The sequence below is a fragment of the Cajanus cajan genome, chromosome 8, assembly GCF_000230855.2.
Source record: "Cajanus cajan strain Asha chromosome 8, NIPB_CcT2T_4, whole genome shotgun sequence".
NCBI lineage: Eukaryota > Viridiplantae > Streptophyta > Magnoliopsida > Fabales > Fabaceae > Cajanus > Cajanus cajan.
This window is the reverse complement of record NC_138524.1, coordinates 57,505,504-57,649,682: the sequence shown is the minus strand read 5'-3', so window position 1 is coordinate 57,649,682 and position 144,179 is coordinate 57,505,504. Positions and strand designations below refer to the sequence as shown.

Here is a 144,179-nt window from a genome sequence, read left to right as displayed (position 1 = left end):
TAAGTGGCCCAGTCTGAGGTGCCATAACCATGCATCATCTGACAACGTAGCAGCGGAAAGACATTGAGATTCAACGGTGTTTAGGCTTACCTTGAAGGTTCTGTTCTTGGCCAGAGGGGCTTTCATGATCATTCTCTTGGTTGTGTCATAAATTTCCAAAAAACCATTGACCATGTTCATTGAGAAGCCTTTCTCCAAGAGTTGGCCCATACTGATCAAGTTGCTCTTCATTCCAGGAACATAAAGCACATCTGCAATCACTGCTTGTCTTCCATCTTGCCTCGTGACTAACACATTTCCAGTACCCTCTGCCTGAATGACTCTGTTGTCTGCAAATCTCACTGTGCTCTTCTTCTTTGCATCAAAATTAACAAGCCAATCACGATACCCTGTCATATGATTTGAACACCCAGAATCTATGTACCAAGTTTCATTTTTATGAGATTCTGGATTGGTGATCATCATCAACATTAGAGGTTGTTCTTCAGAATTTTCTTCGTTCTCTTCTTTGGCCATGTGTGCTTGATAATCACTATGTGATTGACTTCCCCGTTGATCTGTGCGACCTGGTGCAGCTTCACATTCTGCAGAAAAATGTCCAATTCGATTACAGTTAAAACATTTAATTCTTTTTCTATCAATAACCTTTTTTTTTCCTCCTCGCCAATTATTGAAATTCCCTTTTCTATTTGAGCTTTCTGGTTGATCTTGATCAATCTTTCCTTGATCTTGGCTTTGATTGTTTCTTTCAAAGCCACCTCTGAATCCTTTCCCACGTCCTCGGCCTCTGAAGTTTCCTTTGGAGTTGTAACGTCCCCTTTTTGAGGTTTGAGCTTGCAGTGCTTGATGATCATCAGTCTTCACTGAACCTCTTTCAATGAGTCTCTGCTCATGTGCCTCAAGGGAACCTTGAAGTTCCTCTACCTTCAATTCTTCGAGCTTCTTTGATTCTTCAATGGCCACAACAATGTGGTCAAATTTGGGATCGAGTGTTCTCAGAATTTTTTCAACGATCGTTTGATTTGTGATTTTCTCACCACAGTTCTTCATGGCATTCGTGTGGGTTATGATTCTGTTGAAGAACTCAGCTATCTTTTCATTATTCTCCATTTGCATCAATTCGTATTGACGCCTCATCGTCTGCAATCTCACCTTCTTCAATTGCTCTGCTCCTTCATTGCATTTCTCCAGAATCTTCCACACTTCTTGCGAAGTTGCAGCACCTGCAATCTTCTCAAAGTGTGCCTCATCAACACATTGATGAATCAAGAAGGTCGCTTTACAATCTTTCTTTTTATTTTCTCTGTGAAGCGCCTTTTGTGCATCTGTCGAGTCTTTGGTGAGCGTTGGATAGCCTTCTTCGACGATTTCTGCAACCTCTTGATAACCCAGAATCGCCTTCATCTGCACACGCCACCAATCCCAGTTCTTTCCATTGAGAACGGGAAGGTTTGCCGGAAAATTCGTACCAGTTGAACCCATCGTGTCTCGAAAATCCCTTAATCGGAACCTTTGCTCTGGATACCAGTTTGTTAGAGCAAAACCACTTACCCACAGAAAATAAGAGAGAATACCAGAGAGAACGTAATGTGAGAAAATTGATCAACTTATTCACTGAGTAGTAACAGTACATATATCAAAATACAAACAGAGTCAATTACTATTTATACAGTAAAATGAAGGATTTGAATCACATTTCTTAACAATGTTTCCATGTCATTTACTTGCCACTTGCTAAGTAAAACCATTAGAATTTTAGGATATCATAGAAAATTAAACTTAGGTTGATTACTCAAGTCCAAGCCCCGACTTCTTGGGACCCAATTATGTTCTTGAAAGCATGATGCTAAAGAATGCTGTCATTGCTGCCAGTTTCTAATCCAAAGTAAATAAGTCTGTCATCATGGTTTATGTTATTAGAATTTATAATTTAAAAATTACAAGCTTTAAAGGTGTGTTCAGGACTATTGAGCATCATATCAGTGCTAGAAATGTTTAATTTGGAGATTACATACATTCTAAAAAAAATAGAAATTCTGGTAACATTTTTTATTCGTTTTTTCAAGTAATTTTCTAATTGGGCTTAGTTTGTGAGAACATGGACTGAATATTGAATATAGTTTCATGTGGATGATGTAAACTCACTCAAATTTCTAAAACCACACCTTTTGCCTGTCCTTCGATGTATTTGGTCCTTCTTTACAATCGTTACTATGTTTGTAAAGATCCAATAGCTAAATCTAACACGTCCATCGTAATTGCTGTATGACATGCCTATTTACATTTTTTTTTATCTCTTTTATTTGGACATCTAAATTAAGATATGTGGATATATCTTTAATGTAGTTAACAAGAATTATTTCTGAACAATGCTGCCTAAAACAAACTCAACTAAAAGTTAGGTGAAGGCATATGGATGATTTTATATAGCTAACACTTCCCCGTGTACAAGCCATTTGGACTTTAAGCATGCACAAACTCACACTGCTGTAATTCAACTTAATTTAGAAGAATGGGGTGGGGGTCACAGGAATTAAAATCTTGGCTATTAATACAGGTTTTATATCATATCACGAACTTACCCTCCTAAAAGGTTAAGCATTAGGTGAATGCTCATGAATGGTTTTATATCTCTAACAAATGTTAAATTGATGTTTTCTTTACTTGGTCTTCTAATTATTTTGATTATGGCTCATTTGTGTCATGCTTTTGATTTCAATTGTTGTCATCGTGGTATATTTCTAAAATTTCAGAATGAGGAAGATAAGTCCAAATTGTGTAGTTGTTGAATGGAGTAGCTGTGCATGAGGGAAATAGGAAGCAAATCAAGTCGTTGTAGTTTATTGCTTTGTCTGTCTGTCTCATAATTGATTGTGAAACATGTAATGCAGGGTTAGCAGGTCAGTAACAAAGGGACTACTTATGCATTTGGGATGTGATGTAACAACTGCAAGCTCAAGTGATGAATGTCTGCGTGCTGTTTCTCTGGAACACGGAGTGGTCTTCATGGATGTTTGTACAGGGTTAGATGGTTATGAACTAGCAGTACGTATACATGAGAAGTTTACGAAACATCAAGATAGACCACTAATAGTTGCTCTTACTGGAAACACCAAAAAGATGACAAAAGAGAACTGTATGAGGGTAGGTATGGATGGCCTTATATTGAAACCTGTTTCTGTTGACAAAATGAGAGGTGTTTTATCAGAACTCTTGGAGCGCCGAGTTCTGTTCGAAAATGTTTAGGCAATTCCTTAGGTGCAAGTTTATTTTAGAGGGTACCAAAACCTTTGACTAGAACCACATAAATGATGACATGTGTTGATTTTGTCAGAAATTGTCTTTTTTAAAAATGTTTTAATATTTATTATTTAACCCTCATTAATTAAAGGTGGTATCTATGATACACCACTTTAACAAGTGGTGCATGGTAAACCATTAGTTTTGGCCATAAGATTCATCTAAACTAATAACTTATAATACTATTTTCTACTGAATTTTTTTTTTATTTTTAAATTACAAAAAAAAAAAACAAAAACACGTGTTATACATTGAAGGAACTGCAACTCACGTTCGGAACGGGCCGTTCTGATATCAGAACGGGCCGTTCTAGATGAAAAAAAAACACATGAAGAATGGATCAGAATGGCTCGTTCCGAAATCAGAACGGCCCGTTCCAGATTCAAAAATAACACATGATAATTAAAACAGAACGGGCCGTTCTGAAATCGGAATGGGTCGTTCTGAAATCGGAACGGGCCGTTCTAACTACTAAATTATATTTAAAATTTAAGTATAGTTTTTTAATTGATAATATTTTTCTATTAGAATTAGAGGTTTACATTAATTATATGCGTAAATTTATAATTTTAATTAGAAAATAACACCAAACAAAACTTTCTATTATAAACCCTAAACCCTAAACCCAAAAAGTTTTATACTAAGGTCCATAATACAAGACCAAACAATATAAACTCCTATATTACCAAATATATGAGAAAGGTGGTCACTTATGTAAAGCCTAAGTAAAGAGAATCTTAGGCCCACCAAACCCATTGGGCTCACTAAGCTCAGAAGCAAAGAAAAATCGAAAGGCCCAAGAAGCCCAAAACTAGGTTCAATAAGCTTAAAACCCAAAAAGTCTTATATTAAGGCCCATAATACAAGACCAAACAATATAAATTCCTATACTACCAAATATATGAGAAAGGTGATCATCCATGTAAAGCCTAAGTAAAGAGAACCCTAGGCCCACCAAACCCATTGGGCTCACTAAGCTCAAAAGCAAAGAAAAGCCCAAAGGCCCATTAAGCCCAAAATTAAGTCCAATAAGCTTAAAACTCAAAAAGTCTTATACTAAGACCCATAATACAAGACCAAACAATATAAACTTCTATACTACCAAATATGAGAAAGGTGGTCATCCATGTAAAGCCCAAGTAAAGAGAACCTTAGGCCCACCATACCCATTGGGCTCACTAAGCTCAGAAGTAAACAAAAGCCCAAAGGCCCATGAAGCCCAAAACTAGGCCCAATAAGCTTGAAACCCAAACAATATAAACTCCTAGTTTTGGGCTTCATGGGCCTTTGGGTTTTTAATCTTATTGGGCCTAGTTTTGAGCTTCATGGGCCTTTTGACTTTTGATTGCTTCTAAGCTTAGTGAGCTGAATTGGTTTGGTGGGCCTAAGGTTCTTTTTACTTGGGCTTTACATAGATAACCACTTTTCTCATATATTTGATAGTATAGGAGTTTATATTGTTTGGTCTTGTATTATGGGTCTTAGTATAACACTTTTTGGGTTTTAAGCTTATTGGGCTTAGTTTTGTGCTTCATGGGCCTTTGGGCTTTTCTTTGCTTCTGAGCTTAGTGAGCCCAATGGGTTTGGTGGACCTAGGGTTCTCTTTACTTGGGCTTTACATGGATGACCACCTTTCTCATATATTTGGTAGTATAGGAATTTATATTGTTTGGTCTTGTATTATGGGCCTTAGTATAAGACTTTTTGGGTTTTAAGCTTATTGGGTCTAGTTTTGGGCTTCATGAGCCTTTGGGCTTTTCTTTGCTTTTGAGCTTAGTGAGCCCAATGGGTTTGGTGGGCCTAGGGTTCTCTTTACTTGGGCTTTACATGGATGACCACCTTTCTCATATATTTGGTAGTATAGGAATTTATATTGTTTGGTCTTGTATTATGGGCCCTAGTATAAGACTTTTTGGGTTTTAAGCTTATTGGGCCTAGTTTTGGGCTTCATGGGCCTTTGGGCTTTTCTTTGCTTCTGAGCTTAGTGAGCCCAATGGATTTGGAGGGCCTAAGGTTCTTTTTACTTGGGCTTTACATGGATGACCACCTTTCTCATATATTTGGTAGTATAGGAATTTATATTGTTTGGTCTTGTATTATGGGCCTTAGTATAAAACTTTTTGGGTTTTAAGCTTATTGGGCTTAGTTTTAGGCTTCATGGGCCTTTGGGCTTTTCTTTGCTTCTGAGCTTAGTTAGCCCAATGGATTTGGTGGGCCTAGGGTTCTCTTTACTTGGGCTTTACATGGATGACCACTTTTCTCATATATTTGGTAGTATAGGAATTTATATTGTTTGGTCTTGTATTATGGGCCTTAGTATAAAACTTTTTGAGTTTAAGGTTTAGGATTTATAATAGAAAGTTTTGTTTGGTGTTATTTTCTAATTAAAATTATAAATTTACGCATATAATTAATGTAAACCTCTAATTATAATAGAAAAATATTATCAATTAAAAAACTATACTTAAATTTTAAATATAATTTAGTAGAATGAAAAAAAAAATATTATTTTGTTCAAAAAAAGTCGTATAACAAATATATAGTTAGAACGGCCCATTCCGATTTCAGAACGGGCCGTTCCGATTTCAGAATGGCCCGTTCTGGTTTAATTATCATGTGTTATTTTTGAATCTGGAACGGGCCGTTCTGATTTCGGAACAGGCTGTTCTGATCCATTCTTCATGCGTTTTTTTTCATCTGGAACGGCCCGTTCTGATATCAGAACGGCCCGTTCCGAACGTGAGTTTCAGTTCCTTCAGTGCATAACACGTGTTTTTGTTTTTTTTTGGTAATTTAAAAATAAAAAAAATTTCAGTAGAAAATAGTATTATAAGTTATTAGTTTAGATGAATCTTATGGCCAAAACTAATGGTTTACCATGCACCACTTGTTAAAGTGGTGTATCATAGATACCACCTTTAATTAATGAAGGTTAAATAATAAATATTAAATTTTTTTAAAAAAAGACAATTTCTGACAAAATTAATACATGTCATTATTTATGTGATCCTAGTCACAGAGGATTTTGGTACCCTCTAAAATAAACTTGCACCTAAGGAATTGCCAAATGTTTAACCTGTCAGGTTGGCTTCATATTATGAATTCTCTATTGTTGTACATAGCCAAATCAAATTTGGAGAAACCCAAACTTATGAGGCAATTGACATTAATTATTAAATCATTTTTGTGAACAGAAGTTGGTGTATGCTGCATTTTTATCGCATTTCAGGTAAGTTTTATTAATGTAAATTTTCATTGTTGATTAGAAAATAACATTAACTACAGCTAAGAAACCTTATCAAAGTTTTGTTTTCTCCTTTTTGATTAATTGATTTTTAATTTCTTTTAGTAACACCTGCAGGTGTTTTCGCCCGAAAGGTTAGTAATAATAATCACTTTAGTTTCAACTGGGTTCTGGGCTTCTGCACAAAGTGCTTCTACCAGGCTAGTCTGGTTTAACTCGATGGCGGCAAACATAGCCAATACCGATTCCATGAAGCCCTTTAAACTGAAGAGACATGGAATTGGCAGTCTACATGTTGGAATCTCCTATTTCCACGAGTGTTTGACGGGTTTAATAGACATGTACAGTTAAGTAAATGCAATTCATATTTTTTACGCTAGTTATTATCAAACTCAACAATAACAAATACATGGTGTCGTGATTAGATGAGCAGAAACACTTTACAGTGTTGATGCATATTTTATTGGCTAAATTGGGATTTTATTCCCGGCTCCAATGCTTTAATAAAGTAATTTTAATTCTTTGTATTTGTGCGATTTTGGTTATCAAATTTTAATTAAATAATTTTAGCCAATTATTAAAAATTAATAAATATGCATATTAAAATATAATAACAAATTCAACCAGATTAAGAAAAGATAATTTTTCTTTTTGTTAATAAATATGTTTGAAATTTTTACTTCTTTTCAAAATTATTCCCAAATTAACAAGAAAATTTATATGTTTTAAAGTTTTTGCATTTCAAGAACATTTCACAAATAAGATTTAATAATTTAATAATAATTATAAGTTATATTATTAGTTATGAGCATTTTAATTAATAATATAATAGTGTGTCTCGTTTATAAAGGAGGGACTATGAAAGGAACGGTCCTTTAAGACCCAATAAAGGGTTAGGAAGACATGTAATATATACATTTTTTTCTTATAAGTACATTTTCTTTTTTTAAAAAAAATCCTAAGAGAGTTTTAATCCTTTTTGTTCTTTAATTATTTTTTTAATTTTATAATCAAACACTAAATTTGACACTTTTGCCTTCCTTTTCATGTAATTGTAGAAAATTTTAATTTATTCGTTATTCACGTTACTTTATTCTCTTTCTTCTATTTCAATTTTCACATGCACTCGAATTGTAGAATTGGTGCACGACAACATTGTAAGCATGTGTGATTTTTTCAAAAGTGTTGAAGGTGTCGAGCCACACACTTGCTTTTTTTTTTTTTTTCTTTTTCAAACACTTCATCTCCTTTCACACTTTCAGAAATCTCAACATTAAATTTAGTATCCTGAAAAACACCTCTCAAAATATTAATTTTGTTATTCCGAAAAATATTTTCAAGAATAGTAAAATTAGTGTTTTTGAAAGTATTTTCCAAAATTGTGTTTTTTTACATAATTTTGGAAAGTAATTTCTAGAACACTATTTTCACTCGGTTCTAGGTACAGAAATAAAGGTTAGATAGTACACACACAACAAACATAAGTCACATGTAAACAATACACATACACAATCAATATCACATGCACACTCATTTATCATGCAATGATGTCATGGACTCGATTCATAAATGCGTGCATGTGATGCCATACGGAAGTTTCACATTTCTCATCATTTCATCACAAAGCTTGTTACATCACTGGTATGCAGCCTAAGCGGCACACCTGGAATAAGTCATTTCATCAAATAGCTTGTTACATCACTGGTGACCCTAAGGTACACCTTGTCAATGACGGATCCACGTTGACAATTCTGGGAGCAGTTGCCCCCACTAAAGTTTAGTTCATTTTCTTTTTTATATTAAATATTAATTATTTTATAAAATATATATTATTAATTATATTTTAATTATCTTAATATATCTAATATAATAAAATATATTGATATTTTATTTTATTATTTAATTACTTTCATTCTATGATAAAATTATCTTAATTTTTTATGAGAAAAAAATTTACTTATTCTAAAAGTAAGTCTTGATAGATTTATTCTTTTCAATAACTAATATTCTATATCAAATTTTTAAAAATTTAACTATTAAATTAAAAATTCTTAATATATAGATCAAGTTTATAAATTTTTTAAAATATTAAAATCATATGATACTTTATTAGATAGATCCAAAATAATATATAAAATATTTTTTTATGATTATTTATTAATTTAAATTAATTAAACGGGGTATTAAATAATTTTTAATTTTTTTATAAATTTTATAAATTTGATCCATACATTAAAGACTTTTAATTGAACGGTTAAATACTTAATGTAAAACATGAATTATTTAGTGGAGTAAGTTTATCAAAATTTACTCTTGAAATAAGTAGATTCCTTCTTGTTTTTTATTACTATAATAAAATATATTTTTTGACTAAAAAATTTATTACTTCTTTACTCATTAAAGGTGTCATAATTTAGTTTACTGATGTATGTTATTTATCAATTTTTATTTTATTTTTTAACCATTTGATCATGTATATGCATATTGTATGTTGGTAGGAGATGATCCATATTAAGAGGAATGCAAGTAATTGTTACACAGGTTTTTTTTATAACTTAAACATATTTAAATATAGACATTCATTCTTATAAAAAAAAATAGACATTGCACTCATAAAATATTTTTGTTTTAAATGAGTGTAGAAAGTTAGAAAACTAAAAGAAAATAAAATAATAATGTTTATTTTTATCCTATTAATTTTTAACATTTTATTCATATAATATTAAATAAGTCACAAAAAATTATAAAATGACAATTAAATATAATCTAAGACAGAAAGAGAAAAATAAAAAAATATCACTCTATTTATAAGACAATTATAATTTATTAAAATAAGGTATTTTAATTTTTTTTATCATAAAATATATTTTTCATAAAATTATTAATTTTTTTAGTAAAAATAATATAGAATATTTTATTGCCCCCACTTAACAAATTTTTTGGATCCGTCACTGCACCTTGTTAGCATGTTACATCACTGGTGACCCTAGGTACACCTTGTTAGCTTGTTATGTGACACCCTTACTACCCCAACACATATATTGTAATAATAAAACTAACAAATAAATTTTCATCTTCGGTAAAAGGGTTCACATAAAAACCTTCACAAATGTTCTTCAATATCCAAAATGATTGAAAATAAAACTTGGAAAGTAAAACTTAAGAGTTTACAAATTATTTTCAAAATAATAGATACAACTCCAAATCTATATAAAAATCCATGTCCTAGAAATCTTCTGCCCCGATGTCACAATATCAGAGCATACCCATAATTCAACTGTTGGCATTCTAGATGCCACTCATAGCCGGATCTTCCTCACCTAAAACATCCACAAATTATACGGTGAGAAAAGAAAACATCTATATATAAAGCACACAAGGAAAAACACAACATAATCTCATCAATTAATGAAATATTTACAAGCATATCCATACATTCTAATTCTATCAATCATGCATCATATTCACATCACAATTTCACAATCACACCAGTCTATCACAAATCTTGCAATTAACACTATGCCAATAGTCACGCCACCTCAAGGTCATGCCACTCTAGACACAAGTGATACGTATTAATTGCCTCACTCATCCCACACTATGGCAGGGGCACGCCATCCCTGTAGCATCACTTATCCAAGGTCGTCTCATCCCTGGTCATATGTGTGAGGAACCACAATCACATCACAATCACAATCATCATAAATCTTACTATGTCAAGGTCACGCTACCCTTCAGCCTAGGGTCGTGCTCACCCCTAACATTACACTGTGTCAAGGTCACGCTACCTTTTTAGTAGCCTAGGGTCGTGCTCACCCTTGACATAACACTATGCCAAGGTCACGCTACCCTTTTAACAGTCTAGGGCCGTGCTCACCCCTAGTCATTAGTGTGAGGATCCACAACCACATCTCATTCACATTCCACACATCTCATTTCATAACTCAAATTCATATCACATACACAATTCCATATCACATACACAACAGATAAGTCCAACAAAATAAGGGTTTACACACCCCTCAAACAATTCACATCTAGATCATCAATTCTTAACAAGTAATATAACAATAACATTCATAAATTAATATAATAATCAATGGAATTACCAATTTAATATAATCTTAACATAAATGGTAAAACCCCCAATTATTCCAAAATCTAACTCACAAGCATTTTTCTATAATTTCGTTCTCTCTCCCAAATCACCATTCTTACAATTTAAATATATATTTCTAATCCTCAATACATGTAAAATCTAATGGGATCAACAATTCCTCAAACAGAAATAATTATAAAATTACTCATAATCTTAAGGGACTCTTCCTCTACCCAATTCCCTCATGTAACTCTACATACAAATAATCCCCTTTTCCCCTGTATCTGGATAAACAGTAGATGAAACTAAAACAAAGATCTCCTTGGTCTCCTCCTCTGAGTTCCCCTCGGTCTTCAGAGAGTGTAGAAGGAAAAGAAGAGAATGTAGAAGAAAGGAGTCAGAATTGAAAGAAGTCAGAATTGAAAGGTGTGTTTTTTGGAAGTGCCAGAGTTCTCTATTTATAGGCATTAGGTGTCGTCGGAACGACCCATTTCAAATCCGGAATGGCCTGTTCTGGACTCTAATGACACGTGTAAAATTCTCATCCAGAATGGCCTGTTCTCAAACCAGAACGGCCTGTTCTAGGGTTGCACTTAACCCACAACGGCCATATCTAGAACGGACCGTTCTCAATTAGGGTTATAGGCATTTTTGGTGATTTGGAACGCTCCGTTCCAATTTGGGAACGCCCCGTTCCCATCTAAAAATTGTAGAAAATTTTTGTATTTTGGAACGGCCCGTTCCAATTTGGGAACGGCCCATTCTAGGCTGCTAAATCACCCCTATTGGGCCTTTGGGCCCTCAAACAATTTGTGAAAATCGGGCTATTACAATTCTCCCCTCCTTTAAGAAATTTTGTCCCCGAAATTCACCTGAATACAGAAATCGGTAGGCTCCTCGCATCTTGCTTTCTAATTCCCATGCAATCTCACTACCTTACTCATGTACAACTCTAACAATCTCACCAAGGAATATCTATTATCAACGAGGGTAAGGCAAGTAAACTTGGTGAGTCCAACCACTATAACCCAAAAAGAATCAAATTTTGTAATCATCTTAGGCAAGCCTACAACCAAGGTTTATCTACACACCATCTCACTTCCAAAATGGGACGTCTAAAGGCTGCAAAAGTCCTAAAGACTTCTAGCATACTAAACACGATTACACAATTTCCTCTACTCCTCTCTTCACCTTAGGCCACTACGCTTCCGCTGCGCCACTCTAATACATCTTAGTAGCTCCTAAATGAATGTTAAGAGTACTCTTATGTCCTTCCTCTAAGATCATCTTCCTTAATTTGAGATTACTAGGCACCCAAGTTTTGTTCTTGCACCTCAAAACAACGTTGATTCCTACTCAGAAAAGGTTATCTATACTCCTACCAATCTTCTCCACTTGGTTCACTAAGAAAAGATTTAACTCTTGAACTACTCTAATCTCATCCATTAATTCACTAGTCACTTTCGACATACCCAATCCAATGCTCTTAAGGGTGAGATTACACATCATACTCAAGTCTCTAACCTCCTCAATCAAATCCAACCCTTACATCATCAAAAACGATAGATAAATGATCATCCTACTCAAGGCATCTGTCACAATATTAGCTTTACTTCTGTGACCCTCTCCAAAGATCAAACACCTAAGCATAAGTTCACTAGGTACACATACCAGATCTCTAATTTCACCACTCCATCTATACCCAAGTCAAACTCTTATCCATCACCTTATCTTATAGCCTCATGTCTTGTCACCAAAATGAATCAACTAATTATGTCTCTCCAATTTCCTTCAACAATTCACTCGTTACTCAAGTCATACCTAGTTTTACACTACTAAGAGTAATCTCACAAGTCAAACTTAAATCCCTAATTTGAGCCCAAAGATCCATCTCTCTAATCATAAGGGAAGATAAATATAAAGGTTTCCTACTCAAAACATCGGTCACCACAATGGCTTTGGCCAAATAACAAATAAGATCAAAATCTTATTCCTTAAGAAATTCCAACTATCTCTTTTGTCTCATATTCAACTCCTTAGGGTCTAACGAATATTTAAGGTTCTTATAATCACTAAATACCTCAAGCTTAGAATCATATTGGTAGTGTCTCCAAATCTTAGTGTAAATATTACAACCGCTAATTTAAGGTCATGGGTAAGGTAATTCCTCTCATGAATTCTCAATTTCCTAGAAGCATAAGCTACTACTGTTCCTTCTTGCATCAACACTCTGTCCAAACCTATCTTAGAAGCATAACTATATACCACAAAAGACTTACTAAAATCTAGTAGTATTAACACTAGTCAATCTTTTGTTAAGAATTTGGAAACTACTCTCGTACTTACTATCTCCCACAAGGGCAACACTCTCCTTAGTCAATCTGCTCAAAGGTAATGTTATCTTAGAAATTTACTCAATAAATCTCTAATAACAAGAAAACTCCTAACCTCACTAACTAACTTAGGTATCTCCCACTTAAGCATAAATTCTACCTTAAATAGATCTATATTATACCTCCGCTAGAAATTACAAGACCTATAAAATTCACTTCATACAATCAAAAATCACACTTAGATAAATTAGCGTAAAGCTGTCTTGGATATATTCTCACACTCAATTCCAATATGATGATATCACACCCTAAGGTCAATCTTACTAAACACATAAATACTCGCTAATTGATCCATAAGGTCATCTATCCTCATATCAACATACATGCATATCAAATCATATTAGAATACCTACTTTTAAACCTTCATATATACCATCCCTAAGCATGTACGAATCAATCACCGATTAAACCATATAGCATGTACATGAACCAACCTTACCACATAGCACCATACCATCTTAAACAACCTCTCAATGGAAACACCTCAAAACATCATATCCAAATAAGTTTTTATCCATGTTATGCCTAGCAACTCAAAAACATCATGACATCATATACCTCCCTTCAACAACTGTCAAAACAAATGATACCTAGAGAGTTATACTCATCCAAATGATCTCAAACCTATCTCAAAAGAAAGCTAAGAGAATAAGCTACAACTCTTATGAAGACATGAGATTCTAAAAAAAATCCCCTTCTTTGCTAAAAAAATTCAAAAACCACAACATATATATTCAATGGTTACAGCTAGACTTCTGATTACCAAAACAACTATAACTGAAGTTCTAAACCTTCGTTTTACCTGATTCCAGTGCCATTAAAAAGATAACATCTAAGGCTATAACTTTCATGAAGACCGCAAAATCTAACTCTATCAATACTATACTGATACTGGCACAACAAAACTACAACGAAAATATCCCCTATACCATACAACAATAGTGTACTAACATCCCACAAAATACCTCAACCATTCCAAACTCACTTCTTTCCACCTTAAACTCATATCCAAGCTTTTCACTACAATTCTAAACCAAAACAACTCACACATTAAGCACAAAAGACTTATAACTGAAATAAAATCCTCATGCAACCTAACCCCTAACTAGTTTAATATGCACGTATCAAAACTTAAGGAAATCACCAACACTTTGACCTTTCATCAATAATGCTCAAAGCTCTAATGCTCAACACATAACCTCATGGATTCAATCATTACAAATATAGCTTTCATAAACTCCACCAATCGTAAACTATTAATACACTCGACTAATCAATGTCTTACCCACATCCAAGGTTCTAATAGTTTTAGTTTGTTAGCACAAGGCTTCGTCCACTATTACTGGCACATATGCTTGCAACACGAGCGATACCACTCAACCACTACTTCTTACATAAGCAAGAAGTATCAAAACAAGTAAGCAATCATGAATAGCATCAGCTAAGCTATATCATGTCTATCAGCCAAATTCTGAGAAAACGATACACACAATTGAAGAAACAACAAAACATAATCAATCATCATACTAGCATATCAACAAGTTTCACAATCAATTCATTCCATCATTCTTCTACCAAACAAACATAGTAGACTCATAACTCACGGCCGATTAGATCGACCTGTTCTGATACCACTAAATGTGACACCCTTACTATCCCAACACATATATTGTAATAATAAAACTAACAAATAAATTTTCATCTTCGGTAAAAGGGTTCACATAAAAACCTTCACAAATGTTCTTCAATATCCAAAATGATTGAAAATAAAACTTGGAAAGTAAAACTTAAGAGTTTACAAATTATTTTGAAAATAATAGATACAACTCCAAATCTATATAAAAATCCATGTCCTAGAAATCTTCTGCCCCGATGTCACAATATCAGAGCATACCCATAATTTAACTGTTGGCATTCTAGATGCCACTCATAGCCGGATCTTCCTCACCTAAAACATCCTCAAATTTTACGGTGAGAAGAGAAAACATCTATATGTAAAGCACACAAGGAAAAACAAAACATAATCTCATCAATTAATGAAATATTTACAAGCATATCCATACATTCTAATTCTAACAATCATGCATCATATTCACATCACAATTTCACAATCACACCAGTCTATCACAAATCTTGCAATTAACACTATGCCAATGGTCACGCCACCTCAAGGTCATGCCACTCTAGAAACAAGTGATACGTATTAATTGCCTCACTCATCCCACACTATGCCAGGGGCACGCCGTCCCTGTAGCATCACTTACCTAGGGTCGTCTCATCCTTGCTCATATGTGTGAGGAACCACAATCACATCACAATCACAATCATCGCAAATCTTACTATGTCAAGGTCACGCTACCCTTCAACCTAGGGTCGTACCTGACATCACACTGTGTCAAGGTCACGCTACCCTTTTAGTAGCCTAGGGCCGTGCTCACCCTTGACATAACACTGTGCCAAGGTCACGCTACCCTTTTAACAATCTAGGGTCGTGCTCACCCCTGGTCATCAGTATGAGGATCCATAACTACATCTCATTCACATTCCACACATCTCATTTCATAACTCAAATTCATATCACATACACAATTCCATATCACATACAAAACAAATAAGTCCAACAAAATAAGGGTTTACACACCCCTCAAGCAATTCACATCTAGATCATCAATTCTTAACAAGTAATATAACAATAACATTCATAAATTAATATAATAATCAATGGAATTACCAATTTAATATAATCTTATCATAAATGGTAAAATCCCCAATTATTCCAAAATCTAACTCACAGACACTTTTCTGTAATTTCGTTCTCTCTCCCAAATCATCATTCTTACAATTTAAATATATATTTCTAATCCTCAATACATGTAAAATCTAATGGGATCAACAATTCCTCAAACAGAAATAATTATAAAATTACTCATAATCTTAAGGGACTCTTCCTCTTCCTAATTCTCTCATGTAACTCTACATACAAATAATTCCATTTTCCCCCGTACTTGGATAAACAGTAGATGAAACTAAAACAGAGATCTCCTTGGTCTCCTCCTCTAAGTTCCCCTCGGTCTTCAGAGAGTGTAGAAGGAAAAGAAGAGAATGTAGAAGAAAGGAGTCAGAACTGAAAGAAGTCAGAACTGAAAGAAGTCAGAACTGAAAGAAGTCAGAACTAAAAGGTGTGCTTTTTGGGAGTGCCAGAGTTCTCTATTTATAGGCACCAGGCATCGCCGGAACGGCCCGTTTCTAATCTGGAATTGCTCGTTCTGGACTTTGACGGCACGTGTAAAATTTTCATCCAGAACGACCTTTTCTCAAACCATAACGGCTCGTTCTGGGGTTGCACTTAACCCACAATGGCCATATCTGGAACGACCCATTCTCAATTAGGGTTATAGGCTTTTTTGGTGATTTGGAACGCCCCGTTCCAATTTGGGAACGCCCCGTTCCCGTCTAAAATTTTTAGACAATTTTTGTATTTTGGAACGGCCCGTTCTAAACTACAAAATCACTCTCGTTTTAATAGTTTGGAACGACCCGTTCCAATTTGGGAACGACCCGTTCTAGGCTGCTAAATTACCCCTAATTGGCCTTTGGGCCCTCAAACAATTTGTGAAAATCGGGCTGTTGCATGTTACATCACTAGTGACCCTAAGGTTCACCTTGTTAGCTTGTTACATCACTGGTATGCGGCCTAAGCGGCACACCTGGAATATATCATATATGCACATGATGCATGTCACACATTCACTATTTCATTAACTCAACATTTCACTTGTCATGGAATTTCATGTCTCATATCATCACATTTCACATTCTCAGTCATAGCTTATCTCATTTCATCACGTTTCACATTCTCATAATCGTAGCTTATCTCATGTCATTTGTTCATATTTTACAAAGTCATATTCATAATTGTTCCTCATAGGGTTTCGTACAGGTACCCACAGAGCACTCTAATTCATATCAAAACTTATCTAATTTTGAAATCAAATACATATTTACACTCTACATCACAGAAGGAACACAACAGAACAATCAAAAGGCAAAACAGAAAACATTCATATTTAAAAATCATTTGATACTTCATTTCATTAATTCAAATTGACGGATAATCATAAAATCATTTTATACATTGATTCGAATTATTGAAACGGAGTATCAAATAATTTTCAAATTTTCTAAAACTTTGCAGATTTGATCTATACATTAAGAAATTTAAACTGAACGGTTGGATCGTTGAAATTTGATGTACAACATGAGTTATTGAATAGAGTAAGTCTAGGTAGACTTACTCCTAAAGTAAAATGATCCCTCCTATATATATATATATATGTGGGTTTATCCTTATATATTGTGTATGTTGTTTATGGATGGGAAGCATTCTCACTCCCTATGTTTGTATACTTGTGTTTGGATTGAACACCATTTGTAGGATAAGAGCAAGTACAAGAAGATGTATATGAAGAGGGGGAACGTTAAAAAGGGGTATACTTTGATAGTATGACATCCGAGCTAAATTTTAGAATTAGTAGTTGTTGAGTTGTTAAATTTCTATTTGATTATGTTTTATTGTCAAAACTCTATTGATTAAAGAGGTCGTTCTTATTTTGATTAAAATAATATTTTATATATTTCTTTGTTTTAATTAAGTGATGGATAAATTTTTATGAACCTTTTACAAGTTATTAAATCAAGAAAGTTACTATAATTATTTTTGTATTTCCAAAAGTTTTATAATTTACTTATTAAATTATTTAGGGTAGAAAGGTGTCATAATATGTATATTTCTCAATTTTAAAAAAATGTAGTGGGGTGGGGCAAGTATGTCGGTGGGTAGGAACAAGGGCGAGGCAAGGACTTATATACCTGCACCTGTATTTGAATTATAGCTTGATTTCCCAAATTGAAAAAAAAAATTGTACCCAAACCTTACCATCTTTATTAGTAGTATAAATAATGCACTATTATTTCTTCATTATAACATGACTATACATTGTCTAAAACATGCTATTTAAGTTTTGGTTTTTATGAGTTTTCATTTTTGTATTTTGTAGTTAATTTCTATTAATTTTCTGTCTTTAAATGTTCATTTTATATTTGGATTGATAAGATGTAATTTGAAGAACTTTCTATATAGTGATCGATTAAATGGTTAAGTTTTGATATCTAACATGATTAGGTCTCATTATGTAACAATTAAAAGATAAAACAAAAGAATAAAAATAAACACTTTATTAATAACCTTTCTAGAGATATAAACTCATGTGATTTTAAATTTTTCTCTTTCTAGTATTGAAACTCATCTGTAAAGCTCCCAAAAATATTGTCAACTGAATATTAACTAAATTTTGTCTAAATGCGTATCTAATTTATATACTAATATATTGTGTTAATTCATAGTATTATGTAACACATTGCTAATTGAATAAAAAAAATGCATGATAAAGTTAAACTTTTAAACTTTGATTAAGTGTTACTTTGATAGTTTGTTATATGCATGAATAACATGAAAATAACAAACTAGACAACTTTCCTACAATTAGAGTAAGTATGTTACCTACAAATAAACACTTAAAATCGTGTTAGAAATAACAATTTAGCACCAACTAGACAATACCATAAATAAAAATAAAATATTGTGATTGTTGACTCTTAATAAGCATATTATAAATCAATGTTAGAAAAATCTCAAGCAATACATATTCAAAGGTCTAAAGGGAAGTCTATATTAAAAATAAGTTGGGTCAAACTTTAGTTCTATACCTACAAAATCAATTATTAATTCTCATTAAAAATTTAGCATAATTTTTTATTTTTATTTTTCTATTATGATTGCTATCATGTCAGACAAATGCATACTTTTATACAAGTTTTATAATATTGTACATACCATGTATTTTATAACTATTAAAGGCTTCAAGGACAACCTATATTAAAGATAAGATAATTCAAACTTAAAATCAATTCTCAATATTATTGGGAAATTGTCAATAATGCGATGAAACTAATGCTTAAGGAGTTTTGGTATATGAAAAAAAATTTCATTCCTAAAAATCATGATTTATGGGAATCATAGATCCTGAAAATCATGATTCCTAGGAATTATAATAATATATTTGATTGGTCATAAATGTTACGAGAATGATTTTAAATGTTACTTGGAAATTAAAGATTTTTTTTATTGTATTAAATAAACAAAAAAAGGTAATATGACATTTTTATCTCATTAAAACTTTACTCTTAGTTCTGGAAAGTCAATTTTGCACCTCTTCCATAAAAATAATTTCATGGGAAACTTATGTAAAAACCATTCCTAGAAAATAATGTTTCCTAGGAATGTTATTGTTCAAATAATAAAAAAAAATACAAAAAGCTAATATTCTCAACATCAGATTCTCAAAAAAAGTAAAAACTTTCCATGTGCCAAATGTCTTCCAGGAAGTCACACTAGTACAAAAGAGGTATTCCACGTCAGTTATTTTGAGCTTTTTACGTCGAAAAAATACCGACGTTAATGCGGGAGACGTAAATCTACGTCGGCCCTGTAAAACTGACGTAAATTTACGTCGTACATTACCAAGGTCCGACGTAAAAAAGTAGTAAAAAAAACATAACGAGTGCAAGCAGAACGGGCCGTTCTGCTTCGTAGAACAACCCAAAAGAAAAGGCCAATGACCTATACAAATAGAACAACCAAAAAATCGAATAGAACAGATAGCCACAATAACAATGCAAAGAAAAAAGGTGTTAACAAAACCTTGATTCATACCTGATGAGCTGCAACAGTGTGTGAATGAGTAACAAAGAGTTTACCCCAGTATGCAAAAGACAAAAAAACGATTCAGTAACAAAGGATAGGGAGAGGGTTTACAGAGAAAAAAATGAAAAGTGATGAAGAGTGAATGCGCGTGGTGTGTCTCGCACTCTCTTATTCAATTTCGCGTCCTTTTTATACGTCGGACCTGTTAGGGTCCGATGTAAAATGTCAAATCTACGTCGGACACAACATACATCTGACGTAGATTTGACATTTTACGTTGGATCCTACCAGGTCCGACGTAAAACAGTTCGCGAAAATTACAAAAATGTCACCGCATCTTTTTTACGTCGGATTTTAGTGTGTCCGACGTTAAAGAGGTAACGTAATATACTAATTTTTCACTAGTGTCAATATGTAAAAAGATAAAACTTAAGTACTCTTTTTTTTTTTTGCATTATAGTCTTAAAATAATTAAAAAAAATATTTGATATTAAAATCGACAAAATCATTTGAATTTAATCTTTTTAAAAAAATATATAAACATAATGTCTCTTTAAATAATAACTATGATTGTATAACCAAATATATGTTCTATGCATGACATAGATTAAACTTTAAATATAATAAAATTTGTTGGAGAAAAGATATACACTAGAAGAGGGGATTGAATAGTGTATATCAAAAACTCGCACTTTTAAAAATAGTGTAGTAGTAAAACTTGACAAACGTAATGCTGAAATGCAATAGACGAAAGAGCACAAGTCTTTTATACTAGTTCGTCTCAAACACAGAGACTACGTTTAGTTCTCAATTTAACCAGATTGAGTTCCATTATCTTTCACAAGATACAAGTATTTTTTCAACAAGTCACTTTTGGCTCAATCTCAAGTAGTCTTTTACTTGCCTCTCAAAGTAAGCCCCAAGTATTCTTTAACAAATAAGCTTCTCTAGGCTAAATAACCAAATATTCTTTTAACTACAAGCCTCTCCAAGCTCAATCCTTACAAATAGAAATTTGAAAAGAATTATAGGGATAGTTTCGTTTCTCCTAGATGTGATGCTATGAAAATTAAGCACAAACAAATTGTACAAGATACAATTTATCTACAAGATATACACTTATAAATTTTTCACGATGTGATAACTTCATTTCTTGTCTCTTTTATTTCCTTGCTTGTACATATGTCCATACTTGTTGTCTTGATTGAGAATCCCTTATATAGTAGCTTGGAAGAAAATGACTGTTGAACAATCTTCTCAAGATGCTTCATTTGTCTTCTCTTCAAGACCAGAGAGTAAATTAGTCGTTGCTACAAGCATTTAATGCATTACGTGAAAATGTTCATTTCTTATCTGATCTTGGCAACTACTTACCATCATTTTGTTAGGTAGGATGAAAAGCAATGGCTAAATCAGAGCAGTGCAGCATGTTCAGAGTTCCTATATGTTTTTTTGTGATTTATGAGATTTTTCTTTTTCCTTCTTGACACAAAGATTGACTTTCCATTCCTAACAACTTTTGGTGTCTTCAAGGAAGCTATTTCATTCAATTCATTAAGAAATAAAGTATTCAATGCTCTTTAATAATAATCTGACTTGCTAACGAGAAATAAATTTTGTAGTGAGTTAAATTGTATGTTTCGTCTGATGTCTTTTGTCTTACAGACGAAATGTGATGTTTGCTTTGTTTGAAATAGTCTTTTCTTAAAGAAAAAAATATTTTGTTTGTTATCAATAAAATTTATAGACTATTGAGAGATCTAAGATCGTTTTTTGATTTTACAAAATTAATAACAAAAATTATTTTATTTACAAAACAAGTTATAAAGTGATTGTATTATTTTATAATTATAAATATTTCTAATAAAAAAATGTGATATTATAACCAAATGTATTTTATATGCTTGAATATTATCATTTTGTTTGTAATTTTAGAGAACTTAAACAACTAATTATGTTGTTTAAAGCGTAAAATTTTAGTTTTATAAATATATATATTTTGAATATGCGTGAAAACAGAAGTGAGGTGTGCATTCACATGTAATCTAAAACATCTGCTTATTTACTAAATTCAATAATCATTTCAACTGTATCTATATACAACATTAATTATCCTATAAATGCGACACCCTCTACTCCAATATACATATACAGTAATTATAAAAAAAAAAAAAAAATTCATCATAAAAGAAAACAAATTTCCAACCACGTAAGGGTAAAGAGCTCACATTCATAAACTTAATCCAAATAACATGCCGGTAAAATTACAAAGAAATAAAACTGAGATTTTCAAAATAATTTAATAAGAACATCTTAAACTAATCCTATCTATGCCCCGATGTCACATGTCCTATCAGAGCAAAGCCCAACATAGAAGCCTAAGCTTCATCACCAACATCCTCAGCCTCATGCTGATAATCACCTGTATAATATTCAAAGAAAAACAACATGAGAAAAGGGAGTGAGAAACATCTTACTCTAGCTCACAGTGTAGAAATATACGTCGGATAGCCAAACACAAACAAAACAGGTATAACGTAGATAAATTAATAATAACATCACATCTCACTCATCCAAGACATAAACCATCACTTTATCATATAACATTAAAAATGCATAAGTATGGACACGGACTACATATTATCATGCATGTGGCGCCAATAAAATATCACATGGCATATTGCCGCTAGTAATACACGAAGAGTAGTCTAGGAGTACATGTCGGGTCACACCCTCTACACACTCTCACTAGAAGGACATACTACCAGGGTCTCGTCGAGATAGCTAAGCCGCGCAAGATACATCCGATGCACACAATGGGCGAGACTGGGACTTCCAAACCGAGTTATCCCCAAGGACTAATCCCCAAAGCTTTTACACTAGGGGGTCTTCCCTGACAGTGTATTCCATATCGTACCCTTAAAAACATTTATGCAAATGATGCATGTCAATCAAGACTCTATGCATTCTCATATAACATTTTCATGTCTCATTATCATATCACATCATCATGTCTCATTATCACTTTTCACATCATCTCATGATATTCACATAGTCTCTACAGAGCACTCAAAATCATATCAAAACTTGTCTATTTTTAAAAATAAACACATATTTATACATCTCATTCAACAAGGAATACATCAGAACAACCAGAAAGCAAAACATGTTTCTCATAGGGTTCCCACAGAAACCCACAGAATACTCTAATTCATACAATAAACATTTAAAACAATATAGTTAACTCATACAATTACCTGTTCAAAACATCTCCTCTTACAATCACCAATGCATTCCCTTAGGGTTTCCCATAGGAACCCATAGAGATCTCAGATCATACAATTAATTATATATAAGAAAATAATAGGCAAAACAGATACAATTGGGGAAAATCCCTCATACATGAACATACAAAAAAAATACAACAAACACAGGATTGGGGGCCAATCCCACTACCCAACAGATATTTCCACACCCAAAGCGAGGTTTCTCACTCCTCCCTTACCTGGATAAGCAGGAGCTGAAACTAAAGCTAGATCTTGCTAGTCCCTTCCTCTGGGTTCTCCCTTGGTCTTCAGAGAGTGTAGAAGAAAAAAGAGGTCAGAAGTGAAAAATGTGCTTTTAGGAGTGCCGGAGCGTTCTATTTATAGGCATCAGGAGTGGCCAGAACGGCCCATTTCGAATCCGGAACGGCCCATTCTGGACTCACTCGTCATGCTTAAATTTCACATTCAAAATGGCCTGTTCCAAAACTAGAATGGCCCGTTCTGAAATTACATTTTACCCACAACGGTCATGTCTGGAACGGCCTGTTCCCAAATCGGAACAGCCCGTTCTGGCTTTGCATTTTACTCATAAAATCCTGGGTTGGAACGGCCCGTTCCAATATAGTCTTTATAGGCCATTTAGTAGTTTGGAACGGCCCGTTCCAGTTTTAGAACGGCCCGTTCTGGGTTACTAAAAATCAAAATATTATCCAAAAATAATTTTCATAAATATTTATTATTAAAATACTAATAATTATTAAAAACCTTTAAAACATCCTATAAAACCTATTAAAATAACTATAAGAAAGAAATCCCTATAAATATAAAAATAAATAATAATTACCCATTATACTAGTAGAAAATTCGGGATGTTACAATAAACTAAAATTTCAATTTTTTTTCATATTTGACTTTCATTTACACTTCATATCTCTAATCTTAATATATTTGTCCAAAGTCATTAAAAATTTGGCTATAAGTTGATTTTTAGTTTTCTAAAACGCTGTTCTTTTGTCTTTGAATATATATTTCTAGTACATTAGAATTTTTAAGTTCTTGAATTGCTAATTTTATCTTTAATTATGTATTAATCATTAGATTATAATAACATTTTAACAAACTCAAATACACTATTATTTGTCACATAATTTTACATAAATAATTTCTCTGCATGAATATATTGCTAAAATTTGAATGTCTAAAAAGAAAAAAGTGTTTAATTGGAAATCTAATTATTATGTATAACTATTTTATTTTTCTTATTATTTGATATATTTTTATAATTTAATCTTCAAAATAGTTTATTTAAGAATACAACATTATCCGTATTAGCATGATTTTAATTATTTTGGTGGGCATACTTCTACAACAAATTTTTCTAACTGTATTGAGTATAGTGTTTATATTTTATATAATATTATATATTTTTCAATTAAATATATTTTACTAGAAGTAGAATAATCATTTTGTGTGATATTACAATAATTTATAAAAATGAATTTTATTTATGTCTAATATAAAATTTTGTATTATATACATTTCTTTGTACACATTTTCATCTAATTATTTTATTCTCGTTTAATGTAGAAATATTCAAACAATATTTATTTTACAACTAATTAATAAAAGAAAACTCTTGTGCATTGTTTTATTAAGAAAAAAGTTTTAAAAAATAAGATAATGACCGTATTTGTTGTTAGTGGTAAAAATATATTTTTTAGATGTAATGGCAAAATCGACTCAAGCATAAGGTTGTCCAAGTCTTAAATTTAAGCCTCAAAATATTTTTTTTACTTATAAAACTTGATGAATCAGTTATATGAATACTAACTTTGATTTGTTGATCATTATCTAAGTCTAGCATTATAAAGACTGGAGTTCAATTCTAATATTATAATTTTTTTTTGAAAGTTTTTTTTTTTTTTGAATGATTATTAATTTTCTTACCATTCTCTTGTCTTTAAAAAGACTCAACTTTAACACTCGTTTTAAGTCTCAAAGTATATTGGACCGACCCTGTATAACGGATCGTGAAGGCTACAAAATGTGAACGGGAAAATAAATTAAATATTAAGGTAAATGAAATAGAGTAAATATGAATAAATAATGGATATGATGTGGTCGGAACTACGATTTAAGATATTGATCAATAATTTTGTCTTTACAAGATGTACCTTTTTGCTTTACTGGATCTGCCCTCCTCTTAAACAACCCTTCAAAATTTACAGAAGCCAACTCAATTGGACGTATATGGATTACCATTTACCAATAATCATTGCAAGAGCATTTCCCATCCTTGATATGATGAAACCGGTTTGCATCTCTCACCACAATCTCTCTTCCAGTGACTATTGATATATACTTTATTGCCGTATGGCAGTCCCCACAAACCCGAAGATTCTTAAATACTCTAATAGGTTTTGATTTCAGGGTACTAATAAGAGCAAATGCCACTGCAATTTTTTCACTGTGTTGAAACAGATACTGTTCCTTCTGTTCATCCTCCACGTCATGAAGAACATAATCTGTATTTGGGACATAACCCAAGTTCTTTATTTTTAAAGCCAATTCATCAAGTTCATCATATATCTTTTGAGCCTGGGGGTGTGAAGTATCCCCTACATAGAATTTGTGCACTTGGTTGTCAACTTCAATCCAGCTATAACCTGTTTCTTTTATTAATCTTTTCTGTTTCATGCTTTTTCTTATGGCTGCAACATCATCCCACCTCCCTTCTGATGCATACAAGTTTGACAATAATATATAGGTAGCTGGATCACGTGGTTCCCGCTCAAGAATCATTTTTGCAGCATGCTCCCCGAGCTTGGTGTTACGATGTACCCGGCAAGAACCAAGAAATGTACGCCACACCAATGCATCAGCATCAAAAGGCATCGAGTTAATAAAGTCAATGGCTTCTAAAAGAAAACCAGATCGACCAAGCAAATCAACCATACATGCATAATGTTCCATCCTTGGAACGACACCATGGTTATAATGCATAGAATTGAAGTGTTTCCATGCCTCATCAATCAAACCAACGTGACTACAGGCGGATAAAACCGCAATATAAGTCACGTCATTAGGCTTTACACCAATTTCAAGCATTTCATAGAACAATTCTAAAGCTTTTGTAGCAAATCCATGTTTCGCAAAACCACTTATGACAGATGTCCAAGTTATGACATTCCGATCCCCCATGTCATTAAAGACCTCCAGAGCAGCTTCTTTGTTTCCACACCTGGAATACATAGATATTAAAGCATTATTAATGCACAGGTTAGTTCCAAACCCCGACTTTACTACGAGGGCATGGATTTGTTCACCCTTACCAATTGTACCTATACAAGCCGCACCACTTAAGAGGCATGCATATGTAAAAGAACTGGCTCCAATACCTGTGTGCTCAATTTCTTTAGCATTTGCATCGACAGCTGTACTGTATGAAATCAAATTCTTGTCAAATAAGATATCGAAAGCTTTTTGAGCACATTCCATTCTTCCAGACCTTGCATACATGTTAATAAGGGAATTCCCCACACAATTAATCGAAGCAAGGCCCAGTTTAATTGTCTGGCCATGAAGTTGCTTGCCAAAGCCAAAATTAGGAAGATTTGCACAAGCCTTGATGACGCTGGAGAATGTGTAGCAATTTGGTGCAACGTGACCAGGAAGCATGTTACAAAACAATTTGATAGCTTCCTCTTCTTGTCTGCCTTGCACATATCCAGAGATGAGAGCTGTCCAAGACATAACATTATGGCGCGGCATTCTATTAAACATTTTCCTACAATTTTCTACTGATCCACATTTTGCATACATGTCCACCAGACTGCAACCCACACACACATCTGAACCCAATCCAGACCTGATAACCCAAGAATGTAATTGCTTCCCAGGTGATAACAATTCCATCTCAGCGCAGCTTGATAAGAGACTAGTAAGAGTAAAACTATCAGGTGTATACCCACTTACTAACATTCTGCAGAATAAGTCAACAGCATCACCCAGCAAACCCAGTTGTGCAAATCTAGTAATCATCAAATTCCAAGTCACTACATTTTTGTCCTGCATTTTCTCAAACACCATGCGTGCAGATTCGATATCAGCGCCGCCCTTTATGAGCATGTCGATTAAAGCACAACCAACGCAGACATGAGAATCAAAATATCCGGTCTTTAATACAAAGCCAAAGATTACACGCCCAATGGGTAAATATTCAGCATTGGAACAAGCTCGAATTGACGCCGTAAAGCAATATTCATTCGGATAAATCCCGTGCTGGAGCATGCGAAGGAACGTGACAAGGGCTCGGGACTCCATGCTGTTGTTGGCAAAACATGAGATGATGGCACTCCAGGAGACCAAGTCTCTCTTATTACTACCCATGTTCCGAAATATTGAAAGTGCGTTTTCCCATTCCCCGCATTTAGAGTAGAGGCTAATTAGCGAGTTGAGAAGAAGCGAGTCCAGGTCGAGTCCTGACTCGGTCAACTTTTGGTGAAGGAGTTTCCCAAGCTCCAAGTTACCAGACCTGATGCAGGCTTTGAGGAGTTTGTGTGGCGTGCGGGCGCTGAGACTGCGTGCAACACTCTCAAAATTTAAATCCTTCGCATCTGAACTTCCATGAATCGCTGACGTTACAGTCACAGAAGAAGGAAGGCATAGGCTTAAGCTCAGCATTTCCCACGCAACAGCTAATCCTTTTGTTTGTACCAGCTATGCATATTTATGGAGGGAGAGCGCTACCCACATAAAAGCAAGCTTTTCGAGCTCACAAAATTAGGGGGGCAAATTATATTATTTTAAGAGTAACCAACTTGAAGGGTTTTGGTAAAATCAAATAAATTTATTGTGAAAAGAAAGATAATATTTATTTTTACTCTTTATTACTATCTTTCTTTTCATAACATGCTATTAAAATGATATTCTTTCCTTTATTAGCGTTAGTATAATAATCTTTTTTTTCATTGATGTTAACTCAATAGTCTTTCTTCCATTGATGTTTCAATTAACTATTCTATCTCTAATCATATTTTTCATATTATTTATTTCATTAAATATTTATATTATTCTTATGATTGTAAAATTTATTTAAATACAATTGGTTTTGAACGAAAATAAATTATAAGAATATTTTTATAATAGTCTAAAAAACATTATCAAATGAAAAAAAATTTAAGTATATTTTTTCTCACCAGAAATGAAAAAATTGTGCAATAATAAAAATAAGAACTTTTTATCTCACTTAGTGAGAAAATAATACAAAAAATAAAAAAAAATCAGTAAAAGTGGAACTTTTTTTTTTCAAAATGTGAAAAAAAAATGATAGATAAAGTAACAAATATGGTATAAATATTATATTTGATCCTTTGATATAAATAAAAGCACTACCGAAAATGAAATAATTTTGTAAAGGTCATAGTTACGATATTAAATGATATTTGGGACAATTCTAAAAATTATGGATAGTGAAATGATCCTTAAACCTTTTTAAGTTTATGTGTAATTTCTTGAAAGGATTATAAATCTCATGTTTGTAATTTGATATTGTTCCGAAATAATTGACACACCATGTTATTGAATCTATGTGTTGTGCTATTAAATCTTAAAGGATTTAGTTTCAAATCTTATTAATTAAATTGGTGTTATATATTTTCTTACATGTTTATTATTATATCATTACTAAATTGGTGGAGAGATAAACACATATCCCTCATAATCATCCAATTATAATTTGATTACAATTTGTACAAAAATAATAAAATTTTAATGAAAATATGATTAATTTTTATTTCTTTAATTTTTTTATAACATTTATAAAGAGAATAATTTTTAAAATTTTTAATATTATTTATTTTCTCCTTAAAGTCAACAAGCAATCACATAAATATATTTTTATTAAATAATTCTTAAATTATTTTATCATAATCATTATAATGAGAAAGATTATTTTTTTTAGTATACCAAATCATTAATTTCCCAAAATTATGAATTAAAGTGATACCGAAATACGTCTTCTAAAAATATATCAAATCAAGAAGTAGAGGCTTGAATTACGTAATCAATGACAGAAGCCCAACACTCTTCATGTGTCAGACTATAATCTTCTATGTATTTGTCTCTATTTGGTATCTTCTTTACTTTGATCTTATTTGCGAGCCGGAATCACTGGCTCGATTAGGCATGGCAACGGGTAGGGTTGGGGCGGGTTTTACGTTTCCTGTTCCTGTTCCTGTAAATTTAAATCGTTCTCGTCTCCGTTCTCGATACTCGTCGAGGATAAAATTTAAGTTTTCATCTCCGTTCTCGAAAGGGTTCGGGTTTTCCGTTTCCGCTCCTATTTTTTTTTTTAAATAAATATGAACAATTTTAAAAAATAAAAGAAAAGTAAAATAATATAAATTTTTACATATAAATATTTATTATTTTAATTTATATATATAAAAATAATTTTTTAATTATATTATTAAGCGGGACGGGGACGGGTATGGGGGCAGGGGCGGGTATGGGGCGGGACGGGATGGGTATTAACATCCCTGCCCTCGTCCCGCTTCTAATTTTATCAATCAGAGAAAATCTGAACCCGAATCAAAACTCGATAAACACAGATTTTTCCCATCTAAATCGGGACAAGTTCGGGTGAGTACCCATGAAAGCGGGTTAGATTGTCATGCGTAGGTTCGATGACAGTGCTCTCCGCGCTATGCCTCTTCTTCGTAGTGTTGAATTTTTCTACACTTCCGAGTTGTTGCACTTCGACATGGCGCGAGGTCCTCCGTGAAGCTGCCGTAACATGTGGCTAGAGGTGTTCAAAGAAATTGAATATGTGAACTAAATTAAACTTAGAAAGTAACTTTTCTAAATTGAATTAAACTATAAAATATTTTAGAAAAGTTAAACTGAATTATTTTTTAATTCAATTAACTACTAGTATTTTATGTTTACTATATATAATTAACAAAATTGAAACACTTTATATTTTTATATTTTATTTGATAATTTTTTTTTAAATAAGTTTATATTTATTAAATCAACTGATATTATATTTGATTCTTAAATTTTAAAATCTTTAGTATTTATAAAAAAAAATTAATTTAAATATTATATTTATCATTTAAAAATTTAAATGTAAAATTATCTAAAAACATATGTACACCAAATTATTTTTATATATGTTATAGATTAAAATTATATATAAATAAATAATATATTTAAATATACAAATTATATTTAAAATTAATATATATAAATACTTTTAAATATAAAAAATATATTTTTAACTTATGATAAATAATTTGTATTATAATAAATTTATTTTTATTTTTATAAATTATTTTAAAATATTAATATTTAATTCATAGATAATTATGATAAATAAAAATCAAATTAAATTAAAAGTTAAAAAGAATTCTACAAAGTTTTTCATTGAAAAAGAATTCCTAACTCTTGAATAAGGTACAGATGTTCAAGGTTAATAGTTCTAAAACTTTGAAGTGTATTTTAATTTAAATTGAATTAAATTATTGTTTTTATTATAAATTGAAATAAACTGAAAATAAACGTCTTTTAAATTTCAAAATAACAATTTTTTTCTCTCTAAAACTTATACTAAAAATAAATTTATTTATTTATAGTTGATTTATTCATGATTATTACACTATTTTTCAATAATTTGATTTTTCGACCATGTTCAAAAATTAGGTCGGTGTTTCTTTACAACGATTATGAAAGAAAACAGTCGTTTAATAAGACTCTACTTTTTAATCATTTTATGAATCTTCTTGAATAACAAATAAAAAATATAAAATAATATTTAAATATTACTTGTATATATTTTTTAGTTAATACATTACAAAATAGTAAGACTATTAGAAAAATATTATAAATAAAAAATATAGCGTTGCTTTTATAATTTTGCTGACTCAATGGTTATGTTCAACTAATACTACAGTTTGTTTATTATAAATAATATTTTTTGTTACATTAAAAATAAAATTGTCTAAATGATAAAGAGATAAGTTGACATAGGCACATAAATATAAATACGATTTTATTCAAATTTTAAGCATTTAATATTGTAGAAAAAAATTTAAACATTTAATTAAATTGGAGTTAATTAAACTGCAAATTCACCGTGATAGTAATTGTATATTTTTTTACAAAATATATAAGTATTCTTTTCAGAATAATATATATATATATATATATATATAACATAAAATTATTTATATTATTATTTAATTAAAATTGATAAGTTTGTTGAATTTGGTAATTATAATTTTACAATAATAATAATAATTAGAAAATTTTTTATCGTAATAATAAATGAAAATTAAATTCCTCTCTTAATGCAAAAATTATTTAACAAAAACTATATAATTAGTTTAGGGTATGATTTTACTTGCTTGACAAAGCTCATAACATCTAAGATGTTACTTAATTGAAGCCTCCATGTATCAAGGTTTTATATTTGATTTTTTTTAAATTAAACCAGGTAAAGAGCTTTTACTTGGCTGGAATGTTCTTGTACTAGAATTTTATACTTAGGGTTTTAATTAAATTTGGCCAAAAACTTTTACTTGTTCGAGATTTTCTCATACCAAGATTTTATACTTGAAACTTTTTTTAAAATTAAACTTGACTAAGAGCTTTTACTTGATCAAGATCTTCATGTACCAAGATTTTATCCTTGGATTTTTAGTTAAACTTGGTTAAAAGCTTTTACTTGAGCAATATCTTTGTGTACAACAAAATTTTATACTTGAGTTTTAAATAAGGGTGATCGAGAGCTTTTACTCGGTCGAGTTCTTCACGAAGAAAAATGGAACTGTATATGTAGGAATGGAGAATCTTTTTATTAAAAATGATATTGGTGTGCCTTGTTAAAACTTATACAACCAAAACCCTTTCATTTTTTATGGGAGAAAAGACTATTGGTAGAAAAAAAGTACAACACATCATTACAACATCAACTATAATAATACTTTAAGTGTGATACATTCCAAGTTCTTGGAATCTCCTAGTTGGAAAAATGCTCAAGTTTATACACTCAATTGTTCAAACTTTGAGTAACTCTAAAGGGTCTTTCCTAGTTTGTACAAAGTTTTCCTTCTATTGGATCCGTCCTTACTTCACTTTGCACTCTCCATACCAAATCTCCCTCCTGAAATTCCCTCTTCACTAGTTGAGAAGCATAGCTCTAGCTTCCCCTTCTATGAGATTATGTACTCTTCGATATTAAAATATGTCAAATAATACTTATAGGAGAGGTTTTTCTTACTCTCGACAACTCCTTAGCCCATTTACCTTTCGCCTTTCCTAATCTCTTCTTCAAATCTTTGAGAATAACCTTGTTGGACACCTCTTTTGGCCATTCATATGGGGATTCTCAATAGAGGAAACATGGTGTTGTATATGTTGAATCTTAAAGAACTCATTTAGTCCTTTATCCACAAACTGCCTAGCGTTATCATTAATTATTGTGTTAGGGAATCTGAAACAACAAATAATATTCTTTTAGATGAATTGTTGTACTTTTTGGTAGTGATAGGTGTGAGGGTTCTACCTTAATCCACCTGGTGAAGTAGTCAACAACTAGCAACAATAGTTTTTACTAAGCCTTAGTGGGAGGATGGGGGAAAGGCCTAGAATATCGATACTCCATGTTGTTGTGTGTATGAGGTCCCATGTTGTTGTGTGTATGAGGTCCCATATTGTTGGCAAGAGATACATTTCTTGGTATACTTGGTTGAGCCTTATTGGATCTTCAACTAGTAGTATCAAGCTTGAAGTATCCAATACCATGGATCTACCCCTAATGTGCATGTCGCATACTCCTCGATGCAATTCTTCCATTACATATTCGGCTTACTCTTTGGTTATACATTTCAATGGTGGTGTTAAAAGTCCTCTTTGGTGTAGTACATCTTTGATAATACAAAACTTAGTTGCTCGTAGTCAAAGTTTCTTTGTCATCGTAGTGTCTTCCAACACACCATCATTTTCAAATAATTAAAAATAAGGGTCATCTGGACCTATTCATTTTCAATTTTCATGCATTCCTCCACTTGTATACTCGATTCCTTAAGCATTTGTTGTACCATTGTTTCATGTTGGCCAAGTCGTCTTATACCATCAAGCTTTGAGAGGATGTTAGCTTTGGTATTTTTTCCCAACATTTGTGCTTGACACGAAAGTCTAAAAATTTCCCTTTCAATTGATTCACCATGTGATAATACCTTAGCCCTAATCATCTTTTATTTGGTACTCTCATTTCCTCTGTCCAACTACCAACTAAGAATCACTCTTACACACCAAGAATTCAACTCCCATTTCTAAAGCTAACTTCATTCTTACTATGAGAGCTTCATACTTTGCCTGGTTATTACAGACATGGAAACCGAACTGGAGTGATTGTTCAATCACAAGGTCTCTAGGTCCCTCTGGGATAACTCCTATACCACTCCCTTTGTTGTTAAACAAGTTGTCGACATATAAAGTCCATGTACAACCAAGTTAGGGTTCCACTATCATTTCATTGATAAAATCCACCAAACAATGTGTATGTATGGGACCTTTTAGTTGGTAGATGAAGCCGAACTCCAATAACTCCACAAACCAAGCAATCATCCTCCTGACTAGTTTTGGCTTCTTCAAAATCATGGCTATCAAGTAATCAGGGTTTGAAAATATGGCCTTACGGTTAATAAAGCCAAGACCACTACAAGAAAAACGTAAATTTCTGTAGACATAATCCGTCGGTAAAAAGGAATATATGTCGGAAAAAAAAATTGACAGATTTTCGACGAATGTAAATCCATCAGAAAAATGAGTGTCGAAAAAATATTGTCAAAAATAATTTAATCCGTCGAAAATTTCCGACGGATGATTCTGTGGTAAATATCCATCGGTAATTACTAACTGATATATCTGTCAAAAATTACCGACAGATATTCCGTTGATATTGTTTGAAAATCTTTATATGATTCCGATGGATAAATCCGTCAGAAAATTTCTGTTTAATTTTAACAAATTTATTAATGTAACACTCCTCATATTTGACCTCTCAAGGACTCCATTCTACAACACTTCACTTTTCAATGTGTTTTGTCCTTACTCGCACACTTTTTGAAAAACTTTCTAGAAGGTTACCCATTCCTAAATTACTCTAAGTCAAGCACGCTTAACTATTTTTTTTTCAATATAAATTAATTCCTTTAAGTCATCCTCAACTATAGAATCTCATACTTGTACTATCTCTGGATCCCTCTCATTTCGGTGTGTCCGAACTATTATAAAAATATAATAATTATAATATATTTAATTAATCTTTATTTGTATATGTACTTACTTTTATAATTAACAATCTACTTATTTCTATTTAAAATTAATATTATGATGCAATTTAAATTATTTATTACAAATTTAAAAGTTTAAATAATAATTTATATATTTTAAATATTATTTTTATAATTTATAATGATAATATAATGTATAAAATTATAAATATTTATTTATTACATATTTATAAATTAAATTTTAACATTTTAAATAAATTATTAATTAACTTAATATATTTGTTTATCTTAAATCTAAGATATAAAATTAAATAAATACATTTATCCTTGTTTTATTTTCTAATTATCAACCATTAATAAAATACTAATTTAAAATTTTATCTAATTATATCATATATTTTCATATCAAATTTAAAACTAGATATTAGTTATACAAAAATATCAAGATCATATAGTAAATAGTCAATATGATTCTAATTAAATAATTTAAAATAATTAATTTTTCAACTATATCATTAGCAAATAATTTATTCCAAAGCTAATTAATTTTTCTCTATATTAATTATTAGTAAAATTTAAGAACTTTTAATTTAATAATTAGATCGATAAAATTCAACATACACCATGAGTTATTGAGCGAAGTAACTTTACCAAAAATTACTTTGCGAGTCATTTGATTTCTCCTCTCTCTCTCTCTCTATATATATATATATATATAATTTACTAGTCTTTTTTATGTAACAATTTATTAGAATATATATATATATATATATATATATATATATAGATATAGATATTTAAAATTTTATTGATTTCTTTTAATATATGATTGTCAATTTTAATTATCTTTATTGTTAATGAACAGAATATTAATCATTTTCGATGGATGCAATTTCTGATAGAATATTAAATATTTTTGACAAATCAAATTTTTGACAAACCATTATCCATTAGTAACATTCCGTTGAAAATTTTGCCTTAAGCATCTTTCAAAAATTTTCGTCAGAAATTCTTACATTTTCGACAAATCTAAATCCGTCAAAAATATTATGTCGGTAATATAACTTTTCCTACGAATTTTTTTTCGTTGAAAATATAAATTTTCCAACAGATTTGTATTCATATGAAATTATCCATTGATAAAATTCGTTGAAAATATAAATTTGCCAACATATTTGTATCTTTTAAAAATTATCTGCCGGTAAAATTTATCAAAAATATAAATTTTTTAACAGATTTGTATCTATTAGAAATTATCCGTCAGTAATTTTCATTTTTCTTGTAGTAGACCTATGTCTCTATTTTTTTTATATCTCTACTTTGCACCTTGTAGTATTGTGCTAATATAGTAGACAATAACTTCTATTATTTCTCTTTCTTGGGCAATTACAACACTGATGGACTTATTGGATGTAGACAAGAATAAGAGAATGAGAGTTCCCGGTCAGGCTTTGCCAATATAGGTTGGGCCAACAATACGACTTTCAAAATTTGGAAAGCATGTTATCACTCTTATGTGCATTCAAACTTCTTTTTCTTCAACAACATGAATATTGACTTCCCTTTCTTAGCCACACATGGTAGAAAATGAAAGAAAGAAGTGAACCTCCCTATGAGTCTTTGCACCTCTTTTAAGTTGTTCGAGCTCTTCATGTCGACAACAAATTGACACTTGTCTAGGTTAGCTTCAATTACCCTTATGGTCAACATGAAGTCAATAAATTTTTCTCCCCCTACACCAAGACACATTTCTCTAGATTTAGTTTCATGTTATTAGCTAAGATTTGGATAGAATATAGTTTCTCTTGTGTTTTGTATCATTCTATGCGGACTTGTGTTACAGATTGGATAAATGATTTATAATTTTATTGAAAATCCTATAAAAAAAAAAGTTGGTAGTTTGATAGATCTTGTTTTGGGGTCGTACTTTATTGTAATGTAATTTTTTTGTTAGATAAAAAAAAGAGACGTAGACATTAATAACCTCCAAATTTGATAGATCTAAACTTATTTAACCAAAAAAAAATTCATGAGTCACTGGATTAATTTGAATTTAAAAATGTAAAATTACAACTAAATTAAGTTTCATAAAGTTAAAATTAATGAAATTCAAACTAAACTAAATATTAATTTTGTTATCCTTTTAGTCTCTATAATTTCATAAATTTTATCTTTTGGTGCTTATAGTTAAAAATATTCTATTTTAGTTCTTATACATACTATTTTATATTTCTTTTTAGTTCTTATAGTTATATAAAATTTACCTTTTTGTCTCAATAAAAATAGCGATATAATTAAAAACTAAAAATAGTATATTTAAGAATTAAAATGAAATATTTTTAATTATTGTTAAGTCAAAAGGAAATTCTTCATGTTTTATAAGTTTTAATGATAACAAACATTACATTTTTAGTAAAAAAAATGTGTTGTAAAAGTTGTTGTTTTAGACTGAGTAAGACGAAGTAGCATCAATAACACAAAGCTAATAGATGAAGCATACAAACCTTTTCTAACGATCATTATTTATTATGATTGATGAGTTTAAATGTTCAAATGAATGCTTTATACCTTAACAGATTGAAAGTTGTTGTCTTGGAACTCACAATTTGTTAAAAGTGTATAAAAGAGTGAAGAGTAGCAAAATAAAGGACAAAGATCCCGAATTTCACATAAATGCATTGAAAAAGGACTAAATTTTCGTCTACACACTGACTTTGCTTCCTGTTGTTTCAGCTTAGCTACTCTGCTTTGATAATTAGCTTGATCTATCAAAAATAAGGAGTATGTTTAGGTAAAATGCATTAATTGAAACATTTAATGCACTAACGGATACTTCTTCTCTCTAAAGATTGGACAAAGGAGTAAGACGAAACAATTCTTTGAATCAGACTCAAGAAGTTGCAATAGTTATCTTTTTCAAAGCTACTATATAAGAAACTCTAAAACTCAGAAAAAGACAAAGAAGCACATATAGAGAACATAAGTGTAAATATAGAAAAATAATTTGTGTTCATCTCTTAGAAAATCTAATTCAAGAGTCTTTTGTACTAAAACAATTTGTTATAATCATCTCTAAAAGATGCGACAATTGAACCTTGTAATACTTTCATAACTATTGTTATAAGGTAAAGCCTAGAGAGGCTTGATCGTAAAATACTTGGGTTTGAGTCTAGAGAGGCTTGTTTAAAAAAGAATATTTGAGTTTGAGCCTCGAGAGGCTTATTTGTAAAAGAATATTTGGGTAATGACTTGAAAAGACCCATCAAAGAACACTTGTTGAGCCAAAAGTAAATTAGTAAAAGAATATTTATAACTTTGCTAAAAGTTAGTGAAACTCAATCTGGTTAGATTGAAAATTGGACGTAGCCTTGGTGGTTCTAAGCCAATATGAAAACACTATATTTTATTGATTACTCTTATGGACCCTTCGTTTGTTGTAGATACTACTTCACGAATTTGAAAACGTTCAAATTTTTAATATATATTATTCAAATCCTCCTTTTACTGTCTATCTTTTCTCCACAACTATAAAGGCTAAAAAATAATTTATGAAGTTATAGAAACTAAGACCATGTTTAGGAATTATTATTTTTTCATTATTCCAATTGTTTTAAAATAAAAAAAATATTTAAAAAAAAACAAGTTGTTTGAGACAACAGTTTAATTTTGTAAAAGACTTATTGTTCTCTTTAATCTAAAATATTGAATTTTTTGATTTTTTTTCAATAGCTTTTCTTCTCCTACAACTGAATTACTATATAAAGCTGATTTTTTATTATATCAAAATAAAATTAAACATTCCAAAAAAAAATTCAAAAAAGTTATCTAAACAAAAATTTATTATAATTATAATCAACTATAACAATAATTGATTATATATAATCAATTATTAAAATAATCTAATTTCCACACCTTTCTAATACACACTTTAAAAGGGTAATTAAATCTTGAATATTTATGCTTCTTTTTAAGTTAGTTTTGAATCAATTTATTCCTTTATTTATGTTTTGAGATCCAATTATATTCTTTCTTTTCTTTGAACCTTTTACTTGTTCAATTGTTCATTTTCTTTGCTTGCTTGGTTTATTTTTATTGTTAGACTTTCTTTATTCTATTATACATCAAATTGTATGTATTATTCTTAGAAAGTTTTAGACTACTCTACGTACAATCCTTCTACAATTTTTTTTTCTGCAAGATTCTATGGTCCTTTGGTAGAACATGAGAAAAATCTTGAACTTTTTATCTCAATATTTTAGAACTAAAATATCAATTTGTTATTAGAGATTGATGAGATTTATGTTCATTCTCTAAAAAGTTTTTCATAGAAAATAATTTTTTTTTTTTTAAAGTGTATAATTTTTTATTAATATTTGAAAAATGACTAAAATACCGTACCTAAACAACATAAATTAGTTTCAATTGGATTGTTTGATTTAAGTTAATTATTCAAAATTATTTTAACTCAAAACCAACCTATTAAATTTTAATCAACGTAAATACATATTTCACTTAATCTTGGATTAGCCCAACGCACAAAACTAGCAAATAGTTAGGTGTCGCAAAAATTCTAATTTCATGGTTATAGAATAAGCAACTTCTAATTACGTACGTAAGCAAATTAATTCCAGCTTTCTTGTGTATTTATATGAAATCTAAACTTCAATATTTATGGGTTTAGAGATTAATCTGAACTTCATTTTGTTAGCATCAAACGTGCAGCCTAATAAAATCATTATCAATTCCCATCTCGTGCATTGGATAACATTACTTGGAAAAAATGTATCCATATGACCTAAATATGTTTAGTCTAAATATGAAGTAAATTACTATTTAATTCTTTGAATTTAAAATTATTTTTTTTAATTCTTGTAGTTTAAATAAATCTTATTTTAGTCTCTCAATTTAAATGCCATTGACAAATATTTCAAATAGTGTTACACAAAATCAATCTACTACTATTCTTATTAATAAAAATATTAGATTAAATCTAATTGATATTTTACAACTTTTCAATTTGTCATTGTTAGTTATGCTACTTATGATTTAAGAGATTAAAACAAAATTTTTTAAAATTATAAAATTAATTTCAAATTTTAAGACCTAAAAATATATTTACCTTAAATTTAAAAAATTAAAAATATATTTAAGACCATTGACGGATCCACATATAGTATTGTGGGAGCACTTGCCCCCACTATCATTTGATACATACATACATATTTTTTATTAAAAATTAATATATTTTAAAAAATAAAAATTATATTTTAATAAAATAAATATATATATTTAAATTATCGTATGTATAAAATATAAATTTGAAAAAGATATTTATTTATTTGATATTTGTCAAAAAAAATCAAAGAGTTTAATTATAGTATATGTATATTTATGTATATATATATATATATTAATACTCATATATATAATTAATATATTAAAAAAAATTAATTTTTGATAAAATAAAATTTGTAACTTACATGTTTATCTTTTGTAATTTTTTATTTATTGTATACGTTAATTAAAAAAATTAAAAAAAAACTATTGAAAGATTTATGTTCTATTCAGAATTTTTAATATAAAATATATTTTCAAATAAGTTATCATAAATAAATTAAACTTGATTTTTATAAAATTTAACATATTTATTTTTATGTTTTTATTAGTGTTAAATTATTATAAAGTGGGTCTTTAGAATTGTATTTCTAACCAAACATTTAAAAAAATATTTATGATAAATAAATAAGTCATATTTAGGATAAGAATTTTAAAAAAAAAAAAATTAGGTTCAAACCTACTAAATTATAATATAATCTAGTTTGACCTAATTTATTTTTCTTTAATTGTAATCGTAGATATAAAAGTTTGTAAAAAATATTTATGATATATTTATATTTTTAAAAGTTATATGTAAAATTTTTAATATTACAAATATATAAATAAATATTGCCCCTACTATCTAAAGTTTCTAGATCCGTCACTAGTTAAGACTATTAGTAAGTTCAGTAACGCACACTATGGACCATATTTGTTTAAGACTGTTAGTAAGTTCAGTAACGCACACTATGGACCATATTTAAACCTATATCCTGATGGAAGAGCATGGACCAAGGGTCCAGCCACTAGAGCTATGGCCAGATTACTAGAAGATTTGACTGTTTCAGAGCTTAGTGGGCTCAATGGGCTTGGTGGGCCTAGGGTTCTCTTCACTTGGGCTTTACATGATTGACCACCTTTTATTATATCATTGGTAGTATAAGAATTCATATTGTTTGGTCTTGTATTATAGACCTTAGTTTAGGACTTGTTGGGCTTTAGGTTTATTGGGCCTAGTTTTAGACTCTATGGGCTTTTTGGGTTTTTAGTACCCAATATTGAGCTCATTTTAATCCTTATAATTTTTCCTTTATATTGTATTTGATTGGCCATTGTATTTAGGCTATTAGATTAGGAATTTAAAGGAGACATATTAGGTATGGATGTTAAGATGTTAATTACATTTAAGAGTCATTAGAATTGCGTTTGAGTCACATGTTTTGTACCAAGGGTGATTGCACATGTGACTAAACAAATCAACCCTAAATACATCTTAAATATAATTAAACATCTAGAAGGGGACGGCCACATAGGTGACATGGCTTGGACGTGCCATTTGAATTCAAATTTCAAAATTTGAATTCAAAATTGGTGCCAACATGTGCACTTGAATGTGGCGCCAATTCCATTGATTCCATGACCTATATATGCATGCTTCCTTCCAAATTGTAGTCACTTTGATCATTTTATGAGATATCTGAAAATTGTTCAGCATTCTCTCCCTTCAAAGTCACCTTTGGTCGAGCAAGCTCCTAGAGTCTCCTTCTAGGAATTAGGTCAAACACTTGTGAGCAATCATTTGCTCCCTTGGCTCAAGTGCTTCCGGTTTCCTTTCTCTTCATCTTTCTTCATTCAAATCTTCCTTCATCTGTAATTGGATCACCATTCGAATTGCCTCAAGGAAGTGATCAAGTTTAGCAGTTCAAGGAGTGGAGAACTTCACTCTACTTCACTTGGAATTGCCATCATATGCTTAACCAACTGTTATGTTTTATGCTTTCAATATGATGTACCATATGTCATTGTCAATCCCAAACTTCTAATCTTGATAATGCAACCTCAAGCATGTCATCCATGCCTAGCTCTTTTTCTTCATTTTCATCAAAGTGAAAATCAATGTAACACAATTACTACATTTACTTTGTATGGCCATTCAAGTGACACTCCTGACTCCACTTACATGAAGAAAAGAAAGATATGTGGATATAGCATGAACTTGTCCCTCATTTTCTTTTAATATAATGTCAAAAGCAGTTAACAAATTAAAAAAAAAATGAAATTAATCAAGATAAAATTTATTGAGTAACCATTATATAAGCAAAGACTCGATGTCCAAATATACTAAGGCAAGCCATACCTACCCGATATAAGTAACCGGTTAGATTACATATAATGTCAAACTTGTTGCAAAAGAAAAAGAAAATATACATGACAAAATATCCCCCGTTAGATGCATAACGAGCAACAAAAATAAATATATCCACTAGACACGGCGAGAAAAATCGGGGATAATACAACAACCAACGTCAAGAAGTGAAACACTCCAGCAGTGTGATCAAGTTCCCAGGTTCCTGCTCCCAATTGTAGTTGGATCAGAGTAGTCGTAGAAGCTATCTTCTAACATTTTTATTTTATACAATTATACTCAACAAACAATAAAATAAGAACACATATCAGGGGCAACATACACATCCAATCATTATAAGGAACATTAATGTAACAAGGAATTTATAACATAATTCAATTAATAAGCCATATTGTTCCAAACAAGCCATAACCATGGGCATTAATATTTACTAAGGTCATGACAGCCTTAGGATACAAAAAAAAAAAAAAAAAAAAAAAACAAGGTAACCACACTTTATTCATCAAACACGCAGTCTCAAGAGGAGTGATTATATTGTTAGCGTATATGGATGATATTATTGTTATTGGTGATATTTGAAGGAGCAACAAGTGTTGAGTCAACATCTAGCTAAGAAATTTGAGATAAAAACTCTAAGGAGGATGAAATATTTTTTAGGAATTGAAGTGTCTCACTTCAAGAAAGGTATTCTCAAATCTCAACAAAAATATGTCACAGATTTACTCAAGGAGATAGGTAAGGTAACTTGCAAATCAGTTGGTTACTCCCATAGATTCAAACCTTAAATAGAGTAATGCAGATGATAGTGCAGCAGTGGATAAAGAGATGTATCAACATTTGGCTGGAAATTAATCTGTATCTCCAGATAAGGAAATATATCAACATTTGGCAAGAAAATTAATCTATTGGATACTATATGGTTCATGCAAGTTAATTTGGAATGTAATAGCATAAATTTCTTGAATATTACATATTTATTACATTAAAGAGAATCTAACTTGCATAGGGAAGACACAAAAACACCAACATTTGACAACGGCCTTCATAAAGTAATATTAGAAAATACAAAGAATCAGTTTTATGCATATACACGCTGAGCTGGTCAATATATATTATGGAAGTATAAGCTCACCTTCGACAATTTTCTCTCTGAGCAAGGGCTACAGCAACTTGAGTTCCAACAATAGCATTATTCTTCACAAGAGCGATGTCTAAAGTGTTGTTAAGATTCACTTTTAACACTAGATCAAATATTAAATTTGAACATGATATTTGAAATCATATAAACAATAGTTACCATAGCTTAAAATTTAGATTATAATATACATTGTTAATTATTGATTTTTTTAATAAAGTAATGCTGGAAAACTTTAAAAATGGATACTTGCAGCAAGTGAAGCACCTCCAGTGAGGTCATTTATTCTAGCAAGCAAGAAAGGAGTCTCAGCATTCCCCGTTATATTGTTTTCCCTACAAGTGGCATATATTAATTTAATTTTAACAAGATCAATATTAAATCAACCAGTTAATGTACAACTTACATATTATGCCAAAATGGATAGAGACATTTACCTAGCTTCTTTAATGGCTTTTTGAATGGCTGATTCAATTATGTGTCCAGAAGTAGAGTGTTCTTGAGGAATCGGAACTGCTATCAAAATTCCAGTTCCAAGCTTGAGTTTGATGGTTGCTTCTGCTAGAAGAATAAAATTTAAGAGATCATATAGATAAAAACATAAATTTACAACAAAAATTCATTAAAAAAAAGGTTTTCCTTGCCTATTAAGCATGCACAGTCTTCAGGGGTATCTACCCGACATGAAACCTAGAAATTTTGCAATGATCAAATAAGATGTTGTCAATTAAACTCATTTCTTGGTACATTATACTATTTACCTTCCAATCTGACAAATAAATTAAATACTAAAATGCAATCATTTTAATATGGTGAAACATGGGCGGTGAAATTATTAATTGAATCACACATCAGAAGACCTATTTTCAAAATCATGAATTGAAATGTTGTGCTTGGTTATATTCATAACCAAATTACTAAATAACATGAAAGACATTTTTCAAATAATGAAACATTACAAACAAAATATTAACATTTTAAAGTCAACTCATTATCTAGTAAACAATTTGAAATCTAAACTTCAAAATCAAAATTTGAGTTATACAGTCAAAATAACAAAAATGTTTACATCAAACAATACTTGCATTTAACCGAAAGTCTGCAAAAAAAAAAAAAAAAAAAACAACTTTAACAATGGTTCCAAGCTTATACTCCAATGTTTTCAGCTCCGTATAGAGTACAAGCCCAACGCATCTAATTGAGTAGCAGATGCCTTATCCTGAGTTCTTGCAAATTGGACCTCTGAGGATCACATATCCTAGCTTGCTCTTGTCTCAAGGCCAACATTTGAAATACTTCAACAATTGCAGCAGGCCAATGCTTCTGATCCCAATTTGCTAGCCCTGCATCACCAACACCAGCAAGACCTTCTTCCTCCAAGGTATACACAACTTCATGGGTTGATTTTATTTCGAGGTCTCTATGTGGTTAGTATGCACTCCCCTTTATGTGAAGCACTCATCCAATTTCATGATGCACCATGAGGGGGACATGCAGGAATCAAACGCACTCTCGCTTGATTAGCTGCCAATTTTTGTTGGCCCACATGCAATATTTCGTTGAAACCTACATCGCATCTTGCCTCACTTGCCAGAAAATCGAGTATTCTTATCAAGTTCCCACAGGTCTTTTGCAGCCCTTACCCATTCCAGAAGTTGTATGGGAAGATACCACAATGGATTTTTAGACCAGCCCTTCACCGTCCAAAGGTGGTATACCATATGTGCCATTAAAGTTGGTCTTGATGGTGAGGTTGACCACCTTAAGGCTAGATTAGTAGCCAAAGGTTATACTCAGATATACGGTCTTGATTATTGTGATACCTTCACTCATGTGGCCAAAATTTCCATTATTCATCTCTTCCTTGACATGGCTACCATTCGACATTAGCCAGTTCATCAGTTAGACTTGAAAAATGCCTTCCTTCATAGTGAGTTGGAAAAGGATATTTACAAGGAGCACTCCCTTGGGTTTGTTGCTCAAGGGGAGTTTGGTTTGGTGTGTAAACTTTGTCGATCTCTCTATGGACTCAAGCAGTCTCCAAGAGCTTGGTTTGGAAAATTCAATCATGATGTGCAAAATTTTAGGATGAAATGCAGTGAAGCAAATCATTCAGATTTTATTATCACAATTCACCTAGAAAATGTGTTTATCTAGTTGTCTATGTTGATGATATAGTTATTAAAAGAAATGATACTATCAAAATTTCTCAATAAAAAAACCACTTATTCAATCACTTTCAGACCAAGGATCTTCGCTGTCTCAAATACTTCCTTAGCATAGAGGTGGCTCAATCCAAGGAAAGCATTGTTATTTCACAAAGGATGTATGCTTTGGATATTTTGGAGGAGACAAGGATGGTTGATTGTAGGCCCATTGATATTCCTATGGACCCAAATCAAAAGTTAATGGCAAGCAAGGTGCACCATTTCCAGATCCAGAAAGATACAAAAGGTTGGTTGGGAAACTCATTTATCTCATAATTACAAGACTTTTATCTCTTTTGCAGTTGGAGTTGTGATTCAATTCATGAAAGCTCCTCATCATGGTTGTCAAGATCGAGTTTTAACTCGTAAAAACTTCTGATTTTACGAGCCAGGGAAGCCCAACCTATTCAGCTCGTATGCAAACTCATTTTCCACTAAACTTTTGCAAACTCACAAACTCAACCAAAATCGCAAGTTTGTCGTGATTGAGCGTGGCTACACTGGTCACTTAAAAAAGCCCCAAACAATAGCAAAACTTGCGTTTCAATTTAGGATTTTTTCCTTCCCACGATTTGCACGTTTCTCTCAAGTCTCAATTGCTGAAACTGAACCCAAAACCTGTGTTGTTCGGATCTGTTCATCAGCGTTAGGACTTGCTCGTTGCTAGTTTGTTTGTCGTCCCTAGTTCTTTGGTCGAGATCGCGCTCTTTGTGGCTTGCTCATCGTTGGTCGGCATCTCTGTTCTCTGGTCAACATCGTGTGATTTAGGGTTGTTCCAGTTGTAGTGTCGTGTTTCCGCGATTCTCGTGAAGGTTCTTTCCCATTTTCCTTCTTTGTATTTTTCTCTCTTCTTCATGTCCCATTTTTTTTTTAGAGACCTTGGACTTGGAGATCATATTATTAGAGGATTAGAGATAGAGATTTGAAAATATTAATCTTTTTTTTAGCTTTTTATTTGCTATCATTTTAAGAACTTGTGTCTTGTATGAAATTATGCATGATTTGCTACTAAACTTTGTTACTTTATTATTGTAATTTGTTATTTTACTTTAATATGGAGTTGAATGTTGAGTTATGTTATTTATAAATATTTTAATATATTTTTTATATTAAATAAACTCTGAGTTTGCGATTTGAATTTACAGGGCCTCAACAAGTTTATATAAACTCTTGATTTGGACAACCTAGCTCCTCATATTGATCACTGGAATGTTGTGATTTGCATTCTCAAGTATATTAAAAAAGCTCTCCAGAACAAGGTTCACTATATTAAGATAAGGGAAATACCCCAATCTCTAGGTATTTTGATACTGATTGGGCAAGATGCCGCATAGATAAGAGATCAACTACGGGATATTGTATATCCATTAGAGGAAACACTATCTCTTGGAAGAGCAAGAAACAAAATGTTGTTGTTAGGCCTAGTACAAAAGCTGAACATAGAGCTATGGTCACAGCCACTTGTGAGTTATATGGATCAAGCAACTTCTCTAAGAGTCAAAGTTATGTGAAATCTAACAAATGAAATTGTATTGTCACAACCAGGCAACTCTTCATGTTGCCTCTAATCCAATGTTCCATGAAAGAACTAAACATAAAGAGGTTGACTGGCACTTTTTTAGGGAGTTTTTATCTAAGGAGATCACTACTGAATTCATTAGTTCAAATGATCAACTTCATGAAATTGTGAACAAGTCTTTGAGTGGGCCTTGTAATCAGTTTATTTGTTCCAACTTGAGGGAGAGTGTTAGCTTAATATATATTTTTGTATTACCATATGTTATGTAAAGCTGTTTTTTTTTACTTTTCCTACTGCTATAACTGTCTGTACACACTACGGTAGTTGTCTGCCGTGGATTCAGAATGTAATTCCTTCTTTTTTGTCTCATTGTACCTCTGTTTATATATACACATAAAATCTGTGATGAGTGAAGCTAAGTCACTCAAGCATTTTATTCAAAATCTAAATCCCAAGTCTGGGGACGGGAGTGATACCACCACTGCTGCAGTAAGGGGGTACACAAGCTGATAATCAGCAGCCCATTCAAATTGTTGAGGTGCTCAGTAAAGAAGAAATAGAAACTCAAGACAGGTATATTCTTGTAAAAACCAGTGTGGATGACTGATTTCGTGTGTAACACTTTCTGAGCTGGTGTGGTAACCAACTTTGCAGGCTGTTGGGTGTGAGCCGAGTGGTTTAATCTTTACCTTTACAAATTTCACTATTCTGTTAGAAAATAAGCATATAAATAAATGATTATGGGTGAATTCAGAATACAGGAATATACTATCAAAAAGGGATTTTCTATTCTCTATTATTTCTTCAAAATCCCATTCTCTCTGTCTTTCATTCTTGCTGGAGTGAGTACTCACTGGAAGAGTTGCCTTCTATATAGAATTACCAAATAACATATTCATTAACTTGGAAAGAGAGAATGGTTTTATTATTTCATTCATCTGTATTACATTCTCATTACACTTATTTATAACAATCTAATCTTCCAAAATAAGAAAATATGAAACTAAAATATATTGAAAAATAAATAGAAGATTCTACAAATATTTTCTCTAATTAAGAAGATATTTTCTCTAATTACAACACTCCCCCTCAAGTTGGTAAATGGATATCAACCATTCCTAACTTGCCTACAAGATCTTGAAATCTATCCTAAGGGAGCCCTTTTGTAAAAATATCTATTATCTGAAATTCTGTAGGAACATGAGTTGTAACCACAGCCTCTATCTTGACTTCAAGTACTGGAGAATTTTGTCAACTGCTTGCATGTGTCTCTCTCTTGGGTCATGCATAAACTGACTTACTACACTAACTGCATAAACAATGTCTGGTCTTGTGTGTGATAGATAAATCAACTTTCCTATCAATCTCTAATATTGGGTCTTCTCTACACGAGTACTTTCTTCACTTCCAATTCTATGCTTTTGTTCTATAGGAACTGTTGAGGTTCTACATCCCAACTTTCCTATTTCTTTGAGGAGATCAAGTACATATTACCTTTGGGAAGTGAAAATTCCGTTCTTGGAGTAAGCAACCTCTATTCCAAGAAAGTACTTGAGTTTTCCTAGGGCTTTCATTTCAAATTGGGCTGCCAATTTTTCTTTTAATGCCAATTTTTCTGTTTCATCATCTCTTGCAATAATCATATCATCCACATAGACAAGCAGTAGAGTGAGTTTACCTGTAGAAGAGTGCTTTATAAATAGAGTATAATCTCTTTGGCTTGTCTGTATCCCAAGGAAACCATTACTTTTGTAAATCTTCCAAACCATACTCTAGGGGATTGCTTAAGACCATATAATGCTTTCTTTAGGAGGCATACCTTGTTTCTTTCATTATGCACTTCAAAACATGGGGGAATCTCCATGTACACTTCCTCTTCCAGATCTTCATGAAGAAAGACATTCTTCACATCCAATTGGTGTAAGTCCCAACCAAAATGAGCAGCTAAAGCAATAACAACTCAAACTGTATTCATCTTTGCCACTGGGACAGATGTCTCCTCATAGTCAATCCCATAAGTTTGGATGTAGCCCTTTGCCACCAATCTAGCTTTATATCTTTCTATTGTCCCATCTGCCTTATGTTTCACTGTGAATATCCATCTACGCCCTATAGCCTTCTTGTTTCTCAATTTATCAACAATCTCTCAAGTTGAATTTCTTTCTAATGCATTCAACTATTTTCTCATGGTTTGAGTCCAATGTTCAATTTTCATGGCTTCCTAGACTGCGGTAGGAACTTCTATGAATCTATGATCAATTGCAACAATAAAGCTTTGGTGCTTATTAGAGAGATTGTTAGTGCAAACATATTGAGAAATGGGATATTTAACATATGACCTTCTTTCCTTTCTCAATGCAATGGATAAATCTTCAGTAATACTTACCTCCTCACTGTTATCTTCAGGGATCCTCACCTCCGGGCTAGACAATTCTTCTTGCTTTAGAGTCGAACTGGGTTGTTTTCTTCTTTCATATTTTTTGCCAAAAAATTGTCTTCTTCCTCACTATGGACCATGGTAGCTTCATTGCTTAAATCTTGGGCATCCTATAAAGAAAAATATGATATTGACAAGAAGCAGAGCTCATCCACTTCAAGTGCTTTCTCCCCCTGAAGTGGAGGACTAACATAAAAGGCTTGTGTTTCATGAAAGGTGACATCAATAGTGATAAAGACACGACGACTCTAAGGATAATAACATTTGTATCCTTTTTTATTAGAAGGATACCCAATAAAGACACATTTAAGAGCTTTAAGATCTAATTTAGTACGATTAGGATGATGAAAATGAACAAAAAACAGTACATCCAAAGACTCAATTAGGTAGACTTGATAGGGTTTGATAAGGTTGAATGAAGGATGCCCAAGCCTTTTATGATGTATCCATATTTGGGAATTTGACCACGTCTCAGATGTAGCTTGTTGACTTATGATCTTTATTTTGTTTTGGTCATCAGACTCCAACAGATACAACTCACTCTTCTCCTTAGCTGTTAAAATCGTCTTCCCCATGGCAAGGTCCTGAAAAACACAATGAGTGAAGAAAAATGTTATTGAACAATTTAAATCTTTTGTGAGCTTTTGCATAGAGATAAGATTATTGGCTAGTTGTGGAACATGTAAAACATCCTTTAATACAATAGATGATTCCAAAATTATATTCCAAGAGCCGCATATGGGTAACCCTGACCATTCGCAACTGTAATAAGTTGTTCTCTATTCCTCTTAATATATGATTTGAAGATCATACAAAAAGGTGTCATATGATCAGTTGCTCCTGAATCAAGAATTCAAATATCTTGAGACACAGGACTAACAATATGGAGAGAACTCTTACCTTTCATGGATAGAGTACATGGTCCAAAGGGCTTACTTATTGATCCAACCATTGCTTTCAAACGATCTAGTTCCTCCTTGAAAGCTTTCTTATCAAGATCTGATGGTGATTAAGTAATCGATTGATTGGTGGCTTCGACGACTCTGTCTATGGCGATGACGATGAGTGGGCTACACCGGAAAAGGAGCAAAAAACTCAAAACTCAAATCTACTAGAATCTGGGCCAAATGGGACGTCACAGACCCATGGAACGGACTTAGTAGGCTCCGACGACCGATTCCGTGATGGAGGCGGCGAGTGGGTCTCACCAGAACTAGGCGCGAGCTACACGCGCCGGCGACGGTGGTGGCACGTGATGGCATGTGGTGGCATTTTTCACGAAACGACTTCCGACGTTGTGTTCGCCGGAGTGGGGCACACCTTTCTACCCTATCAACAACTCCCAAAGGCTATAGTGGCAGCCGTGGTAGCCGGACAATGACAGCGATGGCTACTGTTGCAGCGAAACGCAGCTCCCAAGACTGGGAGCTCTAATACCAACTTGGAAAGAGAGAATGATTTTATTATTTCATTCATCTGTATTACGTTCTCATTACACCTATTTGTAACAATCTAATCTTCTAAAATAAGGAAATAAGGAACTAAAATATGCTAAAAAATAAATAGGAGATTCTACAAATATTTTCTCTAATTAGGAAGATATTTTCTCTAATTACAACACATTATGTTGTAATTTTAACTTTAAAGCAGCTTTTAAGATTAAGAAAATCAAGTCAAAGTCAAACCCTACATAAATAAGGACTTAATTAATCTATTTACGAAAGTGCACCCACATCAAATATTCAAGATTGAAAGCCTTATGAGAACCCAATTTAATATACCTTGCATCCACTTGATTCTGTGAAAAATGCAGGAAACTCGTTGGTCTTGTAAGCAGCAACACAAACTCCTAGTGTTTCCTATTCAAGATTGAAACAAATAATAATAATAATAATAATAATAATAATAATAATAATAATAATAATAATAATAATAATAATAATAATAATAATAATAATAGATACAATTGATGACTGCTTCAGTAATATTAACACAAAAGTAGATCGGTACCAGATACTCAAGTGTCCTGGGAATATCTAATATTGATTTTACACCGGCACATACAACTGCTACTGGTGTTCTAGCTAGCTCAGTGAGATCAGAAGATATGTCCAAGGCTGCCAAAAAATATGATAAATAATATGCTCAACAATAATATCAGATTTATTTGCAGAAACACCAATGATATGAAAAATGAAAAGAATATTCATTTCTTATGTTTGTAGACGGCAACGAGAAATTACATTATCCACGATGCAACTAAACTGTTGCATTAAATGGCAGTTTTACATAGTGTATTGTAAAAGCGTTGCCACTAAATGTGGACTCCCTTTGTGCTTTTTATCGAAGAAGCAATTATGACCTTTCATTACCAGAAAATATCTTTAAAATATCACAGGGCCAAAGTGATTATTTTTTGTTGGTATAGTATGGTTATTTATTTGTATGATAAATTAGTAAATTACAAAGGTATTTTTGGCCGTAACAAATGTTAAAAGGTTTTTTCAGTGAAAGGTCAAACTTGGTCAGGTGCCATAGCTCTCCGTTTCATTGTTTAAGTTGCAAATTGCAGGAACTTCATAGACCCTAAAAGACAACAAAAATTTGTAAAACATACACTAGTTGATTCATTGGTCTCAAAATTTTATACCAAAACACATGTCATCTTATACGGTTAGTCTGAATCCTTCATGAAAACCAATTCTTTATATTAGTACAACATAGGAGGTTAACATACAATGTTCCCAATGTCTGTGCACTCCCCCAATTCCCCCAGTCACAAAGACAGGAATATGAACCTGCGAAAAATTTTACAAAATAAAGGTAGTGAAACCAAAATGTGACAATACAAGGACTGAAGATGAATTAGAGAAAGCATACCATAGCAGCAAAAAACATTGTTGCAGAAACAGTAGTGGCACCATTTCCACCTTGAGCTACCTTAAAATTATAAATATTAGTATGTAAAACTGTAGTCAAACACTTAAAAATCATAAAGGTGCTGAATGAAATGGTTATGGTTGTGAGTGTGAGAGAGTTAATAAAATCTTTTAGCAATATTGCATTAACATCGAAAGTTCACATCTAATAGTTATTATGATGTATGCTTCAGAACATTAAAATATCCTCACAGGATGAACATAATGGCAATAACAAATTTGAAAACCTGTAAAAAAAAATATAGTTCATTAAAAGTACAAAAATTATGGTGAGACAACTTAAAACCTTAGACCATTAGTCAACTCAAAATTGAAGAAACCAATCTCAAATGCTTGCAAGAATCTAAGAAATTAGTTGAACAATATAGAAGAACCAGCAAAAGTCACCAGCAAAATGGGAAGAACCAGCAGGATAATAATGAAGACTTCCATCAGTATCAGCAGTAAAATTTGCACCATCAAAAGCATGTTTGAGTGGACATATAAGTAAATAAACTTTATCATAATGCTAAATGGTATTTTCATTCATGCAATTTATACTTTCAAGTAACAGTTATTAGTTGAGCTTTACTTTAGCAATAACTTGATGTCCCTGATGATAGTAACATTCTGAAAACCTTGTCAACTTTTTTTTTAATAAATTTAGATACAATTGTCGAATGAGAGCATATCCAACTACATTCTATTCAACTGTGTAAAAAAAAAAGCATATATTTCAACTTTGGGCTAGCCGGTTAGAAGATGGAAAGATGGATGGGATGAGGCCAACTTATAATTCCAAGGAATTCTTGCTATACATAGTAGTTGCTTAAAATTCTTGAACTACACAACATTTTGGCAATAATGGTTTTCTAGTTTTATTTTTTGTAGGGTAGCTAAGGACAATCATTTAGACATATACATACATAAATATGGTATGCAAAATGATGCCAAAACACTCACAACATGTGCTATGTCCCTTCTAGCTGTCTTTTGAGCTCTGGTTCCCAGAATAGCTAGCCTTTCAAGTTCTTCTATACTTAGACCTATCCAAATAAAACAAGCAAGCAAAAGTAAATGTCTAATTTTTAAACAAAAAGATAGAATAAAATATATTTGCTATTATTGCAGCAGCAATGGGATAAAAAAACTCTTCATATGACGTTTTCAACTTTGTGAACACATAACATGCAAATAGCAGGCCGGTACGCCCCACCCACCCAACGATGCAATACCCACGCCATGTTGCATAAGGTGGCCGTGATCGCTTTTATAGCGGACTCTGCAACGTGATGTCATCACGATTGTGTTTCCGCTGAAGTCTACAATGCAATAGTGTTACAGCGTTTCTGTTTGACAACACTGAATAATATTCTTTGCTACTACTTTACCCTTATTTTCATTCCAAGCACCCAACTGAAACCAAACTCAATTTACAAAACAGCATGAAAAGGAAATCCACGAGTAAAGTGCAAGCTCTCCAACATTCTTCTCATACCAAATCACTTGTGCTTGTAAATGTATGATAAAATATGAAATAATAATTGAATTCAAAGACTTGAGAAAGATGGAAATACCTATACAAGGTGTGCCATCTAAAATAGCAATGGTTGCCGGAACTGCACCGTTCTCTCTTACAATACGTTCCACCTCTCTTGCAGTTTCTAAATTTTGAGGATATGGCATCCCTACAAACAAGAGTGTATTCCAAATACTAAATTCTGGGTATTGGAGTTGAAAAAGGAAAACAATACACACACAAATAGAGAGAGAGAGAGAGAACCGTGAGAAATGATGGTCGATTCTAGAGCAACAACTGCACGCCCTAGTGATAATGCTTCAGAAACCTCTGAAGCTACCTTCACCTTGATTGACTTTTCAATTACATTGACTTGCACAGCCTATATCAAAACCCAGTGATTATTCATTTTGCTTACGAATAATGTTTTCACCAGAATGATACAAAAATGACTACAAGGGTTGAAAAAAGGGAACAACATTACTTGGATGAATTTATTGCAACAAATACTAATGATCATTATGTGAAAAATCCATATTCAATACCTTGTTGCTGGTTCCATTCAAATCCAAGTGTCTTTGAAGATTGGCTAGTCGTGAGACAGCTGAGAATGCCATGCCACCTGCTTAAGATTGTGTTTGAATGAGGAAATAAATAACAGGTCACAAATCAACAATAGAAACACCAATCATCGAAATAAGAAAACAAAACACAGATCAACAATCCCAAAAAAATTAAAATTGACGCAACAAACCCTAGATCATAGAGATGAGAGACTGAGTGAGACGAACGTAATATGAATCAGAGAAAGAGAGATTTCTGAACCTAGAAAGGAAGAATGAGGGGATCTGATCTGAAAATGCGAGCGAGGGTGGAGTGCGAGTGTGTATTTTCAGTGGAATTTGACTTCCTACCATTAAATATCGTTCCACAACATAGATATCGGATGCAACATGACCTGGTTTTACTACTGTCATTTTGGTTTTAATATCTCATTTTGGTTTTTGACAAATGACAATAGAAAAATTAGGTTTTGTTGTGTCTGACATTTGTGATGTTAATGATATTTAAAAGTAAGCCTCGGTGGGTTAAGGAGGAAAGGTGTTTATAAACTACCCTTAGTCTCGACTTCTAAGCGATGTGAGACTTTTTTAGGCATACTGGAACAAGCCCCCCAGTCGATGCTAAGGAGCAAGAGTAGCCTAAGCCCTCCTTCTAGCACCAAATATTCCTACTGTAAGTCCACTGTCATTGTTAGGGTCACCGCATCTGAGATATTGTCCACTTTGGCACTCGTTGAACCGTCACGGTTTTGACCTTTAAAAGGCGTCTCAATAGATTAAAGAAGAAGGGTGTTTATAAACTACCCTTAACCTCGACTTCTAAGCGATGTAAGACTTTTTTAGGCATACCGGAACAAGTAATAACTCAAATTCCACTGAAAATATAGACCCTTGCACTCTCACCACCCTCGCTTGCATTCTCAAATCAGATTCCCCTCATTCTCCCTCTCTAAGTTCAGAGGCCCCCTCTTTGTCTCACTTGCTCTCTCATCTCTATGATCTAGTTTCTATTCAAAACATGTGATAAAAAATAGCATAGCATCAAATAAACCAGACATCATAAGATGCTAAAAGGTAAACACAATAGATGTTAACAACATTTCCTGATAGCTGTTAATAACTCTACCCGGGCAGGCATGGACTAGCATAGAAAAGCAAACCAAAATAAGCTGGTAAAATAATTCAGTTTGAAACCAAACCAGTTTTACTTTTGCCGAAGAGGTTTGCTTTTTGGTGAACCAGTTCAGATCAAGCTTTGAACTGATTTAGGTTGGAAGTAAACCAGTTCAGAACCGGCTTTGAATTTAAAACTGGTTTTTAATATGAATATAACCCAATCAAAATCAGTTTATAACCTGCAAAAACTGGTTTTTCCAAGTGAAAACAACAGGTTCAAAAATAGCATCACTTGGCCATTCATGTGCAAAGGGTTATCTATCCACGTTATGCCTAATAAATATAATGCGATTCAGAAGTAAAATAAAGGAAAGAAAACTCTGCTCCGGTGTACCTTTTTGTACATATCACTACTTAAATATTGAATTATAAATTAATGAAACACAACAACCAAGGTACATTAAAAATTTAGTGTGAAATCGTGAATAACTGTTGAGAAACTTTACTTTTTACTGATGAATTTGCCGTCTATTTGGCAGGGTTCTATTGAGACCCCACCTTCAAAATATTACATTTAGTCAGAGAGTCTGTAAAAGAATTGTCATAGTCAGCACTTAAGCCTGTAAGATATATCTTTCAACTTACTAACAACACAATCACATCAAACAGCATCCCATGTGACTTGTAATAAATAAATACAGCAACATATGACACGAAATATATACCATCATTAGTCATACATGGATATGAGATGCCAATGGACTTTTGACTTGCTGATACCTACTTGTAATCAGAAATTTTACTTTTTTCTCATGCTTATTGTCTAGAAAAACTGAATGAAATTAGTCATAAGAGTCTTCATACCTGTTCTATGTTATCTGTGAGCAGCAATACTTGGCAACAAAACAATCCCACCTCTCTTGTGTAGCCACTCACCGGAAATGTAGGAACCGGTTAAATCCGTCGAGGCTCACAGAATTACCACAAAATCGTCCGTTGCTCAATGAAGAGTGTATTTGCAAAGAAAGCGGCTTTGCGAAAGGAGCAATGGATACACAATTGCGAAATAAAAAGGCAATTGGTGTCTCATTTTAATGGATTCGTGAGGTTGTGCAGATTTTGAAATCGAGCGTAAAAGGGCTTGTGTTCACACTTCCCATTTAGAATAGGAATTTTTTCCATTTTTCCAACTAAATAAATAATCTATAATTTTGCATACACACTTTTAATTAGTAATAGAGAAAAAGATTACCTAGTAGAAAGATTTAAAAAAACTATAACCAATTTTCAATCTATTTTTTTTAATTTAATTTTCATCTCACATGATTAGTAAGGTAAAAACATGATAAGAGGAAAAATAATTTATTTAATTATGATTATACAATATATTTTACGGTCTCATTATTTTATATATACTTTATCTAAATCTTATTTTGTAATCATTAAAAAATATTAAATGTAAAAAATATATTTTCATATGAAAGACAATACATTAGTGTGAATATAATAATAAATATGATAAATCAACACTACTACTAAGAAAATAAATATCAAAAGTACTTGATTTGGGAAATGTATCATTTTATCATTAAACTTTCATAAAGGTATTTTAGTTCCCAATTGGGATGGAGAAATCATCGATAGTAGAATAAAATGATGTACATGGCAAAACTGTAACACCTTGATTTTTCATACTTTATATAAATAAATTTTGAAATTATTTTGATATTTAATATAGTTATTTTAGAGTTTTAATATTATATATTTAATTAATTATATGAGCTTTATTTTATTTATGAGACATGATTTATAATGATTATTTTGATTAGTGATATATAGATAATTTTTATGAAATGTATTTTATTAATAATATGTTTTTATTTATTGTAATATTTTAATGTGTTTATTAGAAGGATTTTTAATATCATTTAGTTAGTAGATATGAGTTTTATTTTTATATAAACGTATGTTATTTTACTAGAAGGGAGAAATATATTTTATATTATTTATCTATTTTATGTGAACTTTATTTTTATGATTTTTAATTAATATTTGGATTATTTGCTATAAGACTATTTTTATGAAAAATATGTTTTATTAAGAATTATGTTTATGTTATTTATAACCCCAAGCGTGTGGTTCAGTGGTAGGGGTTGATCTAACCTTAAGCAAGGTTAGGGGTTTGAATCTTGTCTTGTGTATGCAGTTGCGTTAAATCTTGGGGCCATGAGAAGGGAAGGAGGGACGTAGTGGTATTTTTCTAAATATTATTATTATTTATTTTTATTACTTTTACAAAAGGAGTTGTCAAGAGTTACTTTCATGCTTCTTATTTCTCCCGACTAGTCTCTCATTTCTTACTCAAGAGAACCAAGAGGCCGAGGAACCGCACATACTTCATCTTCTGCTCATCCAGGTAAGGGAGAGTGAGAAATCTCACTCGGGGGTGTAAGAATAATTGTTGGGTAGTAGGATTGACCCTCAATCCCTTGCCTGATAACTTTATGAAAGTTTTTTGTTTTACTTTTTGATTGTTCTATTGCATTCTTTATGTGATTTTAAGTGTGAATATGCGTTCAATTTTGAGAATAGATAAATTTTTATATGGATTAGAGTGTTCTATGACCCTCAATCCCTTGCCTGATAAGAACAGACACTTTATGAAAGTTTTTTGTTTTACTTTTTGATTATTCTATTGCATTCTTTATGTGATTTTAAGTGTGAATATGCGTTCAATTTCAAGAATAGATAAATTTTTATATGAATTAGAGTGTTCTATGGGTTCCTTCGGAAACCCTACTAGAATAGACAAATTTTGAATATTTTTTGTTTTGGCTTCTGAGTTTTCTGTTGTGTTCCTTGATGATTACTGAGTATGAATGTATGTTTAATTTTGAGTTTAGATATGTTTTGATATGGATTAGAGTGCTCTATGGGTTCCTATGGGAAACCCTATGAAAAACAGACAAATTTTGAATGTTTTTTGTTTTGACTTCTAAGTTTTCTGTTGTGTTCCCTGATGATCATTGAACATGAATGTATATTTAATTTTGAGTTTGAATATGTTTTGATAGGGATTAGAGTGTTCTATGGGTTCCTACGGGAAATCATATGAGAAACAGGCAAAATATGAATGTTTTCTATTTTAGTGTTTGAGTTTTCTGTTGTGTCCCTCGATGCTTGCTGAGTGTGAATATGTGTTTAATTTCAAAAATAGATAAGTTTTACACCATGTTTGAAAGTGCTAATGGTGTGAGAACTGCCTTATTATTGTGTTAATGCAAGTGACGTGTTTCCTATGAGCATGATGACGATGTGAATCTCTTATATGTGACCTTGTGATTATGAGTATGAAAAATGTGAAATGTGAACAAGTGACATGAGATCTGATGTGATATGATAAGTAAAGTGATGAGTCCATGAAGTGTGAATATTTGTGACATGCATCATGTGATTTTGTGACGGATACGATATGAAGTACACCGTTAGGGAAGGCCCTCCTTGTCTAACAGCTTGGGGGAGTCCTAGGGGATAGTGCGGTTTAGATGTCTCAATTCTGCCTATTTGTGAGCACGAGACGTAACTTGCGCAACTTCGCTATTCTGACCAGACCCTAGTAGTACATCCTTCTAGTTGAGAGTGTATGGGTAGCTCCTTACATGTACTCCTAGACTACCTTAGGTATGTTGTTTAGGCAGCACACCAGTGATATGTGATATGTGACTAGCGCCACATGCATGCATTTATGAGTCGAGTCCATAATATCATTGCATGATGAATGACTCTGTATGTGTTACTATTGTATGTATAACTTGAATTTGCACCTGATTAATGTGTAGTTATGGTTGTGCTTGTTATGATTTGTATGTGTTGCCTGACTGTTATTTTTACACCTAAACCCGAGTGAGATGTTTCTCACTCTCCTGTTTGCTCTATGTATGTCTTTTATTGTGTTGTATGTGACCATTAACATGAGGATGTTGGTGACAAAGTTTAGGCTTCAATTGGGCGTGTTCTGATAGGACATGTGACATCAAGGTGTAGTTAGGACTAGCCTAGAATGTTGTTTCTAGTAAACTGTTTTGAAAACCTTAGTTTCTTTTCTTTTGTAATTTTTACATTGGAGTTAAGGTTTATGAGTTATGAATGTGAATCTTCTACCTTATGATATTTGAGACACTTGTTTTATTCATGAAAGATGTTATCAATTATGAAAGATTTTATTTACTAGGAAAATTATAGTTTACATGTGTTGTGTATTAATGTTCGGTAGAGGGTGTCACAAAAACAAAACCTGTAGAAAATACATAATATATCGTATTTGCGTGTAGTTGAAAATCAGACAAACTAAAGGCAAATAGAATTAACTCGAGCTTTGTTGGGGCTCACAAAATTTTCACGCACTGTAAATGAGAAACTCGTCTCTTGTTTAATGAAGAGTGTATTCGCAAAGAAAATGGCTTTGCGAAAGGAGTGGTGGATGCACAATTGCGAAATGCAAAGACAATCGGTGATTGACTTTAATGGGTTCGTGAGACTGCAAATTTTGAAATTGAGCGTAAAGAAGCTTGGGTTCACTCTTCCCATTAAGAATAGGGGTTCTTTTCCATTTTTCCAACTAAGTGAATAATCTATAATTTTGCATACATTTTTAATTAGTTATAGAGAAATAGATTGCCTAATTGAAAGATGGAAGAAAAAATTATAACCAATTTTCAATCTACTCTTTTTAATTTAACTTTCATCTTAAGTGGTTGGTAAGGTAAAAACCTTATAAGAGAGATAACAATTTATTTAATTATGATTATACAATTTTTTTTACAAACTAATTGTTTCATGTATACTTTATCCAAACCTTATTTTGTAATCATTAAAAATCATTAAATGTAAGAGATACATTTTCAAATGGAAGATCATACATTAGTACGAGTATAATAATAAGTATGACAAACCAACACCGTTACCAAGAAAATAAGTATCAGAAGTACTTGACTTTAGAAAGGTATCATTTTATCATCAACCTTTCAAAAAGGCATTTTAGTTCCCAGTTGAGATGAAAAAATCATAGATAGCAAAATAAAATCACGTATGTGGCAAAACAAAACTTGTAAAAATAAATAATATATCTTACTTGCCTATAGTTGAAAATCAGGCAAACTAAATCCAAAGAGAGTAAAATAGAATTAACTTGAGTTCTATCTAGACTCACAGAATTACCACGTTTCATAAATGAGAAACTCCTATGTTATTCAATGAAGAGTGTATTTGCAAGGAAAGTGGCTTTGCGAAAGGAGAGTGGATGCACAATTGCAAAATGTAAAGGTAATTGATGACTGATTTAAATGGGTTTGTGAGACTATGTAGATTTGAAATTAAGCCTAAAAGGGCTTGGGTTCACTCTTCCCATTAAGAATAGGATTTTTTTTTTTTCATTTTTCCAACTAAGTGAATAATCTATAATTTTGCATACACATTTTTAATTGGTTATAGAGAAAAAGATTGCCTAGTTGAAAGATTCAAAAAAAATTAAAACCAATTTCCAATCTACTTTTTAAATTTAACTTTCACCTTACGTGATTAGTAAGGTAAAAACCTGATAAGAGAGATAACTTATTTAATTTTGATTATACAATGTTTTTTTACGATCTCACTGTTCCAAGTATACTTTATCCAAACCCTATTTTGTAATCATTAGCAAACATTAAATGCAAGAGATACATCTTCATATGGAAGATGATACATTAGTGTGAATATAATAATAAGTATGACAAACCAACACTACCATCGAGAAAATAAGTATCAAAAGTATTTGACTTGGGAAAGTTATCATTTTATCATTAACCTTTAAAAATGGCATTTTAGTTCCTAGTTGAGATGGAAAAAATCATTGATATTAGAATAAAATGTCGTATGTGACAAAACAAAACTTGTAGAAAATAAATAATATATCATATTTTCCTATAGTTGAAAGTCAGACAAACTAAAGGTAAAGAGAGTAAAGTAGAATTAACTCGAGCTTCGTTAGGGCTCATAGAATTTCCACGTACCATAAATGAGAAACTCGTTTGTTGTTTAATAAAGAGTATATTCGCAAAGAAAGTGACTTTGCAAAAGGAGCAGTGGATGCACAATTGTGAAATGCAAAGGCAATCACTGATTGATTTTAATGGGATTCGTGAGACTATGTAGATTTTGAAATTGAACATAAAAGGATTTGGGTTCACTCTTCCCATTAAGAATAGGAATTCCTTTCCATTTTTCCAACTAAGTGAATAATCTATAATTTTGCATACAAATTTTTAATTGGTTATAGAGAAAAAAGATTTCCTAATTGAAAGATGGAAAAAAAAATATAACCAATTTTCAATCTACTCTTTTTAATTTAACTTTCATCTTACGTGGTTGACAAGGTAAAAACCTTATAAGAGAGATAATAACTTATTTAATTATGATTATATAATTTTTTTACGATCTCACTGTTTTAGGTATACTTTATCCAAATCCTATTTTGTAATCATTAGAAATCATTAAATGCAAGAGATACATTTTCAAATGAAAGATGATACATTAGTGTGAATATAATAATTAGTATGACAAACCAACACTAATACTGAGAAAATAAGTATCAGAAGTACTTGACTTGGGAAAGGTATCATTTTATGATCAACCTTTCAAAAAGGCATTTTAGTTCCCAATTGAGATGGAAAATCATCAATAGCAAAATAAAATGACTTACCTGACAAAACAAAACTTGTAGAAAATAAATAATATTTCATATTTGCCTGTAGTTGAAAATCAAACAAACTAAAGGGAAAGAGAGCAAAATAGAATTAACTCGAACTCCGTCAAGGCTCACAAAATTACCATGTACCGTAAATGTGAAACTCAATAGTTGTTCAATTAAGATTATATTTGCAAAAAGAGTGGCTTTGCCCAAGGAGTGGTGGATGCACAATTGCGAAATGCAAAGGCAATCGTTATTGATTTTAATGGGTTTGTGAGGTTGTGTAGATTTTGAAGTTAAGCATAAAAGGGCTAGGGTTCACTCTTCCCACTAAGAATACGAATTCTTTTCTATTTTTCCAACTAAATGAATAATCTATAATTTTGCATACACATTTTTAATTGGTTATAGAGAAAAAGATTGCCTAGTTGAAAGATTCAAAAAAAAAAATTATAACCAATTTTCAATCTACTCTTTTTAATTTAACTTTTATCTTACTTAAGGTAACAACTTATTTAATTATGACTATACAATGTTTTTGACGGTTTGACTGTTCCAGGTAGACCCTATTTTATAATCATTAAAAAAAAATTAAATGTAAGAGATACATTTTCATATGAAAGATGATACATTAGTGTGAATATAATAATAAATATGACATATTAATGAAGAGATAGATCATGCATGTTCATGTTAGCTTAAGATGATGCATGATAGATGAATCATGTAAGATGAAGTAAATCTAAAACAATTAATGTTTAATCTAATATGCATTTTAAGTTAAGGTGAAATCTAATAAATCTAAAGTGTTCTTCGGTTAAAATTTTAGTAAAAATATCAATTTATTAATGATTTGTGTTAATAAATTTTATATCAAAATGTAATACAACCAAATTAAGTACAGAGCTTTTTACAAAATGAATGAATACATAATTTTTACAATGATTGTTCTCACTTTTTTTTGAACCTTCAAGCTTCTTTACATAAATGCTTCATGAAGACAATCGTTGTAAATCCTTGAGCATCTCTCATAGACTTACTTCGTCTGTCTTCATCTTACTTCCTTGCAAGAAGAGGTGTTCGTTGATGCATTAATTGTGAGCATTAAATACATTTCAACAAATTATCATTTCTTATTTGATCAAGGAGGCTACTTATTATCTTTATGGTACTAAATGGAAGAAATTGTTCTGTGTGTCAATTAGAAATGACTCTTTTTTTAGATTTTGAATGGTTGGAGGGATTTGCTTGTACTGTCTCTTACACGAAACATGTCTTCATTCCTTTTTGAAGTGCAAATACTAAATAAGTTTTTTATTCCTTTTGATCTGTTAAGAAATATCACAGATAAATATGATTTGATTATCAAACATCATAAATGATATAAATTAAATGTATTTGTCTTACAAGCAAAGTAGTTCATATGAGAGACTACACATCATCATAATCAATCATCTATAATGATTCATCTTATAGTATGATTTGAAAAAATTTTATGTTTGTTATCATTAAAACTTATGCCTAAGAGATCTAAGATTATCTTTTGATCTAACAAAGACATATAAAAATCAATTTGGCATCATCTTCTCAAAATATATAGTGTTTGTCTCCTTGTCGATCTTAATTGTGCAACTGCAGCATAAACTGTCTTGTTTTACTTATATATATATATATATATATATATATATATATATATATATATATATATATATATACAAAGTTATTCACTTATATATATGAGGGATAACACAAGTGAGAATAATTTATAGCAACTCTTAAATTAAAATATTACAAATAGTTACAATGTATTGTTGTCATCATAGTTCTCTCAATCATTGTTATCTTCATCACGTTATTACAACCACATCACCTTCAGTGCACAACCACTACATTATCACCACTACCATCGTCGCCACCACCACCTCCGTTATCATCACCATTATTGTTGTTTATGTAATTTTTAATTATTGTTCTCATTCTTACTTGCTTCTTTCTTGGTGATAGTGAAACTCACTCTAATTGGATTGAGAACTAGACGTAGTCATAGTAGTTGAGACGAATCAGTATAAAAATTACCGTATCTTTTGCCTGCCTCATCTCTTACACTCTTTATTGTTAGTGTTACTACTTCATTACTCGAAAAAGTTTGAGATTTTGATTGACATTATTTAACCCCCTTCTAGTGTTTGTCTTTTCTCCACATGTCTCATGACAGATGCCGATGAAACAAGATTAGAGGTAGAATCTGACTCTAACTCTTATTCTTCTAATAGTTTTGATGAAGAGGAGATACCCTGTGAAACTTTCCTGGAAAGCTCTAACATGATGAGTACAAAAGATTTAAAGAAAAGTGCAAACCATTGCAAATAGAAACTGAAAAACTCAAGAATGATCTATCATATGCTACCAAAGAGATTTAGACTCTCAAGCACAAAATCACAAGTAATGAACCACCAAAGGTTATAACATTGTAAGCTTAAAACATACAACTCATAAAGGGTTTTCCTAAATTTGTTGATGGACCTTCTAAAATAAATATGCTTTTAAAGCACAAAAGATTGTCATTTGACAAAAATGGTCTTTGATTTGTTACAATGCAGTCAAAGACATTATCCTCCAAACCTAAGACCACTCTCTACGATATCCACAAAAAATGTAATCACCTTCCTAGTAGATGCAAAAACAAACAAATATAGAAAAGAAAGTCTAAGGTAAAGGACACTAACAAAAGAGGACCTAAAAATATTTGGGTACCAATGTTTCAAATAATTTCTATTGTAGATATTTTTAGTGGGAAAAAAGAAGGATTCACACTGGTATCTATGTAATGGTTGCTTGCAACAATGATGGGAGACAGGTCTATGTTCCTAGACCTTCAACCTCATGAAGGAACAACATATTTTGGAGGAATTGACAAAGGAAAGATTAGAGGTATATATAAGATTGGTACTAACTTTATACCCATTGTTAATAATGTATTATATGTTGAAGGATTAAAATATAATATATTTATCATAAGTCAATTTTAAGACGATGAATATACGGTATCTTTTGCCAAGGATCTATGCCTAGTCAAATAAAATGATGAATATGCTTTTTACTGCCTATAGAATAATTTCTATGATATTAATTTAGATGACATGGGCAAACAAAATATAACTTGTTTGGTTTCTAGAGAAGATGAAAGATGGATTTGACATTAAAAAAACTTAGACACATAAATTTAAAACACTTATAAACTAAATAAGAAAGGTTTAGTAGGAGGGTTGTCTGAGATTTTTTGGAAAACCCATCTTCTTTGTGAAGTTTGTCAGAAGTAGAAATAAATTAAAAACTTTGTTCAAATCTTAAAAGATTGTTTCCGCTTCTCGGCACTTCAAATTGTTACACATGAATTTGTTTGGTTTAACTAGAACTCTAAGACTGGAGGGTAAGAAGTATGAATTTGTCAATATAGATGACTATGCTAGATATACATGAATGGTAAGATAAAAAGAGCATAATATAATGATATCACACTAAAAAATATTTTTTTTTTGTGAGTACACTAGCTAGTGTTATAAACACTTTAAGAGGAAAATACTAAACGATTTAACTAACAAATTGAATGTACAAAGTATACAAAAAAAATTATAATAAAGTAAAATAAGTATTGAATTAATTGCATTAATTATATTTAGAAAATGCATAATAGTTGTATTGTTTAATAAAAAAAATAACGAGATTAATATGTGATGATGAAATAGAATCAACTTTTAAATTATAATATTATTTTTTGATAAAAATTTATATTATTACTTTAAGTATAATTTGCTTAACATATACAACATAAATGTTTCAAAAATTTTAAAATATTCATACTTTTGAATAAATTTATTATAAAGTTATTATTTAATTTAATATTTTATAATTTAAATTAATTTTTTACCGATTCGGAATAAATTTTGGACTTTCATTTCAAAGGATGTAGAATTTTTCATTTAATTATGAAGCATTATGTTGGTTCTACATTGAGAGGGTAACGTAGCAAAATGGGATAGAGACGAGTTGTAACCCTGGTCATCCATTTGTTTAGTGTAGATATCCGTGATTTTTTTTTTTTTTTTTTTATATATTCACAAGTATTTATAAATATTTGTATGTAAAATTTTAACTAAAAAATAAGAGATAAAATAAAATTAAAAAATAATTTTAAAATATATATTTATATTAAAAATAAATAATTATATTACATATTTATTATAAAAAAAATTAAACTAAATTAATATATATATATATAAATAAAAATATTTTTAATATTTTTAAAGTACATGTATACGGATATTTTACTATCCCACACGAGTCATATATCTATATGGGCATGATGAGAGAGGAACAAAACTCTACACTTCGAAGGAAACACATTAAATTAAATGAGCAAGTTGCAAAACACTCCATCCATGTCCCCTCCTAGCATTCATTATTTGATTCCTGTAAAGGAAGAAACTGTGATATAGTGTGGTTCGAAGCATGAGTTAGTGGGATAACTGTTCAACACACCATTATTAAAGAAATACTAAAATAATATTATTTAATCTATATAATATAAAAAATATATAATTAGATTATTAAAAATTAATTAAAGAAAGTAAAATAATTATGAATAATAATTAATAATTAAAATTTTCACTTGTGAACAAAAAATTATCAATAATTTTTAGAAAATAAATCAATAATATTAGATATAAAAAAGTGTGATATATTATTAAAATTATTTAATTTATAATACCTCTGATTTACTATACATGTATACTATATATAAATATAAAATGCTACTTTTTATAAAGGTTAGAAGATATTTACTTTATTATCCCTCTATGATTTATACTATACTAAATATTCTAGTAAAATGAATACTATATACTAAATATAAATATAAGGTGTTACTTTTTTTTTTATTAAAGTTAGAAGATATTTACATTATTATCCCGTGAGTGAACTCTAAAGTTCACACTAACCAATGTTCCAAATCCATATATAGCCAGCCACCCCTGCACCCATCACACTGCAGTGACCAATTTGAGTTCAAAATCAAAACAAGGGGCCATCTTTGAGATATCTGTCAACATCAATCAAGCCATGGCCATGGTCATGCCTCTGTTTCTGATCTTCCTTCTGCACATAACCTCGGCGACATCACCAGATCTCCGACCTGGGTTCTACTCGAAAACATGTCCACAATCCGAAATCATAGTCCGAGATGTCATGAAGAAGGCCCTTGCGAGGGAAGCCAGAAGTGTTGCCTCTGTCATGCGCCTCCAGTTCCACGATTGCTTCGTCAACGTAATTATTTAATTTAATTCAGTTGTTTCAAATTTCAATTAAATAGGCACATAGAGTGAGGTTTTGGTTTTGTGAAGGGGTGTGATGGTTCTGTGTTGCTGGATGACACGCCAACCATGCTTGGGGAGAAACTGTCACTCTCAAACATAAATTCGCTCAGATCGTTTGAAGTTGTTGATCAAGTGAAGGAAGCGCTCGAGAAGGCGTGTCCGGGAGTTGTTTCCTGCGCTGACATCATCATTATGGCATCCAGAGATGCTGTGGCTCTGGTTAGTACTCTTTTTCACCCTTTCTTCTCCAAAAAGGCAAAAACTATGTCAATTTCTTGTCACCCTAGTATCACTTCCTCGCTCTACAGACCATACCCACGCGACAAAACTAGTAAAAGCCTAATTAATTAATTCATTAATTAAACCTTCAGTAATTTTACTAAAATTGTTGCAAACCATTAAATTTTCGTTCACAACTATAACAAAGTTATACAGGAAAAAATGACTAGATACACATACACGTTTCAATAAAAATATTACTCCTCCTATTTTTTATTCATAGTCGTTTAAGGTTTTTTACGGAACTTAAGAAAATGATTGATATTTTAGTTTTCAAAAATATTTATTATTTACTTTCCTATTCTACCATCTATTTTTTTTATAGTATTTCGTTAGAAACATATTACTCTTTTAAATGTAACATTAACTTTACATAGGTAGTTAAAAAAAATAGATAGACATTAGAAATAAATAGACACATTATTCAGTAAACATACATTAATTATCAAGGGTAAAAATGAGAAAAAAAATTAATAAGTCATTGATTTTAGTAAAATGACAATGAAAAAAAAATGACAAATTCTGACAAAATGACTATGAATAAAAAACGGAGGGAGTATTCATTTGATTCCTTAATCACTATTCCCTTCGTTTTTTATTCATAGTCGTTTAAGGTTTTGTACGAGACTTAAAGAAATGATTGATATTTTAGTTTTTAAAATATTTATTACTTACTTTTCTATTCTACCCTCTATTTTTTTTATAGTATTTCGTTAGAAATATATTACCCTTTTAAATGTAACATTAACTTTATATAGGTAGTTGGAGAAAAAATAGGTAAACATTATAAATAATTAGGCACATTGTTCAGTAAATATACATTAATTATCAAGGGTAAAAATGAGAAAAAAAATTAATAAGTTATTGATTTTAGTAAAATGACAATAAAAAAAAAACGACAAATTCTGACAAAACGACTATGAATAAAAAATTGAGGGAGTACAATTTTTCATTAAAAATTACTCGAAAAAATGTTTAGATTCACTTTTCAATAAAAAATATTCTTCTTTTGATTTTTTAACTAGTAGTACTAACAATGGTTAATGTTTTTCTTTTACTAATGAAAAAACTCGTTAATTATTCTGGTTTCTCTTTTATAATTTCCTTTTATTTAAGGAATCTCTACATTTATTATTATGATATTTTATACAAAAATATATTTTTCGTCTCTTATATTATTTATTAAATTTAGTTTAGTTATACTTTGATTAATTGAATTAATTTAATTCTCATATTTTAAAAATATATTTTAATATTTGATTTTTCGTCTTCTTCATTTAAATACTTAATGCATATGACACATGTCATGTTATTATGTCACATGGCTGAACATCATGACATGTGACATGACACATGCAAATCCGTTAAGTATTTAAATGGAAGAAACAAATAATCAAACATTAAGATACATTTAAAGATGTGAGACTAAATTGATTCAATTAATTAAAATAAAACTAAATTAACACTAAAAAAATAATATAAAGGACGCAAAATATATTTTTGACTTTTGTTTACTATATTTTCTCTCTTTTTCAAAGATACTACTGAGAAAATAGTATTTAATGTTATTTTAAGAGTTTTTATGTTGGTATTAAACTGTGTTATTATATACGTTAAATTTGTTTATTTTTATAACGGTTGTTTTATAAGTAATATCTAAAGCGATTTATAATCGTTTGATGGTATAAATTTTGTACCCATAAAAATTAAACTCTTTATATTATTTTTAACTACCAGAATTAATCTAATGATAAAGAATTAAAGTAATATATATAAAATTTTAAATTTGATCTTTGTTGATATCTTTATAATTTCTACATATAAAAAAATGACATAGTAAAAATTACAATGACAACAATAAAATTAAATATAATATTCAATAATAAATTATGAAATATAATATTAATTAGATTTTTTTTTATCAATAAAATTATAATAATGACAAATAAGCTCTGGTGCATCTATATTAGTCTTCTAATACTAATGTTCTATGTGAATGATAATAATAAAAATTAATCTTCAATTATCGATTTCAAGATACCCTGTGAATTATGTTTGTAAATTAATAAAAAAAAATATAAAAATGAGAGTAGTTCTCTTCCTCGAGTGTAGGTATGGTAATCTAACTCGTCCTGTGGGTAACTGCCCGAACCCACTCTGATTTGGACGGGAAAAACTCGTGTTTATTGGGTTCGAGTTTTTCCCGATTGATAAAATCGAGGGCAGGGATGGGGATGTTAATACCCACCCCGCCTCCGCCCCTGCCCCTGTCTCGCTTAATAATATAATTAAAAAATTATTTATATATATATAAACCAAAATTAAAACAATACAAAAAAAAACCAAAATTAAAAATATTTATATGTAAAAATTTATATTATTTTACTTTTTTTTTTATTTTTTTAAAATTGTTCATATTTATTTAAAAGAAAAAAAGAAGAAAAAAAAGGAAGAAAAAAAAATAAGAGTGGGGGCGGGGACGGGGGCGGGGCGGGGAAACCGAACCCCGCGGGAGGCGAGGATGGAGACCTAGATTTTACTCCCGGCGGGTATCTGGGGCGAGGGCAGGGGCGGTTTAAATTTGCGGGGACGGGGGCAGGGAACGTAAAACCCGCCCTCGCCCCGCCCTGTTGCCATGCCTACTCGAGTGTTTTCACGCGTTTCTTTTTAATATGAGTATTTTTAATTTTTTTAAATTTTTTATTTATTTTAATTTATATTTATTATATTTATTTTTAAATTGAATTTTATAATTTTTAAAATAAATTATCAATAATTAAAATAATCTTATATTATAATATAAATTATTTAATAAATTAAAAATATAATTTATATATTTTAAAATATTTATTTATAAAAAATTTAAATATAATTTATATATACTAAGTTTTTTATTTTTTATTTTTTGGTATCGTAAGTTTTTAATTTGTTAACGTAAGATTATTTGATCTTTCTTTTTCTAAAAGTACTACACTTTATTTATCTGTATATTTTACATAAATTCAATAGAAGTTGTTATATATAAATTTTTATAATTATTAACAATGTGTATTAGTATATAAGCATAAATGTATATTATAATTCAATCAATAAATAAAAGTTAAGAAATAATAAATAATGAACATATAACTTTAAAAGAAAAAACTATATTTTATTTAAAAAAAACAACTCAATTTCATTATGATCAATTAATATTGTAAGTGTAAAAGCTTTACATTAGAGAGTAATTTTCATCTACTGTTTGTGTAAAAAAAATTATCCTCAATTAATGAGGAATAAGTGAACAATTCATGATTCACTGCACGAATATTATGGCAAATGTGAACGAAATTCAATATTCCTTCCTTCCTTCCTTTTTTTTAATATATATATTCAAATTGAAAGTGTTATTCGATTCTTTTATACAAATTAATTTAAATTATCTATTGTATTACTTTTTTTATAAAAATATATTTAATTAAAATTATTTATTTTAATTCAATAAATAGTTGACAGAATGAGTGTTTCAATAATATTAAAAGTAATTTTAAAAATATAAATTTAAGATAAATTTAATATTATCAATTAAATTAATTAAATTATTTAATTATGGTAATTTAAGTAATTTAGTCTAATGAGAATACTTCATGGAATATTAAATATCATTTGTTCCCATTAGAATTTATTCCCTCCAGTATCATATATAGGAAGAAAAAAAAAGAAGGGTATTTTATATATGAAAACATTAAATATGATCAAATTAATTGAAATTTATTTATATTTAAAATCAATATCCATTTGATTTTTCTTCTTCTTATATTCAGAGAGAGTTCTTATGTATTGCTAGTGCAAATGTTTATGCTATTCTATCTGTCTCATAATAATTATATAACTAATATATGATGAAAAATAAGCTTAAAAATAAAAATTATTTTTTTAATGTAATATTTTTCTCACTTATATATAATAGTAAGGTTAATTATTGAAAAAAAAAATCACATATACACTTAATAATAAGATTAATTTTGTATGTATTTTTTCTCTCAATCTCATATTAAGTGTACCGTAAAAAGGTTAATAAATGTCATTTTAGCTTTTTAATATAATGTTATCCTTTTTCATCTATACTACTAATAGTTTTTAGTAGGGGTATAAGTCAATATGAATAATTTATAAACCCAAACTGATTCAATAAATTTGGATCAAATTATTTATATTTAGGTTAAATTTAATTCAACTCAATAAAAATCTGATTTGTACAGGTCAAGTAATAAGTTTTGTATTTTGACTAGTGATCCAATCATATATGATAATAAGGTTAAATAATCCTTTATCTTATTTTTTAGATTCATTTTGATCCTTTATTTATTAAAACGTTCATTATGATCTTTTATCTTTTATATTTTGATAGATTTGATCATTTTCAATTTTGAATCAATTTTTTATTGATTTAAGATGTAAAATTTGTAACATTAGATTCACATGTATGAAAATTATAAAATTGAATTGATGTTTAATTTCAAAAGGGATATAAATATAGTGAAAATCATGTGATTTATCTCACAAACAACTAAAAAATAATGTGAAATTAGATTTTTAAAATTTTTAATTGTTTTTTAGACTTATTTTTAATTTTTTATGTGATTTTTACCATGTTTACGATAATTTATTGGCATTTGTTTTCAATAATTTTCATGTAATTAAATCTAACGAGACAAATTTTAAGTCTTAAATTAGTAAAAAAAAATACTTAAAATTGTGTCTTAAAAGTGAAAATAATCATTATTTCAAAAGGATCAAATTAACTCAAAAAATAAAAGATCAAAATGAACATTTTAAAAGATAAAAGACTAAAATGAATTTTAAAAATAAGATAAAGGACCAAATGTATAATTTAGCCTAATAATAATGATGATAATAAGTTAGTGTGATCACTTGTTCATGAATGTACTCTTTATTACACTTGCTCATTGATTGTATTTTTAACTTGATAACATTGTAACAATATAATATTTTTATTTAAAATTTTATTTTGTATTAATGTTGGTTGTTTGAACTAATAACAATCCAGTAAATCGAAATATTTGTTTTGAAATTTAGTTTATATCATTATTTGTTTTATCAGTTAATAATATTGTATTTACAACAAAATATTAAATAATTTACATCTATTATAAAATATTTAACTATGTCAATATAATTAAATTTATTTATTTTTTATAAATTTAACCCAACCAAATTCAATCCATTGAATTTTGATCATCCAAACCCAATTCATCCAAACCTGCTTATACTTCTAATTTTAGAAAATTGTTGTGTTAGTTAATAATAGAGTTAAATTTATAAAATTCTTATTATTTTCCATTCGTTTATTATAGTTTTCTAGGTCTGTGTAAGAAAACTTAAGACAACACCAATGTAGTTCATGTAAATTAAACCAATGGTTGAGAGTGCAAATGCAAATGTACTAGTATTATTTTTTACTTACTAGCATTGCAGACAGGTGGACCCGACTGGGAGGTGAGGTTGGGAAGATTGGACAGCTTGAGTGCTAGTCAAGAAGATTCAGACGATATCATGCCGAGTCCAAGAGCCAATGCAAGCTATCTTATTGATCTCTTCCAGAAATTTAACCTTACTGTGAAAGACCTAGTAGCACTCTCAGGATCTCACTCTATTGGCCAAGGTCGTTGTTTTTCCATCATGTTTAGGCTATACAATCAATCTGGAACTGGAAGACCTGACCCTGCCATTGACCCTACCTATAGAGAAGAGCTTAACAGGCTATGTCCACTGGACGTTGACCAAAACGTGACAGGGAACCTTGATTCCACGCCTGTGGTCTTTGATAACCAATATTTCAAGGACTTGGTTGCTGGGAGAGGATTTCTTAACTCTGATCAAACCCTTTTCACATTCCCCCAGACAAGGGAGTTTGTGAGGTTGTTTAGTAAACATCAAAATGAGTTTTTCAAAGCATTTGCGGAAGGAATGGTGAAAATGGGTGACTTGCAGTCTGGTCGGCCTGGGGAAGTGAGGACAAATTGCAGGGTCGTCAATGCTCGCCCGGTTCATTTGCTGCTTGAATATCCAGACAAGATGGAGAATAATGTTGAATATATGTAAATAAATGCATGTCATTTGAGATTCAAGCACTGTACGCTTTATCTCTATGAAACAAAATTTACAATGAAAGTATGAAGTATCGTGGCTAATTTTAGTGTAGGACTTCATGATTTCATCCCAAGATTTACTCTTGCTTCCCATTAACTATTTTCACATTCCAGGTTTCCAAATTTATAAATTGTTGAGTGGGTTTTATGGGTTTAACCGTAATAAAAGCATTAAATTAATAAATGGTTTGCTACTACATGTAGAGCAGTCAAAAATGGTTTGCTACTACATCTAGAGCTGTCAAAATTGGTTGCTGAAAGTAACGGGTCAATTGGTCCAGTCCGACAGACCAGATACATAGAAGTCTGAAATCTATTAAAGTCTAATGTGGCTCGATATTTTTTTAGTTTTTTTTTTTGCTAAAAATTAAATAAAAGAGGGGAAGAAATGAGTTAATTTGACCTGGCTAGTGGAACCAACAAACGCAGGACAAAAAAAAAATAGTAACTTATTAAGAATTTAAGTCATGTTAGTCCACTTTACATGTTTTGATCTCTCTAATCAAGTCAAGTCAACCTACTTATTATTTATAGAGTCGTAATTAAAAATATCACTTTATCTGAATAGAAGTTGATGAAAAATAGTTATATTTTTTCATTAAAACAAAAAAACTACATCTATCAACTGATTTCAAGAAAAGCCATTGGAAAGAGAATGATGGTGGGGTACTAGGTAGTTTATATTTTATCTTCATACTTGGAAAGGAAACAAATATAAATTGTTGGCTTCAGTTACACTAGCCATGTGAATATTGTAGAAAAATCCACTGTGAAGGGGAGAAAATAGCGATTAATTACGTTGTTTTAAAGTAAGAAAATCATTTTTTGTATAAATAAGGAGTAAATATGCACCATACAATCATATATGAATAGTCAACATTAAATGTTTTTAATATCAGATGATCACTTCAGAAAATCATGTACATTTTGAAAAAAATAAATGATTTGTATGTTTCAATCTAGATCATTTATAACAAAATCCAGTAGCTAATATTTATATCTCATATTTATGTGTGTTAACAGAGGTAAACCCGGAACCTCCCATGTGCACCTCATTTGGAATGTGATTTGCCTTCCATTTGAGTTGCATTTCGGTCACACCATGTGCATGTGTGCACATGGCCGAAATGCATATCAAATGCAAAGCTAATTACATTCTAATGACAATTCACATGCAACCTTAATTAACCCTAGATTCAAATGACCTTCAAATGAAATGCCTAACCTAAGTGGCCGAAAATACAAGGTCCAAAAAGAAATACAAGGCACCAAGGCCCAATCCTACACTAACCCTAATCTAATGGGCTTGAGACAAAACCCAACAAAATAAAGTGATGGGCCTTTCTTGGGCTTGGGCCCACTCTTCATGCATCCTTCTTGCCATAGCCCTAGTAGTTGGGCCCTTAGCCCATGGGTCTCCTCCATCATCCCCTCCCTCTTGAAGAGGATTTGTCTTCAAATCCAAGGAGTCCTCCTCTTGGGTAGCCAGTCCTGTAAAGAGAGACAAATCAGAAACATTAAAGCTAGGACTAACACCATACTCAGAAGGGAGATCTAGAACATATGCATTATTATTGATTTTCTTAAGGACTTGAAAGGGTCCATCTCCTCTAGGACTAAGTTTTGACTTTCTTTTGGAAGGAAACCTATCCTTCATAAGGTGGAGCCAAACCCAGTCACCTTCCTTGAAGACAACTTCCTTTCTACCCTTATTATTGTATTTTTGGTATTTTTCTGTTTGGGATTGAATATGATCTCTAACCCTCTCATGTAATTTCTTAACAAACTCAGCCCGAGATGTGCCTTCTTTATGAATAAAGGAAGCAACATCGGGTAAGGGTAGTAAATCTAAAGGGGTAAGAGGATTGAAACCATAGACAATCACAAAAGGAGACATGTTAGTGGTTTTGTGAACCACCCTATTATAGGCAAACTCCACATGAGGGAGATAGTCATCCCATGACCTTTTATTGCCTTTGAGGATTGCCCTCAACATAGTCCCTAGAGACTTATTCACTACTTCAGTTTGCCCATCAGTTTGGGGATGACATGTAGTAGAGAATAGAAGTTTAGTTCCTAGCCTTGCCCAAAGAGTTTTCCAAAAATGGCTAAGGAACTTAACATATCTATCGGAGACTATAGTTTTGGGTAACCCATGTAGTCTCACAATTTCTTGAAAGAATAACTTAGCAATGTTACTTGCATCATCCACTTTGTGGCATGGAATAAAGTGTGCCATTTTGCTAAAACAGTCCACTACCACAAAAATAGAATCCTTTCCTCTTTGGGTTCTAGGCAAACCAAGGATAAAATCCATGGAGATATCTACCCAAGGAGAAGAGGATATGGGCAAGGGGGTGTATAGCCCATGAGATTTGGTGGTAGACTTTGCTTGTAAACAAGCAATGCAGCTACTACAAAACCTTTGGACATCTCTTTTCATATGAGGCCAAAAGAATTTCTCTCTCAAAAGTGAAAGAGTTTTCTCAATTCCAAAATGCCCATGAGCCCACCCTCATGGCTCTCCTTAACCAAGAGTTTCCTAATAGATCCTTGGGGTATACAAAGTTTGTTTTCTTTAAAAAGATACCCCTCAGAAATATAGTACCCTTAATAAGGTTTTTGAATACATAAAGAATAAAAGTTAGCAAAATCAAGGTCTTTCTCATACAACTCCTTGATGTCATCAAACCCTAGTATTTGAGAACCTAGGGTGTTCAATAAAACATGTCTTCTTGACAAAGCATCAGCTACTACATTTGTAGAGCCCTTTTTATATTTGATGACATAAGGAAATTGCTCAAGGTACTCAACCCATTTTGCATGCCTTTTATTTAATTTATGTTGACCCTTCAAGTATTTAAGTGATTCATGATCACTATGGATAACAAATTCCTTGGTCACAAGGTAATGTTCCCAAGTTTGAAGGGCACGAACTAAAGCATATAACTCCTTGTCATAGGTAGGGTAGTTCAAGGCAGCCCCATGAAGTTTTTCACTAAAATAAGCTATGGGATGACCACCTTGTAGCAACACAGCTCCTATGCCAAGCCCTGAAGCATCACATTCTAGCTCAAAAGTTTTAGAAAAATCAGGCAAAGCTAGAATAGGTGCTTAAGTAAGTTTATGCTTAAGTTCTTGAAAAGCTAAGTTATGTTTTTCTTGCCACTCAAAGACCACATCCTTCTTCACCAACTCATTGAGAGGTGAAGCTAATGTAGAGAAGTTAGGAACAAATCTTCGATAAAAGCTTGCCAAACCATGGAAGCTCCTAACTTCACTAACATTAGTAGGAATAGGCCATTCTTGGATGGCTTTGATTTTCTCGGGGTCCACATGAACCCCATTTTTGCTTACCACAAACCCTAAGAAAATAACATTATCCACACAAAAAGTGCACTTGTCTATATTGGCAAACAAGTGATTGTCTCTAAGAACAAGTAAGACTTGTCTTAGGTGATCCACATGATCACTTAGACTTTTGCTATATATTAAAATATCATCAAAATAAACAACTACAAATCTACCAATGCAATCCCTTAAGGTATGATTCATTAGCCTCATGAATGTGCTAGGTGCATTAGTAAGCCCAAAAGGCATTACTAACCATTCATATAGACCAAATTTAGTCTTAAAAGCAGTTTTCCACTCATCACCTTCCTTGATTCTAATTTGGTGATATCCACTTTTAAGATCTATTTTGGAAAATATGGATGACCCATGCAATTCATCAAGCATGTCATCAAGCCTAGGGATTGAGTGTCTATATTTTATGGTGATGTTGTTGATAGCTCTACAGTCACAACACATCCTCCATTTTCCATCTTTTTTTGGCACCAAAATTACAGGCACAACACAAGGGCTTAGACTCTTTTGAATCCAACCCTTCTCCAACAACTCTTGTACTTGCTTCTCTATCTCTTTGGTTTCTTGTGGGTTAGTCCTATAGGCTGGCCTATTTGGAAGACTAGCCCCAAGCACAAGATCTATTTGATGCTCTATTCCCCTAAAAGGTGGAAGTCCAATGGGTCCTTCACTAGGGAATACATCACCAAATTCTTTTAAAAGATTTTTCACCTCAAGAGGTAGAGAAGTTTCCAAAGAAGATGTGGCAGTGCAAGTTAGTGTTCCTCTACACATGAGGATATGAGAAGATGGTTCAATAAAGAGAGAAGTTTTGTGTAAAAGTTTTGAATCAAAAATCTCTTCTTGAACTATCTCTAGAGAGGGAACACTAGTCTCTCTAGAATCCTCTTTTTCATCAATTTTTAGAAGTTTTTTTTTTCAACTTTTTTTTGTTTTCCTTTTTCTTTATCACATTTGGCCTTCATTTGTACTTGATCCTCCTTCACTTATGAAGGTGATAAAGGATGAAGCACAAAAATTTTACCCTTATGTGTGAAAGTTATTTTATTAGTTAGACCATCATGATGAGTTTGTTTATCAAATTGTCATGGTCTCCCTAATAAAATATGACAAGCTTCCATGGGAACTACATCACATTTAACTTTGTCTTGATAGTTCCCAATAGAAAACTCTACTTCCACTTGTTGATTGACCACCATATCCCCATCATCATTAAGCCAATGAAGTTGATAAGGTTTTGGATGGGGTGTGGTAATCAAGCCCAACTTCTCAACCATCCTAGTGCTACAACAATTGCCCCAAGATCCACTATCCACTATGAGAGAACAAGCCTTGTTTGAAATGTTACATCTTGTATGAAAGATGTTCTCTCTTTGGGATTGTGTATCACTAGGTTGGTTGTTGAGGACCCTTCTCATCATAAGAAGTTCCCCATTATAAGGGTAAGTGACCTCACATGACTCTCCCTCACTTGCTTCTTCTTTATCCTCACTTGAAGATGGAGAAGTAGTAGCTTCATCTTGGCTACTATAAATGTCTTGGCCCCTTAAAATCATCACTTTCTTGTTAAGGCATTGAGAAGCAATGTGGCCTCTTCCAAGACATTTAAAGCACTTAATATCACTAGACTTAGTGCTAGTGTGTGAGGTGTTTATTTTTTTGTTTTTTTCTTTTTCTCTACCCTTGTCTAGATTTTTGGAGGGAAAAGTATTTTTCTTTTCAAAATCATTTTTCTTACCCTCCCTCTTGTAGTCAACCTTAGAGAAAGAAGATGAGTATGAGCTTGTTTTAAAACCTTTTCTCAAATTTTGTTGTTCAACCTTAATGCAAAGTTGAACCAAATCATCCAAATCCCTATAAGGGAGAAGCTCAACCTTATCTCTTATCTCAAAAGTTAAACCACTCAAAAACCTAGCAATGGTGATATTTTCCTCCTCTCTAATGCCAGCCCTCATTATGTATAACTCCATCGTTTGTCTATATTCTTCTACAGTCATATTTTTTTTATGGAGTCTTTGGAGCTTGTTGATAAGCTCCCTAGTATAGTAAGAGGGAATATGTCTCATCCTCAAGGCACTCCTTAATTCATTCCAATATTGAATTGGAGGTTCATTATGGAGACGCCTATCTCTCACAAGAGAAGTCCACCAATACATGGCATGACCTTGAAAACTTAGGGTGGCCAAGGAGACTTTTCTTTCTTCACTCACTTGGTGGCAAGTGAAGATTTGTTCCACCTTCATTTCCCAATCTAGGTACCCCTCCACATCATCTTTTCCATGAAAATAAGGGAGATCTACCCTAGATTCCCTTGTCTTGGAGGTCCTATGGACTATTCTAGGAGGTTGTTGATAATGATCTCTTAAGGCTAGGCTATCATGCATTGACTCTCCTAGAGTGGAACTATTGGCGTATGAGCTATGTTTATCATGATGTTTCTTTTTGGCTTTTTCCTTTAATAGACGAATTTCCTCCTCCATAAGAGCAATTTGAGCTTCTCTTTCAAATTTTTCTCTAAGTCTTTGTTGTGATTCTTGCTCTTTCCATATCTTTAGTGATCTTAATTCACGTGACAACTTAGCAAAATCTTTATTATCACTTGAGTTAGTATCACTATGAGGAGTAGAAAATTCTTCCATTATAGGTGAAAGATTCTTTTTGAAGAAAGAAGTTTGAAAAGCATTTTTTTTATGCAAGGTTAAGACTAAGTACTTAGAGGATTAAGTATACAAATTGAACTTTGGAGGGAGGTGAGCTACTAAGAGCCACTTAAAAACCAAGCCTCTTCAAGTAAAAATTACTAATCCCCTTTGTAGTTAATCTCTACCAAATTCTTTTCAATGAAAATTATTTTTGATGTTGGATGAACTATGATATACTAGACGTATGAAAGTAAGTAAAGACAAGTATTAAGCAAGAATTTAAACTACTTAAACGTGTCCTAGGGTGAGAGCTTGAGAGATACCAAAGATCAATCAAGGACCACTCTCACCAAGTACTAACGAAAGTTGTAATCTTAAGGAGAGATGGTTGTGTACCAAAAACACTCCCAAGACACTCCTTTAAATGGCCAAATACAAGGTATGAACAAAGCTAAACAGCAAAGATCAAGTGGCTTAAAAGAATTAAGAAAAACAGCCACCAAGAATTAGTGAGGGATTAGTGACCAATTTTGCAATAAAATTTCAAGTTAGTAATGAAAAGTTGGTCTCTAAATCCGTCACTAATGCTTCTTTTTTTTTTTTTTTTTTAAATTCAATTACAAAACAAATTTTAAACTCCAAGGATGTCCACGGATGATCAAGTCCAGCCACCACCAAAATTTCCAGCCACAAGTGTTTAGTGTTTATGCTTTTGAGTAGCCAAATCCGAGAGCCACCTATGTCCTTTCCTCCTCCTTTTCTTAGTCCTCTTTTGATGACCCTTGTAGAACTAGCTTCTAGGGAGATATGCTAGGTCAAACATAGGTCACACTTGAGTTTAAACAATGATCATGAACAACAAGGAAATTTGAGAATTATTGAAGACATGAGTAGAGTAGAAGAAGACAAGATAGATGACACAAGACAAGAAATGGCTAGGATAAGAAAGAATTGACCTAAGAAAGGTTCTAAAATTTGATTCACAAAACCAAAACACTCAAGTAATGTAAGCTGAAAAATATGATGTAAAAATAAGCAATATCAAACCGAGAATAAATCTTGTAACAAAAACTCCTTAAATGGCTTTTTCTTTTGGAAATTTAGGTTTAACACTTTTTTTTTAATCACTTTGATTTTGCATTTTCTTTTGATCTTTTTTTCTATATATATATATATTTTTAATCTTAGGAGTTGCCTTTTTTTCAAAATTCAATACAATAGTCTCGGTCACACTAGAAGGAAACACAAAACCGGATTCAAATTTAAATTCCAAATGACAAGCAAATTAGGTTAAGATGTAATGAACATTCAACATGCTTTTGATGCTTGCTATTTTGAATGGCACATGCACGGTTTTGGCTCCAATTTCAAATTTCAAAATGAGATACAAACACAAATTTTCAGCACACACAAGTTACACAAGATCAAACACTCACGGATAAGGAGAAAATTTTCTTAAGACATTTTCAAGTATAGGAAACCTAAAATTTCTAAGAAAACTACTAATGAACTAGTAGTAGTTTATGAACTCAACTTGAAACAAAAAATTATGAGCACACCAAAGGCTAAGGATCTCGGCCAAATCCAGAAAATATTTTCAAGATGCAATTAAACAAAAATCAAAAGGTTCGCACAAGCATAGCTAGGAATGATGAACAAAACAAGAACTACACATTACTACTAGACATGGATTCAAAATAAAATGGACTCAACATGCAATGACCGAATAAAATTTCAATTATGACTCAAATAAATCAAAAAGCTCATAGGCAGAAAATTCCTAATAGGCAAAAGAGAATGGAGCATGATTCATGGAAGCATATAGTCATAAAGCATAAATGAATCATTCAAGCACATGATACTAGATCCATCAATTTTTAAGACAAAAATTAGATCTAGGAAAGAGTAAACTCTAGGTGACAAAAACTCAAGAATAAGATGAACACAAGATGAACACAAGAAGAAGATAGTCACGGATCCAAACTTCAAAAGACAAGAAAAATGACTTATCTCTTGAAGAACTGAATGCTCTTGATACCACTTGATGAGATTCCACTTGGAAATCTCAAGAACACTTCAAGCCTCTCGGAATTCCTTAGAAGAACATCAAGGAAGAAGACTCCAATTGGCTTCAATGTGACCTAGGCTTGCTTCTAGCCAAGTCCGGAGAAGAAAGAGTTCCTAACTCTACAAGGAGAGGAGCTCAAGTAGGGTAGAGTTTAGGAGGTGTGACTTTCAGAGAAGGAGATTTCTAAAGAGAGAAAGCTCATCAATTAATTCCAAAAGTAGCTACAAGTCTCGGCCATATAGAATATATAGGGAAAATTAGGTCAAAGTGAACTATGGGTTAGCCTAAGGTTAAGTGAAACCATGGTATGGTTACTTAACCTTAGGCGCCCAAAATTTGAATTCAAAATTCAAATTTTGGGAGCCAAACCCGGAACCTCCCATGTGCATCTCATTTGGAATGTGATTTGTCTTCCATTTGAGTTGCATTTCGGTCACACCATGTGCATGTGTGCACATGGCCGAAATGCATATCAAATGCAAAGCTAATTACATTCTAATGACAATTCACATGCAACCTTAATTAACCCTAATTTCAAATGACATTCAAATGAAATGCCTAACCTAAGTGGCCGAAAATACAAGGCCCAAAAAGAAATACAAGGCACCAAGGCCCAATCCTACACTAACCCTAATCTAATGGGCTTGAGACAAAACCCAACAAAATAAAGTGATGGGTCTTTCTTGGGCTTGGGCCCACTCTTCATGCATCCTTCTTGCCATAGCCCTAGTAGTTGGGCCCTTAGCCCATGGGTCTCCTCCATCACAACAACCCATACAACTGACAATTAATAACAGAGCACCAAACCAAGTACCGTAAACAAGAAGTTTTCCTATTATATATGGTCAGTTACATATATCAAACAAGAGTTAATTTTCTGTACACTGTCGGTGTAAAATTTTTTTATACTGACAACCAATTATATATTTTAATTGTGTCATGTCACTGTTAAAAGTAAATGTGTTTATAGTGACATGGCACAATTAAAAGATATAATTAGTTGCCAATGTAAAAAAACTTTATATTAGTAGTGTATAAGTGATTAACTCATCAAACAATGCAGTTGTGCTATCTCAAACTCAAGTTTTCGGAAAGGTTATTTACCGCAATGTCTTACTTAATAATGGTGTGGTTTCACTTTGATTTTTTCTTGGGCTACCTTCATCTCAGTTTTATTTGGAAAGAAATGATTAAATTAATCTCTAAAATTGTATGTCGCTCTTAATTTAATTTCTAATTCTAATGAAACTAAAAAAAGTTTATAAAAATGTAATCCACTACTCAGTTGAATCCCTCTAATAAATAAGATTCATTTTCTTAAACAAAAGTGTTTAAGTGACACAATAATGTTAGAGTTAATCACTTATACACTGCTAGTATAAAGTTTTTTTACACTGACAACCAATTATATCTTTTAATTGTACCATGTCACTATTTTTATAGTGACATGACACAATTAAAAGATATAATTGGTTGCTAGTATAAAAAAAACTTTACACTAACCGTATATAAATAATTAACTCATAATGTTATGTGACATACATGTGATACATATATATAGAATGACACATGTCACGTAAATGTGCCACATGACATGACTATAACAATATTATTTTAATTCTTTAAATTGATATTTAATATCACTTAGTCATTGAAATTGTACTTCAATATCATTTTAGTCCCTAAAATTTGAACTCAAATCACTTTAATCCTCAAACATTGATAAAATTTTATTTTAGTCAAGTAATTATGACTTTAATATTTTCACAATAAAATAAATAATTAAATTAATATTGTAAATAGGATGATATATATTTTCAAATCATATTAAAAAAAAAATTTGGTATTTAACATTAATATGAATTTCTATATATAAAACACGAATCACTATATTACAATAAAGCAATTTTAGAGGATTTTTCTTCGACGAAAATGTTTTTTATGAATTCTTTTAATTTCATATATAATTTATTTTTATTTATCATAAATATTTATGAGTTAAATTTTAATATTTAAAATAAATTATCACTAAATAAAATAATCTTGTGTTACAATATAAATATTTATCATAAATCTTAAAAATAATTTATATATTTTAAAATATCTATTTATTCAATTTTTATATATAATTTATATATTCAAACATAATATTTATTTATATACATATCTTATGTTAAATTTTAGTTATATATAATAAACATGTAACATGTGCATACATTGCACATGCTAAAATACTAGTTTTTTTTTTTTAATATGCTATATCTCTTTTTCTTCTTTTATCCATTTCATTTTTTAAAATACACAAATAAAAATACTTTATGATTTCTCTATATTTATATTTTTTTTTCATAATTAATTCTCATATATAAATTAATATTATTTCTAGAAAGATTAATATATTTAACAACATATTTTAAAAAATGGTACATACTATATTATATTTATTCTCTTTTTTTTTTTTAGTTTGATGGCCCTCTAATACCTTCTAAGCACAATTTTATTATATTTATCCCCGTATGTACAATACTAACATAATTATTTATTTTATTATGTAATATTTAAGTCATAATTAATTACCTAATTAAAACAAAATGATAACATTTGGGGACTAAAGTAACATGAATTAAAATTTCAAGGATTAAAATGACATTGAATTACATTTTTAAGGACTAAAGTCACATTGTATTACAATTTCATACTAAAATGACATTGTATTACATTTTTAAAGATTAAAATGTTATTGTATTATAGTCATATGTCATGTGATACATATACTCCACGTGATACACATTTATGTGATATGTGTCACTCCATATGTATCACATGCATGTCACATGACATTATCGCACGTACGCACTTTTATTCAAGAAAGCACATCTTATTTAGTGGAAAGACTCAAATGAGTGTGACAAATTACATTTTCAATGACTTTTTTATTTTATTTTATTAGAATTAGGGACTAAATTAAGAATGACATACAATTTTACTCTTCATATTGTGGTATTTAGTGGTCTTTTCCTCACATGACCAAACTTTGACCAAACTTTGACGGGATTTAATAATCCTTTTCCTTGGTGTTACTCTTACTTTCTCTCTAATATTTTGTTAAATCCCCATGACGAAACAGCACCTTCGAAACTCTCATGTAGGATGGGGGAAATTGAAAGAAGAAAAAAACAAGTTTTCAACTAAAAACATTGTAATAATAAAACATTATATTAGTAAGCTATAGATGAAATCAACATCCAGTTTGAGCAAACCCAAAAGTAATTACCCACTCCAGGTAATATGTAACAAAACTCTTGATTATATTGGCTCACGAAAGATTAAAAACATTGAATAAATATGCTCCTCCACTACCTGGATTGTTATGATCTCTCCCTTGGTCCGTTTGAGTTGGTTTGGCTCACTCATTGCTCTCAAATTCCATGTATAGCTGGTTTTCTCTCAGATTCACTTGGTTGGTGATGTTTGGTTTTCCTTTTTCTGTGATCTCTGATTGCAATGTCTCAGTATAGGATGCAGAAAAATGAGCTGCAGTGCTAAATTCCTTCAATTTGAATACGATATGAAGCATCTGGAATATGTTATTAAATTTTCAAAATAATAAAAATATCAAGGAAAATTCAATACTTTTCAATATCAGCATGATAATGTTAACAATAAACACAGTTAGATTTAACATACTAAATAAGGTAAGTTAAAAGTCAAGAAGCATAGCACAAATAAAACGATGACCAATGCATTGAAGTTGTAATCACCAAGTGTGTTCCATAAAATAACTCAACGGAAGAAGCAGCATACAATTCCTAAAAGTGATACCTTATTTTCATGACGACCATCTTAGTAACAGGCCTTCTTTGTAAGGAAGGCATGCCATTATTCTGTGCCCAATCAATAGCCCTAGCCAATGATCATTGTCAACAGTTGCAACATCATTCACATTTCATACAATAGTAGACTAGCACATCCTTCTACATCATACTTGCACCATCCCAGTCCCCCCCTCCTTCGATTGTTCCCTTCCTTGCATCTGCAGATCTTATAAACACAGTCACCGATCATTTTCCTTTCCACTCATCAACCCAACATTACCAATAGCTCATCTCTTTCTGTAGAGGCAAGACTCCATGCTTTATTGACTATTGCACAGCCAATTATTTCTAGAGCCAAGCCTCAATTCTCAAATGCACATAATTGATTTTGATTAAGAAAATCCGGGAAGTGAAAGGAAGGAAAGGCTACCCAACAAAAAACTAGGCATTAAAAAAGCCATCCAACAAATTAAGAGCAGGTAGGGGGAAAAAAGGCGAGGGGATGGGGTAAATGCTTGAAACACTCTTTCCAATTTACTTCATAATAACAAACTAAATATGTCAGGAGGTGAAAACTGCAAAAAAATAAAAAATAAAAAATAAAAAATAACCACACTAGCATATGAGTTTCATCAGAGGCATAAAGAAACATGTAACTAAGAAATAAGAATCATTCCAGATGCAAGCTGAGTTGTAACCTTTACTAACTAGGAATGGTACAAGTTGGAGGAGCAACAATAATATTAAAAAAAAATCATATCCAGTTATGACAACACGCCTCTCCTATCCAAGAATGATATAACATGGAGATGTAATAAAAATTAAATCCCCAGAATAACAGCTCAGTCAAAAATTCTGTCCCCAGTTGAAAATAGCAAGAATACAAAGGAACTAAAAATGCATAAAAATCCAGGAATGAAAAACACCGCTCTCCAGCTCTCCGGACTTGAAAGATCAGAATTAGAAGCCTTGGCAGCTTCAAGAAGTTTCCCGGTGAGGTCAACGCCGACAATGCCAGCTAACGTACCGGCAGTATTTGAAACACCCATCACTATTCCGGCATATCTGGGAGCAACATCCATGTGGTTCACTGCAAAACCGGCCCTGCCAAGCGCCAAGAAACCAAGAGCCACAGAAGAACAAAAAACAGCACCACCAGAAGTTCTGAAACTGGGAATCACAACCAGGGCAAGAGAAGCAACCAAAAACCCTACAGTGTTCAAGAATTTCCTGGTTTTAGTGACAGACAATATTCTCCTGGTGATCAAGTAATCGGCGACGACACCCCCGATGTTGGAGAACAAGAACATATTAAGATAAGGCATCATTTTGGAAGAACCCATATCTTGAAGGCCAAGCTGAAGGCCCAATTCAAAGTAGGTCGGGAGCCAGTTCATGAGCACATATAAAGCATAGTGAAAGGTGAAATTGTTGACAACAATGGCCCAAACAGGGAAGCTGGTTAAAATTTTGAGCCAGGGGATTTTCCCTGAGACTACCTTTTTGTTGTGAGTGTCAATGTCAATTTTCTTATTGACTGGCAAAACCGATTCCCCAACACCAGAGGCAGAGGATTTGGGATCAGTGGCGTAAATGAACCAAAGCAAAGACCATACAGCGCCCAATGCTGATTCAGCAATGAAAACACATTGAGGACCTCTAAACTTGACTAGTGTTGGAAGAATAAGCATTCCTAGAGCAGCACCTAGGTACATCCCCGAAGTGGTGAGAGAGACAGATCTGGATCTCTCGTGAGGGGGGACCCACTGCGCTAGAACGGTGTGGATGGAGGGGAAAATAAACCCTTGTGCCACACCAACGAGCAAACGAGCAATGACCAGAACCATAATACGGTTCGTGTCGAGAGGAACCAGTGCGCAAGTTAACGACCAGAGTAGAAACGAGAGAAGCAGGACCCTCCTGCCTCCGATTTTCTGAGCTGCCCATCCTCCTGGAACTTGAGAACACGCGTAACCGTAATAGAATGTCGAGAGTATCGCGCCTTTGCTCGATTGGTTCACTCCGGCCGCATCGGCGGCGACTGTGTACGCGATTGAGAACCCAACTCGTTCGATGTAGCAAACCGAGGTACAGATGAAGGTCAAAATCACAATCAAGTAACGCACGGGGAGGTTCATCATCAACGCCTGCAACTTGTACTAACTTCTAAGCATATCAATCGATCAATGGTCACTCACACGCAACACGTGACACACCTTTTTTTGTTGCCAATGTGACTCGACTCAACTCATGCCTCCGCGCAGACAACCGGAAACTGCCAAGCCAAAACGGCACCCTGTCTCCGCCGTTTCGTTCATCCTCAACCTAATAAACCAGAAAAATTAAGTAAAATAATAAATAAACTAAAAATCTAAATCTCCCTAAGTAAACGCCCAGCCTGGCAACACCCAATTAATTTGGCAACCGGCAGATCAGTTGGTGTATTTTAATACTCAAAAGGGCAATGGCGTTTTTTCAATTAAATTAATGCTTTATATACATCAAAGTTTATTTTAAAGATAAGATCATTGAATTTTAACCAATTTTAATATTGACAATTTAAGTCTAGAGACATTTACTTTTACTTGGTAAAATGTGAAAAGATAAGCAAATAGTTCAAAAACAATATTTTTATCTGGAGAATAAGATTTCATTTATGTCATGCTATTTTATTTATATTATCTTTGGGTGTGGATCATGAGCATAGCAGCACCAATTATTTAGTATGGGAGTGGTTAACGTAATAGAAAAAGAAGAAAATGTCATCAAAACTCTTTTATGTTTTTCTTTTAATTTTATTTCAATTTACATTCATGTGTAAAAATCAATTCTTCTGTATTGGAATTTGTTGTGATTCTATTGTCATATCTATGTTTAACTTTAGTTAGATCACGTTAAATTGATTTTAGTTACATGTGTTAGATATGATGTATGGACGATAGAGTTTTCAAGAATTGGTTAATTTTCTTTTATCGAAGGTATGGGTTTTTTTTTTTGGATCCTATTGGGGAGGGTTCTAATTTTTGTGTTTGTGTATGCGGGTGGAATCTAATGTAACCTTGAGTTGATTTGAAATGCTGTCACAAAAGGAAATTCTCCCCTCCGCAAAATTCCTCTTATTGTGGCAGCTTTAAAAGAATTTTCACTTAACAAATTGAGTCTCACTAAATAAGCCTTTATGACATGATGATTTTAGGTTAATGCTCTTGAGAAAATTAAATCTTTATTTATCGAGAAAGTCGCATTTAACAAAATATTATTAATCTTAGCTAAGTAAAATAGTTTTGTTGAACTAAATTGCTTCATTTCTTGTTGGAGTTGTTTTTGCTAAGCCAACTATTTTGGCTTAGCAAACGATGATCTATGTGATTATTGTATTTTAATTCACTTAACCAAACACGTTGTCTTAGCAAAAGTCAATCTTGTTTTAGGTACTTTAAAATTCATTTAGTATGACACTCTCACTTAGCTAAAACTTTCCTCTATGGTAGATGTATTTATATTTGTATAACAATGCATTTTTATTGAGTGAATTTATGCATTTGCTATAGTCAAGTTTTGGAAACTTGTTCAACCAAGCATTTTGGCTTAGCGAGTATTGGCCTTTGTCTTAAGGTCATTTTAATTCGCTTAGCAAGGATATTTCGCTAAGCGAATTTCCTTCTTTGATCTCCTTTACTTTAGGGAATTCGTTAAGCAAGAATTGTTCGCTTAACAAACCTATATGTGGTTGAACAATGATTTAGCTTCAGATGATAGTTGTTTGATGATTATTTCTTTGTTCCATGAGTTACAAAAAGTTATATGAATGTTGACAACGTTTAATGAAGGGAGGAAAACCTTCATATTCATTGTTGAGTTGTTGTTGAGTGTTGTAATGGTTGTTTGCATGTTTTTCAATGAGAGTTTAATTAAAAGGATAAAAATGGCTTGAAGTATAAGTATTTTGTTGAAAATTGTTTTTAGCATGAGATGTCTTAAGTAGGTCTCTATTGAGGAATCTTAGGCTCGATGAATCTATTATTATGAGAATTTTCTTTTAAAAAAAAGATGTCTCAATTGAATATGTTTTTTAATTGAAAATGATATGGAGTTGACCAATCCATATTCAACACAAGGGGTTGTGAGTTGACACATAAATTGGGTTGCTTGGTGGTAGGGTGAGTATGGCCCAACCTGCCTTGACTCGAGGTTGATTTGGATGGGCTTGGACTTCGAAATTATACTTCATACATTTTTGGGATGGATTTAGGTTACATTTTGGGCTTTTCCAACCTGGTTTAATATGTAATATTCTCTTAAAAATTATAGGTTCTATTGAATTATTGTGAATTAATAATAAAATTTTATTTAGTTATCAATATTTTTTATAACATGGTCATATTTATAATGAAGTTATTTATTTTAAAATATATTATAAAATATAACTTTAAGTTTTATACTTTTTTAATTTTATAATTTAACTATACATAATGTTAAAACTAATATTAATATATTGCGACCAAGTCGAGTTGATCCAATCTCGTCCCATATATTTTTGGGTCTTGGTTTGATCAAATTTGGAGAAGGATAAACCTAGTCCAATCCAACACATGTTCACTCATGCTTGGTGAGACTCCATTTTGGTGCTCAATGAGTGTATTGAATTTGGAGGATAGGAGGTAGTCTAATTCTATTTAAGATTTGATTAATGCTTATCAATGTTGTAGTAGGTTCATACCTAAGAGTCATTATATCAGCTAGGAAATGCATAATCTTCTTAATTCATGTTGGCAATGTCATGTGACCAAATTGTTGAAGATCCTTTAAGGTTGCGTTGAATAAGCTATTTGTTGCAGGAGATCGTTGTATTGTGGTGATGCATGATGTTGTAATGATGTTTTTGTTGTGTTGTTGTATTTGTTAAGCATCATGTAATTGCATAGTTGTTAATGATGGTTATGTTGAGATGATCGTTGGACAATATCCAAGTGATGCTGAGTGGAGTGTTGATTCATTGTTGTGTGGACAACGATGGTTGGACAAGGAAAAATTGATGTTTTTTCTCCTTTTGATGATGATTTGTATTTATGTGGAGAAAAAGGCAGACACTAGAAGGAGGGGTTGAATAATGTCTATCAAAAACTCACATTTTTTTCAAATAGTGAAATGGTAATAAAAACCATAAAGAATGCTTTATAAAAAGTTAAGAGACTAAACACAAAATTTTATTCTATTTCATTTGAATCATCGAAACTACATCTAATTCTCAATCCAACTAGATTGGGTTTCACTATTTTTAACAAAGATACAATTATTATTTTCCCAAGCCACTTATGGCTTAATGTTAAATGTTCTTTGATTTACCTCTTCAAGCAACTATCCAAGTATTCTTTGTTTACCAAACCACTCCAAGCTTAAACAATCAAGGTTTTTTTTTCAAACAAGTCTCTTTAAGCTTAACCCAATAACATACAATTATATCTAGGTAACGTTTTACAAGTGTTGCTTCGTCTTACAAACAAAACATGATACAAAAAATTAAAAACAAAAGGTTTTACAAAAAGAATGTGAATAATAGGTTGTGAAAAATCCACTTCTTTCTAAGTGTCAAGCCTCTTATATAGTAGCCTTGATGAAAATAACTGTTGCAACACTTTGAACATTCCTCACAAGTTTATTTTGTTTATCTTCGTCTCTAGTTCCTTGAGTGGCGAAGTATTTATTGATGTATTAAATACTTGCATTAAATGCATCTTATCAAAAAGTAACTTATTATCTAATCAAGGAGACTTCTTCTCATCTTTTAGGTAGTAAATGGATGAAACAAAACATGTGTTAGCATTGAGCAGTTCTAAAACAACTTTAACTGGCCCTTTTTCATGATTACAGATATCCGCTTGTCCTATTCTAATGCAAAGCATGTCTTTGTTCCTTTTTAATAGATTAGGAGTTCCAAGGAAGCTTTTAAGGTTTGATTAGTTAAGGAATCACTCAGATGCACAACTTCATTGTTAGACATTGTACTATCCGTACTGCGTAACCGAGCTCCAAGCTCGGCACCATAACGCAAGCCGACCTCGGACACGCACTGCGTGACATCAGCTCGGTACTTAAGCGAATCATAACTGATCCCCGAGGATCTCGCCTCGGACGAGGTTCGTTATCTAATTACACCTCATCCCAGGCCCAAGGCCCAAAACAACCCTAATTCACACTAAGGTACGTGCATTACATATACGAGATTTATACTCCCACAAACACTAACTTTAGCATCAGAGTCTCTTTTGCAGGTACCACCCCCATCTTGGAACACCAGCGTACCCATGAAGGAGGCTCACCGATCTTACCTGGCGAATCACCTCTACGGCAGATTTCCGGTAAGAACATTTGGCGCCCATCGTGGGGCCGATCAAGACAGCTCTTATCGGCCACCTGTATGGTTTTCACCAGAAGCCATAGTAGACGCACAAAAGATGACGCAAACCACTCAACCACCATGGATAACGAAGCAGCATTGAGGAGACTAATCGATCAGGTCGAACAGATGCGGCAACAGCACGATGCTGACCTGCGCAATATGCGTGCCCAGCACGAAACCGACCTAGCGGCGATGAGAACCGCCAATGAAGCAGACCTAGCGGCATTACGCCCCGAAAACGAGCGCATTCGCGCCCAACTCCCTCGACGCCCCTCTGATCACTCTCCTCACGAGAGCAACATCCATGAAGACGAGGCACACTCGGCCTCTCAATCCCGGACTACGACTAGGGCACCGACTTCACGACCCGCTACGCACCGATCTCATGTATCGACGCACAAGTCGGGCCCAGACGCCAGCAGAGCACCCACTCATGCCACAGAAGGCCAAGAAACCTTCCGCCGACATCCTTTTGTGGACGGCATCATGGAGACCCCACTCCCCCGTGGATGGAAACCTCTCCACCTCGACCGCTATGACGGCACGACGGACCCCGATGAGCACATTGACCTGTACACAACCCAGGTAAACCTCTACAATAACAGTGACGCTATCCTGTGTAGGGTTTTTCCGACCTCGCTCAAAGGAGCCGCACTCCATTGGTACACCCAGCTACCCGCCGAATCCATCGACAGTTTCAGCACCCTGGTCCGGCGATTCATGGCACAATACGCCACAAGCCGACCTCATCACACAACCTCGACCGCTTTGGCCAACCTCAGGCAGAATGACGATGAACCTCTACGAACCTTCATGGAACGCTTCTCCAGCATCTCGGTGCGGATCCGGAACTTGAACCCTGAGGTCGCCTTGCACTCCATGCTCATGGCCCTATAAGTCGGCCCCTTCGTCGACAGCCTATGCTGAAACACCCCCCTCCCCGCGATATGGACGAGCTCCGTGCTCGCGCGGCCGGGTACATCCAGATGGAGGAACACTCCGCTTTCCATGACCAGGTTCGCGGAAAAGGCCCAGCAAAGTCAGAACAAGGGCATAAGGACAAAATAAAAGTCAACAACGACAGCCAGTTCAAGAAGTCAACTGGGGAAAATAGAGGAGGGAGATACGACTTCTACACTCCCCTAAACGCACCTAGAGTCCACATCCTGGAGGAAGCCAGCAATAGCAACATGCTCGCCCTTCCACCACCAGGCCACACTCCCAACAGCACCGACAAGTCCAAGCACTGCCGGTACCACAGGAACCATGGTCACACCACGGAGGAGTGTCGCACACTCAGGGATCGAATCGAAGAACTCATTCAGGCAGGCCACCTCGGCCAGTACGTCCAGCGACAGCAGGGTAACCGAGGCGGCTACGGCGGTCAGGGACGAGGCAGAGGCCGTGGTTCGGGAGCTCGCACTGACCCACACCCGGGTCCCCAACAAAATACTAGCGGCGCAGTACAAGCTGAGATAAGCCAAGAGACAGAGTCGGCTCCCTTACGGGGAGTAATCAACACAATTGCGGGTGGCTTTGCGGGGGGAGGCGCCAGCAGCTCGGCTCGAAGAAGACACTTGTGAAGCATCAACTGCGTCCACTCTACCACCTCGGCCCCGCATCAAAGCTCACCGCTGATCTCTTTTTCTGACGAGGACTACGCTGGCGTCAGCCCTAATCAAGATGACCCCATGGTCATCGTCGTAGAAATAACCAACTGGGAGGTGCAGAAAGCACTCATCGACCAAGGGAGCTCGGCCAATGTCTTGTACTGGCCGACGTTCCTAAAACTAGACGTCCCCCACTCTCTCATACAACCTCACACTGAGCCCCTAGTCGGCTTCGCAGGAGAGCAAGTTCACACTCGAGGGTACGTAGACTTACTGACAACTTTCGGAACACCACCAGATACAAGGCGGGTCATGGTCCGATACCTCCTCGTGGAAGTCAACACTTCCTACAACATCATCATCGGAAGGCCCACCTTAAACCAACTCGGAGCGGTGGTGTCAACCCCACACCTCACCATGAAGTTCCCGGGCAAGGACGGTAAAATCATCTCCGTTAAGGCTAATCAGAAAACGGCTCGGCAATGCTATGCCGAGAGTCTGAAGGTCTCCTCGTCCAGCAAGCAAAGCAAGGAGGATCCCCCCACCGCAACTTCTTAAGTTTCATTTCTTTTTTCAGTATTGAACAAAGTTGTGCACTCTTTTCCTGCCCCAGTCTTTGACTGCGAGGGTTTTTAACGAGGCACACAGGCATAATAAATAAAATTACTCATTTTTCTCAATCCATACTCTTATCTTTCTGCTTATATAAAGGACGCAAACGAACCTTAGACGCGCAAATGCAAATTCCGAGGTCGAATACGAACCTCAACACTCTCGCTAAAGGTCGAGTTCGACCCTTAATTAAATAGTCCATCTAAAATCTAAGGTCGAATTCGAACCTCGGTTTATTAAGGTCAAGTCTGAACCTTCACGAAAATCTAAGGTCGAATTCAAACCTCGATTTATTAAGGTCAAGTCTGAACCTTCACGAAAATCTAAGGTCGAATTCAAACCTTGGAATTTATTAAGGTCAAGTCTGAACCTTCACCCAAAGATAAATTAATGCTTTATATACATCAAAGTTTATTTTAAAGATAAGATCATTGAATTTTAACCAATTTTAATATTGACAATTTAAGTCTAGAGACATTTACTTTTACTTGGTAAAATGTGAAAAGATAAGCAAATAGTTCAAAAACAATATTTTTATCTGGAGAATAAGATTTCATTTATGTCATGCTATTTTATTTATATTATCTTTGGGTGTGGATCATGAGCATAGCAGCACCAATTATTTAGTATGGGAGTGGTTAACGTAATAGAAAAAGAAGAAAATGTCATCAAAACTCTTTTATATTTTTCTTTTAATTTTATTTCAATTTACATTCATGTGTAAAAATCAATTCTTCTGTATTGGAATTTGTTGTGATTCTATTGTCATATCTATGTTTAACTTTAGTTAGATCACGTTAAATTGATTTTAGTTACATGTGTTAGATATGATGTATGGACGATAGATTGTTCAAGAATTGGTTAATTTTCTTTTATCGAAGGTATGGGTTTTTTTTTTGGATCCTATTGGGGAGGGTTCTAATTTTTGTGTTTGTGTATGCGGGTGGAATCTAATGTAACCTTGAGTTGATTTGAAATGCTGTCAAAAAGGAAATTCTCTCCTCCGCAAAATTCCTCTTATTGTGGCAGCTTTAAAAGAATTTTCACTTAACAAATTGAGTCTCACTAAATAAGACTTTATGACATGATGATTTTAGGTTAATCCTCTTGAGAAAATTAAATCTTTATTTATCGAGAAAGTCGCATTTAAAAAAATATTATTAATCTTAGCTAAGCAAAATAGTTTTGTTGAACTAAATTGCTTCATTTCTTGTTGGAGTTGTTTTTGCTAAGCTAACTATTTTGGCTTAGCAAACGATGATCTATGTGATTATTGTATTTTAATTCACTTAACCAAACACGTTGTCTTAGCAAAAGTCAATCTTGTTTTAGGTACTTTAAAATTCATTTAGTATGACACTCTCACTTAGCTAAAACTTTCCTCTATGGTAGATGTATTTATATTTGTATAACAATGCATTTTTATTGAGTGAATTTATGCATTTGCTATAGTCAAGTTTTGGAAACTTGTTCAACCAAGCATTTTGGCTTAGCGAGTATTGGCCTTTGTCTTGAGGTCATTTTAATTCGCTTAGCAAGGATATTTCGCTAAGCGAATTTCCTTCTTTGATCTCCTTTACTTTAGGGAATTCGTTAAGCAAGAATTGTTCGCTTAACAAACCTATATGTGGTTGAACAATGATTTAGCTTCAGATGATAGTTGTTTGATGATTATTTCTTTGTTCCATGAGTTACAAAAAGTTATATGAATGTTGACAACGTTTAATGAAGGGAGGAAAACCTTCATATTCATTGTTGAGTTGTTGTTGAGTGTTGTAATGGTTGTTTGCATGTTTTTCAATGAGAGTTTAATTAAAAGGATAAAAATGGCTTGAAGTATAAGTATTTTGTTGAAAATTGTTTTTAGCATGAGATGTCTTAAGTAGGTCTCTATTGAGGAATCTTAGGCTCGATGAATCTATTATTATGAGAATTTTCTTTTAAAAAAAAGATGTCTCAATTGAATATGTTTTTTTAATTGAAAATGATATGGAGTTGACCAATCCATATTCAACACAAGGGGTTGTGAGTTGACACATAAATTGGGTTGCTTGGTGGTAGGGTGAGTATGGCCCAACCTGCCTTGACTCGAGGTTGATTTGGATGGGCTTGGACTTCGAAATTATACTTCATACATTTTTGGGATGGATTTAGGTTACATTTTGGGCTTTTCAACCTGGTTTAATATGTAATATTCTCTTAAAAATTATAGGTTCTATTGAATTATTGTGAATTCATAATAAAATTTTATTTAGTTATCAATATTTTTTATAACATGGTCATATTTATAATGAAATTATTTATTTTAAAATATATTATAAAATATAACTTTAAGTTTTATACTTTTTTAATTTTATAATTTAACTATACATAATGTTAAAACTAATATTAATATATTGCGACCAAGTCGAGTTGATCCAATCTCGTCCCATATATTTTTGGGTCTTGGTTTGATCAAATTTGGAGAAGGATAAACCTAGTCCAATCCAACACATGTTCACTCATGCTTGGTGAGACTCCATTTTGGTGCTCAATGAGTGTATTGAATTTGGAGGATAGGAGGTAGTCTAATTCTATTTAAGATTTGATTAATGCTTATCAATGTTGTAGTAGGTTCATACCTAAGAGTCATTATATCAGCTAGGAAATGCATAATCTTCTTAATTCATGTTGGCAATGTCATGTGACCAAATTGTTGAAGATCCTTTAAGGTTGCGTTGAATAAGCTATTTGTTGCAGGAGATCGTTGTATTGTGATGATGCATGATGTTGTAATGATGTTTTTGTTGTGTTGTTGTATTTGTTAAGCATCATGTAATTGCATAGTTGTTAATGATGGTTATGTTCAGATGATCGTTGGACAATATCCAAGTGATGCTGAGTGGAGTGTTGATTCATTGTTGTGTGGACAACGATGGTTGGACAAGGAAAAATTGATGTTTTTTCTCCTTTTGATGATGATTTTTATTTATGTGGAGAAAAAGGCAGACACTAGAAGGAGGAGTTGAATAATGTCTATCAAAAACTCACATTTTTTTCAAATAGTGAAATAGTAATAAAAACCATAAAGAATGCTTTATGAAAAGTTAAGAGACTAAACACAGAATTTTATACTATTTCATTTGAATCATCGATGTAACGACCCACCCTAGGCCGTCACATCAATAACCAACCAAAATAAAATAATATAAAATAAAGAAAATAGAGCAAAAGCCAGCTACGCTAGAGTGTAATTATACAATAACATATAAATTGTTTCCAAAATATATAATATAATCTTCTATAGCAGAGTCATCATCCTTAGTAAAGTTATACAGTAATCCAAAAAGATAATATAATTACAATGTCATGAAAACATCAAAATAAGACACCCTAGGTGCTGGTCAAGCTCTAAACCTAGCCACTTCTCAAAGCAGCTATCCAAAAGACTCCTTGTTATCCCAAAGCCTCATACCTGATCTGCTCCCCCACATAGTGAGATCATCACAGTCCACATCATGGAAATATAAGGGTTAGCACATATAAAACCAATCATAGTACATCATAATAAAATATCATTAAACAAATATTTATCCACAGTATTTATCCAGACCAACAAGTCATTTTCAAGCTAAATATAGACCAACCCAAAATATAATGTATACACGTCCATGCCAATGTATACATATTTTATGATAATAAAATAATCCATAACCAATGTATACAATCCATACCATATGTATACATATTCCATATCCAAAACAAAGTCACACCACTGTATATTTCATGATGTAACCAACACATCCAAACCAAATGTTGGCCTCAACACCATCCAAACCAAGTGTTGATACGGTGAAACATGTCAGCAACCCATGTCCCACGCCTAACCTCTCATGGAAAATATACAGTTGGATTACGTCGTCACGTAACCCTGGTGATCATGGCCACTTCATCCATCGGTATGACTCGGCCTTGCCCCCATACCGGTAGCAAATAGAATACTTAAAGGAGTACTTCAGAATCCACCTAACATCTGAAGTGGTTTATCATATAATCTTTGGAAAAGTTCCACATTGGAATCCTCACCATGGGATTCCCAAATTTCATATTTTTCCAAAGATTATATCCTGATCTCACCAAGAGATCTAATCCATACCATAACCTTACTCCTTTAAGTCCTATTTACTTTTCCAAACCACATACACATAATATATTCCATAATTAAACATAACCATAACCATGCCAATTTGTCAATATAATAATAATATAAATAATTAAATATCCAAAACAACCATCAATTGATCCAAATTATACTATATGAAATGAAAATCTCCACATAAAATAACATATTAAAATTATACTATTCCTATCATGCTCATATATACTAGATTAATTTTATAAGCACTACCCTTACTTGGATAAACCTGAACTGAAACTCGGGCAGAACCTTCTCCTCTTTCTTGCTTAAACAAGAACTGAAACTCGGGCAGAATCTCCACCTCTCTCCTTAAACAAGGATCGAAACTCGGGCAGAATCTCCTCTTCTCCCTCCTCTTTTCTCTCCCCTAGCAGAACCTCCTCTACTGGATTCCTCTTTCTCTCTCCTCTTTTCTTTTCTTTCTCTCTCTCTCTCCCTTCTCTTTCTCTCTCTCTCTCTTCTCTTTCTCTCTCTCTAAGATTTTCACTTCCCTCAGTATATTTTTTTTCACCCCCCCTGGCCCCTATTTATAGGCAACCAGAGTCACCCGGAACGGCCCGTATTGAATTCGGAACGGCCCGTTCCGAATCTTTCAAATGTACGCAAATTTTTAAACTGGAACGGCCCGTTCCAAAATCGGAACGACCCGTTCCCAAAAAGCAGAACGGCCCGTTCTAAAATCAGAACGGCCCGTTCCGAGACTCATCCAGAACGGCCCGTTCTCCCTCCAGAACGGCTCGTTTCAAAACCAGAACGGCCTGTTCTCCTTTTGGAACGGCCCGTTCTGGGCCCGTTCTCACTAAAAAAATTTAGTATAATTTTTAAGCTTGGAACGGACCGTTTTGCTTTTGGAACGGCCCGTTCCAAGTTACCAAAACACCCCTTAAATTTTTTTAAAATTGCGAAAATGCCATCAGTAATAAAATTACAAGAATACCCCTATACCTTTATAAAATTTACGAAAATGCCATTAATAATAATAAAAAAATGGGTATTACAATCGAAACTACATCTAATTCTCAATCCAACTAGATTGGGTTTCACTATTTTTAACAAAGATACAATTATTATTTTCCCAAGCCACTTATGGCTTAATGTTAAATGTTCTTTGATTTACCTCTTCAAGCAACTATCCAAGTATTCTTTGTTTACCAAACCACTCCAAGCTTAAACAATCAAGTTTTTTTTTTTCAAACAAGTCTCTCTAAGCTTAACCCAATAACATACAATTATATCTAGGTAACGTTTTACAAGTGTTGCTTCGTCTTACAAACAAAACATGATACAACAAATTAAAAACAAAAGGTTTTACAAAAAGAATGTGAATAATAGGTTGTGAAAAATCCACTTCTTTCTAAGTGTCAAGCCTCTTATATAGTAGCCTTGATGAAAATAACTGTTGCAACACTTTGAACATTCCTCACAAGTTTATTTTGTTTATCTTCGTCTCTAGTTCCTTGAGTGGCGAAGTATTTATTGATGTATTAAATACTTGCATTAAATGCATCTCATCAAAAAGTAACTTATTATCTAATCAAGGAGACTACTACTCATCTTTTAGGTAGTAAATGGATGAAACAAAACATGTGTTAGCATTGAGTAGTTCTAAAACAACTTTAACTGGCCCTTTTTCATGATTACAGATATCCGCTTGTCCTATTCTAATGCAAAGCATGTCTTTGTTCCTTTTTAATAAATTAGGAGTTCCAAGGAAGCTTTTAAGGTTTGATCAGTTAAGGAATCACTCAGATGCACAACTTCATTGTTAGACATCATAAATGATATAAAATAAATGTCACTCTAATAGATAGTATGTTTCATTTGTTTTAGCAACGTCTTACTACAAATAGCGTCTTACACTTCATTTGATGATGCTTCTTATAAAACATTTTCTTTTAGGAAAAAAAACTTTTTGTTTATTATCATTAAAACATGAAAGTTTAAGGAATTTAAGATTGTCTTTTGACTTAACAATTTACATGTTGATATGTATATTCTTTTACGTTGAGCTTACCTTTATTTTGTGTGATTGATTGCAATGGTTGTTTTTTGATATGAAAGAAGACAAAGAATAAGTTTATAGAGTAATAACTAGTAGTTGTGAGAGGTTTTGGGAATGGTGTTGACTCATGAATGAATCTATGATGATGTATAGTACAAACCAACTTAGGATATGTTTTAATTTTGATGTACACACATATATCGGAGTTGTAACCCGTAACGGGATCATTTTGTTGTTTTAATTGTATGTTTATAGACTCCCAAATTTCTCATTTATATATGTACATCTTGTGATATGTCTAGGTACTATTGTGTTGAAATCCTAGGTAAATGGCCTTTATGTTTGTTGGAGAAAAAGTTACATACTAGAAGGGGGAGTTGAAAAGTGTATATCAAAAACTCGCACTTTTTAAAGTGCAATGAAGTGCCAAATGCTATGACAAACGAAGTACTGGAAAATAATAGATGAAGTGGCACAAGTTTTTTATACTGGTTCGTCTCAAACACAAAGAATACGTTCAATTCTCAATTCAACCAAATTGAGTTTCACTATCTTTCTTAAGATACAAGTATTCTTTACACAAGTCACTTCTGGCTCAACCTAAGTAGTTTTTGACTTGCCTCTTCAAGCTCAACACCAAGTATTCTTTCAACAAGTCTCTTTAGGCTCAACACCAACTATTCTTTCAACAAGCCTCTTTGGGCTCAAGACCAAGTATTCTTTCAACAAACCTTTCTAGGCTCAACACTAACTATTATTTCAACAAGCCTCCCCAGGCTCAAGACTATGTATTCTTTTACACAAGCCTCTTCAAGCTTAACACTAAGTATTCTTTTACACAAGTCTTTATTGGCTCAACCCTTACAAATAGATTTGAAAAAAGTTGCAATGATAGCTTCGTTTCTTCTAGACATAATGCTATGAAAATACAACACAAATAGACTACAAAGAGCTATGTACAAGGTTTTTCAATGAAGAGCTTCTTTGTAGTACTTTAGCTTTGTGGTTCAATATACTTCTCAGTGATGATTTTTTCTTTATTTACAACACTTCTCTCTTTTATTTATAGTGTTTCTTCTTTGTATTTTTTATGTCTGCTCTTCTCTAAAGGCTTGATCCTTATATAGTAGCTTTCGAGAAGATAACCGTTACAACAATGTTGAATTTAAACGTTCAAATTTCTTTACAAGTTGTTTCGTCTGTCTTCATTGTTGATCCTAGAGATTGCCATTGATATATTAAATGTGAGCATTAAATGCTTATCAATGAAGTGTGTATCTCTTATCTGATCTAAGCAGTTACTTATCATCATTTCCTTCTATTTTGAGTGTAGTAGAATAGTGTCAGCATGGAGCAGTTGGGGCTGGTGCAGTTTCAACACTTTTTCGTAATATCTGGGATTTTGCCTTTTCTTTCCTGATGCAATGATTTGACATTTTCTTTTGAAGAGTTTATGTTATTATTGAAGAACCTTTTTCATTTGATTTGTTAAGGAATAGAGTTATTGCTCCTTAAAGACTATTATGTTATTCTAACGAGAAATAAATGTGGCATTAATCCAGATGATGCACTTCGTCTAGTACACTTCATCTTTCAGATGAAATATGACATTTGCTTCGTTTGAAATAGTCTCCTGAGCTACTTGAGAGATTTAAGATTTTTGTTTGATTCTACAAACATCCTTTTTGATCTTACAATATTTTGTGTTAGATATACTTGTATAGTGACCTTACAAGTTGTTACAATTTACCCGTTTTTATTCATAATTTACTAGGCCTTTGATAGAGTTAGATTTGTATTAGGACAAATGAGCTTTAAAAAAATTCAACCTAATAGGAATAAAGAAAGATAAACATGTTTCTTCTTTTACAATGTCTCCTACTCACCTTACCCTAATAACGGCCAAGGTAAAATGAGTATGCAAAAATAACAATAATTTGGATACATAGAATTTTGAAAAGGAGGTAGAAGGTATGAGTCTCAAGAATTGTAATGCATTTTTTTTTGGATATTAGAATATATTTAAACATATATTAATGTTAATTAAAGTTGACATTTTTTTATTCCAAAAATTAGAGTTGATATCAATTCATATATATAAAACATGAACAATTATCATACGCAAAAATATTTTTAGGGATTTTTTTTCCCGAGAAAAATTTTATGAACTTTTTTAACTTCATATTTAATTTAATTTTTATTTATTATAGTTATTTATGAATTAAATTTTAATATCTAAAAAATAAATTATCAATAAATAAAAATAATCTTTTGTTAGAATATAAATTATTTATCATAAATTTAAAGTATAATTTATATACTTAAAAATATCTATTTATTTAAATGTTAAATGCAATTTATATATTCAAACATAATATATTTGTATACATAATTTATTTTAAATCTTAGTTATATATAATAAACATTTAAAATGTGTATTGGACATGCTAAAATTAGTTAACATTAATTTAAAAACAAATAATATAAATTAAAGTAGTTATTGATGCTAATTCATTTTTTTTAGATATAATAAGAAATTAAAAATAATCACTTAAAAACCCATATTTTTGGATAAGCTTTAATTTTGAATTAGAAATTAATCTCTGAAAATAATTAATTAAAATGTAAAGCAAAAATCCACGAGGTGCAGGGAGGAAGAAATCAAACGATTTGCAATGGTTCATGCACTAGAGCTACTTGGAATTGGAATCTTGGATGTTGAAATTGAAACCGTAATAAACCATATTGATATATAAACATTTAAAGGTATATTAAACCAATGCTTAAACCTTTTGAAATAACATAAAAATCTAATGTCTTTCACAAAAGTTGTTAATTAGAATAATCATTTATGCACTTTAACTGAAGACTAAAATTCAATTTCTGTTATAAATATAGAATCGCGACTAAAGATACTGTTTTATCCTCTTAAGAGCTGATCCAATCAAAAGAAATTTAAATAAATAAATAAATAAATAAAATAGACGCAGCACTCGTCCTTCTAGTAGAACATGGAATGACCATGTGAATTCAATTAAAAATAGTATGTAAAAGAAAAATGACAACATTATTCCTTTAACTGATTATAAGCATCTAAAATCGGTAAGTTTTATTGAAAATAAACATTTATTACATTTTTTTTGTCTTTTCAATGTAATCAATGTTAAAAACCTCACTACTTTTAAATACTTAAAGAAATGTTATTGATATTATCGCATTTTAAAAATTGAACTTAGCCTATTTTACTTCCAAGTGCTTCTACCAAGCGTTTAGAAAAAAGAAAATGTCACCATAGAAGTACTCGAGAGTTACAACCAAAAGCTAAACCTCAACGAAAACAAAACATCTGCCTCTTGAGCATTTCAGTTCTAATAGTTGAAAGCTAAGAAGTAGATATCATTTCTTCACCCAAGCCGTCTTTCTTAACCCACAAACAACTCATTATGCTAACGGACAAATCATACATAACGGAATTCAACTCCTTGTTACAGAAGAAACTTCATCACCGCCTTTATTATTTTCAACCCAGTCACAGTAATCAGGACTTTTCTGAATACAATTTGCCTGATGCCCTAAGAATGAAGTATATGACATATAAGACAAAAAAATAAAAAAAATATTAATCCAAATTTTTCAAAAATCACTATAGACTAAGCAACGTACAACAAAACCTTTACATAGAGTAGCCGACCCTTAAAACATGTTGCCTGGCAAGATTTTCTGAAATCTCCCTTTCACAATAAATGTCTCCAAGCACTCAACAAAGGATGTTGAATAAAATCTACAAGCTCAGCAGTAACTCATCAAGCTAATACATGAACAACAATAGAAGCAAGCTACCCCAACAAATCCAAAAGGGGTGGCTGCTCACCGTGTGACTTGGTATGAGAGGACCGAGTGGTTGAACTAGCTCCCCTCCCTCTCCCTCGTCCTCTGCCCACTGTGGTGGAAGGGGGTGGTGCAAGTTTAGGCGCAATCTGTTCATTCTTGTTGGAAGAAAATATTGATCCAATATCTGTTGCTGTTGACTGAACATTATTATATGAAGCATTCGATACTGGAAAAGCATGGCTTTGTTTTAGGAAGTCAAGAGAATTCTGAGGTCCAAGGCCACTATTCAGGCTACCCATGGTTGAACTAGCATTCCTTGAGTTCAAACTAATGGAATCGGCAGAACTTTGGGAATTAACAGGCCAACTGTTACTAGTTTGGGCACCCATATTGCTTGAAGTGCTTGGCATTGAATTAAACCCAACTTTGTTTAGTGGCATTCCTAAATTACCATTGCTGGATATTCCAGATCCACCTGATACTGAGCCATTGGGACGCGGAGGCCAATCAGCAAAAGGATCATCATGTTCGAGAAAGGATGTGGATGAAGTTCCTGAGGCTATTGTCTGCCTTTCATTTTCACCAAATTGTGGGGTAACACCAGAAGAAGCACGAGGTGGCCATTCTACATCTACTGAGGGACATGACTTGGTTGTCTGCTGAGCAGATAAAGAAGATAAGGACAAATGCTTTACTTGACCCAAAGGGCTGCCTGCCATAGATTGACCGGTTGTATCAATAGCATTCTGGACAGAAGAGGCAGTGCCCTTGGTTTTGGGACCCCAATCTTCATCCCAGGAGGAGCTGCTTTTTGCTGAAGCAGGTACAGTGCTGCTGCTTGTTCGCAGGGCTTCAGATTGAAGGCCATTGGCATTAACCATGGGAGATACTTTTACCTCTGGCATTCCAGAATCAGTCACTACCACTCCTCGCTTCTCTTCTATTTTGCTGTACAAAACATACAAAGTTCAAAAAAAAATTGAAGAGAAGTTTGTCAGAGATTAAGGACGGAGAGGCAGACAGAGCAATTGACAAAAACAGAGGGGATAAAATTTTTTTAAAAAAATTACTGGAGCATATCCTTGACAAAGAGCATATATTTGGCAAACTGTTGAACATTCAATTGTTGAGCAGTCAGGAGGGGCATCAGCAATGGCAGAACATGTTCAGCTACAAATTCTACTCCATACTGAACAAGAGAAATCAAACCAGACTTAGGTATGGCTCCAAATAATATTTAGCAACAACTTCAAATATCCTTGATCATAGAAGTTATTAATATTAAAAACTGTGATTCATGTCAGGCTCATCATTAGAAATATCACCTGCTTGAAAATAGAATTTGCAACCCCTAGGGTACACATAAGGGTTGGAGGGGAACGGTCAACGGCAGTACAGCGTTGAATAGTTTGCAAGATGTCCAAGACAGCAAGTTTATCAAGCCGGTTAACCATGTCTCCTAGGCACAGCAATGCATTGACTCTAACCTGTCAAACCAAAGAGAAAAATGTAGACAACAGTTTTGCAACAACGGAAGAAAAACATTGTGAAACTCAAATCCTACCTAAAATTGGCGAGGTAGAAAGAAAAATGTGATTATAACATGAAAGGTAAAATCTAATCTATTCTATAAAATCAATCATTCAAGAATATACACTAATACACACCTACAAAATAACACAAGTAAACCATAAAAGTTTACAACAAGGTTATCAATAACAGAAGGCGGCTAATGACGATAAGCAAAAATCCTCTATATACATCTGGCAGATGTCGTGGCAGTCTATGGTGGATGCCATGGCCGACAAAAAAGAAATTTATATACATAAAAACTAAAAATAAATTAACAAAACAAAAATAAATAAATAACAGAAAAATCATAGACTAAATTTCAAGAAAATATCACAAGTCTCAAAAGTAGACCATCATAACATTCTTTAAAGACTTTGGTGATTAAAAATGATAATTAAAAAATTAAAATAACAATTAAATAAGAGAGATTGAAAACATAATAAAAAAATATCTGAATTTAAAAAGAATTAACAAACACAATCAAAGGTATTAAAAATGAATAAAAAATAATCATAGGCTTTCAAACAAAATAATATTTTTAATGAACAAAAATATAAATAATTGTAACTAAAAAACAGAATATAATAAAATAATAGAATGAGTGAAGCAAAGGAAAACAAACAGATTAAAAGCAGAAAAATGAATAGATGCAGAGAATGAGTAGAGAAGTCAAGTTTGTTGGAGATGGTAGTCGCTGCCAGAGATGGACATCGTCAACATCACCAGTGATGGTTGTTGCTGGGTGGTCAGTGGAAGAAACCTCAGGTGCTGGTTGTAACGTTTAATATCAACTATCAAGAATACAAGACTCGGGATTTTACGCACATTTTGGGCCTGGGGTTGGGTCAGATTACATGGCCCAACCTCTTCTTTTTCTTTTATCTTATGGTTTTTAAATATTGTGGGCCTCATTCAGGTCAGCTCATACAACACGAACCCTTCTCTTTTTTCTTCGATGACTTCTGCAATTTCTGCCAGAACTGAGACACATGCCACAGATGCCATATTGAAAATGGTGGACAATGCCATAAATTGCAAAATGACAAATGGCAAATGACGGAGAGGCTCCAAAACACCACACCATACTGCCATGGTGGCACCATAACCGTGTTTATAAACATTGGTTTATAATCACATCTGGCATTTAAGTATCTTCTAAATCAGAATGCATATTAGACATGAGTTTTTAAGGCTATGTACAAGCCTTTGTAACAAAACAAAGGGCCCTAACCTACCAAAGACAAGCCTTGTAAGGAAACAAAAGCATCCCACACAGACCAGCGTAGCTTAAACTTTGAATACACAGAAACAGACTATAGCACAAAAGCATTATTCACAAACTAGAATGCAACAACACTAAAACAGAGGAAGGCCATAGTCACATTATACAACCAAGAATAGCACACTCAGAAATCATTCACAGAAGCAGAGGCACAATAAATCAGTCACCTGTCACATCCCAAAACCCATTCAGTGCACAAGATCACAGTAGAGCTTCAAAAAACAGAGTAGCAAAGGTTTCAAAGAAGTAGAACCCCTGCCACTAACTCAGCAAGGGTATGAAGAATGAAATTTGAAATAAGATGATAATAACAACAACTGTACTGATAATGAAATGTTCATATGTTAAATGGAGGAAGCATGTGGAATATAAAAAAATATGGTATGAAACTTTGGAACCTGTTAATAACTACCATTGAATTAAATAACTTCCATAGTCAAAGAAGGATCTAATTATTCCGACTAAATTAGGTTTGGCTGCTAAAAAGACACCACATATATGATGTCAACTTGAGGCATTGCAAATAAATGTAAAAGTTCAAACAAAATATTAACATACCGCCGCAACTGTTGTTTTAAGTGCCAATCCATGAACACGGGGCAAAACCACTTGTTTCACCAGCTGAAAGGAAGAATAAAATAATAAGAAACATAATAGATATTCCTACTTTAACACCAAACATTCGAATTTAAGTTTCAAAAAGTGCCCAGGATTATCTGATTATGGTTCGAATAACATTAAGGCTGTATGATAATATAAACCTCAAGGTGGGGAAATGAAGTGACAATTAAGATAGTAGGATTATTCATTTTATTAGTATTAGGTTTTGGCCTGGGCTTGTACAAGTAGTACTAGCATTTGATCTAACTCACCTAAAGAGTAGCAAATTAGGTGCATTAAGTTATTGTATTTCAACTTATTATCAATCTTATAATACATTGTTAGCCTCTATTCTCCATTTCTCCTTTTCCTTGCCCAAACCGTAAAGTTTCAACAGTCCCCAACAACATGAAAGTTGAAACAATAAAACTTAATGAGTGTGTGATCCCAGTTCACAAAGTACCAACATGCAATGGAAAACATGTGATAGTTTTAAAAGAACTCAACTCAAGCCTACTCTCAATAATTAGAAAATAGCACTCACCTGGGCATCTAGTTGTTTGGCAAGAGATACAGATTTTTTCAGGACCTCTTCTTGCATACGAGCATCATTATCATCATAGGCCCGCACAATCATTGGAAGAACATGTGAAACTAAATGCTCTTGACTGGTCTAAGAGAATAAAAAATTGCATAATAAGTTGGAATAAACATAGTCACTAGATACACAGATTTTTCAATCATCGAACTAAACTGATAGGAACACTTAACTACCTTGTTTATTATAAGCTCAGCATGCTTCACAAGTAGTAACAGTGTCTCACCAGCAGCAGTACTCAAGACAGGAACAAGGGCTGGAAGTGTTGATTGCTCAAAATCATTCTTGTCCTGAAAAATAATTATTTCGTTTGCTTCATGTTAATGAATTTATTTTTCATCAAAAAAAAATAATAAAAAAAACTTCCATCAATCCATTGTGCCCTTATGTAAATCTGGTTTACTAAGATACGCTACACTCACTTATCATAAACTAATAAGAGATCAACTGATATGACTAAATATTATCTTGTTTCAATGAAACAGACCAAATTGTTCATTTGCTAAACTATAGATCAAGATCTATGAAACCTGAATACTCCAAAAAATGGAAAAGCATGTGTCGTATCCGTGTTGGATATCGATACTCCTTAGATACTTCCAGATGCATATGCAAAATGTATCCAATATTTTCTTATTTATTTTTTAACCTTCTTTTCTAGCATTTTTTTTTCCACGTTGTGAAAGGAATTGGAGTACATTCTCCTTTACTCATTCTTTGAAGAAAAACAAAATGGGCCCAAAGGGGTAAAAGATTTGGTTTGTGTGCATTTCAACCTTGGACTTTTATTTACGAAACATGAAGGGTATAAAACCAGAGGAGCAAGGTTGTGGGACACTGGCGGAGATATAGTTTATCATTATAGGAGACATTGTCTACCAAAAATGCTTTTATTGAAATAGTTAACTTAAAAATAGTTATGATATGGGCAAAAACTGTATTTTTTTTTTATTATGATCACAAATATCTCCTTTGTGAATTGTGATCGTGATAGTTATGGATTAATGAGAAAGAATTAATGTCTTTCTTTACCAATATTTTACATCTATATAGAGTTTCTTTAAATTTTATTATCGTATCCTATATTTCAAAAAACAAATTGTCATATCCATATCCGTGTCACATCATACTATGTATTTGGGCTTCATAGATCAAGATAAGGCAAAGAACATAATGTTGGCATCTGTTAGAATAGCTTATTAGAGTAGCCTTTGTATTATGTTATTTCTTTTGATATATGTCTGATGTGTGTCTTAGACTCCTAGGGTTTTACATACTTTATGTACTCAATGTTATATAAATAATGAAAAAGGAAAGAAGTGTGTAACACACACACTATTTTTCTCAAACCCTAATATTCAAGTTGGTATCAGAGCGGGTTCGATCCCGCTCTGTCGTTCGTCCGCCGCCGCTGTCCGCCGCCGATGTTCACCGGCGTCCGTCGCCGCCGGCCACCGTCCGCCGCCGCCTCCGACGACCAAATTCTTCGGCGAACTTAGGGTTTTGTGCGCCTCGTTGAGCGCAACCCAACCCTGTTGGTTTCGAGCTCATCCAAGCCTCTACGCGCTCCCACGCGCCGCCCCAAGTGTCTGTCTGTCAAGCGCGTGTGTCTCACGCGCCGCCTCCTGGTCGCCAGAAGTCCGCCACGCCGCCACCGTTGTGCTCGCCTGAGCCTTCTGGGTCTGTTTCAGACCTCAGTTTAGTGTTCCAATTGGTCGTTTGGGTCTTGGTCACTGTTCATCTTCTCTTTGAGTTGCGGTTACTGTTCATCTTCTCCAGTTGTTCCTTCTTCTTCGTATGGCATCTCCAGGTCAGGTTGAAGCTTCTGCAATGGTTTCTAGTCAAGGGAGAAACGTTCGTCCTCAATGCTCATACTGCAAGAGGATAGGTCATATCCAAGAGAATTGTTATTCTCTTCATGGTTTTCCAAATCTGTCCAAGTCTAAGAAATTGAGAAAAACTGATAGAATGGTCCCTAAAGATGACTATCAGAAATTTCTTCAATGGAAATCTATGAATCAAGCTCAATCTTTCTCTACCACTACTGTTTCTACAGCTTGTATTTCTCATTCAACTGCAAATCAAAGTCCATGGATCATTGCTTCAGGAGCCTCTGATCACATGACTGGTAATAGGTCTATGTTTTCTACCATGTCTCCACTTAAATCCCCTCAACTAATTACCTTAGCAGATGGATCCAAAATTGCTCCCAAAGGAATTGGTCAAGTCTCTCTATCTCCCTCATTAAATTTAAACTCTGTGTTATTTGTCCCTAATTGTTCTTTCAACTTAATCTCTTTAAGTTAGTTAACCAAGTCTTTAAATTGTTCGGTAACCTTTAATGCTGAATCTTTTGTTATTCAGAAACGTGGTACGGGTCGGAAGATTGGTGAAGGACATGAATCTAGTGGTCTCTATTATTTTGAAACACAACCTCTTGTGTCTTGTGTTGCTGCTTTGTCACCCAAGCTCCTGCATGACCGTTTGGGTCACCCAAGTCTATCCAAGCTGAAACTTTTGGTTCCTAATCTTAAAAATTTAGAAGAGTTAGGTTGTGAATCATGTCAATTAGGCAAACATGTTAGATCATCTTTTCCCAAGCGAACCGATAAAAGATGTAACTCAATTTTCACTACCATTCATTCTGATATTTGGGGTCCAAGTCGTGTAACATCTTTTGGTTTCAGATATTTCATAACATTTATTGATGAATTTTCTCGATGTACTTGGGTATATCTAATGAAAGATCGTTCTGAACTGTTGTCTATTTTCATGTCTTTCTTCAATGAGATCAAAAACCAATTTGGGAGAACAATTAAAATCTTTAGAAGTGACAATGCTAAAGAATATTTCTCTTCTGAATTGTCTTCTTTCCTATCCTCACAGGGTATCTTACATCAGTCTACATGTCCACATACACCCCAGCAAAATGGAATAGCAGAAAGGAAAAATAGGCACCTTGTGGAGACTGCACGCACCCTAATGCTCAATGCAAATGTTCCGGTACATCATTGGGGTGAAGCAATCCTCACTTCTTGTTTTTAAATAAACAGAATGCCTTCTTCTTCCCTTGAAAATAAAATCCCTTACTCCATTATCTATCCTAAAGAACCCTTGTTTCATGTCTCACCTCGGGTCTTTGGGTGTACTTGTTTTGTCCATAATGTCTCTCCTGGTTTGGATAAACTATCTGCTAGAGCCATTAAGTGTGTTTTCTTAGGCTATTCCCGTCTTCAGAAAGGGTATAAGTGTTACTCTCCAGAGACCAGAAAATACTACATGTCTGCAGATGTCACCTTCTTTGAACAAACTCCATTTTTCTCACGCACCACTCATGATTCTCTTTCAGTACAACAGGTGCTACCAGTTTGTTCTCATGTTCCCATTCCACCTCAAGTTTCACTTCATAACCAAGAGGTTACTCAGTCTATTATTCCCGAAACTACTCCTATTCAAGCTACTCCACCTCCTCTTGTCACATATCAACGTCGAGCACGACAAATTGATCCAACATTACCTGAAGAGTCACCTGTTTCATGTCCTTCACCATCAGATGTCCCTGCTACGGATCCTAGTGAGGATAACTCAGGATGGCCCATTGCTCTTCGAAAAGGTATTCGGTCTACTCGAAACCCTCATCCTATTTATAATTTTCTGAGTTATCATCGCTTATCCCCCTTGTATTTCTCCTTTGTCTCTTCTATATCTCCTCTTACCATTCCTAAAAATGTTCATGAGGCTCTTGGTCATCCTGGATGGAGACAAGCCATGATTGATGAAATGCAAGCTCTTGAGCATAGTGGTACATGGGAGCTAGTTCCACTTCCTCCTGGGAAACAACCAGTTGGATGCAGATGGGTCTATGCTATTAAGGTTGGCCCTGATGGTACAGTTGATCGGCTCAAAGCCCGATTGGTGGCAAAGGGATATACTCAGGTTTACGGCCTCGACTATAGTGACACTTTCTCTCCTGTGGCCAAGCTTCCTACTGTTCGTCTCTTTCTGGCTATGGCAGCTATTCGTCATTGGCCTCTCCACCAATTAGACATTGAAAATGCCTTCCTTCATGGTGAGTTGGAGGAGGAAATTTACATGGAGCAACCTCCTGGATTTGTTGCTCAGGGGGAGTCTGGTTTAGTTTGTAAATTGCGAAGATCTCTTTATGGCCTCAAACAATCTCCTCGAGCTTGGTTTGGAAAATTTAGTCATGTTGTACAAGACTTTGGGCTTAAAAGAAGTGAAGCAGACCACTCAGTTTTCTACTGTCATACTTCACCTGGGAGATGTGTTTATTTGATTGTTTATGTCGATGACATAGTGATTACAGGAAACGATGTATCTACAATCTCTCAATTGAAGAAACATTTGTTTAACCATTTTCAGACCAAAGATTTGGGACCTCTAAAATATTTTCTTGGTATCGAGGTTGCCCAATCAAAGGAAGGCATTGTGATCTCTCAAAGGAAGTATGCTTTGGACATTTTAGAGGAAACAGGCATGACTGATTGCAGACCCATTGATAGTCCTATGGATCCTAACCAAAAACTAATGACTAATCAAGGTGAACCGTTTGCAGATCCAGAAAGGTATAGGAGATTGGTTGGAAAACTCATTTACCTTACAATTACAAGACCTGATCTCTCTTTTGCAGTGGGGATTGTTAGTCAGTTTATGCAGGCTCCTCATATCGATCATTGGAATGCTGTTTTGCGTATTCTTAGATATATCAAAAAGGCTCCAGGACAAGGATTACTGTATGAGGATAAAGGAGACAGTAGGATTTCTGGATACTGTGATGCTGATTGGGCAGGATGTCCCATAGACCGACGTTCCACTACTGGTTACTGTGTATTCCTAGGTGGAAATCTCATATCTTGGAAGAGTAAAAAGCAAAATGTTGTTGCCCGATCTAGTGCTGAGTCTGAATATTGTGTTATGGCCTTAATTACTTGTGAGCTTATGTGGATTAAGCAACTTCTTCAAGAGTTAAATTTTTGTGAAGGCCATCCAATGAAATTGTATTGTGATAATCAGGCTGCGCTCCACATTGCTTCCAATCCAGTATTTCATGAGAGAACCAAACATATAGAAGTTGACTGTCATTTTGTTAGAGAAAAGTTGTTGTCTAAGGAAATTGTCACTGAATTTGTCACATCCAATGAACAACTTGCAGATGTTATGACTAAGTCATTGAGGGGGCCTCGCATTCAGTTTTTATGTTCCAAGCTTGATGCATACAATCTATATGCTCCAGCTTGAGGGGGAGTGTTAGAATAGCTTATTAGAGTAGCCTTTGTATTCTGTTATTTCTTCTTTTGATATATGTCTGATGTGTGTCTTAGACTCCTAGGGTTTTACATACTTTATGTACTCAATGTTATATAAATAATGAAAAAGGAAAGAAGTGTGTAACACACACTATTTTTCTCAAACCCTAATATTCAAGTGCATCCAAATAAAGCATGGAGACACAACCTATAGGACAGGAATGAAAGGCTTTTTATAAAAATAAAAGCTTTGCAGAACAGGAAAGAGAGAGAAACAGTCAAATCTCAACCCACAAAGTAGGTTTATCTATATGCATCAAATAAAAAAAATCAGAGCAATTTCATTATTAATAGCTTCTCCCAAAGTTTTCTTCAGTGTTTATCTACCTCTTTTAACCTACCTATCTACAATTTGGGGCCGTTTGGATAAAGAGCTCAATTAAGGTCTTATGGAAAAAGTACTTATTATAAAGTACTTATGCATTGAGTTGTTTCATTATCAACGGAAAAATAAGGTTAAACTGTTTTTATAAGTTATCCGGCAGAAGTTATTGAAATAAGCTGAAAACAGTTTATGGACATATCACAAGTTATTTCCATACATCAGTACTCCCAAACACGTACACAAGTATTTATGTCAAAAGATAACTATAAGTTTGATATAAATCTAGGGCCCAATTCTGGGGATGAGCAAGGATTGGATCAGATGCTGGACCAGAACCCAAAGAGGCCCATCACATGGAGGGTATATTGTTAGAATATAGAATAAGGGGAATTAGAGTGGTGGTTATTATTAAGAAGGATATCATGGGTTAGGCCCATCATATATCTATAAATAGGAGGTTACTTGGAATAGGGCGGAGATTCACATATTTTCATTTGTAAATTGAGCTTCAACTAAAAGGAGAAATCCTTTGTGAAGGGGAAACCCTTGGAGAAGATATTTCTCTCCTATTTTGTGATCTTCTGATCCTGTTCAATAAAATCTTTCTTTTCTTTATTTTTCCCAATTCTTGGTTCCTAACATATATATTCTAGAAGGAAGTGAGTCCAGGGGAGAGAGAGAGAGAGAGAGAGAATTAATGCTGAGTTGGCTTTCAGTTAGTGCATATTTGGGGGGGGGGGGGGGGGGGGAATTCTGTTAGAATCATGCTGTTAATAAGTCAGTAGAGAAATACAGGGGGCATTCAGCTATCTCTGGATAGGAGCCATAGGTTCTGGTTGTTTTTCACTTGCTGTTAGAGCTCTGTTAGCTCCTTTCTCTTATTGAATAATAGTAATATGACTATGCTAGAATCCTTTCTGGGATTTCTATCAAAGTTGTACATAAGCTCTTCCAAACCAGCCTTAATCCATTTTCTCATTGGAGCTTCTGTTGGTCATATGACCAAGCCACAACAGTGGAGTGTGACAATAGTAATAAAAGCATTCGGGAGAAGCCAAGAGCTGCTCCACTACACTATGGCACTTAAAGCAACCAACACAACTGAGATTAACATGCTGAACCTTAAGGCAATCAATTTCAAGGAAATGGACCATTTAAAGAGTTTGTAATCGAAGGGTTAATATTTCATTTGGTTTAATCATGCACTAATTTTAAGATATATTGATAGAGTAGGCAAAAAAATTTAGTACTATAAAATTTAATGAGCATGATGATGTAACTTTCAATATAATGGTGGATTTTGAGAAACATTCACCCTACAAAAGAATATTTCTTGGTGCAAGATTCATTTAAATTACAATGCTGTCAACACCAGCACTAATTTAGGTATTCTATGGAAGTATGGAAATAAAAGAGACATTAATACCTGAGACTCTGCAATGGTTAGAACCATCGGTAAAATCATCGGCTGAATCACCACATTCCTAAGTTCAGCACAAAGTGGTGGAAGGACCTGTATGAAATTTTGTTTGTCCAAATTACATTCATGACAATAGTGGAAAAAATAACTTCAAATTCAAGAGAATTCAGTGTAAAGAAGCAATAACATTTAAACACATTTGGGAAAAACATCATAAATCAGTTTAACACATGCATCATAAGTTCAAAATCCATTCAAGATTGAGAGACCATATAGGGCACAAGACTAAGTAATTTACAGGGCAAGAGTATACTAAATTATAAATGCTAGCAAGAGTATTCATATTATGTATGATGTGAGAGAGACCTGACAAAAAATTGACTAGTAGAAGTGAAAACACATAAATTTCATAGCCAAACAGCATATAGAGAATACCTTGTATCGCAATACACGGGAATCAAAATCCTTCCACATATCTGACAATGCTTTTAAGAACTCTGATTTCTGCATGTTATCTCTTGCCTGAAGTTAAAAAATAATTTAAAAAAAAAAACACAAAGATCATCAAGAACTTCAACTCTGCAATTTGCTGTTATCCATTTTTTGATGCTAACAAGATAAACTAAAAAATCTTACAAGCATGTGGTCGAGAAAGCGTAGAGCACGCAACCTAGTGTCTTGCCGAAAAAATGGTGAGCCTGCAAAAATGAGAAGCATATATCCAGTTAAAATTATGATGATAACAATGGTGATAAAGCCAAGAAATACAGCAATGGAACTACTTAGTAATATTATGTTCAGTAGACCATATGAAGCCCCCATCAACCAGATGAGACATTATCAATTACAATGTTCGATGGTAACAGTTTGAGTTACTTAATCCTGAAGAATTCCACATGCAATACTAGTCAAATCTTCTACCACACCAACACCCCAAATGGGTTAATGATTTGTCATGTTAGTTTTACATAGTCAAACTTAAACAACGATGCCATTTTGAGAGTCACCCTTGGAACTTGAAAAATTAAAAGTTCTTAATAAGTTTATAAACAGGAGTTTTTATCTCATCAATTGTCATGATCCTTTTCATTTTTGACAAAAATACTGCAGCTGCAGTTGTTAGGTGAGTCTGCAGTTCATCAAAAGATCTTGAATGTTATTTAAGGAGATTTGCAGCCATTTTCCATTAATCAAGTTATGTTTACCTAATTTCTGAATACATAATAACTAATAAGAGTATAGTGTAGGTTGAAAGGAGAAAAAAGCAAGAAAGGAGGATCTCAACAATATTCTGAATTATTGATACCATAATTATAATCCCTAATAACGGTACAGAATGATCAGCCTAAAAATTCTATAGCAGTTAGCAGGAAAGGATACTGTCAAACTACAGAACCAGAGTCCAAGAATCATATAATGGAACTCTGTCTCTTTCCCTGATATTTGAGAGACCTGGTTCCCTCCCCAAATTCCTATCCCAAGTCTGAAATCTGCTCCTTATTATTCCCCTCCCTTTCTTTATACACATTGTCCACCATTTTAACTAACTGTTAATAGCTGCCAACTTATAAAGTCTATTATAACTAACTGCTGACATTTGGGTTGGGTATCTAATATCATTCCCCTAAAATGTTTTCATCTTGTCCTTAAGGTGAATTTCAGGGAAAAGAAGAAAAAAATTGTCCTTTACCCATGATCTTGCAGCAACCCATCACACTGTCCTTCCTCTTGCCATTCCTCTATCAACATTAATTAAAATTTCTCACTCTAGCATGTGTTAAGGATAGTACTTTTCACCCACCTGAAACACAAACGTCTTCTTTCTTGCAATTAATTTTCTAATTGGTTGCCTTTCGAGTGTTCTTACTTCTTACCATGCTGCCAAAAATCCCATTGGTCTACTAGTTGAAGAATCCATCACTATCCTAAATTCAAACACCTGCTATGAATTGCCAATCGAGGTAGCCAACTTAAGAGTCATCTATTGAGAAATGTAGAACCATTCACTTGATGCCACATGACTAGATAAAGACCTTCCTCATCAGACGAAATTATAATCAATGAACACCTATTAAAATTTAATTTACAAGAAACTATGCAAGAAAACTATTTAACTGATTTGATGACATGTCTGTTTTTATTTTTCATTTAGGAAATGGAGAAAATGTATTGGTTCTCCAAGCTATCTTTACCTGTAAAATCCATTGCTGTTGGCCTAGAAGTTTCACTTGATGAAAGCATTCTTTGCAAGTCAGGAACTAGCTCTGGTGGGATAGATGAGAATGCGTCACTGGATAAGTAAGTCAAGGTATTCATGTACTGCAGAGGTACAAAACCAAAATTTCTTATTACCTTCTAAGAATAAAATAATAAAGCCTTCATTGTTGTTGTCAAGTAATGAAACTAACCATTTTCCTTCTTACTATTTAAATACATAAAAAAGCATTTTTAATAAATGAAAGAGAGAGCAATTTTTTTTTTTCAAGGTAACTTGCATACAACTATGCTGGTGGCATCTAGTGAAATTTATTCAATCATAAACAAAAATATATTCTCTCTTTTACAGACAAGACACATGCAACCATCACAATGATTACATATTGAAATTGACACACTTAAAATACAAATTACTAGTGATATGTCGCCAAGTAACAGAAGCTTGGGGGGAACTCAACTCTACATGGAAACACCACATTTAAACTGGGCCAAATTTTGCTGGCTTAGATTTCTTTTCCAGATATCAAGCTCATTTGTTTCAGATACCACTACCAGTCACTGAAAAAGGTTAAAAAAAAAAAACATTTGTATATACCATTTTCACATTGTTGTGGCAGTCAAACAAAGGCTTCCGGGCAATTAAATGGTAGGCAAGGCATCCAAAACTGAAAATATCAGATGAGCACCCAGCTGAAGATGCAGTGCTCCTCACCAACTCAGGAGCAGTGTAATTAAGTGATGGCTGAAGTGGCAAGACAGAGTCCTCAACATCATATTCCTGTACAGTAGTTGTAGTGAAATAAGATACAGGTCATTTAAGGAAAACTTAATATGCTCCTGAGAATAAGAATAAGATACAGATATTAAATAGTATACTTTGTCATTTAGAAATGATAACTTTATTTGGTCTTCTTATAAATCATAGTTTAGACACAGATATTACAAACATAATCAAGAAAAATCATGTCACAATTCAAAACCATACATAATCATGTACCAAGAAGAATAATAACCCAGGTATGATTACAAAATGCAAAGATTTCTAAGGTTACTGGAAGCATAAATTTGTGCCTAAGAATAACTAAAGAAAGAAAATATTGAGATCCTGATCAAGAAACGTATTATATATACCTGCATCATACAAGGTTATATGATTGGTGATATAGCACTGAATTGATCTGACAGATATAAATATAAATATATACACACACACATACAGTGAGCAAATATATTAAAGAAAAGAAAAATAGGCATCAATATACAACAGTAAATTAATGGAAATATTATAGTATTTAACACATCGAAGACGTGAAGTGAACAGAGATAATGCAGTAATTCCTAATCTTATCAACTGTTCCACTCACAGAATAATGGAAGGGTTGCAGATTAGATGAGTCACCAGGGGTCTGACTAGAAATTGCAAAACCAAATCCAGCAAGTTTCCAGGCTCCACTCAGGGTAATAAGAATGTTCTGCAAAGTATAATATTTGTATTTAATAAGTCAATCCTAAATTTCAGTGGTGGTCAGGTGGAACAGAAAAAAATTAGTGCAACATGTTAACTGTGAACCCAAAAAGTAATCCGCATCAACTGTGATCGGTGGAAAATAACACTTGGCCAACATTTCAAAGAGCAAAAAATATATTTAAGATCATAAAAAAAAAAATCAAAAGTAATTAATTGCTACATACTATTTGTAGTTAGATGCAAAAGATATTTAAAACCTTGAGTGGAAGTAATGCAAGAGATTATGACCTCAGGTGATATAGCTCGATGAATAAGATGAGCATGGTTGTGGAGAAAGTCGAGGGATTCTGCTATCTGAAGTAAGCCATGCTTCACCTCCAACAGACCCATTTCCTGCAAAGCATAAGCATAGGCATTTTCATCCAGTGGAACTAGTAGATCACGCAAGAAAAGAGGGAATGGGATTGAAATAGGGTACCATTCCCCTGAGATCTTTGGGAAGATGAGGAATATTGTCAACAATGCCAAGAGTATTAGCGGCGGAAGCGAACAAGGGTTCGGTGACCATTGCCATCGCGTGCTTGCTCTCGTCGAGGGCCTGGACAACGTGAACGACACCGGGATGCCTGAGGCGCACGAGCTTGGCGGCGTCGGTGCGAATCAAATCTAAGAAGGAATCCTCGGCGGCCTTGGTGAGGCCCGCGCGCATTCGGGCCTCGGAAAGAGTGCGCTTGTCCAGCACCCACACGCACACGACGGGGTATTGGTGCTGCCGCGAGGGATCACGGGCCCTGCCCGAGTACAGCCTCCAGGCGAGCCCGGGCCCGGCGGACCCGATCTGTTGGAGCAGCTCGTATTCCTGAAGTGCCCTCGGGCCCGTCACCTCCTGCACCGTCGTCTGCACTGTCTTCTCGATCACCGCCGCGGTCTTCGCCAATGCTTGGGTTAGGGTTTTCATATTCAGCGACATTTTCTCCTTCCTGCTCTGCACCTATTTTATGTATAATAATAATAATTATTATTATTATAGTTATACACTTGAATCGATCAACGTCACGGGCTCACGGCACAGCGCCCTTGAATTGAATTGAGACTTTGAAGATGGATCGCGGCAAGGCAAATTCCACTTCTCCGCCTCTCTCTTCTCTTTTTCTCTCTTATTCTTTTTCTCTTTCTCCTGTCTTATAAGTCATCTTCTTTGCCCCTCATCTTGCTTCCTCGTTTGTTTTTAGTCAAATTTGTCCCCCTTTCAATATTTCTTCCGCAAGACAAAGCTTTCATTATTTATTACTATTACTATTATTATTATTATTTGTTTATCAATATGTTATATTCTATTATTATTACTATTTTGTTTATCAATATGTTATTGTAATTAATATTATATCTCTTATAAAATAAAATTATCCAAGTAATTCTAGTAATATTTTATAAAAAAAATAACTAAAAATTAAAAAAATACTAAAATAAAAATAAAAAATCATTAACACTTTCGGGTAAAAAAAAACTTTTAATCTAAAAAAACGGAATTCGAATTTATTCTTAAAAGTTTGTTATCTTAGTTAAAAAAACCTTTTATAAATGTGTGCTTTAATGATATATACATAATATATGACACGAGATAGTAATTAACAAATGAGCAGTGCTTCATCTTAAAAAAAATGTCAGAATACGTTCTAAAAGATTAAAATATTATTATTTTATAATAAATTTATTATAAAATAACTATTTAATTTAATATTTTATAATTTAAATTAATATTTTATTTTTTTGGAATGATTTTCAAAATCCTTTTCGGAGGATCTATCATTTTTCTTAACAAATTCAATTTTTTTTAATTATCAATTGTCACAAAAGAATCACTCTAGATATATAAATTAGAAAAATTGTTTGTTTTTAAATATTTCACTCTCGCGCATTTATGTTCACTAACATATTCACCCATGTGTCGTATGATAACATTTACATGTCTTAGTTGTGAATATTTGAAAAGATTTTATAAGTATAATTTATTTATAAAGGGATTAAATTGTTAAAACTATATAAGGATTATTAATATTTATGAAATAAAAATCAGTTCTGAAATAAGTTTAAAAAAGTACTCCAACAATCTTTTATATAATAAACATAGAGATACTTTTTTTAAAAATCTTGATTATAAGAAAGAAAAATTTACTTTTATGATATATTATATGATATATTAATAGTTAATTTCCTTTTATGTGTTGATAGATATATTTATTGATCTATTAATAATATAAATTATTCATTAGTGAAAAGGTAATTTTTTTTTAAAAATGAGGTTAAAATCCTATTTTGGTCCCTCATAATCTTTTTTTGTTTCAATTTAGTTCCTCATTAATTTTTGGTCTCAATTTGGTCCCAAATTAATTAATTGGTTTCAATTTAGTCCTAAATTAATTAATTGGTTTCAATGTGGGACTTTCCGTCCAAATTGCTTTAACGGTGTTAACTTTTGGCCACGTGGACGCCACGTAGATGCATACGTGGCATCCACGTGGATGAGAATTTTTTTGAAAACACCTGGACCCAGAACGGCCTGTTCTGAAAATGGAACGGGCCGTTCTGGGTGCACTTTTGGTGTGTTAATTTTGCATCCGGAACGGCCCGTTCCAAGTGCAAAATTAACACACCCAAAATGCACCGGAACGGCCCGTTCCAGTTTCAGAACGGGCCGTTCCAGTTTTATTTTATTTTTTTATATATAAAATATTAATAATTTTATAAAATATATATTATTAATTATATTTTAATTATGTTATTATATCCAATAAAATAAATATATTAATATTTTTTTATATTTTATTTTATTATGTTTATCTTATTAATTTTTATCATTTTATTCCTTTAATCTTAAATAAGTTGCAAAAAATTATAAAGTGATATTCCTTTTATCTTATTAATTATTATATTTTTTAATAAAATTAATTAAGAATATTGGTTTAATTTCATTTTTTATCCCTCAAGTATTACAATTGTGCAGTTTTGTGATCTCCAAGATTTTAATTGCATAATTTTAGTCCTTAAAGAATTGCAATTGCGCGATTTTGGTCCTTCAATTTTTAATTGAACAATTTTAGTCCTTCAAATATCATAATAGTATGATTTTTGTTTCTCCCATTAAAAATTAATAATTTTAATATATATATATATATATAATGTTTTAAAATTAAATAATTATTTATCTATTCAAATTAACGTATATTATAATTTTCGATATTATATCAATAATATTATTAATATATTTATAGATAAACTAATAATTTGATAAATATAACTTGTTATATATTAATATACTTTTACAAAAATATAAGTATATTAATTAGAAATATATATCTGATCTTATATATTTATATTTTTGTAAAAGTATATTAATATATATTAAGTTATATTTATCAAATTATTAGTTTATTTATAAAAAGGGTAAAAATATTATTGATATTAATTTATCAGTAATATTAAAATACTAATAATATATAAATTTTATTTATTTAGTAATAGTAAATATATATCATTTGATACATTAAAAAAAATATACGTTAATTTAAATAAACAAACAATTATATAGTTTTAAAACATTATATATATATATTAAAATTTTAAAATTATTAAATTTTTAATGAGAAAGACTAAAATTCCACAATTATGATATTTGAGAGATTAAAATTGTTCAATTAAAAATTGTGAGACTAAAATTACACAATTATAATCTTTTAAGGACTGAAATTACTCAATTAAAACCTTAGAGATCAAAATTGCATAATTATAATATCAAAAACACAATTAAGTAAAGAATATTTTATTCACAGTTCTGGAACGGGCCGTTCTGAAACCAGAACGGCCCGTTCTGATTTCAGAACGGCCCGTTTTGGAAGCAGAACGGCTCGTTCTGATTTCAGAACGGCCCATTCTGCTTCACTGGTGGTGTTTTAATTTTGCAACCAGAACGGCCCGTTCCGGTTTCAAAACGGGCCGTTCTGGGTCCAGGTGTTTTCAAAAAAATTCTCATCCACGTGGATGCCACGTATGCATCTACGTGGCGTCCACGTGGCCAAAAGTTAACACCGTTAAAGCAATTTGGACGGAAAGTCCCACATTGAAACCAATTAATTAATTTAGGACTAAATTGAAACCAATTAATTAATTTGAGACCAAATTGAGACCAAAAATTAATGAGGGACTAAATTGAAACAAAAAAAGATTATAAGGGACCAAAATAGGGTTTTAACCTAAAAATGAGGTATAGTGTTATTAAATGTAACTAATGTTTAAATCATTCAATTCAAAGAGTTTTTAAGAAAAATTAATTTTTATGACATTATTAATGAAAATTAATTATCTTAACTACTTTTATTAGTTTTGGTAAATCGGTTATTTATTTCTTATATAAAAGACTCTAAAAAGTATAAAATTGTAATTGTAATAAAATAAATTTTTTAAAGTGAAAATAACTTAAATACTTAATGAAAGTTCTCTATCCAATACTATTACAATAATAAAGGATGTTAGTATATTAAATGGGTGTTCCACAATGGGTGTCTATAACACTCATCACATTCTAGATTAGACATGCTAAAACACATGACACCTAGATCATAACACATGATATTTTGAATTTGGTGTTTTTGAACACATGACTTTTGGATTGGGCATTCTTCAACACATATTATCATTCAAGATTAATTGTTCCAAAATTAGTTTTATCAATCTAGAAGGTAATATGGAATTGTAAAATTTATGTGCTTAAAGTTTGGTAATATTATATCTCAACAAATAAATAACATAATCAAATATGAATGACATCATATGTTAAATAATACATCAACAATCGTTTTTCCCTTCCTTGGCCTTCTTGATCACCCATACCCTAATTCTCTTATTTCTTTTTTATATATAACCATAATATTGGTATGAAATATCTATTATCAAAAGTAATGATTAATCTCCATCGGGTGCCATGAGTGCAAACAAAGTAAGTATTTTCCTTTCAACATAGTTTATTTCATATATAAGGTCAAATTCAAACCCTAAACATCTTGGTTAAAAGATATAAGTCACTATCACTTGTGTAAAACAATGTTGGTAATCCTCTTACTTCTACACCACACAACATCTCCAACATTTGTCACGTTGCATACCAATATAAATTATCACGTGGTATGAGTAAATGTGTCTATGTTTGATGTCACCATCATCAAATTAATCATAGTTTACAAGTGTTGGACAATGCTCTAACATTTGACCTATATAAACACAAAATAAAAGTGGCCTTAATATGAAAAGATACAATAACATAATAAAGTTAGTGACTTTCCACTACATGAGGACATTCCTGAGTATTGGCATTAGATAATGGGACATTTGTTCTAACTCTATGCATAGGTAGGACTCTAGGTAGTTCTTCCTCGCATGGTGATATTAAAAATGCTTGAGATCCTTTGATATTATTCCAGGTACCGTACAACATCTAAAAGGTGTGTGGTGATAAGAAAGACACTAGAAGGGGGAATTGAATAGTGTTAATAATAAAATACACTTTTTTAAACATCAAAGTAGTATTGTTACAACAAATAATGCAAACAAAGATATAAGAATATGAACGCAAGGTATTTTTATACTAATTTGTCTCAACCACTAAGACTACGTCTAGTTTTTGATCCAACTATATCAAGTTCCACTATCTTATACAAAGATACAAGAACTTTTTTTCCCAAGCTACTTCTAGTTCAAACCTAAATGTTATTTGACTTGTCTCTTCAAGCAACTATCCAAGTATTCATTAACACAAAGTCTCTTTAGGCTTTAACAACCAAGTATTCTTTTATAGACAAACCTTTCCAAGCTCAAAGTAATAACACTAAGTTATAGTTGGGTAAGATACAAATGTTGTTTCCTTTTACTCTTAAGACATGATACAACCAATATAATACAAAGTTGGTTCATAAAAAGAATGAATGTGAATATGTTCAACAAAAAAAACAAAAACTCTTCTTTCTGAATCATTATGCTTCCTTATATAGGTGCTTCAATGAAGATGATCGTTGCAAATCCTTGAGCATCTCTCACAAGTTTGCTTCGTTTGTCTTCATCTTTGTTCCTAGTGGAAAGAAGTGTTTGTTGGTGCATTAAATGTTTCCATTTAATGCATTTCATCAAAATGTCACTTCTTATTTGACGAAGAAGGTTACTTACCACCTTTTAGATACCAAATGGGTGGAACCATGTGTTTGTTAAGATAGAAAAGTTATAAACAACTTTATTTGGTGTTTTTTTTGTGATTTAGGGGATCTGTTTACCTTTTTTTTGACACAAAACATGTCTTTTGTCCCTTTTAGTTGAATGTGAGTATCAAGGAAGCTTTTTCATTCAATTTGTTAAGGAATCATACAGACACAAGTGATTCTATTATTAGACATCGTAAACGATATGAATTTAAAATGTGTGTCTTTTAGAGTAAGTATTTCGTTTAGTTTCATAATCACTTCTGATAGTAGAGATACAAAAAACCTTTTTCATTTTAAACTCTTTTACACAATATCTTAAAGACTTTGAAAGACTCGTGTTTGTGGGCTAGGAAGTATACTCATGTATATCTAGAATAGTCATCAATAATGACAAATCCATACTTTTTACCACTCAGACTTGATTTTCTAGTTGGACTAAACTGATCCATATGTAATAATTCTAGAGGTCGAGAAGTGAAAACAACCCTTTTATATCTGAAAGATGTTTTAGTTTGTTTCCCTTTTTGACAAGCTTCACAAAGAATATGAGTTTTTCAAGAAATCTCAGGTAGTCCTCTTACTGTACCTTTCTTGTTTAGTTTTGAAATATGTTTTAAATTTACATGTTCAAGCTTTTTGTGCCAAGTCCAACTTTCATCTTCTTGGGAGACCAAACATGTTACATTCTATTTGCCCAAATTTTCTAGATTAATCTCATAGAGTTTATTTTTTTTGTAGTAGTAAAAAACATTGACTTATCCTCTTGCTTGACTATTCATCCATCTTTGTCAAAAGATATTGTTAAGTCAAAAGACAATATTGGATCCCTCATGTTTTAATGATAACATGTGAAAAATTTCATTATTAAAAGAAAATGCATTATCTACAAAATATTCTATATCACATGAGGTGTAAAATTTATATCATCTATAAGACGAAGAGAATCAGATGAAACATATAGTTTGTCTCATTATGTATACTTTTTTTAATTGAGACTAACAATAAATTTCATTAAATGTTTTATTCCTTAACAAATCGAACAAGAAAGATGTTTCGAAACTTTCAAAATCTGTTAAAGAAGGAAAAGTCAAATTATCCGTTAGAATCAAAAAGCAAAATCTCGGATCTCATGGAAAAAGTAGAAAAAGGCTCTACAAGAACTGCTCCATGTTAACATTACTTCTACTTTGTCCATTTTAGAAAGAAATTATGATAAGTAGCTTCCTAAATCAGATAAGAGATACACGCTTTACTGAAAAATATTTAATGCTCACATTAAATAAAGCAATGGTAATCTCTTTCCTCTAAGATCAATAGTGAAGACAGACGAAGCAATTTTTGAGTTCAACTCAAAATTTCCGCAACGATCATCTTCTTTGAAGTCACTATATAAGGATTAAGCATTCAAACATAGAGAGAGGCATACATACAGGCATACAAAGAAACACTCTATGAATTCTATATAGATTATTTTGTGCTTTCATTATAGGTTGCAACATGTCTAGAAGAGACTACACGACCTTAGAATCTCTTGTAACCTTTGTTGTAAGGGTTGAACTTGAAAAGGCTTGTTTGAGAGAATACTTGTTATTAAGCTTGAAGAGGCCTATTGTTCAAAGAATACTTGGATAGTTGCTTTGAAAAGGTAAGTCAAAGACTACTTAGGATTGAGCTAGAAGTGGCTTAATGAAAGAATACTTGTATCTTATCTAAAAGACAGTGGAACTTAATCTGATTGGATTAAGAATTGGACGTAGTCTCGGTTGTTGAGACAAACTAGTATAAAATTCTAGTGTTTCATCCGACTCTTCTCTAGCACTTCATATGTTAAGTTCTTTTCCTCTTTGCTGCTCAAAAGTGTGAGTTTTTGATACACATTATTCAACCCCCCCTCTTATAGATTAAATGATCGTTTATTCTTTTTTAAAAAGACAAAAAATAACTTATTCTATTAGCTTTAAAAGATTACAAGGTACGACTCTAAAGAAATATGATTGCAAGTAAAGTTTGTATGAATTAAAACTATTTTGTCTTTCGTAAAGTAATAGAAAATTCAATCCATGACCATAAAATTCTAAAATGTTCAATTCTTTTATTATTATTAACTTATAGATCAGTTTTGAAAGTTCTTCTAATTTTAATAAGTTGAAATTAAATACAAAATTAATTATATAAATTGTATATTTATATGTCGAGCTAATTTATGAACTAAATGAGTCAAATCATACACAACTCAAGTTTGACTCATTTGTTTATTGAGCTCAATATTTAGGTCAAGTTCAACTCATTTGGTTCCTAAACCACGTTCAACGAGTTAATTATGGAATTGAGTTTTGAACTATTTTCGAGTTGGTTCGGTTCATTATCACCTCTAGCAGTTATGGTGTGCATGCATCTTCATATTCAAACTTTAGTTGTTTAATTAGCTCCATTGATGAATTATCAAGATGATAGACATCAAAAGGAATCTTCTATGCCACATTTGTAGTTGTTGGATAAAAGACAATGCCACACTCTTCAAGTTGATTAAGAGACATATACTCCTAAAGATTGTTGTATTATGAATATCTAGGTGAGTCACCAACTGAGGTGAAGTTTGGGATGTCCACTTCATCTATCACTCTTCTAGTAGTCTTTTGAATTCTTTAAACAAATTGTTGGTTTCTCCATGGATTTTATCTTGGAGGGATGCAAAATGCTTAGTCTTTAAGACTTTACAGATCAAGTTCCACCAACGATGTATCCACGTTTAGTAGTTCAACATCAATTGTAATGAGGTCAACAAATGATGCAATATCATTTGTTGATTCAAGAGTTGTTTTAATAGTTTCTTTAGCGTACACCAAGATTAAGGGGGCTTGGACTTTAGGGGAAAGAGAAATAACCTATTTAGAAGATGTTTTAATAGTTTATTGCATCTGCTTTTACTCTCAAATAATTTCAGCAACAAAGTTTGCTAACACAAACTAAAGTATGGCTTATTCTTCAGCTTCAAGTGCTACCTTTATCTCTTTCCATTGTTGCTCCTCCTACAAGGAGAGACATTGCATTTTCTTTAGGCTTAACATTTCTTGACGCTTGTTCTTAGACACTAGAAGGTCTTCTATCAATTGTCTCTTCTTTGTTTAAGGTTGTTAGGGTGTTTATTCAAAGAGTTTCAATTGGGGTGTAGAGGTGTTAGGTTTGCGACTGAGGCAAAAAAAATTGAGTTGGTCATTAGCATTTGAAGACGAGTCAACCAAGGTGATGAAGGGTGGTGTTTGGGTAAGTTTTGGTGGTGATGACAGTGTTTTTATTTTCTATGAGGGCATTGTGGCTTGTGTCTGGGTGTGTTGAGGTTGTGGTGCTTGGGTTGTTGTTTGAGGGGGTAGGGTTTGAATTGTTTGGGTAGAAGGTTGGCCTCTAACGATTTGTTAGGTCGTAAATGTAGGTTTTTGGCCTTCAGTTCGTCACTAGGCTTCATCTCTAACTCTACACATTTCCTTTTGTAACTAGGAAATAGTTAGGCAATGTTTTTCATTTGCATAGTGGCGAGGTTGATCTTTGATGGAAGTACTTGGAGAGGATTGATATTCTTCCAAGCTTTCCATGCAAGGACCGAAATGCTCCATGAGGTTGAACTCCTTGAAGGTGGCGGAATCACCTTGGAGGATTCTCCAATGGTGGAGAAGCACCTAAAAGAGGTTCGGTTACCTCTTGAAAAAGTGAAGAAGCTTGAGAAACCAAGCTTCTAGGAGAAGGAACCTTGAGAGAGAACCTAGGAGGAGGTTTCTCACGAAATTGACTCTTGAAAATGAGAGAGAAATCTGATTTCTAATTCTCATAAATGTCCAAAAGTGATTACAAGAGAGGGTTTTACAAATATATAGGGGAGGTAGCTTCTAGGAGAAGCTAACCTTAACCATGGTTCACTAGGAACCATGGTAAGGTGTAGCTAACCATCCATGGTTTCTAAAACTTGTAGGAGAAGCTATCCTTGACCATGGTTCACTTAAGAACCATGGTAAGGTCAGCCTAACTTACAATGGTTTAGAAACTTGGAGGAGAAGCTTCAAAAACTAGAAGGAAAACTAGTAATTTTCGGCCATGAACAAGAGAGATTGCTAGGCGGCCTTGGCTCCAAATTGCTCCAAGATTTATTTCAAAAATATTTGATTTGGTTTAGTTAGGTTCATCATATGATGATGAGACCTAGCTAAATCAAATCTATGAAAAATTAGGAGCAAAATGAGTCCAATATGCAAAATTTTGCCTAGGCCCAGTTCTGGCCCAATTACTAGTCACACCCTCAAGTATTGCTAAATGTCACCCCCTTTTCTCTACTGAAAAAATACAAAATGAATGTATCAACTAGGGAGGTTAAATGGAGTTAAACTCTCCAAGTAGCCTACCTTAAAAACAATATACAAACACTAGGAAAAAGCAAGTAAAGTGCCTCACAAATACAAAGGTAAAAATAACCTATACAAGAGACTATTTACAAAATATATGAAAAAGGTCTTTAATATCATCCCATTCCTCTTGGTTCTTTCAGTATATCACCTCTTGGATTCCTTGGCCTTGGCCATAGTCTATCAATCTTTATTAGCCCCTTGCCTTCTTTTAGGTTTATCATGCTAATGCGAATGACTTCAATCACTCTAGTGAAGAGTATCCCATAGGGAATGAATGCCCTCTTGCTCCTTTCATAGTTTCATATGCTCATGCAAGACTTCTACTAATTGAATATGATGTTGGGTAGATTCACAACATTACTCAAACGGATATGCTAAATGTAAAAGCAATCTACATTAGAGATGTTATCCTTTGAATCAAACCTAAGGATGAACATGTTGAATAATAACAAGTTATGTAGCAATTGGCTTAATGACTTCGTATTGGTAGAGTGTAAGAAGTTCTTCTACTTAGCCTTATTTTTAGGGTGTTTTAAGAGGTAGAGCACAATGTTCACAGTTTCTTTTGTGATGAAAACTTCCCACTTCTTTGAGTAGATGACGCCATCATCTTTGCAGCTAGTAAGAGTGGCTATTAGTGTGGGAGTGATCCTAAGCTCCTTGTTGTAAGCAATGTCAACAATCTTTTTGCCTTTGTTTATTGTGTTTGACTAGAAATATACATATGGTGCATGAAACGATTTGCATTTCATTTTAGCAAAGCTTAACCAACCAACCTTATCCAAGTAGTGCTTATCCAAAAAGTCATCGTGAATGAGCTTTATTAAATCCATATACTTGATAGGCATAAAATACTTTCTAAGTATTCCTCCATGGGTACCTTTGTTATACGAGCAATGATTTGGGGGTCCATTTTAGAGAGAATGAAGGTTTGTTTGTTTTGGGATTTTTTGAGGAAAAAAAGTAAGTTAGGGAGATGTCACCTAAGAAAGTTAAGATTTTTTAGGGAAAGGTGGTTTTGAAATAGGTTAGAAGGTTAAGGCGGTGTGGAAAGAGAAAAATAGAAGGTAATAAATTATGATAGGTAGGAACTTTGCAGTCCCATTGTTACTAGCACACATTTATCCAAATATGTGTTTAATAGCTTTAAGATGTGATTATCTAGGATCAAATTAAAATCATGCACATAAGTATACACTGTGCATGATGTTAGATCTACTTGTTGCTGTCGCAACCTGAAAATTTCCGATCTCGCGACTAATGGTTTAGACATCCTTTTAAAAGTCTCATCAATTAAGGAATGCCCGGACACCAGACTAATCCTTAATTAATGGTTTTGAAAAATGAGTTCATGGAGTCGCCACCAATGTTTTACTCAAAACATTGGAAAAAGAAAAGGTTTTTAAATGTCCAATAAAGGTCTTGATAACCAGAATTGGGTTCGGGGGTCGGTTACGTGTAGGGAAGGTATTAAGCACCCCTACAACTCCCTAAATCGGTACCCTATGATGAAGATAACGTAATAAGAATTAATAATTAAAATATTTAATCCCCTTTATTAATAATTATTTACATGCTTGAAATTTAAATTATAGAATTAATCCTAAAATGTCTACATGATTATTTTTTATTGTAACAATATTTATTATAGAGAAGAAATAAATAAAAAAGAAGAAAGAGATTAACAGAAATACCTCTTGAATGAGCTCTATTGAATCTTCAAAACAGGAAGATTTTAGATGCCTTGTGGCAACCTTTCACACTACAATGCCTCACAGAATCTCAAGAAATACAAAAGAGAGGGAGAGAGAGAAAAAGAGAGAAATTTCGTGCTCTAAGGAGTCTGGACGAAATTTTGGAGTCCCTTGAACTGTGCCCGAGATTTCTTATTTATAGGCATCAGACGTGGGCCGGAATGGCCCGTTCTGGATTCGGAACGGCCCGTTCCGAATCCAAACGTTATGTGGCTTTTTCGTACCCTAGAACGGCCCATTCCGGGGAACCAGAACGGCCCGTTTTGAAGTGAGAACGGCCTGTTCTAGGGTAAAAAATTTAGCCCCTTTGATTGGTTCGGAACGGCCCGTTCTGGTCTAGAACGGCCCGTTCCAACCTATATTTTTTAGGCCTTTTAGAAGCCTCGGAACGGCCCGTTCCAATTTGAGAATGGCCCGTTCCGGACTTGGGAACGGCTTGTTCTAGGCCACTAAAAAAAGTTGATTTGGGCCTTTGGGCCCTCTGATGTCCTATCTTGTTATTTGTATGCCCCCGGACGAAATTGGGTGTCTACAGGTGCCCCTCTTTACTTGTCCTTTAGAATAGCTGTGTTGCTTTTCTAAAGGTAAGTAAAGACGTAGACATTTCTTCTGGGTCTTCTTCCCGTCTTTGTGTTGGTGCTTCTGCGTTGCTTCCCTTGGACATGTGTATTTGCTCGTATCCTCACCCTTTAGAGTAGTTGAGCATTGATTGCGTACTCTATTGGGTAACAAGGTTGATAAAGTGTACACCTGATCTTCAGTCTTCGAGTAGAAGCTCCATTGTTTCTCTTGTGATAATGTGTCCCTTTATTTGTAGCTTGTTTAAGAGGGAGTATTATTATGTCTGGCCTCTCCAGGCTGCCTGCTAATATTGTGAGTATTATTATGCCGGCCTCTCCAGGCCGCCTGTTGATATTGTGAGTATTATTATGTCGGCCTCTCCAGCTGCCTGCTGACCTTGTGAGTATTATTGTGCCGGCCTCTCCAGGCCGCCAGCTAACATTGTGAGTATTATTGTACCGGCCTCTCCAGACCGCCTGCTGACCTTGTGAGTATTATTGTGCCGGCCACTCCAAGCTGCCTGCTGACATTGTGAGTATTATTGTGCCAGCCTCTCCAGGCTTCCTGCTGACATTGTGAGTATTATTGTGCCGGCCTCTCCAGGCCGCCTGCTGACATTGTGAGTATTATTGTGCCGGCCTCTCCAGGCCGCCTGCTGATGATGATGATGTGATTACCCCTTTTCTTTGGGAGGACGTCTGATGAAGATGAGGATTGCTGGTAGGTGGTGCCCTTGTGATGGTGGGCAAAAGAGTAAATGATGAGTATTATTATGTCTGGCCTCTCCAGGCTACCTGCTGATGATGATGATGTGATTGCCCATTTTCTTTGGGAGGACGTCTGATGAAGACGAGGATTGCCGGTAGGTGGTGCCCTGGTGATGGTGGGCGAAGGAGTAAATGTTGAGTATTTGATTCATTGATGATTGATTGTTTGATTGTTGATGGATGATTGTGGAATGAAAGACTGCCCCTAGGTGGATGGGCAGAAGATGTTTGTTGTGCCCCTATGTTGGTGGGCAGAGAAGTGGATGGCTGGTAGGGATTCCAGTGTTGCCCCTGCCACGTGAGTATTGTGATGCCTCTCCAGGCGTCTGCTTGTGGTAGTTTTTTTTTCTAAATTTCATTTTTTTTGTTTAGCTTTGGCTCTTTCATGTTTGAAGCTTGCCTTTTCTGCTATTTTTCTAAATGCTTCAGCTTTTTCAACATTTGTGAAGCTTGCCTTTTTCTGATATTGTTTTTTCTTTTTTTATTGTCATCATTGGTGGATGGATCTACTCCCATGATGTTATTTGTTGGATCTTTATTGAGGAGTATTATTTTGGAAGCCACTCCTGGCTTTGGTAGGAAAACATTCCTGGTCTTGGCATTTTCATGAATCTTCCATCATTAGGTTGAGGAGTAGGGCGCGATGGCCTCTTCATGCTTATGGGTTTGCTTATTTGGTTGATTCCATTCTATTCCACTATTGATATGTCTTTGCTTAATGGGCACATAGAATCACTTGGGGTTGCCATTTGACACCGCTTCGACTCATGCTTGGCTATTGAGATTTCACGAGTGCTTTGTCCTGATGACTTCTTCTGACCCATAGCAAGTAGCATGCATGGATGCATGGATGCAATGAAAATGCAAGACATAAATGATGCTTTTATTTATTTTTTTGTGTAACGCCCTTCCATATGCCCCTAACTCATGCATGTGATGGAGTTTATGCTCATGTGTTTGTTTCCTAAAGATGCAATTCTTTTTTTTTTATGTCGGGAAATTAACCTGTACGCATTAAGGTTAATGTTGACGATTTCTTTCTATCCATGCCAATCTTGATTACTGTCGGGATATGTTCTTTTGAGCCCAAGCTTCAGTGGCTCCTTGACTATCCAGTCGATGTGTGGTCAAGCATCTCTAACCTCTGTTTGAGGACATCTCAGCCTTCCCTCTGTGAGTATTCACTGTGCATTTTTCGTGTATCTTTTTAGTACCATTTTAATGCCATAAGGGTCAAAAGAAAAGAAGGAAGGAATGTTATTATTATTATTTTGTTTTTTTTTCAAAAGGGTAGTTAGAAGGGATATTTCAAAAAGGGTTTTTTAGAAGAAGGGCTGACCAAGGTAGGCTTTGGTGTTTAGGGTTATCAAACAAAACGTATTTGCTACAAGGAAGCTATCATTGCGTTTTAGCCTTTTTGGAAAGTGGAGTGATGACTTGGGGTCGCGCTCTGATTGAAGGAATCCCCTGAGTTGCCTTTCGGTTTTCAACTCAAGTTGCTGCTTTAACGTCTTAACTTTTGCCCAGGTCACTCGGGATGTGTTTCCTAGCGGACATTTTTATTTTGATTTTTTCTTTTGCCTAGGTTACCCATTTTTACTTGTGAATTGCCTAGCAGATCTTGCCCTAACTTTTGCGCAGCCCCCTTAGTGGATTTCCTGCCAGGCCTTCGTTTTTTTTTGCAGCACTCATGAGGTATGGGATGTCTTTATTTTATCAAACCCTAGTCATGTTTGAATTCCTGATTGTTCATTTGTTATCCTTTCCATGATATTATTGAGTAACATCTTTGTTGCAAATACATTTTGTTTGTTAAGGGTTGATGGATGAGGCCTAGAGTGAATATTAAAAGGGAGAAAAGAAATGAAGGAGTGTTATGGCATTTAAAACAATACTTCCAATTTACACGTGCCCTTTTAGCAAAGCTCGGAGGCCCGGGCATGCCCCGAGTTCGTGATTCATACACAGAGAGATTAACCGAGGTTGCCCCCTAGAGAGGCATGGTTGACGATTGGTTGAACTACGTTAGGAACACATTCCCACTTGCTTGAATGTGGGTGTTTCGACTTCGGAGTGAAACCTTTATGAATTCTTGCTTTCTAAAGGGAATACTCAAGCCGCCTTTCGATTTTCAACTCGAGCAGACATTGCTTTTTTTTATTTATGTATCCCTAACTTTTGCATAGGACGTATCCTATCGGGATTTTGATTCTTTTACCCTAATTTTTGCTTAGGACGCCCTTTACGGGTTTTCGTCCTAGCGGGTTTTTGTCATGTAATGCCTTTATTCTTCAATTGGGTTTTGTTGTAATTCCCTAAAAGCAAGGATTCATTCATTCTTGATCATTCCTCCTATCCCAACAGTTGTCATTTCCACACGGGGAACTCTCAGTGTTTGAATCGTCAATTTGGGCGCGTGATGCCCCTAATTACTGATAAGTGTTCCCCGATTTGATGCGTCAGGTTCGCATTTGATTATAGTAATTTCCATTATCCGGCTAACACGCACAAATTAGATTTCCCTTTTTATTCTTATTTATTATTTACAAGGAAGGCGTGTTATCTATATGAAAAGTAAAATAGGATGCAAAGACATATGAGAAATTTAACGGATATCATTCTCATTGATTTTTGTTTAGAGAATATTCTTTGCATACTATTATATGTGCCTTCCATTTCTAATGAATGTGTGCTAATGTACTATCCTAGAAGATGCATGATATTTATTTTCTGCCTAAATTTTATCATGTTTTTGGCTAAGGGTTATGATGCATGAATTTTTGCTATATTTTTATTTGTTTTTGTTGTTTTTTTTTAAAATAAACTATCTTATATGATGCTTTGAGTTAGGGTATACAAAAGAGCGTTAGTTTTTTTTATTGATATCTGTTTGTTTGTCTATAATTCCTTTCTATTTGAAATGAATAGAGAGAGAACACAACAAATGTAACACACATATGCTCAAACAAATGTACACCCGCGAACAGTCACGTTTAAATCCTTGGTCTGTGGTCCCTGCAAGAAAAGTGCATTGTATAGGACAGTTCTAATCTCACTGGTCTTAAGGCCCCCAAGGTGCCCCCATTATAGAGACCCAATATCTCTATCGCCGTCACCTGGCAAACTCTAAGGTCTGTCGTAGTATTTCGGGCTAGAGTAACCGGTTATCACCTTGAGTGTGATTTTCGACAAGGCTCGCAGGCTCCAAGGCCAAACTTGGGCCGGTCGTACGTCAACCACTCCTTATGTTTAATACCCTCATGCCCCCGGGTGTAGGGGAACTGTTGTGTACAAAGGTTTGTGTACAATTTTATTTCAAACAGGTGTGGAATTTAAATAAGCAAACAAATATCAAAGCCAAACAAAGAAACAAACAAGGTAAAGGGGAAAAAATATTTAAATTATTATTTTTTATTTTATTAACTTCATCAATTAAATGGGCCTGACCCTCTTTAAACGTCCCTAGTGGAGTCGCCATCTGTCGCAACCCGAAAATTTTTGATCTCGCGACTAATGGTTTAGACATCCTTTTAAAAGTCTCATCAATTAAGGAATGCCCGGACACCAGACTAATCCTTAATTAATGGTTTTGAAAAATGAGTTCATGGAGTCGCCACCAATGTTTTACTCAAAACATTGGAAAAAGAAAAGGTTTTTAAAAGTCCAATAAAGGTCTTGATAACCAGAATTGGGTTCGGGGGTCGGTTACGTGTAGGGAAGGTATTAAGCACCCTTACAACGCCCTAAATCGGTACCCTATGATGAAGATAACGTAATAAGAATTAATAATTAAAATATTAAATCCCTTTTATTAATAATTATTTACATGCTTGAAATTTAAATTATAGAATTAATCCTAAAATGTCTACATGATTATTTTTTTATTGTAACAATATTTACTATAGAGAAGAAATAAATAAAAAAGAAGAAAGAGATTAACAGAAATACCTTTTGAATGAGCTCTATTGAATCTTCAAAACAGGAAGAATTTAGGTGCTTTGTGGCAACCTTTCACACTACAATTCCTCACAGAATCTCAAGAAATACAAAAGAGAGGGAGAGAGAGAAAAAGAGAGAAATTTCGTGCTCTAAGGAGTCTGGACGAAATTTTGGAGTCCCTTGAACTGTGCCCGAGATTTCTTATTTATAGGCATCAGACGTGGGCCAGAACGGCCCGTTCTGGATTCGGAACGGCCCGTTCTGAATCCAAACGTTATGTGGCTTTTTCGTACCCTAGAACGGCCCATTTCGGGGAACCAGAACGGCCTGTTTTGAAGTGAGAACGGCCCGTTCTAGGGTAAAAAATTTAGCCCCTTTGATTGGTTCAGAACGGCCCGTTCTGGTCTAGAACGGCCCGTTCTGGTCTAGAACGGCCCGTTCCAACCTATATTTTTTAGGCCTTTTAGAAGCCTCGGAACGGCCCGTTCCAATTTGAGAACGGCCCGTTCCAGACTTGGAAATGGCCCGTTCCGGGCCACTAAAAAAAGTTGATTTGGGCCTTTGGGCCCTCTGATGTCCTATCTTGTTATTTGTATGCCCCCCGGACGAAATTGGGTGTCTACAGTTGCAAGATACAGAAATGAGACAATCATACATATGTAAATCATCTTATCTACTAATTTGCCTTATTCATTTAATGAGAGGCCTGCAGATAGATGCATATGGGTGGGCATAGGTTTACAACCATTCATCTGAAATTTTGATAAAAGCTCTCTTGTATATTTTTATTGATGAATGAAAATGTCTTCGTCTACTTGTTTGATATGTAATCCTAGAAAAACTTTAGCACATCAATCATGTTCATCTTAAACTCTATCTACATGACCTTGGAAAAATCCTTACATAGAGATTTATTTATAGCACCAAAGATAATGTCATCAACATATATTTGTACTTGGCCTTTTTTTTAAAAAGTATCGTGTCAACTTTGTCTCTTATAAACCCATTACTGATGAGAAAATTGCGTAGTCTATCTTACCAAGCTTTAGGAGCTTCTTGAAGAAACTTGAAATTTAAGGTTTTGGCAAAAATTGAGAGAGATTGCTCTCAACTGACATATTAGATATGTATATATAAAAAGGAGCAGAATAAGTACAATTGTTAGCAAAAGCAAGGCTATAGCCTAAAGACCTTAACACTTAAGATAGATAGGGCCAAAAATAGCTTTTATAAAGCTGCACAACATATATAATAAACAATTATTTTAACACTCCACCTCAAGCTAGAGCATATAAGTTGTATGCACCAAACTTTGAACATATAAATTGAAACTTAGGTCCTCTTAAAGAGATAGTTAGAATGTCTGCAAGTTGGTCATTAGAGCTAGTAAACTCAGTAATAAGTTCCTTTGATAGCAGTTTTTCTCAAACGAAATGTCAATCATTCTCTATGTGTTTGGTTATTTCATGAAATATTGGATTGGAGGCAATATGAAAGGTTGTTTGGTTATCATAGTACAACTTCATCTGCTTAACTTCACAAAATCATAACTCTTGAAGGAGCTGTTTATTCCACACAAGTTCACAAGTAGCCAAAGCCATAGATCTATATGCAACTTCTACACTAGGTCGGGTAACGACACTTTGTTTCTTGCTCTTCCAAGAAATAATATTTCCTCCAATGAATACATAATATCCAGTGGTGGATCTCCTGTTTATGGGACAACCAACCGAATCTGCACCACAATACCCTAAGACTTGAGTATTTCCCTTGTCTTCATACAATATTCCTTGTCCTAAAGTATTTATAATATATTTGAGGATGCAAATCACAACATTCCAATGGTCAATGTAAGTATTATGCATGAGTTAACTAACAAATCCAACTACAATTGAAATATCTATTGTAATAGTGAGATAAATGAGTTTTCTCATAGCCTCCTATAACTTTCTGGATTTGAAAATATTTCACCTTGCTCTATCATTAGCTTCTGATTTGGGTCCATAGGACTAGCAATTGGCCTATAATTTTTTAAACCTGTCTTTTTCAAAATATCAAGAGCATATTTTCTTTGTGAAATTACAACACCTTCCTTTGATTGAGCCACTTCGATACCAAGAAAGTATTTCAAATAACCAAGATCTTTGGTTTGAAAATGGCTGAATAAGTGTTCTTTTAGTTGAGAAATCCTAGTGGTATCATTTCTTGTAATAACTATATAATCAACATAGACCATTAAATAAACACACTTCCCAGCGAAATGACAATAAAAAACTAAATGATTTGCTTCACATCGCTTGATTACAAAAATCTGTACAATATGACTGAATTTACCAAACCAAGCTTGAGGTGATTGTTTCAATCCATATAAAGACTGATGCAATTTACAAACTAGACCACACTCTCTTTAAGCAACAAATTTAGGAGGTTGCTCCATGTAAATATCTTCCTCAAGGTCACCACGAAGGAAGACATTTTTAATGTCAAGCTAGCGGAGTGGTCAATGACAAATAGCCACTATAGCAAGGAAGATCCGAACTATGGTGATCTTAGCCACGAGAGAAAAAGTATCACAGTAATCAAGATCATAAATTTGAGTGTATCCTTTGGCTACCAATCAATCTTTAAAGCGATCAACTTCACTATTAGGCTCAACTTTAACAACATAGACCCATCTACAACCAATATTCTGCTTTCCAGGAAGAAGAAGGATAAGCTCCGATGTGCCATTGTGTGCAAGAGCCTACATTTCATCAATCATGGTTTTTCGTCACCCAGGATGATTAAGTGCCTCATTGATAGTTTTAGGAACCGTAATAGATGACAAAGAAGAAACAAAAAAGAAGTATGAAGGAGACAAGCGGTGATAACTAAAAAAATTATAAATAGGATGAAGATTACGAATAGATCGAATACATTTCTGAATGGTAATGGGCCAATTTGAATTGGAGTCATGAGAAGTTGTGAAGGATGAAAGACCCATGGTATAGGAAGCTGTTGGAGGAGGATCTGAAACACGAGAGTCTTTAGGAAGTGTGAAATTAATTTGTTATGTCCTGTGCTGATATGTAATGAGAGGCGGTGTGTGAATAACAAATTTTAAATGAGAAAAGATTATTTTTAATTTTTTAAATAAAAATTTAATTTAAATTTATGAAAGGAAGGGTAAAGACTTGGTCTTCAAGTAAGGGAGAAGTTAGAGCTAACAAATAAAGCATAAAATAAATAAATAAAAAATAAAAGAAGATAAGAATGAAGGTGGTTACCAGCTAAAAATTAGAGATAGTGAATGCTAAGAAATAAGGAATCTATCAGATAATGGGAATGGGAAGTTACAAGCCATTTTCACTATAAAAACGGTCTATAGTAATACTAAAAGGAGAGGAGGGAGAAAAAGAAAGAGGGTAGGGCACAATTTTAGTTTTGATGTTGGCTTTCTAGTAAGAAGTTTTCTCATAGTAATTTACATTGCTCTTCACGCTCTTTTGGGTATTTATTGCAGAAAGGAGAATTAGCCTTTTAGTTCCAACCATCATAGAGGATCTACAATTGCATCTTTATATTTAGGTTTTGTTTAATATATTCCTCATTCTTAAAATATTTTTTTTAAAATAATATAAAAAAATAAAAAAAATCATTATCTTTTGATAAAATAAAATATTCAAAAACCAATAACGTTAATTCTATCTTTAGCGTTATTTCGAGAGTTTAATGATTATTTCTTTGTTAGCTTAAATCATTATGTAAGTATTTTAAATAAAATACAAAAAAAGTATTTTTCATCTATAAAAATTAAAAAAAAGAATAACAAAATATATTTCTAGGGGTAAATTAAATATTTATAAAGTTGTATAATTTTGTGCAATTAATTAAAGGTACTATTTTTTTTGCAGGCATTGTAGGGTGTTAATATCTTTCCTACATGTAATTAACTCTCGAACCCAACTTTAGTTTCAAAGACCATTTGTTTTAAAGGATTTTCCAATGTTTTTTTTCCTTAAATTAAAATATTGGTGACAGCTCCATTAACATTATATCCATGTCATTTCCCGTCGTGATTTCGGTTACGACATGGTGGGACAACTTTAATTGAATCATGAGTATGAGAGTGAGGTTGATTTTCATCTTGATTGAAGTTAGAAGGAGTAGGATTCATCATCAGGTCGGAGGATGGAATAGGAAGAACCTATTGAATGGAAATAGGATTGTCCATGGAGGATGAGAAAAAAGTGTGTCCTCAAAGAAGGTAACATCAACAAACATATAATACCTCTTGGCAGTTGGAGAATAATATTTGTATCCTTTTTTAAGACGAGAATATCTTAGAAAAACACATTTAGTAGCCTTTGTAGAAAGTTTGTCTAACCCTAGAGAGATATTATGAACAAAGTAAGTACAATAAAACACTTGAGGAGAAACATAAAATAAAGGGTCATTTGGAAAAATTATCGAATGGGGAATTTGATTTTCAAGAGAGGAAGAAGGCATTCTATTTATTAAAAAATAAGAAGTAAGGAGTGCATCTCCCCAATGATGTACAGGAACATTCATATTCAACATTAGGGAGTGTGCAATTTCAATGAGATGTTTATTCTTCCTCTCAACTATACCATTTTGTCGTGGTGTGTAAGGACATGTGGATTGATGTAAAATACCATGTGAAGATAAAAAAGAATAAAGTTCAACAAAGAATATTCTTTAGCATTGTTAATTTTGAATATTTTAATTATCTTCCCAAATTAGTTATTAATCTCATTAAAAAAAGGCATGAATACGGATAAAAGTTCATATCTATCTTTCATTAAATAAACCCAAGTACATCGAGAGAATTCATCAATGAAGGTTACAAAAAATCTAAAACAAAAGATGTGACATGGCTTGGCCCCCGTACGTCTGAATGAATGGTAGAGAAAATCGAGTTCCATCTATTGTTGGTTTATTTAGGAAACAATGACCTGACATGTTTTCTTAATTGACACGATTCACATTTCAAAACTAGAAGTTGCTTGAGACTAGGAACCATTATCTTTAATTTTGCTAAAGTTGGGTGACCTAAATAGTCATGAAAAAGCTTTGGTGTTGAAGTTGCAAAATAGGACACATATAGGTTAGTTTCTAGGTAATAGAGACCTCATGATTCATGTCTTTCGCCAATTAGACAACCTGCACCACGTTCCTGTATGACAAAAGAATTAGCATTAAATGTTACTGAAAATTTAATGAAATAGTCAATTGGCTTAGAAAGATTAAGTTATAAGGAAATGAGGGATGAGCAAATCAAAAATTGATTTTAAGGAAGGAGACAAAGGAACTTAACCAATTCCTTGAGATGAAACATTTGACCATTGGCTATAGTAACAAGATGAAGAGCTTTTGGAGAAGAAATGGATGAGAATAAGGAACTATTACCAAAAATATGGTCAGAGGCACCTGAGTCAAGTATCCATGGACCATGACCTTCCATAGATTGAGAAATACATGCTATTGAAACACTTGGCATAGAAGAAGATTGGACTTTGTTGTTAGAGTTTTCAGATTTAAGCCTCAAATATTCTTGGTAATCCTTATCAGAAAACTTAGGATCTGATTTTTTAGATTTAGCCACATAGACTGCCTTGTTAGGAAAACCATGCAACGAGTATCAATTTTCTTGTGTATGACCCATTCTTTTGCAATATGTACATTGTGGACGTCCACTTCTGCCACCACGTCCCCCTTAGTTGTTATGTTCTCCTCTTCCACGAGGTGCTACCATTACTAAAGTTTCAATAGTTTCAGTTGGGTTTTCATTAGTTAGAAACACGAAGAAGTCTAGTGACTAGGCTGTCCATGGAAGGAATCTAATCACCAGCCAAAATTTGGTCACATACATAATCAAAATTTGAATGTAAACTTCTCAAAATCATAATCGTATATAACCTATCAAGTTTTTTGTTGAAACCTTCTAATGAGTCAGGCATAAGAAATCTCTTCAATTCTTTTATTATAACTTGAGCTTTAGCTACATGTGAGACCATATCATAGTTGGTCTGTTTAAGAGAAGTTACTCTTTGGGTTGCATTAAAAAGACGTTGAATGTCATTAGCAAAAATATCTTGGGCCTCCTTCCAACAAGAATGACATGTCTTAAATGATCTGAGTATCTCTAATACGTCTTGCTTAACTAATTGCCATAGAATAACACAAAGCTAGAAGTCAAGTTTTTGCCATTGAGATTTATTTTCAATAAGGATAACACTGGCTTGCTTCTCCAAATGGTCATGGTATCCTTGACCAAGGAACCACAACTCCATCGAGGCAAACCAAGACAAATAGTTTTTCTAGTTTAGTTTTGCAGTTGTAATGGTAGGAGTACCAAAAAAGTGGAAACCAGACCTACGGAAGCCATTTCAATGACAAGGAAGAAGGTGAAGAAGTTTGAATACCAAAACCCACACCTTCAAGTAGGTCAAAACTAATAACTGAGGACAGATGCATGACTAGAAGGAACCAACAAAATTGTTTGAAGTGGTCTGATGAGATTTTGGTAAGCAGAGCGTGACACGTGAGATGCACGCGCCAAATAGGGGAACCGGAGAAAAATGACACATGGAGGAGCATGCCTGAGTATTAGGGAACAAGACTTTTTGGGTTGAATCATGCTCCTTAAGTTCATCGAAAAAATTGCGACGATGGTTGATGACAACAAACAATGGCCGATAGCAACGAACGATGGCTGGCGGCAATAGACGACGATGGTGAATAATGGCAGGCCGATGACTTGAGAAGATAAAGTGGGATCTAACCCACTCTGATACAAACTTAAAATTCGAGGTTTTAGCAAAAAATTTGAGAGAGATTCCTCTTAGCCGGTATATTATATATGTATATATATAAAGGAGCAAAACAAGTACGATTGTCATCTAAAGCAATGCTACAACCTAAAGACCTTAACCCTCAAGATAAATAGGGCCAAAAATAGCTTTTATAAAGCTACAAAACATATATAATAAACAATTATTTCAACAAAGACCATAAAATCTTTTCTTAAGTTTAAAAGCATGGTTTGTGAATTGTGGATTTTCAAAACCAATATGTTGTCTAACATATACTTCCTTTTCTATGATATTGTTTTAATAAAACACTTTTCACATCTAGTTGAAATTTTTTTATGCCTTGATGACCTGCAAAGGCTTAACATGATTCTTATAGCTTAAAATTTTCTTGAATTTTTTTTTCTCAAGAGCAATCATATAAGGGCTTGCCAAAAATGTTTTATAGGATATTTCTTCCTCATTAAAACTATCATTTCACTGATTCGATAAACCAGAATTAGAGTTGGGATTAAGATTTACATCTATCCTTGTTTTGTCTATGTCCACCATTAGACAAATGTCAACTTTATTATCATTTGAATTGTTGTTGCTATCTAGATCCTCT

The 144,179-nt window shown here is 33.0% G+C and overlaps 6 protein-coding genes and 1 long non-coding RNA gene across 15 annotated transcripts in view; 3 read left to right on the top strand and 4 right to left on the bottom strand.

The window, feature by feature from the left end:
* Window positions 1-3,375, top strand: part of LOC109818978 (ethylene receptor) — an 11,213-nt gene extending 7,838 nt beyond the window's left edge. For both annotated transcript variants that reach the window (XM_020384537.3, XM_020384536.3), the window contains exon 7: window positions 2,892-3,375. In XM_020384537.3, the coding sequence (XP_020240126.1) occupies window positions 2,892-3,246 (355 nt within the window). In that variant the 3' untranslated portion in view covers window positions 3,247-3,375. The remainder of the gene's footprint in view (window positions 1-2,891) is intronic.
* A 21,786-nt stretch (window positions 3,376-25,161) lies between these two features.
* Window positions 25,162-27,834, bottom strand: EMB2261 (Tetratricopeptide repeat (TPR)-like superfamily protein). The gene has a single exon (XM_020350733.3). It carries the CDS (start codon window positions 27,746-27,748, stop codon window positions 25,328-25,330), a length of 2,421 nt encoding a protein of 806 aa, XP_020206322.2. The 5' UTR covers window positions 27,749-27,834; the 3' UTR covers window positions 25,162-25,327.
* A 13,906-nt stretch (window positions 27,835-41,740) lies between these two features.
* LOC109791429 (indigoidine synthase A family protein) lies at window positions 41,741-56,405 on the bottom strand. Of its 8 annotated transcripts, none has more exons than XM_083061752.1 (15): window positions 56,106-56,404; window positions 54,108-54,184; window positions 53,827-53,944; window positions 53,621-53,731; window positions 53,007-53,089; window positions 52,006-52,065; window positions 51,863-51,923; window positions 51,136-51,242; window positions 50,907-50,984; window positions 49,494-49,709; window positions 43,607-43,652; window positions 43,400-43,520; window positions 43,212-43,297; window positions 42,960-43,038; window positions 41,741-42,078 (listed from the first exon to the last, which is right to left on the bottom strand). In XM_083061752.1, exons 2-15 carry the CDS (start codon window positions 54,177-54,179, stop codon window positions 42,072-42,074), a joined length of 1,245 nt encoding a protein of 414 aa, XP_082917878.1. In that variant the 5' UTR covers window positions 54,180-54,184; window positions 56,106-56,404; the 3' UTR covers window positions 41,741-42,071. The 8 variants fall into 8 exon arrangements, with proteins under 8 accessions (XP_082917878.1, XP_082917879.1, XP_029125707.2 ...); XM_083061753.1 differs by having other exon boundaries at window positions 41,741-42,075; XM_029269874.2 differs by having other exon boundaries at window positions 41,741-42,032; window positions 56,106-56,402.
* On the top strand, window positions 44,085-47,057 carry LOC109791430 (uncharacterized). The gene is made up of 2 exons (XR_002239029.3): window positions 44,085-45,981; window positions 46,315-47,057. It is a non-coding gene; the product is annotated as an uncharacterized LOC109791430 (long non-coding RNA).
* A 10,564-nt stretch (window positions 56,406-66,969) lies between the features above and the next one.
* On the top strand, window positions 66,970-73,820 carry LOC109817447 (Peroxidase superfamily protein). Its single transcript, XM_020382686.3, has 3 exons — window positions 66,970-67,287; window positions 67,365-67,556; window positions 73,095-73,820. Exons 1-3 carry the CDS (start codon window positions 67,084-67,086, stop codon window positions 73,719-73,721), a joined length of 1,023 nt encoding a protein of 340 aa, XP_020238275.1. The 5' UTR covers window positions 66,970-67,083; the 3' UTR covers window positions 73,722-73,820.
* A 12,517-nt stretch (window positions 73,821-86,337) lies between these two features.
* On the bottom strand, window positions 86,338-88,097 carry LOC109817442 (putative anion transporter 5). Its single transcript, XM_029275228.2, has one exon. It carries the CDS (start codon window positions 87,798-87,800, stop codon window positions 86,502-86,504), a length of 1,299 nt encoding a protein of 432 aa, XP_029131061.2. The 5' UTR covers window positions 87,801-88,097; the 3' UTR covers window positions 86,338-86,501.
* A 15,845-nt stretch (window positions 88,098-103,942) lies between these two features.
* On the bottom strand, window positions 103,943-120,328 carry LOC109817445 (SCY1-like protein 2 A). The gene is made up of 14 exons (XM_020382684.3): window positions 119,579-120,328; window positions 119,389-119,493; window positions 118,997-119,104; window positions 118,228-118,410; window positions 117,608-117,734; window positions 116,052-116,113; window positions 115,851-115,937; window positions 115,422-115,508; window positions 108,520-108,633; window positions 108,290-108,418; window positions 107,704-107,766; window positions 105,617-105,778; window positions 105,362-105,480; window positions 103,943-105,239 (listed from the first exon to the last, which is right to left on the bottom strand). Exons 1-14 carry the CDS (start codon window positions 120,068-120,070, stop codon window positions 104,297-104,299), a joined length of 2,781 nt encoding a protein of 926 aa, XP_020238273.2. The 5' UTR covers window positions 120,071-120,328; the 3' UTR covers window positions 103,943-104,296.
* Between the last annotated feature and the right edge of the window lie 23,851 nt (window positions 120,329-144,179).

Excerpts from the sequence above, each read along its gene's own strand:
- EMB2261 (XM_020350733.3), bottom strand. The coding sequence starts at position 27,748 with ATGCTGAGCTTAAGCCTATGCCTTCCTTCTTCTGTGACTGTAACGTCA.
- LOC109791429 (XM_083061746.1), bottom strand. The coding sequence starts at position 54,179 with ATGGCATTCTCAGCTGTCTCACGACTAGCCAATCTTCAAAGACACTTG. Across the intron at positions 51,243-51,862 it reads GCACAGACATTGGGAACATT|CCTTGGACATATCTTCTGAT; the intron begins GTATGTTAACCT and ends ATTTTTTGGCAG. Across the intron at positions 43,039-43,211 it reads AGGTGCTTCACTTGCTGCAA|ACATCGCTCTTGTGAAGAAT; the intron begins GTATCCATTTTT and ends ACAACACTTTAG.
- LOC109817447 (XM_020382686.3), top strand. The coding sequence starts at position 67,084 with ATGGCCATGGTCATGCCTCTGTTTCTGATCTTCCTTCTGCACATAACC. Across the intron at positions 67,288-67,364 it reads TCCACGATTGCTTCGTCAAC|GGGTGTGATGGTTCTGTGTT; the intron begins GTAATTATTTAA and ends GGTTTTGTGAAG. Across the intron at positions 67,557-73,094 it reads CCAGAGATGCTGTGGCTCTG|ACAGGTGGACCCGACTGGGA; the intron begins GTTAGTACTCTT and ends CTAGCATTGCAG.
- LOC109817442 (XM_029275228.2), bottom strand. The coding sequence starts at position 87,800 with ATGATGAACCTCCCCGTGCGTTACTTGATTGTGATTTTGACCTTCATC.
- LOC109817445 (XM_020382684.3), bottom strand. The coding sequence starts at position 120,070 with ATGTCGCTGAATATGAAAACCCTAACCCAAGCATTGGCGAAGACCGCG. Across the intron at positions 108,419-108,519 it reads CTGAGCTTATAATAAACAAG|ACCAGTCAAGAGCATTTAGT; the intron begins GTAGTTAAGTGT and ends TTATTCTCTTAG. Across the intron at positions 105,779-107,703 it reads TTAAAACAACAGTTGCGGCG|GTTAGAGTCAATGCATTGCT; the intron begins GTATGTTAATAT and ends TTGGTTTGACAG.